This window comes from Indicator indicator, chromosome 19, assembly GCF_027791375.1.
Source record: "Indicator indicator isolate 239-I01 chromosome 19, UM_Iind_1.1, whole genome shotgun sequence".
In the NCBI taxonomy this organism is placed as follows: Eukaryota; Metazoa; Chordata; class Aves; order Piciformes; family Indicatoridae; genus Indicator; species Indicator indicator.
Window position 1 is genome coordinate 113198 of NC_072028.1, and position 140665 is coordinate 253862.

General features: G+C 43.6%; 6 protein-coding genes and 1 non-coding gene across 8 annotated transcripts; 4 read left to right on the plus strand and 3 right to left on the minus strand.

Moving 5' to 3' along the window:
• Positions 1–304: 304 nt before the first annotated feature.
• Positions 305–9041, minus strand: SLC7A9 (solute carrier family 7 member 9). Its single transcript, XM_054389692.1, has 12 exons — positions 8937–9041; positions 7965–8112; positions 6837–7079; positions 6122–6247; positions 5714–5813; positions 5305–5349; positions 4778–4901; positions 3479–3582; positions 2554–2650; positions 1665–1814; positions 905–1079; positions 305–369 (listed from the first exon to the last, which is right to left on the minus strand). Exons 1-12 carry the CDS (start codon positions 9039–9041, stop codon positions 305–307), a joined length of 1482 nt encoding a protein of 493 aa, XP_054245667.1.
• Positions 9042–15813: 6772 nt separating this feature from the next.
• CEP89 (centrosomal protein 89) lies at positions 15814–43331 on the minus strand. Its single transcript, XM_054389476.1, has 19 exons — positions 43293–43331; positions 41444–41550; positions 40120–40275; positions 39326–39527; positions 38125–38230; positions 37331–37359; positions 36140–36194; positions 35385–35603; positions 34906–35048; positions 34539–34589; positions 33740–33823; positions 32705–32812; positions 31640–31751; positions 30415–30595; positions 29422–29589; positions 28680–28821; positions 27938–28027; positions 21425–21594; positions 15814–16051 (listed from the first exon to the last, which is right to left on the minus strand). Exons 1-19 carry the CDS (start codon positions 43329–43331, stop codon positions 15814–15816), a joined length of 2400 nt encoding a protein of 799 aa, XP_054245451.1.
• A 1011-nt stretch (positions 43332–44342) lies between these two features.
• FAAP24 (FA core complex associated protein 24) lies at positions 44343–46648 on the plus strand. Its single transcript, XM_054389794.1, has 4 exons — positions 44343–44485; positions 45068–45207; positions 45500–45652; positions 46252–46648. Exons 1-4 carry the CDS (start codon positions 44374–44376, stop codon positions 46492–46494), a joined length of 648 nt encoding a protein of 215 aa, XP_054245769.1. The 5' UTR covers positions 44343–44373; the 3' UTR covers positions 46495–46648.
• Positions 46649–49583: 2935 nt separating this feature from the next.
• On the minus strand, positions 49584–73979 carry RHPN2 (rhophilin Rho GTPase binding protein 2). Its single transcript, XM_054389611.1, has 15 exons — positions 73911–73979; positions 65051–65166; positions 64066–64194; positions 61144–61219; positions 60140–60217; positions 59325–59449; positions 58305–58471; positions 55921–56108; positions 54544–54700; positions 53991–54110; positions 53704–53898; positions 52911–52987; positions 52024–52170; positions 51030–51185; positions 49584–49849 (listed from the first exon to the last, which is right to left on the minus strand). The coding sequence occupies exons 1-15, from the start codon at positions 73977–73979 to the stop codon at positions 49598–49600; spliced, it is 2052 nt and encodes a 683-aa protein (XP_054245586.1). The 3' UTR covers positions 49584–49597.
• An 11445-nt stretch (positions 73980–85424) lies between these two features.
• On the plus strand, positions 85425–99186 carry GPATCH1 (G-patch domain containing 1). Of its 2 annotated transcripts, XM_054389527.1 has the most exons (20): positions 85425–85500; positions 86555–86689; positions 86945–87030; positions 87449–87609; positions 87926–88023; positions 88182–88240; positions 88547–88792; positions 89548–89695; positions 90459–90538; positions 91617–91821; positions 92385–92672; positions 93016–93194; positions 93475–93602; positions 93860–93993; positions 94312–94492; positions 95150–95334; positions 96352–96462; positions 96920–97041; positions 97545–97690; positions 98805–99186. In XM_054389527.1, the coding sequence occupies exons 1-20, from the start codon at positions 85425–85427 to the stop codon at positions 98824–98826; spliced, it is 2790 nt and encodes a 929-aa protein (XP_054245502.1). In that variant the 3' UTR covers positions 98827–99186. The 2 variants fall into 2 exon arrangements, with proteins under 2 accessions (XP_054245502.1, XP_054245503.1); XM_054389528.1 differs by lacking the exons at positions 85425–85500; positions 87449–87609 and having other exon boundaries at positions 86660–86689; positions 93013–93194; positions 94312–94478; positions 95130–95334.
• A 3993-nt stretch (positions 99187–103179) lies between these two features.
• TRNAT-AGU (transfer RNA threonine (anticodon AGU)) lies at positions 103180–103253 on the plus strand. Its single transcript has one exon. It is a non-coding gene; the product is annotated as a tRNA-Thr (tRNA).
• A 13567-nt stretch (positions 103254–116820) lies between these two features.
• Positions 116821–137725, plus strand: LRP3 (LDL receptor related protein 3). The gene is made up of 7 exons (XM_054389582.1): positions 116821–116887; positions 121823–121870; positions 127269–127407; positions 133263–133471; positions 133737–134823; positions 135972–136104; positions 136919–137725. Exons 1-7 carry the CDS (start codon positions 116821–116823, stop codon positions 137723–137725), a joined length of 2490 nt encoding a protein of 829 aa, XP_054245557.1.
• The last annotated feature ends 2940 nt before the right edge of the window (positions 137726–140665 follow it).

Sequence of the window (140665 nt, forward strand, 5' to 3'; positions counted from 1 at the left end):
CAGGTAACTTAGTGGGAGTCTGTTACAGACCACCCAACCAGGATGAAAAGGCAGATGAGGCAACCTTAATGATTATGTGATTCTATTCTATGACACTGGCAAACAAGACAGCTTGACTGGACACTGTAATCTGGCTCAAATACTTTATTCCTACAATTTTAACCTTTTTTTCAAGTACTAAAGTGTACAAAAGTAATACACCAGTATGAGCATAACAATTTAGAAGGTATAAATGTGTGCCAAATTAAACTGAGTCTCCTTCCATCAGTGTAGTACTTAAAGTATCTGGTACATAAAAAAGCCTTTATTCAGTAGCTTCCTCTGCTGGAACAACTTCCAAAAGCATCTGAAGATGCATAGTGATGGGCTCTGAGGAAAAAAAGTGTTTTAGAGATTTGGTGAGGGAACAGTTATCAGCTGTCACTTCACTCAGCAGCACTGTGATTATTTTTGGTCTTAGTGCTGTTAATGTTGTCTTTAAGTATAGTAACATCGGTAACCTGAGCTAAAAGGCAGGTGGCGGAAGAATGTGCATCTGCTAATTTGTAGTTTATGGCTAAAGCAATGTTTTGAAATACAATGGAAAACGCTGACTTTACAGGTAAAATAGTTCTATTCATTCCACATACCAGTTTGTTTCTGCAACCACAGTGGGGTACTGCTTTTTTTGATTTTGGGGCTTCCATTTTTCATGAAATCAGACATCACTGTTGCTCACGGGAGGAGTAAAATGTAGCCTCTAGTAAAACTCGCAATAGGCCCCTCATTGCGTCTGGCAACTTGCCCCCTGCATGCCCTGCTGCTGTGACTGGAAAGGGTGGGGATCCAGTGAGCTTCAGTACGGCAGTTTAAACCTGGGCAGAGATCTGTAGCATTTAGAGCTGGCTAGCTTAGGGATACTTACTTGATATTTTTTGGGGCCAGTTGAATTTGAAGTGAACAAACGGTAGATAAACTACAAGTCCACTGAGTATAAATAGGAGGCAGTACAAATAGGCCAGTTCAGGTGCGCTGACGATGGGTGCCAGCACCAGCAGGACAGAGACTAACATCACTGCCACTGGAATCACGATGGGGACCTGCAAGGTACAAAGCACAAAATCACTTTCTATTCTGTCGATGCTCTTACAGAAATTGCACATATGAAAGAGCAGCATTTTCATTGCCTTACACATTTTTTTCCTTTTAAAATTCTGGAATTGGATGGAGCAATTCAAAAGAGCGGCAAGACTAAGAATGAAGAAACCTCTTCTGCTAAATCCTTGTCCAAGACCCCTTTGTCTATGTACAAATTGCAGGGTGAGAATTTGCATTTCAATGAATCTGGATCCTGATTCCAGTGCAGTGACATGGGGTCCTATTTTGGGTACTCTTTCAGTGGTAGTCTGCTGACTGCACTTTCCTTTCCCTGAAAACGTGTCTTGTGCCTGTGGTCTGTGCAAGTCAGAACAAACATTGTCTAATCTTTTCCCAGCCCTTAGAAGCCTGGTTCTAGTGCAAAACTAGACTAAAGAGAAGAGCTGCAATTAATGTCTGTGTTTCAGGTAAGAGGAGGTTTGGGGGAGGCAGTCTGCCTGAGGTTGTTTAAATAGCCAAATATTTAGGATGAGTTCTGTCAGTATTTATGGGAATGGAGGAAAAGCCATACTGAATGCTGAACTTACCTTTATTGGTCTCATGAGTTCTGTTCTTGTAAATCTCATAACAATGAGCCCAAGGATAGTTAAACCATAAAATATCCACACTGCAAAACTGAAATAATTGATGAGTGTGTTAATGTCACCAGGGATGATGTAAATAATGGCAATGGCTCCCTGAAACCAAAACAGAAATTAGTAAAGTCTGTTGTAGAAGAGGGCTGCATTTTACTTGTGGCAGTGTGGGTGCATGTTTACAGTGGTCTGTAAATGGTTTTGCTTAAACATTTGGGTGCATTCTACTGTGCACATCCTGCCAACAGGTATTCGTTCTGGTCTGCAGTCTTAATTCCATTTGAAGTTAAGAGACTCCAAAATTTGTATGCATCAGTAACAAAACAGATCTTGGAGTAAGTGGAGGTACTAAATATATTTTTAGGTAAAGTTACTGGGAGTCAAGAGAGCAATTGAATTCTAAATTTGATCTTGTTTTACTGTGATAAACTGAATGGGTAAAGTAAAAATATTCTAAATTTGTTTTTAAATGTATTCACTGAGTACTTTTAATTGCTGTGTGATTTAAATGCGCTCTTATAGGGAGGATATAGGATATAGTGATAGCTTGATTTCAGGCATCCAGTGAAATAAAGCATTTGCCCAATTAATTTATTAATTTGTTTCATGCTGTAGATTCTTAAACATTTTTATTTTAAAATTTGGGAGGGGAGCCGGGGGGAGGGTGTTACATAGTCTTTTTTTCCAATATTCATTTACCAGTTTCTAGACAGTCAGAGACAGGTGTCAGGGCTCTTGGCAAGGAATGGTGAAGGCAAGTGTCACTGAGGGGGTTTCTCTGTACTTGGCATGGTGAAGGCAGGTGTCACCGGGGGGGTTTCTCTGTACTTGGAACACTTACGTAGAAGATGATCGCAGGTGCTGGTGTTAAATGCTTCACACTGATGTAAGACAGCACCTTTAGCATGTGCCCCTCACGACCTGCAACATAAACAAGTCTGACAAGACACAGACAAGGCAGCCTGGTTAGCATGGCCTTTAAGTGGCATTATCAAAAGATAATGCAAATTGAGCACCAGTCCTTTCGGGTTTGCTTTATCGTGTGGCTGCCGCTGACTACAGCTCATCAGTGTCTCTTTTGAACCGCAATAACGTCTAAGGAGTTGCAGTGGACTGAAATCAGGGAGGCAACCAGCAGTAAAGCAGTGGGCTTGAAACAAATTCTGAACTAATATGAAAGTAGTGAACTTAAAACTCATTTCAGAAATATGTTTGCACACTGAATTTTGGAAAAAGTTTTGGTTACTATGTCCCTTTTAATAAATTCCTTTTAAATTTGCTTCATAACAAAAAGCTACATTGGCAGCCTTCTGTCAAAGAATTGATCTTTGTGGCCCTCTCATACTCAATGTGTATTTGAAACTTTAAATATATTAAATAGTAAATGGAAGCATTGCTAGGAAGGAATAACTTCTGTTTCCAGTTGTCTTTATGGTGTACTCAAGTTCTTACTGCTGGTTTATTTATTTGCTTTAAATGCCATGAAAGTTGAAAAAGCCCTCTACTGTCCCTGCTTTGAATTAAGAGACCTTCTTTTCTAGCCTTTCAAGCCTGTATAGCCACTCTTTCTTTGTGAAAGTCAAGCTCTCTAGCTACATTTGCAGGTACTTTTTAATTACATGGTGTACATTCGGATCCAGAAGGATGTCTGTATCTTTGTGAAGATACAGAAATGTATCATTTTTGATGTGTGTAGGTACATAAATGTGTAATTCTTTCCATCCTTGAAAAATGTTCACTTTAAGCTGTTCAGGGTGGAAGCTTACCTGCCTGCAGTGAAACAGGTCCCATTAGCAGATCCAATTGTAGAGAAGGCCACGAAGAGAGGAACTATCCAAGAGGCTGGGTAAAGGACTCTGTCTCCAAATGTCTGGGGTATGGGATTAAAATTAATATTTTTTTTGTTATTTGAACTACTATTTGGTGTATTTAGTAATGTTGGAGCCTTTTACAAAGCACAATAAATGGGTGGCTAAGGTAGGTTCTCAATAAAACCAGGTTGTGTATTTTGTTTAGTTAACACTTTGCCAAGCAAAGGCCTGGAGTGGTTTGTGAGCCGCTCTTGAGAGTGGGGTGTTGTTTTGGTGTTTGAGATGCCACATCTGTAGGGAACACAGGGAGACAAACATGAAACACCTACAGAACTGAATTCTGTTCAGACATCTGCTCTGGGGACGTGTCTGCCTGCAAACCCAGAAGACAGGCAGCAGTGCTGATGTGCACCAGCTGGCTTGGGGCTGCATGGCAGTGCTGCTGGAGCAGCAGCGTGGCTGCCCTGGCCTGGTGGGTGAATGAGGAGAGGACAAACTTGCTGAGGCCACTCACTATGCTGCAGTTTTCACCAGTCCCACAGTATGTTAGTAGATCTAATGTTAGTTATGTTAAGCTGCTGTAAATGAATGTGAGTTAAAACCTTTTCTGACAGGATTTAGGTTTTCAGTTGAGGAGTGGTTAACTGTTTTTAGCAAGCCAAGCATAAAGAGTTTTGGGTTTGCTGTAACATCACTGTTGCTTTGTTGTCCAATAGTAGGTCTGTTTGTTTTCCCCAAAAGCTAACATTAGGAAAAAAGTTGTTGCGTAACCTCTTGACAGTTTGGAGAGAAATGTCCAATGGAAAATCTAAGTAGTGGAACTCAAGGGACAGATGTGTTTGTGGATACTAGGAATTGACAGAATCCTTACTTCTATCTGTATGAATATGCCTTGCAATAGTGTAAAAATTGTTTCTTAGCTTTGTTTAAAAAAAAAAAAAAAAAGGCAAGAATAAGGAAGCAGTGAATTGTGGACTACTTGGTGTTATCTCCAGAATTACAGACTTTGATCTACTGTCATTCTGAATGTGCTGATAACACTGAAAAGGGCAGAGCAGCACTCAGATGTTTGGTTTTTTTCTCCCATGTTCTTGGTGCTTACAGAAAACAGCAACCTCTGAGTTGCAGAGGAAAAAGGTGACACAGCTTAGACAATTGAATTGTGTCTTAAGAACAAATACAGGTTCCTTTTTGCTCATGGCTGTAATGCACACAGCCTCCCTCAGATGCTCTATTACAAAAGAAGTGGCTTACCACAGCAGCTGCCTGGGACTGCAGGAGTTCTGTTGAAGTCATGACGGTGAAATATGAAATGTTTATCAGCACATAACAAACTGTAACCAAGGGGATTCCAATAATTATAGAGAGCGGAAGATTTCTGAAGAATGCAAAAAATAATTATAGATAGTGGTAGATTTCTAAAGAATGCAGAAGTAAGACTCCATCAGCATTGCTACATCACTGGTAGAGGTGTCATAGTAAACTCTGGCTTCTTACTCCCTTGTGTGCTCTTTAGGTCTACTTACATGGTTATTGCAGAACCATGGAAATCAGAATTAAAAAAAAGAGGAAAAGGTCAAATTTAAGCAAATGTACAAAGTCTGTAATTGATAATTAGCTTTGTCTGTTTAGTAATCAAACCTGGAATAACTATTGCTTAAAAAAAAAAAAAAGCCAACAACAACAAAAAAAAAAATCCAAACCAGTATATACCTGCTTGTACAAAAACATCAAGTGTGGAGGTTTGCTGTTAGAAAACCTGTTTTCCTGCATAGCTTTACCTGTAAGGATTTTTAAGTTCTTCTGTGATGTAGTTGAGCTGGTTCCTAGAAGGAAGAACATTCCCTTGAAGTTATTTTCCATCAGGAGTTGAAATACCAATATAGAAGCCAGGTGTCATCCCTCATGTCACTGTTCTGTACCTTTTGCGGTTTAAAAACAACCCCAAACCCAAAGCACAACCCTTTAGGATTCCCTCCCTAGCAGACAGCCACCCAGGTGAGGGGGCATGTGTTGTTCTGCGGTTTTTGCGTTTAACCAAGCCAGTGTTCTTTCTCCAGCATTCATTCAGATGTTGTTACCAACAGTTCAGCTGTTAGCTTTTCCAGCTAACACCTGTGAGTCCTGCAGGGGAAGGTAAGCCACCTAAAGGCTGCTACCTGCAGCAGGGAGGGCTAGCAAGGACCTTACCATCCATCGTATGCCCAGAGGCCATTATAGAACGCCAGACTGATCGAGCTCACAGAAACTTTACTGTCCTTGAAAGCATCTGTAAAGTTTCCAGTCTTCCCTGAAAATCAAACATAGATTACTGCTGAGTGTTGAAATTGATTCTCCCTAGGAGAATGCAGAAGCATTCCAACAAGTTTCATGTTTCAAAACATCTCACTGTTAAAATCAATTCATATCAGTTTTTATTAACTGACCCGTGGTGGTGCCAACCCCTAGCCCTTACCCAAACACTAGTTCCTAAAAGATCCCCAACCAAAACCCTGAACAGAGAGACCCTTAATGTTGTGCCTCTCGAGTCAGTGGGAAATTGTTTAATGGTCATAGTAGAGGCTAAACAATGTCTGCAAGTAGAGTGTATCAAATTACCTTGTGCAAGGAGAACAATTCCACTTGCAATAATGATTGTGACAATGATCATTTTGGCAGCTGTGAGAAAGTTCTGGAGGTAGCTTCCCAGCTTGACACTCAGTGAATTCACTATTGTGATTACCACTGGAAGGAATGTATGAATTTATGCATTAAATTGATTCAGAGTTGTAAGAAAAATTGCTTCTTGCCACCTTTCCCCCACCTTATTACTGTACTGCTTTTCCTTCTTCCTATTTGTCTGTATTATTAATACACTTTTTAACATACTAGAGTTAGGATAGCTCTTAAAATAGGAAAAACAATTTTCTGAATTAAGATTTTGATAATACCTTAACAACAAATACTGAGGTTGTACAGTATTCTGATAATTACAGAAATATCTCTACATGTAGTTTTTCTCCCTTTTCTGCTGACTGTAAGCATTTACTACACAGCTGTAGGCATCTTAAAGAATAAAAGAAACTTAAGACTAGGAACAGCCCCTTTTGAAACCTATCCTTTTTATATCTAATTGAATTATTTCCTGTGGGAAAGACTTGCTCCACTGTGTTCAATGTTTTCTTTTGCTTTCGGTGTAGGTTGACTTCCTGGTGGTGTCATGAAGATTAACTTCGCTAAAGTCTCCCTGTGCTGAAATCCCCTAACTGGGGCCAAACAGGAATTGCTGTGCAGTTACGGAGCTTACCTTTTTCTTTAAAAATATGACTCTTACCGATGGCAGCTGCTGCAAGACACTTGATGACAACTTGGGGTGGATCACAACCTGGATAAAAAGGAGCTGATGCATATTCTGCAAAGCTGAGACAAATGATGGCAAAGGAACTGGGTTTTGTGACAAGTAAGCTCGTCCAAGAAAACAAAAATGCTGGAACTGGGCCAAATGCCTCCATGAGGTAAGGATATTCTCCCCCGGATTTTGTGATCATTGTGCCAAGCTCAGCAAAACAAAGTGCACCTGAATAAGAAGAAAAGCGTTTATCACTGGTTTATTTTATGTGCTCGTTAAGCTAGGACTGGCTAGAACAGATTAACACTTTTTAATAGGGAGAAGAGCTAAGGAAATTGATATATACAGTGCAAAATGAAATTGGATTATGCTTATGAGCAACTAAAATACTATTTACAGTCCAGAATTTACTATTGGTGTTTAATACTTAAGCAAATAAATCTTCCGATTTCATAGGAAGAAACTTGTGTTCAAGAAACCAACACTGCAAGAAGCACTGAGGTAACAACTGCCCTGACTGACCTACTTTTTTTAAAGTTAAAAAAAATAGACTTGCTGCACGGTCTTGAACCAAAATGTCCCCTGAGCTGAGCTTTGAAGTGCAGTGATACTCGTAGATGTATTGCTGCAGCTGACACTTTTGCACTAAGGGGTTTTGTGTATGCTGTGTACCTGACACAATGCCCAAAGAACTCCTTTTAGATGCACTGAAATATTTTAAGGTGCTTAGTGCTACGTTTTCAATTGTGATTATACTCGGACAAAAAAATAGCAGAGGTACATAGCTCAGTGCCAGTAAGTTTCGTATTTTGATGTGATTTAAGTGGAAAAATATTCTGTTACAGTTGGTGAGTGAAGTAAGCAAAGCTAAACCTTGTTTTCCAAAGGAGCTGGAGGTGTGCTTTACATGGTGATTTTAAACGTTTTGAAGTGTGCTTCATGTTATTTTTAACACATATTTTAAAGTTTTGCCCAGGTCCTGCTCCACTCATCAGGGTATTACAGATTTTGGTCTGGGTGCTACTGGCCAGTTTGTGAGAAGAGAGTAGTATGCAAAACACAGCAGATAGAAACATTTAAGCAAAGATTCAGGTTCTTTCTTGACTTGTTTACCTAGTGTTGCAAGAATTCCACAGGCTGCCCAGATGGTTAAACAAGGACCCACAGCTCCAACATTGGCAAGTACTGATTTTGGAGAAACAAAGATACCCGAGCCAATAATTGTACCAACGATCATACAGATGCCACTGAGGAGGCCCATCTTGAAATGAAATGAGACAGTCTGGTCACTTCTAATAATTCAGTTTTCAATTAAATGCTGAAATGCTTTCATGAGCACTTGAGGAATGAGGCATTTTCTAAGTGTCAAAAATTGGCTTTCTTGGATGAAGTCTGTCTTTTTGGTCATTCAGTTTTCTTCACTTCAGATATGAGTACACAGGAACTGATGCTGCTAGGTGTGAAAAGATCCTGGTCTTCTGACTCTTTAGTGACTACTAAAGCTTGAGGCATCTGTTACAAAAACAACCCAAAACCCAGTGGTATGGACCACCATAATCTCCCGGTTAGTTAAGGCTAGTCTAATAACATCAATATTTTCCCAGTTTTGGCACCAAACTAAATACACATAGTGAATTTTTTTTCAGGTTACTGACATTTTAAAGAGGAATTCCCCTGCCTTCTGAATGCAGGTGGCATATCTGTTTTCTAAAGCATCTGTAATTTTCTGCAGGAGACAAATCCTCACTTGTTTTTCTGTACTAGTGGTTACTTGATAGTGTTTATAGCCATAAAACTTGCAGTGAGCTGAACAACCTCTTCAGCCTCTGTGAAGTACATGTAGAAAGAAACAGTAAAGTTTATGAAGTGTCTCACTTAGATCAACTTGGAAATTGTCAGAAAAATAATACAAAACCATATTCAGTTTCCTGGAGTGTAACCCAACTACACTGTCAAGGTCTTGGTGTATCACTGCTAAACTGGGACACAAGTAGTTTGGGTTGGATTATGCAGGTACACCACCCACTGCCTCCCTCTGCCAGCCCTCCCCCCCGCAGATGCAGACTGAAGGGGGAAAAGTTTTACCTGCTTTTGTAGCTTCGTGGTTGGGGGTTCATGGCTCCAAATTGATTGTATATCCTCTTTTCCCTTATCCTCTCCTTTTCTGCTCCTCAAGCTTTCTTCACCCATTTGGTTTGCTTGTTGAAATCCCTGTAGAAATAAAAGCAGAATGACCAGTCTGTTGTATTGGTTGCTCGAGTTTTCCTGACTTGCTGTGGATTTTTCTTCTACCCACCTGGCAGTGAATATCTGGATGTCTTCTGTCTCAAGTTACATTCAGTTGAGAGAATGTCCTTCCTGGAGCAATCTAGGTTTTATAGCTAATGCCTCCTTTGAATTTCTCCAGAGGTTTTCTTATCTAGGAGAGCTTCTTTCTGATCTTCATTCAATTAGGGCCTTGTCTCAGTTCCTTGGAGATGCAAGTATCTGCTAATCGAAGTGCTGTCTGCTCTGTCTAATAGCAGCTCTTTGCCTCAAAAAGATTCTCCAGTCTTCTCAGAGTGATGTCTTCTAGGGAACATTTTGTTGTTTATAATGAGAAAATAAACATTTGTTTGCAAATTTGAACTTAACACTGATATTTGGGTGAGGATTTTGCTGTTTTCCCCCATAGTATTGGAACAAAATGGAACCTGAGATAGTGAAGGAAATTGATCAGGTTAGGTCTGGATTCTCAAAAGCTGATCCAGACAAAAGTCTCTGCTCAGACCCCACAGCTACAGTTCTTGTAACCAGATCATTTAGTGCAGGCTGGAATGTGCCACCTTTTGGTAGCCTGGCTGGTACCCAACTATTCTTGGCTGGTAGGTTTTGTAAAACCTGCAGTGTTTTGACTTGACAGAACACCTCTCTAATTACTGCTGCTCTTCAGAAAGGTCTGGGCTATAAAGGCATCCAGTTTCTGTTCTGAATTAAGGACTTTTAAAATAAATCATCCCGAATCTAGTTGTTAAGATTAAATCTGCAATAGAAAATTGCCCACATAAGAAATCCAGGGCTCGGGTCACTGAACTATATTGCAGCTTTGTGCCCAGCTTCTCTCAAGTCATGCATTTCAAATATTTGAAGCATATCTTTTAGCAATGCATACTCTCACTTACCTTATCGGGTTTTACTGGTTTGGTGTTAATCTGGCCCAGGAATCTTGGTACACTGTGTTTCTTTATTTCTTCTACTAGCATTACCAGCCAGTTAGGCAGCAAGATATTTCCATCTCTAGAATATGCAGAAGCAGCAGCAGCTTAAGTACAGAGGTTATAAAATGTAATCAATCATTAAACCCATCCTCAGCCAAGAAGCTTTGAGATAGGAACCACAGGTAAACCAATAGTCAAATTAGTTTATCTTTAAAAAAAAAAAGCCTTTGTTCCATTTGTGAGACTGTCCAGTGCCCAAGCAGAGTGAGAGTGGAGCAGGATGGGAAGAGGCTGCTTTGATTTTTCTACCTAGCTACTTCTAATTTAGAACAGCTTTGGAAAGCGAACTTTGAATTGTCATAATATAGCTGTACTAAAAACATCTGTCTAGATGCTTGCTGCATCCTATAAAAGCAGCTGATATTTTTATCTTGACAAGGTGTCGAAGATGAAGCAGAACTCTTTTCTCCTTTATTAACCTGAAGGTAGCCGAGCAGGCAAGCTCATGTTTCTTTCCCTTGCAGTTCCATTTCATTTTTTGTAATGTTGAAAAATCCTGCTTCAGTGAAAAATTCCATTCCCTTTTTCATAGTTGTATTTCCAGCAAACAGGTAGTGCTACCCGAATGCTGGGAACAGGCAGCTTCTTTCTTTCTGGCTAAGCATCCCTAAAATACTTGCTGAAAACCTGTTAATGATGTTTCACTTCTTTGTTTTGGCCATGAGCTGAACAGCTCCTGCCCTCCCACATCAAATCCAGTGAGTGCCGATCAGCCTAATTGCAACTGCCTTTGTTCAGTGAATATCTGCTGTTTAAAAGCTGAAAGATTTGCAGGTATCGGTCACTGGTGTTAAGATTTGTATCTTAACGCTTCATGAACAATAGTAGTACTGGAAGGAAGACCAAATTGTTGGACCTGAGTATCAAAAAACCTGCGGTCTGGTGCAGTCCTGACACTTGGGTTTGGTTTGGTCTTTTTTCACCCTTCCGTATAAGCATGCAGGCTGGATCATCAGGAATGCTGCCTCTTGTAATGTTGCTGTAAGTCTGCCGCTAAAAGTGGATTCTGCAGAAAACAGCCAGGCTGGCATTGCTCTGTTTGCCGTGTTTGTGATGGCTGAGCCAGACTGTGCTGTGAAAGTCCTTCTCCAAAACTGTGACGGCAAAGCAGTGCCAGTACTGAAAAGAAAACCAAACAAAGCTGTATTTCTTTTAATCACTGTCTCACATTTTCCTCTCTTGAGATGGGGTTAAGCTTCCAGACAAGCTCTTCTGTCAACTAACTTCGTGTTCAAAAATTACCATTTGAGCTGTGGTTGAAGAAAAGTTCATTTTTGGGGATAAAGGGAATGAAAGCTGTTGAAGTCAGTAGTCAGTACAAGCCTATGAAAAGCAGGATACCTGCAACTTGTTCAATTTCTAGATCTTTTGCAAGGACTTTAAAATATTTTTCATGGTAATTGTGATGTAGGATTAAATAAACTAATCCTTTTATATCCATAATTGGAGATGCCTTCTTTAGAAGCAGGTGTGTAATGTACGTGCATGTCCTCAGTCGCTGATGGGTTTGAAATTCAGACATCTTACCACATGGGTGTTTTATGCGAAGCGCTGCAGACTGGTGAAATACCAGTCTGAAAAGGGGGAGAAAAAAAGAGAGGGAATTCATGTGGGGCTTTGTCCCTCAGAATGGAGTAGACACCTTTCATACCATCTCCATCCTGGAATTCTCAGAACAACACAAAAACAGGGGAGAAGTCTTATGTGGTTTTGGTGAAAGGTAGTGGAGTACACCGGGTTTAATTTTATGTTGAGTCAAGCTTTGCTTAGGAATTCTTTAGGTCTAATGTAGGGAAACTTGAGCTTTTTATGCAGGAGTTCTAGGTGTCTTGTGATGTTTTCAGATGTTTCCTTTCTGCATCAGATATGTATTTTGTTTTTTCAGATACAGTAAAGGCAACATTGAAAACACATTGCTGGAGTTTTTGTCCCAGCAGCTAGGCTGTTCAGCCAACCTGGAATGCCTGCTTGTTTCTGTCTGTTCAGTAGATGCCTCTGAGGGTGACTTGACTTGACCTGACCTAGCCTGTGTTTCCTTATAGAAATGGAAAAGCATCTTCATTTATTGTCTTCTTTTAAGGGTTAATCTTCTTTGGATGCCATAAGCTCGTTAAAGGATTTGTAACTTTACGGGCAATCCTCAGCCACTTAAGGCAAAAGTAAACATTGAGTTCAAGGATTCTACTGTTATTTTCTTCATGGACAAGAGAAATGGCATTTTACAGTCCTGGGAAAAGACTCTTCGCCCCTCGAATACAGACAAAGATGAAGAGATCGAGAAGTTCAAATTCCAAGGGGCTGCAGAAGCAAATAGTCTGTGGGCTGGTCCTGTATAAACAGTGTAGTTTGAACCTTTACTAGCACTATGTACCAATTAAATTGTAAAAAGTAATTTTCAACTTTAATTTAGGAAGTGGTGAGTGCACAGTGTCTAAATACAGCCTCTATTGTCATTAGTCACTAATACTAAAGGTTAATGTTTGTAAGGGTTGGTATTTATTACTTGCAGTAATGCACATTGTGATGTGACCAACACTTAAGCACATGGTAAGGCTCACTCCAGCTCACAGATTTGAGTGGTAGCTCAGCAGTGTCTCACCATGCTTCCTTCGTTTCAGTCAGAGGACCAGGCTGTTGGCTTGCACTTGCTCTTTGGCAGTGCTGTAAGAAATGACCTCACTGTTGTCATTCTAGAATGAAACTCAGTTGTGTTTTGAGGCATTGCAGGAATACAAGTGGAATACGAGACAGCAGCCTTCTGACAGCTGTGAGTGCTGGGTGGTGCTACCTTTGCATCTTGTGAGAGTCAACAGGCAAGCTCAGATGACTATGAAGTTCTTAAGGCCCGCGGTCTCTATGGCTTTCAAAAATGCTTGTCCCCCGCTTAGTTCTTGGTTACAGTGTGGTGTTTCTTTACCCTGTGACAAATAAGAATGTTGAAAGATCTGCAGGTTTGCTACAAGTATTGCACTACACCTTCCTGAAGAGTGAACTATTTTTAGTAAGATGAAGTTGTTGTTGTTTTTTTTAATTATTTTTTTAAGCACAGCTGTTTAGAGAGTTATTATAAGCTTGTAAACACTGGGTATGTCGTTTTGTCCAAAGATAGCAAGAAAAAAATTAGGAAGGAGTCTCAAAGGAAGCTCTTGAAGGAGTTTTGATGGTCTCTGAAGAAAATTTGACTACATGGAATTTTTTTTTTCAGATTGTTTAGGAGCCAGGGTTTTTAGCAGGGTCTGGTGAGAATTGGCGATCTCCATGGTACACAGGCAGCTCCTCTTTTGAGGAATGGGCATCTCAGTTTGATCTCCTTTTTGTGTCCAAAATTCGGGTTGCATGCCACTGCTTTTTTGAGGAACGGGTTACCAGGTAACTTTGGCTTTGGAAGATGGCATCTTTAGTATGCTTATATCTAGATGAGGAATGAGGGAGTCAGTGGTGAATTATGTTGTAGAGGGCTCTGTGCTACCGACTTTTGAAGCCTAATTTTAAATGTACCAAAATCAAAAATTTGATATGTAAACCAATGTTCAATGACTATAATATGAGATCTTCAGGTATTTCACATCTGAGTGTGTGTTTATATAGATATGTTGAGATTCATTTACTGGGGAAAAAAAACCCTGAAGATCTCAGTCATGGAGAAACCACTTTTTTAAAGGTCAAGGAGCCTTTAAAGTACATCTGGTCCTCTGGGTTCAAGCTGATTTACACTGTAGAATTTTTACCATATTTATTTATATTAGATCTGCAGAGAATGAGTGCTCAGAGCTCTCCTCAGTTAGAAGAGCTGTGCCTGGCCAGCCAGGGATTTGTAGTCCTGGAGGAAAAGCTCTTGGAACTCCTGATGCAGTGTCCCATGAATTTTTCATGGTGGAAGATCTTGCCAGGCTCTGAGTTGTTGAAGAGCAATGTTTTGGCTAGAAGGAGAACAGCATCTTTCTGACCTGAAAGGAGTGGAAGGGAGGAAGAAAAGAGCTTTTTTCTAAAAGGCAAGAAATTAGCAAATGAATGATGCTGGGTTCCTGGGACTGGGGCATGCTGAGCCTCAGAGTTCCCCTGGTACTTACAGAGCTGAAGCAGAGAGTCCTGCTGCTCTGCTCTGACAAGAGGTAATGCCAAGTGTTCTGACAGTAGTTGGAAGATGCATTGGAGCTTGAGGTTAACCTCTGCAGTGGTTCCTTTTGTTTCTGGCTTAGTTTTCACCCACCAGTTAGAGAAGAAATGTGTAACTTTGTGTTTCCCAGAACTACAGTGTTCTGTAATTATTTCAGTTACCTGACTTGAATCGGGGTTGTTTCGGCTGAATGTTTCAGAACATTGTGACAATGTTCTGAAGCTGGAAAAAGAATCAGTAACTGCCAAAACACACAGAATGCCTCTAACTGGGTTGGTTTCCAGTGGCTTACTTGTGGTTTGCTTGTTTTTTCCAGTGCTCAAAGTTGTTTTGATTTTTTAACTGCTGCTTCAGCAGTGATGGTGATCATCCTTTTAAGCTCTTCGTTAGCTCCTAGATAGCTTTTGAGACTTGGGACTTTTGTTTAAGTGGTGGTATTACCTGCTCAGAAATCCTAACTCTTAAAATTACCAACTTTGTTAGTAACCTTGGTGGGATCTTTCTGGGTGGTTTTGCTTAGTGTTTCAGTGTTGTGTATGTTTAATAAAGTTAATACTGGATTATTTTTTTCAGTGTGTAATGCCTGTTGTTATGGTTTTGGGTTTTTTATCCTAAGATCAGTGGTGTGCAATGAACATTATTTCATATACTTCCTGTAGATAGAAACATGCTAAACCCAGGTGTTTCAGTGCAAGATAAATCTTAGGCTTCAGATGTTTTTTTTAATCTTTAATCTGAAGGAGACTGAAGGCAAACCCAATTATTTTAGCTGTTTTGTAGAGTAGAAAAGAAACTTTCTTTGGTAAGTGTCACAAGGAATTTGAGGAGTGCTTGTCTAATCATTAATTCTATCTGTGCTTGACACTCTTTCCAATGTCTCTTGCTGTTGCTAATCTGAAACAGTTCCAGGATCTTGCCATCCTAGGCTGCTGCCCGTCTGTACCTGTGTGTTCAGTGTAACTTGTCCAGGGCTTTTTGGTATGTCAAAAAAGCCACCCCAAGCCACCTTCAAAATTCCCTTGGGCTTTCATCCATGGCTCGAGGTGTTAGCCCAGTTTTCCTCCAAAAGCTGTGCAGATTAAAAGTGGATAATCTGGCAGGACACTGATTAAAGGTTAGCTCATTTAAACTTCACCACACTGTTTTGATGATATGCAGATGTCATTTCTGAAGGCAGTGTCAGTGTGGCATCCTCACACTGCTGTCCTTTGAACCACACATTAAAACCTGCTCTAAAATGGGAATCAGACGTGGCAGAGGTGGAATTCTAAGACATTCCCAGTTTACGTCAGTGGAAGAACAGTTAAGCCAATATTGGGAGTTTTGAAAATCTCCCTTCTAAAGAATGACCAATATGGGCCTTTTGTTCCCCTCTGGAGTGGTTTGTTTGTACAAAATCTTGAGACATTCTTCAGAAATGCCAGATGTACACTGCTGGCAGCACACTGCACAGTGTGCTGCTGGCATTTTGGTGGCACTGAACTTAGGCAGGACTCTTCCAGAAAGTCAACGTTCATTCAGTTTGGTCATTGAAAAATCAGCTTCAGGCACCGAGTTCTCTTGAATGAGATGTGTGAAGTCTTTATTATCACAGAGATTCCTGAGGAATTTTGTTTTCAGTAGGGGATGGAGGTTTCACATCACAATAGCTGAAATCATGTCCATAAACCAGGTCCTTCTGGGAGACTTCATCTAAGCATGGCTCATGACCTGTGCCCGTGTTCCTCCTGTGGCTCTTCCCCAGGGATTTATGCAGGAGTTCTCTCATTCTCCGGTTCTCTTTGGATGTGGATTCCCAAATGATTTCAAGTTCCCCTTCAACTTTCCTAGAAAAAAAAATGAAGAGAAATCCTCATTTTGAAGGAGCTTTTCAGCAGTACACAACTACAGCATGTGGGTAAGCAGATTGCAGAGGCTATGGATGTAATACTTGAAATGAGCTGAGTGAAATCTGTTCTCATCTGCTTTTTAAATGGCCACTAAAGGTGATGGTGAGAGGGTGTGACTGGGGGGAAGAACGGGACCCATGCACTTGTGAAGTCCATACAAAAAAGCGGTGCCTGAGTGCCACTGTCCATCAAGCTGGGCTCCACCAGGAGGGCAGCTCTGTGCCCTGGCACGTGCAGGCTGCCCGGTCCCTTCTGCCAGCTGCCACTGGGGCTGAAAGCTTCTGATCAAACCCAGTGTCAGATGTGGGGCTCAGGTAATGCCTCGCTGTGCAGCTTGAAGAGAAGTGGTGCAGCAAAGATGATGGACAGCCCTTGAGGCACTGTCACCTTGTGGGCTGCTCTCTCTGACTGCCCAAGCATAAAGGAATGACTCACTTTGTGTGTTTTTTTGCAAGGAAAAGGTTACTTTTCAAACGTGGCAGCTGCCAGGATTTACTGATACAGGATGTTCAGCCACAGACTTTTTACTAAGTTCTCTTTGGCCAAGGATAAGTAAGTACTTGGGTTTCCTCTGACTCATCTCTGTGTATGTCAGAATACGAACTAGTAAGAAAATTGAGGTCATTTGACCTGGAAAACAAAGTCGTGGCATGGAAAATGAACAGCAAACCTGAATGCCCCAGGCTTCTCTGATACAGTCACTTCAAGCCACTAGCTGAAGCTCTGGATAAGAGGCAGTCTTCTACACAAAGCCTCCTCCCAGATTCTAAAACTGAGAAACAAATCAATACAAAACACCAATGTCTTGAGCTTAACTGCTGTCAGGCTCTTTTTCTGCCAAAGGGTGTACACTAGAAGCTGTCCCCTCAGCAGGTATTGTAGAGTCCTTGGTGAGCAGTAACACTGAGAGTGAGGTGGTGAAATGCAGCCCAAACACAGTGCTGGCTCATTCTGTCTTTTGCCTTATGGCTGGATATAGAGATAGAAGATGGACAGAAAAAGCTTGTAAGAAGATTATCCTGATACATATTGCTTAGAATGAACTTTTGGTGGAGGAGGAGATCATTAACCATCAAGAATGGATTTAAAGTAAAAGAAGGCAGATGAAAGCAGGATAGTTTCTAAGAGCAGCCCAAGCCTCTGCCCAGGCCTGTGCCAGGCTACGTTTCATGAGGTGGACCTTTCCATTTAGCTACACAAATAGTAGGTAGTAATCTCTCGCTTCTGAAATGTCAAAACTGAAGATGACTTTGTTCTCACAAAGGATGTTGTGAAACAACCTTAACCCAACGGCGAGCATCTAACACTAGCAGTTACTCAGCAATTGTTTCAAAACACTTTACAAAGGCCATTTTTCTTATCCTCAGCTGACATTTTGGGGGATGTGAGACACAAAGAGTGAAGCTACCTAATGGAACTCTTTCAACAAGCAGTCCCAAGTTTCACCCACTGGTTGACTCTGGCCCTTTGTATTGTGATGCTGAAAGGGAAAAGCTCCTGCTTCTTCTTGCCCCTTGACCCCAAACAGAGTCTGTGTGCAGACTGCACAGGACTATGTAAGTCTGGTTTACCCTCACTGCAGTGCAGAACATTGCATAGACTTTATTTCATCTGTGAAAACCAAGCTTTTTTTTTTTTTTTTAAGACTGCTTCATGGTTAATGCTTGGCTGAGCTTGACAGAGAAAACTGGAAGTAAGATGACGAAACTAAAGATCACTGAATTGTAGCTTAATGCCGTCAGCATGTCAGCATATGGATGCTCATTTTCAGTCCACAGGTTCAGCTCACTGGCAATGGCATCTGTTTTAGAGAAGTTCCAAGAGATCAGTTTTAGAAGCATCCATGTAGTTAAAATCACTTTAGTAGCAAGGAAACAGATGCCATTGGAGGTAGTGCTGTACCAGAATGTTTCTTGGAGAATGAATTTTTAAAGAGCAGAGAGCTGCAGAGCTGAAAGTGTTCTCTGGAAGGAGCAGCCACAGCACACTGCTGGCAAGGGAGTGCCCTGCGTTTCCCCTGGCTCTGCATGCAGCACAGCACAGCTGCTGGGAAGTGTCATCCTGCACTTAGAGCTCAGCTCTTCTTCAGGTGAGAAGTAGCAGCTGCAACCCAACTGTAGTTAGAGTGGGGTGGGGGGTTATCTGTGGGGTTTTTTGTTTTGTTTTAAAATTCTAACCTGATGAAAATAGAAGAGAGTCGACAGAGGGGTGCATGGGGGGGTGTTTATTCTTGCCAGTCACAACCTCCCTGCTACCTTAGGAACCTGGTTTACACAGCACAGCTGCTGGTGGGCTGTACTTTTCCTTGGATCTCATGCTCTGCTGGGCAATAGCCCTCACTACCTTTTTCTTGCATCTTTTCAGATCATGCCAGGAAATTCCTTCAGGCTCTGCAAACATAACCATCCCTGGCTGTGACTGTTGTGGTGCTGCCCTGCAGAGATGACAGGTGGGCAGGTAATCCTTGCTGCTCCCTTGTGCCTACAGCAGCTGCCTCATCTCTTCCAGCATGTCTTGCTCTAAACATAAAGCTAGATCCACACTCAGCAGTAATTGTGCCCTGTGTCCAGATATCTCTTGGCAGAGAGCCTTAAGTTCATTTTCACAAATGTAGTCTATTGTTACTGAAATGAGTATGCATAAAAACTCCATTCAATCTCTAACTTAGCTAAAATGCAAGGTTTTGTATCTTGGTGAGAATAAGTAAAAGGCCAATGCTATACTGTTGCTTGACAGACCTCACTGAAGACAGAGCCTTCTAGTGAACTCGGTACATTAAGCCTTCATCTCTGAGAGCCTTACCTGGGGCTGCTGGCTCAAGAACCAAACTTTCACCTGTCCTGTAACAGTTTATTTAAATCAGTCCTAGCAGAAGGATCAATTTTTATCACGGTTCCTATTTTATAGGTAACCTTACAGGTTAACACAGCTCCTCTCCCTCACCTGTGAACAGCTGTGAGGCTTTTCTAACAGTGACCCTCTTCTGAGGACAGGTCGAGGCAGTTTCATGACTAAGAGTTTCCAACCTGCACTTGACATCCAAAGTACAGGAGCTGCACCTATCTCCAAGTGCTGTTCTTCTGCAGAAGCCTAGGAAATGCATTGAGACCAAGACAAGGCCTAGGTAAGTGTCCTGTGGAACAAGACTTGAGGCGTTTATGAACCCAGCTATTGACCCAGAGCCACATTAACAGCTTTGGTTTTTATCTAAAACATGCAGTGTATTACATTTAAAGAAAGGCAGGAGGTAGTCACTGATAAGATTACTCTGTAAACAATAAAACTGTCATGGTTATCAGCTGCCTGCAGGCCAGAAACTGATTCTGCTTTCTTGTCTCTTGCTTCAGGCAAAAGGTTGCTGTGAATTTTCCCGAACAGGCTGCAATTACTGAGCAGGCTCTACAAAGCAGCTTTGAGGAAGGTAAAGTTTGTGTATCTTTAGAAGCTTTAAAAGCTGTTATTTATCAAAAGAACCATGCCATCTATATGCATTCCCTTTTGAAAACTAAGTGGAAAAAGTCTGTTCCCTCAGATGCAAAGGGTAAGCAGTATAGCCTCTAGCTTGTGCCCTCAGGTGAAAGGTGATGCAGAAGGGGAGAACATTTCAAAGTCACCTTGGTTATGTTTTATGAAGCCCACCTTACTTTGTATGTATATTTGTTAAAAAGAGAATGAGGAGGGAAGAAACAAAAAATGAAACAGCAGAAGAAGCTGGGCAGAGAGGAACCTAATGAGGTTCAACAAGGGTTAAGTGCAGTCTTTCATCTGGGAAGGAAGAATAAACTGCAGCAGTACAGGTTAGGAGGGGATCTGCTAGAGGGCAGCCCTGTGGAGAAGGACCTGGGAATGCTGATGTACAATAAGTTCTGCATGGGACAGCAATGTGCCCTGGTGGCCAAGAAGGCCAATGGGATCTTGGGGTGCATTAAGAGGAGTGTGTCTAGCAGATCCAGGGAGGTTCTCCTCCCCTTTTACTCTGCCCTGGTGAGATCTCACCCAGAATACTGTGTCCGATTCTGGACTCCCCAGTTCAAGAGGGACAGGGATCTGCTGGAGGGAATCCAATGGAGACCTACCAGGATGATTAAGGGACTGGAGCACGTGCCCTATGAGGAGAGGCCTAGAGCCCTGGGGCTGTTTAGTCTGGAGAAGAGGTGGTGAGAGGGGATTTTTAAGTATCTGAGTGCTGCGTGTCAAGAGGGGAGGGGACAGACTCTTCTCCATTGCACCCTGTGATAGGACAAAGGGTAATGGATATAAACTACATCGCAGGAGGTTCAACACAAGCAGGAACTTCTTCACTGTGAGGACCACAGAGCACTGGAACAGGCTCCCCAGAGAGGTTGTGGAGTCTCCTTCTCTGGAGACTTTCAAGACCCATCTAGATGTGTTCCTGTGCAACCTGTGCTAGATTCTATGGCCCTGCTCTGAGAGGGGGGCTGGACTTGATGATCTTGATGGTCCCTTCCAACCCCTAATATCCTGTGATCCTATGAATACTGCTACTGTGTCTAAACAAAGACTGTAATCTGCAGGAACATTTCTGGGTGTGCTGTACTAACAGGATCCTGCCCTGCCCTGGGCCAGGTTTGCTAGAGTCCTGCCCAGAGCAGTAAGATGGGGCTGTTCCTCTCTGATGCAGTGTCTCACTGAAACTCTGCTGTTTCCAGGCCTGAAGTGGCATTTTCCCTTGTTTTACATGAAAACTCACCACTACCAGTACAGAGAGATCATTGTGATGATCAGTAATTTCATGGCACTGGCCAAGTCAGGCTTAGTATGATTTCCTAACTCCTGAAGAGTCCTATTGCCACCAACCCTATGACAAATTCTCTTCCCATCCTTCTCACAGCAGAGTGCAGCAGCAGAATCCCCCTCTCCACCCCCTGGCCATGCTTGTTTTGATGCAGCCCAGGATGGGTTGACCTGGGCTGCAGGCCACACTGACAGCTAGAACTGTGGAATAAACAAAGTACTGCTTTCTCAATGCAGACTTCAGAGAGGAGAATGATGTTCACTGCACAATTCCCAGCTCCTCACACCTGTTTAATAGCACTGTATAAAGTAAGGGAGAGGCATTGTGCTGACATAAGGTAAATAATATCCAACCCTCTGTTTCTATTGTCATTATTTCACCTTGGCAGAGGTGACTTGCAAAATGACTGCTTAATTACCTCTCCTCAGCTGTAAGAAGTACCTGGACTGTACCTTACAGCTCTGGTAGAAAGCAAGAGCTTGGGCTGTCTAGAGCTGCATCCCCCATCCCTTTCACCTCCCAGATCTGACTAGGTGCTGTTGCCTGTGCCTGACCTTTTCTGCTGCAGCACTTCATCAAGGCTTTCCTGCTTGTCCTGCAGCAGACGCTGGAGGTGCTTCAGCTCTTGCTGGTACTGAGCAGCCTTCCCTGCAAACTCCTGCTCCTGCTCAGTCATTTTGAGACTGATATCTCCAAGCTTCCCAGCTGCTTTCTTTTTATATACCTGTAAGGATTAAAGAGAACAGCAAAAATGTGACTGTGTGTGAAGTAATGACAACTCACTACTCTCAAAAGCAATAGCCAGAGCTACTAAATCACAGTTGAATCTGCACACCAGTGCTGCCTTGACTGTGTCTGGTAGGTTGTTACAGGGTTTTTACCTATTTGTTCAGTTCATGATATTGCACTTGCACTTTCTTCTACACCTAAACCCAGTGTGGGCAATGAGTTCCATGCCAGGGCTTTGTCTTAGGAGTGAAAAGAACTAGCTGCAAAAACCAGGTTGGTTTCCAAGGGGCAAAAGCTACATTTTGCAGCACGTTGCTCACCTCGTCCACCATCACACTGGTCAATGCGTACCATGCAAAAGGGGCTTGGTTAATCTCAACACTGAGGAGAAGAGTGGCCTCATGTTTTAAAACGCCTTGAAGGTGGTGTTTTGTTTCCTAGCAGTGATGACCAAATATATTGGTTGAACTTCCAAGTGAAGGCAGCCTTCAGTGCCCAGTGACTTTGCACTCTGAAACAGCAGCCCCATTTCCTTACCCAAGCCCACAAGGAAATGAAAAATGCAGCTCGTGCATTGTCACACATTGCTGCATGCTGCTGCTCTCAACAAAAGCAACAGTAGGATCTAATATTAGCTTTTTACTCCTGATTATAAACAGAATGCTTAAACTATTACTGTGTCTGCAAGAATGTGATGTTTGATATAGGGTACAGGACAGACCTTTGGCAAGGAAGCATCGACTGCAAACTGTTTAGTGAAGCTTTGGAAATACTGCTATTAATGTCTTGCTAATGTAAAGTTTTATGTAAGGTGTTACCTATGAAGCTTTTTATCTTCATCTGAATCCCAGCAGGAAGACTGAGCATGTCTTGGAGGAGAGGAAAAAAAGGCATTTTCAGGTAGGTGCTGCAAGCTACGTAATCCCTTCCACAGACTGTTTTCTTTTTAGCTCTTGTAAAATCTGTTGTGTTGGAGTTTTACATTTTGGAGGTATTAGGATGGTGACAGTAACATAGAACATTAATTGTTCAATATTTAAGGCTGACTTCCACAACTTCTGTTTCCTAGCTTTTCCCTGTCAATTCTAAACCCATAATGTTAGAAGCCTGCAAGATCACATTACTCAACTTTTTACATTGCCATTGAGGTTCTCAAAATGCAGTGAGGTGCTTGTGCCTGTGATGTTTCTCTGAGCAGACAGTGGCTTAGAGCAAGCCTACAGGAAGTGCAGAGCACAGGAGAACTGCTGGATGTTCACCTCTCTGTGTCCCTACCAGCTCCAGCAAGGATCCTGCAGTGCTCCCATTAGGGCAGGTGCCTATAATTATTTCTAGGAACCAGAGAGAGCTTCCTTTTGGCACATAAAGAGCTGATAAAGAAAGCAGCTCCTGGTACTGCTGAAACCCATTTTGTTACCTAGTAGTCATTGATCATGCAGGAGCTGGAGCTCTGTTTCAAGCTGTGCTCTGCCCAAGCTGGTTCAAGCCTGGCTCCTGCACATCCCATAGCTGCCTCTGCTGGCTCAGCATCTGCTCTTTCCTGCCAGCTGCACCTGTCACATGCACAGAGAGGTTGCAAAATCCCAGGGGCACAGAGGGCAGAAAGGCACCATTGCTGACCTCATGAGACCTGGGCAGTAAACTGGACAGGAGGGATGTGTAGTTCTGATCTTTCTCCTGTGGCTGACTGTAGTGCAGTCTGTTGGAAATCATACAATCACAGAATGGCTCAGGTTGGAAGGGACCTCAGAGCTCATCTGATCCAACCTCCCCACCATGGGCAGGGACAGCTCTCAACTAGACTCAGCTGTTCAAGGCCTTATCCAGCCTGGCCTTGAACATGCCCAGGGAGGAGGCATCCTCAGCATCCCTGGGCAGCCTGTTCTAGAGTCTCACCACCCTCACACTGAAGAACTTCTTCCTCAGCTCCAGTCTAACCCTGCTTTGCCTCAGCTTTAAACCATTCCCCCCACCCTGGCCTGTCTCTAGACACCCTCCTGAGGAGTCCCTCCGCAGCCTTCCTGTAGGATCCCTTCAGGTACTGGAAGGCAGCTCTTAAGGTCTCCCCAGAGACTTCTCTTCTCCAGGCTGAACACCCCCAGCTCCCTCAGCCTAGCCTCACAGCAGAGGTGCTCCAGCCCTTGGTTTATCTTTGTGGCCCTCCTCTGGGCTCTCTCTAACAGCTCTGTGCCCTTATTATGCTGGGGACACCAGAACTGGACACAGTATGCAAGGTGGGGTCTCACAAAAGAATGCAGAAGCTATCTCAGCAGAACTTCATCAGGGTGAGTGAAGAGTGCCCAGATGCCTCCATATTTGCCTGTGGGAGCACACCCAGGCTGGGGTTCTTCTGGGCACACTGACAAACTGAGTTGCTGACACTTACAGGTATTTCAAGGCAGGTTACCACCTTTGAATTGTTCACAACAGCCTCCTATTAGTTTTGTCTCAAGTGAAGCAGCTAGCAGGCAACAGACTGGTGGAGATGACAATCTTCAGGAAGAGGGTGGTACCATACAGCTGGAAATGGTCTGTTTTCCTTTGCAGCTGCAAAGGGTAGTCTGCCCAAGATGATGGATCACAGGTACACAGCAAGTACTCATGCTGGCTACAGCAGCTGGTACTGAAGAGGACATAATTTACACTCTTCCAAAGTCATTTCAGGAGGCTGTACTCCTGGGCACTATAATCCTTTCACACCTCATGTACTGAATTAAAATCAAACTGGAGAATTTTGGACAGAGAACCAACAAATCATTTCTATAAGCACAGGCTCCGTGTGCTGCCCACAACACATGGAGTGATCTCATCCTAAGATTGTTGTTGAGGCACTGAGGCTATTTTTGTCAGTCATGAACATGCTTTTCTCTTACCTTTTACCAGCAAAAATTAGAACTGTCCCTTCCAAAAGAGAACAATGACCAGGGAAACTGTCTGTACAGAATATTACATAAGAGCCCTGTGATGGGTCCCCTGATGACAAGCACTGCATTGCTGGTCTGGTCAGGACTTGATTTCTGTTTCTTAAAACCTCTGTTCAGCTTCTGTGAAAAGGGTGTAGGTAAAATGTAGAGGCCCTTACATGCAAAAGCCACAGAAAGGGAAAAGGAAATGTCTGTTAGCTGAGGCTTGCTTTATGAGCACCACTAACATAAAACACTTTGCAAACCAATCCAATATGGTGAAATAAATTTAAAGCTGGAATTACCTGAAAATAACTTCATACAGGAATATTTCCTTATTCTTATCTCTATTCTTTAGCCTATTCTTATCTTATTCTACTTCTTCAACCTGTTTATTTCTTAGATCTCTCCTACCCTGAAGGCGGGGGGGGGGTATGATGAAGTATTCTGTTCCCATAAGGAACTCGATGCCTCAAGTTACCTTGTTTCATCTTCCCTCTGCAGTGAGACTTACACAAACCCCTGGTCTCCAAAGCAGCTTTTCCTAAGTAGGCCAGCCTGTTGAATGGCTGCTGCCCTGAGGCTGCCAGTGAAGAAGGGCTGTCACACCCAGCCTGGCTTCTTTCCTCCCCTAACAACTTCTGTAGTGCCTCTTTTCACACACACACCCTGTGCATCAGTCTTGGATGAGCTTGTGCCTTTTGAGATAGGAGGCCATGACTTCACCAAACAGTAGCAGGATACCCAGCTATGTCTAAAGAGTACAGGGTACAGGCTTCTGTTGAGGCACTTCAAGTAACTCAAACCTGTAGACTAGAAGTATGTTTCTCATCATAACCCCAGAGGTCTAATTCAGAGGATATAATTTCTATTTCTTATCTTGTATCTCACTGACATAGCTGAGGATGGCTACAAACCAAAGCAAACCAACCTTCTCTATGGTAAGAAGTAGCTAACGCACACATTCTTGACAGGTTTACCACCCCTCCAGAAAGATGAATGCAGTTTATATACTTTTATTGCTGGAGACAGACTACACCTAAATAGCTCAGGAGAGCTTTAGCCTGTAACCAACACAGGGCGGCCACCCTGTTTGTCATTTCCTGAAGCAGCTGACAGTGCTGTTCCTCTAGCTGACAGAATCAGGCTTCATGAGACTTTTATCTAGCTCACTTAACTAAGCAGCAAGTTTGTAGCCCTAAAGGAAGCTGCTGCTCAAGTTTCATGGAGGCAAACGTATCTTGCAAGTGAAGAACCCTTTCACCTTTTCACCTTCACCTCAGTTTTTAACAGCAGCACCTGAAAAAGCGTTGTGTGTAATGCAGCCTGTCCCATTTGAGGACCTGCATTACACATGGGGATCAAAAAAGTCTTGTGACTAAAGAGAACCAAACTAAAAGCCTGCCCACCTATTCAGATTTATGAGAATACTTCTTTTATATATAGAACAAAAGAATCTCCATAACTTTCCACAAATTGCTGCAGAGACCAAAGGAATAAAGCTTCTGTTTGAGCCAAGTGGATTACCTGACTGGAGGTGCTAAAGAAAGAGAGGTGTTTTCAGCAAAGACATCAACCATGCTAGCTTTTAGCAAAGGCCAGTTCATGTGGTAACCAAGAAGTACATGCTATTTTAAGGTGTTTTGGGACTGTTTGTGCTCTCTGCTTTACTAACAAAAAAAAAATAACCACAAAGACATTTTGCAAGTAGATTAGTCTTACTTTTGCTAATAGAAACAGTAATACTTAAGAACTTATTTACAGGCTGCCTTTTTCCTAGTTTCCATTAACAGCTGCTGGCTGAGAAGGACTTATTACAATTGTATTTGGCTTCGCCCCTAAAATGCACAGCATGTACAGTGTGTAAATACTCTTGTGTCGGTGTGAGCTGAAATTCCCCTCCCCACCAACAATAACCAGGCTAGCTCAGTCTGGAAGCAAATGAAAAGCTGTATTTACAAGCAGATGAAATGCAATGAATATGTACAAATATACAAAATTCACAACACTTACAAATATATACAATCAACAGAAAAGCACAACCAAGCTCCCTTTGCTTCCCCCCAAGGGGACCCTCCCAAAGGGGCCTCCCTCTCCCAGGAGCTTCCCCCCCAGACCCCCCTGGACAGAGAAGCAGAGTTTAGTTAGAGCAGAAAGTTGTTAACTTAGCTGCCAAGGTCAGTACATGTTATCTTCAGCCAGAAGAGAAGAAGAAACAGCAGCCAGACAGCCCAGCAACTGCCCCCACTGCAGAACGCAGAATGTGCAGAATGCCTACTTTGTTTTGGGTAATAGTTCTTAAGCATTTCTATCTATCCAATGGAAGTGTTTAGAACAATCGTTATTTTGCTTTCTTACACCCAATAGTGACTTATTTACATTCTTTCACTTTCTCTGTTCTGAACTTTGCAAGGAAAAATTAAAAAGACAGTTTCAAACCATCACAACTCTGTCTCCTCCAAGTTCTTCTCTGACCACTGGAGAAGTCACAGATGTATCAAATCGCAGAAAATCTGCATTTATGCAGTTAGGTGTTTCATGAAGGGTTCCTTGCAAATTCTAGTTGTTTTTCAGTTTATAGCTCTCTTTATATCTACAATTTGGCTTATTTTCTTTGTTGCTAATTCTGGGCTGTGTTGATCCTTACAGGGAAAGAGCAGAAGGAGCTGGTCTCTGATAGCATGGTGGGGCATCTTGGTGTCCTTTGATGCACGAATAGCAGCATAGGTCCTGAATAGCAAAGTGCAAGTATGGAGACTCTGCTTTAGGATAAACTGCACAAAGAGGACAAAACAGCTTCTTTGAAAGTGATAGCTGTTACTTATGTATTTAACCCAATATATCAGATATTATTCTCCTTCTTTTTGAGTTTACAGTAAAAACAATTATAGCAGCACCAAATACCTGGTGCTACACTGCAGTTACACACTATGCTTTGTATTTGTTGAGAGCTGTAAAGATCACCTGCAAGGTGTTCTGTAATTAAGCTAGATGTTCGAACAGCCTCTGAGCTTCTAAATCCCCTCCCCTGTGGCCATGTGGAAGTAATTGATGGTAACCGTACACTTAGGGTAGTTTTGTGTTCTTAATCTAATTGTAACAGACTTCAGCTTCAAGCACTAGCACAGCCTCGAAAAAGTAGGAGAGAGAAAAACTGTGTGACACTACAGAACAAAAATGAGCTACTACTGACGTGTGAATTACAACTTTTTACAAGTAGGCATAATTCTCTAGGCAATGATGTTGATGCAAAGACCTGGTGCCACACTATGTATAAACACAACAGAAAATGGTATTTGCGAAAGCTACAATGATGAATCATTTTGCTTTTCCAAAGCTATTTATAAAATGATTCATAAGTCTTTCACAAAAACACTGACACAGATAAACCACTGTTAGAAACACACATAGCATTTTGCTTAAAACACTGCTTACCTTCACTTTTTCTTCCAGTCTTCCTAAGCGTAGACTGCCTTCCACTATTTTGTTGAGAACACCTTGATTCTCATTCTCCAAGCACCTGGCCTGCAAACATGCAGTATATATAGCTAAATGTAATCACTACCTTAAAGGGTATACAAAATGCATACACTGTTTTGAGCACCAACAGTCTGAATAACCAAGATATAAAAAGAATCCTGAAAATTACTCTAATGGCTAATCAGTAATTTGTCAACTGACTCTGAATCCGATCTCATTAACAAAATAATACCTTGAAACAGTTTTATTCTGAAAGGATCACAGCATATGCAGCCACAGGAGAAGGCCCATGCAGACCACTACTTCAAGATTCAGAAGTGTATATAAAGAAATGTATGACTCTGTGCTACATTTCAGTATGTGTAGATTCGACAACTGAAGCCAATATCTGAAATCAGGTTAAAACATTATTTTAAACTTGCTCTATACTATTGTAGACCCTAAAGCTGATGTGAATTAAGGCTTAATTATGTTACTGCCAGAAACTGGGGTAGTTGCTTTTAACCACTCTTCTAGAAAATCACCTGTTGCTGTTCTTACCCTATTTGCAAAAGTCTGTTGAAATAAACAGCTAAATCTGACCCCCAAAATAATATCTTTCTTTTTTGATAATTCAGATGAACAGTAAGTTGTGCCAGTAGGATGGTAATTGTATAAAATATCAATTCAGTCATGTTAATTATTTAAAGATAATTACCAACAGAATAAGATGATCACGTTCCTGACCTATCTTCTCCACCAAACCAATAAGGTTTGTCAGATAGTGATGGGCTGTAACTTCTTTTTCCATTGCTTCCTCCAACTGCAGTTTCAAAAGACCTATTTTCTTCTTTAATCGCCTACAAAATTAAGAGAAAAATCAAAATCTTCAACTTAGGAATTAATAACAGCACTTGTATACCATGTGCAAATCAACTGGTAGAGTCTCAGACAATCGAATGTGCATTGGCTCAAAAGATCTGCAATGCCCAAAGTATTGTTGCCCACTTTTGGGGGCTGTTTTCCTGTACACCAGGTGTACAGGATGTACAGGTGTGTGAATAACGCCAATTCATGCAGCGGCTACCAGCTCACAGTTCTTAGGAATAGAACAGTAATGCTGTTTTTACTTTTTAAAGTGTTGTGAGCCCAGCTCGGTGCAGGAGCTCTACAAGAAGCAGAAGATGCTGTTTCCAGGTGAGTAGATGACTCATTCACATGGCTAACTGCTGGCATTAAAGACATATTCGTAACTCACACGTTGATGCACAGTGTGCATGGAAACACAAAGCTCAGCAAAACTGCTCAACAGCCAGGCCTCTAGGTATGACAAAGATGTGTTCAGGAAACACTTGGTCTGTAAGTGGTAGAAGTGGCAAGCTGCGGGATGTCAGTCTGTTTTTGTAGATATCCCTCTGTTGTTAGTAATTCCATGTAAACAAATGAGAAAGGGATGTGACCTGTTCGTCTTTTGTGTCGCTTCCATCTTGGCTTCCAGGATCTCCTTGTCAGCCATGAAGTTGTTTTTCTCCAAAAGCAGTTTCTTGTTCTGAGCTTGCAATGATGCCATTTTTCCCATCAGATCTTCCACCTCACAGTACTTTTTCTCCTGCTCCTGCTGTAAGTGGCTGCAAAAGCCAAGACCGCAGAACCACCCCATTATAGCCCTAGGTCACTGCAGAGTTGGGTCACAGTAAGACAGGCTGAAGATACATTGAGAGTGCTGTACGTTCAGTGCTGACATCAGAGCTCAATTATGAATTGAGCATAATACAAACCAAATTATTCAAATAATTCATTCTGACTGCACTTGAACTAGAATTTAAATAAATAAGCATTTCCTGTACAGTCCAAATGTATTCCCTTCCTTTTCTTTTTTTTTTTTCCCAAAGAAATTACTGTCAGTGCCAAAAACAAGGTCTGAGAACTTCCAGGAACGTGCAGTATCCTAAGGCTTACATAGTTACAGAATGTCTAAATATTACTCTGCAGACTGCTGCCTGGCAGCACTTTTCTGTTGTGCTGTTTCCCGGTACTTCCACATTGTAAAGACTGGACAAATTTAGTTTAGAATTTGAGGATCCTTCAGACATTTTCCCACAGATGAGACCAAAAGATTGAAAATGTTTTACAAACAGTGCTGACAGTACATAAATTGGACAAAAACACTAGTTTTAATGCTTCCTCTTCTGCTATTTAAAAAGGTACATTCAGCAGCATGTACTCCATGGTAGAAACACTTCCACTGCTGTCTCTAAATCTAGGATTTTCTTCTCTATTTTCAGTCGTCTATAAAAAGCAAGAGAGTATTTTTTAAATACTGCTCTACCTTTCATTTTGTACATGGGTGGTTACCTGGATAAAGTTTCCACCTGCCTCCTACCTACCCTAATGCAGCTTCACACAAATGCTTTGCAGAACAGTTTCTCTGCACACCATAAATAAGCTCATACCTTTTGAGATCATTCACTAAAGCAAAATGCTCCTCAGCTGCTATTCTGCTCTCCAGTTTGGCTTTCAACTCTTCACAAGTAGAACGCAAAGCTTCCAACTGCTTCTGGTACCCTGCTATCTCTTCTTCTTGACTCTGTTTCTTTTCTTCTAAGATTATTATCTGTTTCATCAATTTTGAAGCTTTTGGGAAGAAAAAACAACAAAACTAAGTACAGCAGAACTAATACAATCACTTAGAGAACCCCCAACTAAAGCAGTAATACCTGAGTTCCAGGTTGTTTGTAGGAGGAGCTGCTACCTTCTAAACACAGAAATTTTACATGCAGAAAGGAAGTACTTCTGAAACTAGGTAGCAGACAAGTAAAACATTTCAGAACTGGACTTTTTCACTTCAGGAAACTTTTCTCAACAGTGATTTGGGTTAATTACACATAATTAAGTATCTTTCAGAACATCCTAGTCTGTGAATTAAGATTGAATTTTTCTTTTTTAAACTTCAGTAAGAAATCTTACTTTCAGTTTTGGGGTTTTAAATTATAACACATTTGTTGTCTTTCTAATGTCCATTCAGAAGGCTATGTACAAGAAATATCCAGAGGAATCAATCATCAGAAAAATTGACCTTGGTTAGGAATAGCATTTACAGGCAGGAGAGGAATATCAAGTGTTCTGAATTCAACCTCTGAAAAAACAGCAATAGGTATTATTACTTACAGATGTATGTAAATGTAAGCAGTACCAAATCATAGAAGTGTAAAATCAAATACTGCTACCCAGAATTAACTGTAGGAACTGATAAGCATTGGTTACAAGGCAGATTAAAGACACCCTACAAATTCTAAAATTAATGTTCAAATAAGCAAAGAATACCTCATAAATGCCAACTTGTGAAGGTCAAAGTGCTCTTAGACTATGAAAATGAGAGTACTGCAGCTACCAATTGTCACCTTTTCAGAGGAAGCAAGTCACAATGAAGTGTACTGTTTAGTACCAATGGGTGATACTGACGTTTCTTTTCAGTGTCAATTGACAGCTAGAGATTGGTCTCACAGTAGTGTCACCTGCATCTACCAACACTTTGTAGGCATAACACAGGAGTAGCAAAAAAAAATCCCAAACCAGAAATAAAGAAGCCCACCAATTCAGCAAAAACCCCCACACCCAAACAAACCTGCAGTACCATCTTTGGTATAGTTCGAATGATTTGCAACTCAAGCACTTTACCTTCTTGCATGTGTTGTCTGTGACTGTCTTTTGCTTTAGCTTGTTGAATTTTGAGTTGCTCCCTCAACAGCCCATTTTCTTCCAAGACCAGTTTGGCATGAGTTTGCAGCTGCTGCCTGCAATGGTAACTGGCTTAAAAATCAAACATCATCCAAATATTAACTGACATCCAAAGAAGAAACACAACTGACTTCCAACAATGTAAACTTCTAAAATTATATTTGAAACCTTTAAAAGGCAAATAAAAAACCTTAACTGAAAGCAATGGCAGGACCCAGGGTAAGCTTACTAGAGATGTGAATTCACAACCCTCCATATAGTCAAATATTTTAAACATTATTTAAAATAATTTACATCTAAAGCAAAAATTCCCTATAGAAGAAAGGAAAAAAAAGTATGCATTAGAATTGTAGCATCATAGAATGGTTGAGGCTGCAAGGGATCTCTGGAGGTCATCCGGTCCAGTTCCTGTGCTCAACCAGGGACACCCAGAGGCTGTTCAGGACCACTTTCAGTTGTCTTTTGAATACCTCTAGGGATGGAGACTCTAGAACCAATCTGGACAGTGTGTTGCAGTGAAAAACTGCTTCCTTCTGTTCAGAGGGAAGCTCCTGTGTTTCAGCTTGTGTCCAACACATCTTGGTTGCTCCAGGGCAGCACTGAAAGGAGCCAGCCTCCCCTCAGTCCCAGATACACAACACCAAGCTACCCCCAAGCCTTCTCTGGGCAAAACAGTCCCAGCTCTCTGAGGCTGCTGCCAGCAGCACATTCTCCTCTTAGCAGAAGTATAAAAGGGGTGTAACCTGCAAGGTCTGGGACTGAATTACAGTTGGCTTCAGTTGCAAAACTGCACATGTACCATTTGATCTTTACTCTGGAATTATTTCAGTCATTGCAGATCAGCATTGCTCCAACAAGACAGAAATCGTAACTCTATTAGCTCTTCAGCAAAACTTGATTTGCTTAAGGAGAACAAACTTTTTCCTGAAGACCTGTAATCTTCAAAGTTTGCACCCAACAAGCAAAATTATGAGTAGCTTTTAAAGTAATTCCTAATCATGTAACTTGCCGTTCTGTAGGAGTAATACAGTTAACTTTATTTAATTGCTCATGCAGGTCTTCATTCTCCTTTACCAGCTCTTCAACTCGTACTCTAAAATTCTTCATTTCCTCCTGTAAAATAAAGGATGCCATGTGAAATTCTTTAGAGGTAAGGATTTGTTTCAATTTTCACATCATCAAAAAGGTTTATGGGTACTCATGGCTAAGTACCTTCTCATTCTTCTGTTAACAGCCAGTTCTCTCATCTATCATTCAGATGTGCATCCTTCTAAATTGCTTCCTCCATCCAGTAACATTAAGAATACTTCATATGTCTGAATTGAACGCATTTTTGCTAAGAGTTGTTTGAATTAAGCAAGGTGTAGATCCTCAAAATATGGATCAAAAACATGAATTCTGGAAATTACTAGATGGTACTATATGTTTTCAGTATGGATTACATGAAGATGGGTATGGTAGCATAGTACAGTGAATCTGCACTCATATAAAGCCCTCAGCATTTTCTGCTCATTTTATGGCTTAATAATTTGAGGGACATAAATTACTTTGGAAAACTATGGCAGTTCTGCACTGAAGCAGATCACCATTCTTCAAAGATTCAGTGACAAACCCCCCAAACTTTCTAAAGAGCAAAAAGAGCTGCCATTCCTTAGTACCCACTCCTTAGATATCTAGAAAGAAATATTCCTCTGCCACAAAATCCAAGCCTGTAACTGGAAGAGCAGCTATCCAGGGCACTGAGTCCCCACTGTGAGCGACTGTAGTAAATTTTTCTTACCACTGACTGTGTTTATGGTTTACTCTATTTAGAGAGCACAAGTCTTGTATCTCTCAGTGAAATGCTTGCTTTTGCATCTGTGAACAGCATGACAAAACCAAGCAAGCCAAGCAGGTAAAACAGCACAGTAACTGTGCATGGAAAAGTAAAACAAAGTAACATTTAATTTCAGGCAGAAAACTGCTCTGACAATTCCCTTCTACAAAATGTCAGTCTTTTATTTCTGCTGCCATGTATATTTTCTTTAAATGGCAACTTGCCTCATGTTCAAGATTTAAATCTTCCTTTTCTTTTATTCTATCTTCATATGCCAACAGAAGAGGTGACAAATACTTCATATCCAACTTAAAAACAAAACAAAAAAAACATGCAAATCAATTACAAACCATAATCTCATATTTTTTAGTTCCCCTGCTCTATATTACTAGTTTTAAAAGCTATTCAGGGTGTTTTGTATATGCCTTGCAAGGAGCAGGACTTATACATGCGCACAGACCACCATACACAGAATGATGCTGCGGAAGCACTTAATGGTGCCAGGTTAGGAGCAAGATGTGGAAAGGACAAGGCTAGATTACAAGCAGCTCTTACTTTTCACTATTTGCAGCACAGCATAATGTGGATGCAAACTGAGCACAAAATCAAACTGAAACTACAGTGAATACAGTTAATAATAATCAAATTTAGCCCAGATTCATTATTAAGTGGGAAAGGAATTTTTACACTCTGCAATCTGCATCTTTAAGTACATATATATATGTTTCTTGGGTATTATAGCTAAAAAAGCAGAGCAGAAGAAGGGCTTCCCTATTTCTGTATAGCTCTGAATAACACTGAGAAAGGAAAATTTAAGATTCAATTAGCGCTTCAAGGAGAAATTGCTTCACATACTACAAACTCATTCAGCTTCACACACTATTTGTCTTTTCCTTGCCAGGAATTTGTAGGCAGCTAGTGGACCTGTGACCACTCCTACCATCACACTCACTGAAAGGATGCTGTTTTCTTTTAGTAGCAGGTAAGCACGGAACAGGTAAGTGACAGTATTATATTACTTACCAGCCATGGTGGTGGTGGCCCTTTCATGGGTAAGCTTTTCCGTTTTAGATGCTAAAGTGGAGTTAAAAAAAATACTGAAATTGCTTTCTGCTTTCTAAAGCTCCTGTCTACTGCAGTCACAACTAACATCTAAAACAAGGTTATGTTTCTAATTACATTTGTCGCACTTGCAACATACACTCAAAGTTCAGCACCTTACTAATAGAGGTGAAAGCCTAACTCGTTACAGTTAGACTTCATGATGAACAGTTACTTCAAACTTCAGGAAAAGCCCTATGCCATTTGTAGACTTTGTGGCAAATCTGGAGAAAAAAGTCTTAAAAACTCAAAGGTGAATGAAAGGCAATGGGACATTTCAGATTCTTACCTCTTCTTGGGACAATGGCCTGAATTTAGTTTGATATCGACTTAATTCCACATTTAAGCGATGGACTGTCCTTTTCAAAGCATCGTTTTCATCTACCAGTTCTTGTGCTTGCTGTCTGAGAGAAAGCAATTCTGTAGCCTCCTCTATTAAAATAAATATCCAACAAGAAAGATGAATCAAAATTTAAGCAATGTTCACAACAATTTGTAAGCTAGAATCCTAAGAGAACTCTCACAATATTGTAATTGAATAATCCTGTGAGAAATTACTGACAAAACGCCATCAAATTTCAAACAGCCAAGTAATTGTTTTTTTCATGATCATCAAAGTATTCTCTGAGGAAATTTCTACAAATGTAATAAACACTGTTTAGAAAATAGTTCTGCATAGATACTTGTATGGATACCTATTGCAGGAACAGGGTGTGAGAAATCAGAAAAATCAAAGTAACTACAGAAGAGCTTCTGTGTTTCTCCCACCTTCTCTATGTGACTTCTCTGCATCTTCTTTAAGTCTTCTGTTTTCTTTTTCTAGTCTCTTCATCTTTAATTGCTGTTCTTCCATTTGATGTTTTGTTCCCTCAGATTGTTGGACCATAGCCTGGTATGCCTTGTTCAGACACCAGTTTTCTTGTTGCAGTTCTCTGAGCTTTTCTCTAGTCAGGTTTTCCCGTGCTTGCCTTGCCCGAGCAGACAGGTCTGCAGTGCCCAGTTAAATAGTGTTCAGACTTGGGTACAGGTTTCAGCAAGTTAGAATCCGTTTTTCCTAACACTAGCATTATGTACCAGCGATGCTTTCTAAGACACAAATCAGCTTATGGCTCCCAGAAGGTAAGGCCAGAGAGAATAAAAAAAAGTTCCCAACTTTTCTCTCAGACTGAAAACATTCCTTCCTTAAAGTGAAAATAAGGTGTCTGCAGTATCCTTCTCTCTAGCAGGGTGACAAGAGAGGTGAGACAAACATCCACTGCATTAAGCAAAGTGGCTATACCCTGCATGCACCACCCAGTGCTCCTGACCCCTTCCTGCATTAATGACCTGTGTTAATGAAAGCTTTGCCCCCTCCTTCCCACTGAACAGGCTTCAGTGATCTGTGACTGACTGCAGCTTTTTCAGGGACCTCACAAAGGTAAAATGTTAGGTCTGCACAGTGGGGAGTGTATTGTGGCATCAGTAATAATGATCCCATTCAAATGTTTATCTCCCTAGGGGGAGTGCTCATACAGCCCAAATACCTGGGGAGGGTGGAGGTTTCTTGAGAGTCAGATTCTCAGCTAATGGTTTCTCTTCCTAGTGAAGAAATAAAAAATGACACAATGTGCTGTAACAGTTACACTTGCTGAAGTGCTGTGAACAGCATCACTGCTGGAAAACTTAAACAGAACTTTCGAAGCAGTTTCTTTAATATCAACAAAATTTAAGGTTGGATTCACTACTGACATGAGGTGACTTGTAGTATACCCATCTTGGTATCGCTTTGTCACCACTGCCATCACTCACTTGTGGACACTTGAAACTGCTGACACTGTATTTAGTTGTCAGAGATGTACAGTTTTCAAAACAATTTTATGGCTTCAAAACAATTTAAAAAGCTTCCTCTCCAGACAGGATGGTCTTTAGAATAGTCAATTATGGTATGAGTTTTCAGTCCTCAACTGAGAATCAGCAAGGAAATTAAAATGTAAAATGCTTTTCAAGCATTTTGTTGAAGAACTTTGTTCTCCTTTTTCTGGTTAAAAAAACCAACAAAACCAACAAAACAAATGAAAACAAAAAGAAACTACAAAACCAACCTATTTTTTCTATTTTTATGAAACAGCATGAAGCTCTTGTAAGGATACGATGCCACGTAATTTATCATACCAAGACACTGATGACTAAATAAATCAAAACTCACCAAAAATTTGAAAAGAAAAACTATGTAGTCATGAACTATAAAAAACGAGAGAGATATTAACAATAGAAAAACACAGCATTTTTCTAAGTAATATTCCAGCAAAGTGACCCGATAAACTGAACTTTTGATATTCTTTTTCAAGTTTATGAAAACAGTCAGATGGGCCCAGATTGGAAAATTAGATACAAATCTGGCCAGGCTGAAAATTTGAAAATTATCAGTAAGAGCCATCTCTTGATATAACAAGGTATCTCCCACTCTGTTTCTTTCTTTCACACCAGGGAACCACAGAAGATACATGAAAACAAACCAGCCAACCAAACCCAACAAAAACCCAGTCTGCCTTTGCTATGGCCTGTTTACCTTTACAGTCTTATTTGGCAAAATACCATTCTTGTACTCCAAATGAAAAGGGTTCCCCAGTGGCAGTAAGTTAGTTTCCTTCTAAGTAAATTTTCTTCTTTTTCTGTAAACTATCAGCTGTTTTTTTTCAAAATGAGTCACAGATTATCCTTCATACAAGTCTTACCTTTAAATTCAAGCCAAGATGTTGGTCCTCTGCTAAGAAAAACACATCTTTCAGTCAGTTACAAACAAAAGCATTTGTAAGCCCTAATGCAATGGTCCAATGAAAGTACTTATTGCAAAGACATTATTTATGAAGCTTCATTCAGAGCTTAGGGTGACAGATGAGACTGATGATCATGTTCTGTCAGAATCTTCCTCTTAACGACCAGATATGAGAAGGTGTCAAGAACGATACAACTTGTGTAGAGAAGATGAACCATCCTAGTACCATGCCATTTGATTATATCAAAAACTGCTTACTTTGAGACATGGCATTTTGTTATCCATGAAAATGGCTGATTAGAAATGTTTTCTCCTACATCTTTATCTTTCTTCTTTTTTTAAACACTGCTAGTTCCTCCTTTTTCCTAATTTTTTTGAGCACAGTAAAGTCCAACAGCTTCCAAAGTGGATTGATTCTGGCACGCATCTCAACAGAAACGTAGTGCAGAATGACTGTACTAGACATCAGAGAGCACACGTTTTGTTTTGTTTTTTTTTTTTATTTCCTGGCTGATAGTGGATATTCAGGAGGTTCAGTCAGACAGCAAATACAGACCCATCTTCCCTTTCACACAGGTTTTTAACTTTCTGTAGCTACCAGAAATGGCAAAGTATTTAGGAGCATTTCTCTCATTGCCCTTTTCAAAATAAAGGAATGGATCATTAGCATATAGTATTATTTTATTAAAACTCCCCATTTTCGCCCACAGTATTAAAAGATACAGCATTTTGCCCTAAAGTGAATTTATTTACCTTCTAATTGGTTGTCTGACTCACCCAGCAGCACCTGAACCTCAGTTTCATGAGAAGACACTTCTTTCTCTTCAGCATTAGTACTAGGAGATGGTGGAAACTCTTCCTATGTGAAAATAAGATGAGCCTATCTAAATCATGGTAACACTGTAAAACAGCCCTTGTCTGATCTGTGTGAAACCTTTCCTGCACGCAGTCACAGAATTGTGCTCCAATATTTTAACATAATACATACTTTTTTTAGTTTAGGGCTCTGTAAATAAAATCTAAACTTTACCAGGATCAACTGGAGGTAGGAAACTGATAGACATTTAGTTCACAGGGCAAATACTGCCTGTCACTTTACTCAGTCACAGGAACCTGTGAAATTATCCCATGTTTGCTTGTTTGGTCATATCTCAACTTGCTCTTAATAAATGATCGATCGTTCCCCTACCACCTCACAGCACTGAAGGAGTCACCAATAATGTTTGACACTGTTTTCCTTGTTTGATTGCATAGCAGTGTCCCATATATTCCACTCACTCTTAGTTTCATTCCCTTTTCTCCTTTTGCAGATTACTATCTCCTGTCCTAGAGGTGTGTTCTGATTTCTTTCATATACATAGCGTTTTATTGCCTCTTCACTGTTTATTTACTTTTTCCTATCTGTTAAATTTTGCTGTCATGTTGGAGTGAATTTTAGATGTGCCTTAGGAGTATTGAGCTACTCGTTGCTGGGTAGACAATCCAAAACTGTAACACAGAAAAATCCATGGGTCTTCAAGGTAACAAGGTCACTGACTGATTCGGACTCTCCTTGTCTCCAAGGAGACGGGTCTCTGCTCATTAGCACAATACTGAATTGTTAACTAAACTTTCACCATTTCAAAGTAAAGTTCCAGTGCTTTTAGCAAATAATCTACTATTTATCATGCTCAACATAAAGTACTGGATATTTTACAAAACTAAATTATGCACAATAATTACACACGACACCACCGTTTTCTTACTAAGAAAAGACTCCTCATAATCAGATATGGTATCTGTGAGGATCAACAAACCAACCTAACTCACGCAGGAGTAAATGAACCACAAAGGCAAGCAAGCATCTAAAAAATGTCTGAGGAGTATGAAGAGAATGAAAAGCCTTAGAAATATTTAACATTTGCATTAATATGTTAAAACACCATGAAAAAATGAACACATTTGGAAATCCTACCTTTTTATTTTTGCAGGGAACAGCATAAATAGCATTGGTGCTACAGCTTTCTCCCCTTTTCTTATCACTCTGACAGCTGGATTCTGCCTGTTTATTAGTGTCTGAAACATAGGTATCCATGTCCTCATCCTCACCATCATCACCTGAGATTTCTGGAGACTGCAGAGAGGATCTGTCACTACCATCAAGTTTCCAGTCAGTGCTGTAAGTAGAAAGCAGTTTAAAATCTCTTTCAGTGTTGCTTACTCTTCCAAACAAACACTTAGTAGTAAGCCCATCAGTCTTACAATATATGTATCAAGTCCAAACAGCATCTAAGCTGGTCAGCTGCAAACAAGAAATCTAGCCTATGAGTATGCTTAAAACAGAACATTAACACTGGAGCTACATCTTCTCTACCTTAAAAAATACAAATGGCAGATTAGAGGTAGAAGGCTGCCAGTTCTACCAAAAAGAAGAGTCTGAAATAATTATCTAGCACAAAGAAAATATCTGACATGTAATTCAGATGCTTCCTCAGTGATTAGCTGTTTGTCTGATAGTCATTCGGCAGAAAAAATACTTGGTTTTACTTGTGACTGCTGCACAATCCAAATCTTCCTCTCTGAAGACTGTATGCATGACAGCGCTTTAGGGGAAACAGAGTAAGGACTGTGGACACTCAGACCCAGTTTAGGATGTGGTGAGAACAAAGTGGCTCTAACAGCAGGGGTCTTCTGTAATTCTTTGGTGAAATTATATCACTGACAGATTCTATTTATAAGAGAAGATTATCAAAACAAAGTATGCATTACCCCATCCTGAGCTCTGGGACTGTTGCATATGGTTCAAAACATTCTTGCTCCACATAGGTGGAATCACCTTCTGAAAGTGATCGCTGCCGAGGCTGAGGAATAGCAACAGTGCGCCCTGTTAGTGCTGCTGCAAAAACAGCTGCTGCTAGAGCAGATCTGGAAGCAAACAGATGGAAGAGAGCTGTGTGTTCTCTCTGTGCCACACTTTATAGTTTTTTGCATCACAAGATGTCCTCAAAGCTTCAGCAGAGCACAGTGTCCACAGTTAACAAAGTGCAAGTGCTAAGGGACTGGTTATCAACTGAAGTATGAACTCCCCAAGCAACATGCACAACTGGGCGAGCTACTGCAGCACAGCCATCCAATAGCATTCACAATTCACATGCAGGAAAGGCATGGAACGCACTTAGTTACATTCCAAAACTGACACTGAAAAGTCACAATCTTAGCATTTACTTTAGCCATAACCATACTACCTGGCACTGTTGAAAGTGTTCCACCTTCTGCTATTTTGTCTCACAGTTTCCATTATTCCCTACTCTGAACCTTCCACTGATGACTCTTACACCGGCACACTGCAAGCTAGGGCAAGCATAAGCAGACAGAAGTGTCTATTTGTTGAGTGCTGCAGACTATGCAGAAGGCTGAAGAGAAAACAAGTAGGAACAAAGATTTAAGGAGAGAAATGGTGAGGAGTGTAACAGGAATGACAACTGGAGGTCAAAAAAGGAAGATGAAATGAAATAGGGACATTACGGACACTAGAAAGACCATAGGAAACAACTAGAATCAAACTAAGCATAGAGGGGAAAAAAAACTGTAAGAAACTAGGAGTGAAAAGTAAATTTGTGTTTTCTCTTCATTGACCTTGCCTGTATAGCTAACTCAAATCCAGTCTAACAGAGTTTTATATGCCAGGTTTCCAAGCCCCTGCTTTTTTGAATACACAATAAAATGGCACAACAGTAATGTTTAACTGATGGTTTTCTAAGACATTTGTATTTCCTGACTCACAGTACTAGCAGTGACACAGTGCTGTACTTTACTGTAGTCAGATTTGAATGGCCCTAACTTTCAATAGTCCAATCATCTTTAATTGACTAAAATTTCTGCTAAGTTGCATAACCATAATGGTCATTGGCCTAACGATTTAGCATGGTTAGGAGAGAAATAGCTATCTTCCAAGTTCAAAGAGTGCTGCCCCAGTTCAAAACATATTTGTGTTTATACTGCAGCAAGGACATGCAACTCTTAAACAAGCTTTTCTAGTATGCTATTGTAGTTTATGAAGCACAAAAAAACCCCCAAACAACTCAAAACCTACCTGGGCCTTTCTGGAGAAGGGTTTGGACTACGAGGGGGAGGGGTGCGGGGAACTGCAGGTTTAGGAGCTATGGTAGCAGCAGGGACGAGGCCACGGGCTATATGTTTCTAAACAATTTAAAATAAAATTAGTTGACAATGACTTTAAGGATCACAATGAAAAAACCACAGAATTGAATATGCAGTAAAACTAACAATGAAAATAATATGAAAAAAACCAAAACCAATTACATGCAATGTAAACAGAAGACTTGAAATTGTTCCAAGTTTAACTCTTTAGCATGTACAAACAACTCCTAATGAAGGTCAGGAACATAATTTACATAAGATCCAGGAATGTAGGTTTTCTACTCACTACACTGCAATCTGAAAAAAATGGAACCTTAACTTGCTCAGCTGAAGTTTGTTTTTTTCCTGTATATATACAAAAAGGAGTACTAGAGAATTTTTTAAAAGGATTTCAGTCCTGCATCACTGTAACAGAATGTCCCTTTCTTGTCGAAAGAGTATGGCTGTCAGAAGAACCCTCAGCCATAGCAGTATGGCATGGAAGAACAAAACTATCAAGACAAAAGTCTTGCAGAGAAAAGTTCAACCTAGATTTTAAAAGTATTTATAAGTCCTAATCACTTTTAGTAGCAAACCCAATATTTTCTTTTTAAAAGGATAACATTAAATGCCAGCTCAGAAAAACTGGGACAATAGTTCCCTACAAGAAGTACTTTGAATGGCATCATACAATGCTTGTTGTTGGAAGGGAGCTCTGGAGACTGTCTACTCCAGGTTCGTGCTGAAAGGGAAGAGGGTTCCTTGGGATCCTATCCAGTCAGCTTTTGATTACCTCCAAGGGTAGAGCCTTCACAACCTCCCTGGGCAACCTGTTCCAGTGTTCAACCACCCTCACAGTATTTTTTATAATTTATTTTTGTGTTTTAAGTTGAATTTTCTGAGTTTAAATTTGTGCTCATTGCTTCTTGTTCTCTCTCTAGTCATCAGAAAATACTATGTATTAATGAAGTCCATCACCTTCAGACAGATGTTACTTTTTTAATGGAGTAAAAGAGGCTGAGTTTCTGCTACAGAGATCTTTCCCCCCCCCCCCCTTTCAATTATTTTTCAATTGTCTTCTCTACCAGGTTAACGACCAGGTAACCAGGAAATACTTCTGTCTTTATGGGTAGTCGCCTCAAGTAATTAAGTCATACATTACAAAGATTGTCTTTTTAGCTGGTTCTATCTTGTAAGTGCACTGCTTTCTAATATTCTAAGTCTGGTGTGCACATTTTGTTCGCTGAAGGCTGTTCACCCTGGGTGTTTTACTGTCATTACCAGGAAATACAGCTGGGCTAAAAGGACGCTTGTTGTCTCACAGTGTAAGTTAGACAACAGATCCATATGGTTTATTTTCATTCTAATAATAAAATCCTTCAATTACTTCCAGTCAGTTAGAAGATAATACTGCCCCGCTGCTGACGCTCCTACCACTCTTGGCTGCTCGAAGCTTTCGCTATGAACTTTTTTACCAGTTTACTTGAGGGCAGTGAATTTGTGCTTCGAGGATCACCTCAGCAAGCTCTGGAAGCAAGCGAGCTACACTTCAGCACTGGGGCCTCCAGCCTGCGCCTCTCTGGAGAAAAAGGAGTGCGGGAACACCTCACCTGTCCCGCCAAAGACAGGTGGTTTTGGAGCAGACGGGCAGGCCCGAGACTGAGCGAACGAAGAGCACCATTACCCGGCCTCCGGACACCTTTTCTGTGCCCAGGACTTAATTTTTCCCTGTCGGGCACGGCCCCCCGCGCCTCCCCCGCTAGCCCTGCCTCATGACCCGCCCTATCCGGAGCGGTACTCACGAAGGGGCCCTTCCGGCCTTTCCTGAAACTAAACGCCATCGAGAGCGGGCAGGGGGCCGCTTGCCAACGACTTTGTCGCCGCTGCGGAGGCTTTCCCGTCGTGACCCGCCAGGTAACAACTGCGCCACCGATTTGCTGCGGATTTGCGCTCAGCCAATCAACACTCGCCTTGCTCACCCTTCTCCCGGCCATAGCGACCTACCAGTGGTGAAACCCGCCCCATTCCGCTTCTTCACTCGCTCTCGGGCAGCAGAGTTCTGGCTTCCTATTGTTAGCCGCTGCTGTCACGGCTCTGAGGCGGGCTGTTCTCTGGTGTGGGGGTTGCGGAAGCTGCTTCTCGGACCGCGTCCGCTGTGTCCGGGCGGGTTCGGCTGCTCTGAAACGCCGGGACAGCCAGAGCGGAGTTCAGCCTGTTCTGGGCAGGCCAGCAGCGGGCGACGGCTGCCCGTTGGACCGTTTCCCGCCCCTCTCAGAGCTGGTCCCCGGTGAGGGCTCGCTCTGGGCCGGATTGTAGCGCAGGGTGGTGGTGTTTGCGGTGGTAGCAGTTCGTCTTCGGATTTTTTCCTTAAATGTGCCTTAACCTCAAAGGTTCCCGTTCTCCTCTAAGGTCAGAACAGCACGTAAAGCTGACAAACGTAAAAATAATCTCTCCCAGCAACTATTAGAATAAGCTGTCGGGAGACTTCCCTCAGCTCAGGGCTTGAGGTGTCTCTGGAGACGGCTTTGTAGTTGAAGCAGACCTCCCAACAAGGCATAGAATAAGCGGCGTATTGGTTTGGTTTGTGTTTTTTACCGTTTGTGCGTCTTAATTTAGATGTTTTTCAGACTGACTAGTAAAGTTGGGAATGGAATTTGCAAGCCAGCAGCGTGTATTCAAGTAAACAGCATTGATTGCGGATTTGGTATGTTAACCATGACCGTAACCTAGCTTCAGGGAGAAGAGATCATCTCCAGATTATTACAACTGATATTTTAATCATAAAGTTAAGTTTGGAACAGGTTTATAGGTGTGTTAGTATTCTCTTCCGTGTTTCTTTCTAGGGTGGAACTGCTACTGAAGTAAAGCTCTAAAGGAGGTGTAATGACAACGAAAGCAAACTCTCTTGTGACAGCAGGATCTATAGTTGTCCCTTATGGACATGCGATTGGAAATGAGAAGTGGAGGGGGTCAGAGATAGCCCAGAGGCTACACGGTAAGCACAAACTGAAAGAGAAAAAACAATTCAGGCAAAGCATTCCTCTCAGATTATGCTGTACTTTGTGCCTGACTGGTCCCATTTTTGTGGTACAGCCTGTTAGCAGTGTGTCTGTGCAATCAGTTCTCTCGTATTTGCATAGCTGCTGAGCACTGTAAAGAAGCAGCAGAAGTATCTGCTGCTTGGGAACCATAGCCATGGGGCTATTTTGCATAGGCATCTCCACTGAAGTCCCTTGAATGTACGTGTTCTAGTGGGACTGTGCTGTCACCTCTTAGCACAGGAAACTACATTAGGATGATTTTCTCGGAATAGTATGTGATGCTTTGCTCAAGAGTATAGTGAGAAGCTGCCACACTTTCAAATCTGTAGCTTGGAAGTGCTATTAACTGGCATTACTAAAGGAAATACTGTACTTTAGATTGTTTGTACCAGTTTTGCTTAGAGAGAAGAAAGGCTTTTAAAGAATATAAAGTTTGTTGTTGTCACTGGGATTATTGAGACTGAGAGAAGGTTGTGCTGTAATTATTAGTATAATTCTAATTACTGCATTTTTTCTTTTAATAATCTCACTTTAAGGGCAAATTAGACTAATCTTTGAAGATGGCTTGGGACTTGTGGATTTTCATCTTTCAAACAGAACTTGCATTTTATATATTTCTGAAGCTGATTTGGTTGCAGGGGATGAATTCAAACGAAGATTGGTTCGGTTTAGAAATGTAAGTATTATGGAGAGAGAAAATGAAAAGCTTTCAGCTGGTATTTGTTTATTCCATGCTTCTGAAAATATTCTTGTGTTATTTTCAAATTCCAGTGGAACTAAACTTTTGTGATAATTTCCACCTGAAAACTGAAAAATTATGCAGCTGTGTAAAGCCTCAGTACTGTTGCTGTGACTTTTGTTCTTCCTCTGATTTGCTTTCAGGCTGCTTATACTTGATAGAAATTCTCTCTGTTGCATCGCATCAGCTTATCACGAAGAAAATGTTTTCTTTTTTCCTTTTAACACAGGCCAGCAGTCTCAGGGGAATTGTAATTGTCGAAAAAACCCAAATAAGCGATCAGTACTTCTTAGCAGTACAAAAGCTTGTTGTGCTAGAACTTGGAATGGTGTTGCTTCCTGTGGCAAATCAAGGAGAAGCTTCTCAATTCGTTACTCAATTAGTAAGTTTCTGTGTTAGTGGACAAAGATTTAAACATGAGCCATGAGGAGCGTTACCTGGTTTCCATCAGTCTTGGCTCATTTCAGAAAGCATACCTAGGATGTTCAGGAATGCTACATGTTTTGTTGTTTGGATGTAGGGAGTAAATGTCCTGAGGCAGCAATATGATGATTCAGGTCAGTGGAAAGAGGGCTCATTTGGGAACAGCAACAACATATATAATGCTGGATTTTTTTTTTTTTTTAATGTGAGCTTGCACTGAGATGCTACTAGATAGCATCTCACATTCCTCACTTATCTGTTAAAAATGACTGGAGATTTTGCTTTGGCTTGGGCAAACCGTATTCTGACGTTGTTTCTCGTCATCTTTTCTCTGACTGCATCCAGAAAGATGATGAAATAATTGTTTTAATTCATAGATGGTATTAAGAAACTGTTGATTTTCTAGTGAGACTTTGAGGATCTGCATCAAAGCCCTTAGTAAGGGCACACTTGAGGAGAGCTTGTTTCTGAAACGTCCTGGAGTTTGAGATGGGAAAGAGCACAGCAGAGCTCCAGCAGAGGGCGCTCACTGCCACTCCCGCCTTTGTTTTGCTCCAGGTCCGGGAGCTCAGTAGAGAGCGCAGCAGCAACCCCTTCCTTCGTAAGCAGTACTCACAGCTTGCAGAGCCAGCCGTGCTTCGGACAGTGCAACAAATTCCAGGCGTCGGGAAGACAAAAGCTCTGCTTTTACTGAAGCGCTTTAGAAGCATCCACCACCTTTGTAATGCGTCTGTCAAAGAGCTCGAGCTAGCAGTTGGACAGACAGCAGCACAACAGGTTTACAGGTTTTTATGTTCCTGACGTGTGTGCAGTGCTGTTTTGGAAAACAGACTTTTGTTTTTTTCATATGAATTATAAAATTGTGGGTTTAATAGTCACTTCTATAATCCAAATAGCAACTGGAGGGTGTTCTTTACAGCTGTACTGGTCATGTAGATTGATCTGTGCAAATCACTTTGGAAAGGTGTTTTCTATCTTTATTGTACAGAAAACTCAGAAAAAGCTGTCCCTTCCAGCATCCCCAGAAAAAAAGGAAACGTAATTTGCTTGCCTCTTTTTGTCTTACAGAAATAAAGGCTTTGTCACTAAGTGGATGGTGTTACCTTCTCAAGAACTGTATTGAACATGAGTTACAGTGCTTTACCAAAGCCACATACATTGCTTGAGAGTGGTATCTGTGATTTATAACTTCCTGGAGCTCCTTTGGAAAGTCCTACTGGAATACAGTCTGACTTTACACTGATTTATTTCTTGGCTTCCTTTTTCAGTCTACAGGGTGTTATCAAATTGATTCCTTTTTGTCTAATTATTCAAAATCTTAGTTAATTCACATTGGACTGGAGTATAGGTTGCAATAACTACGATAAATTACAAGGTAAATGACATCAAAATATAAAGTATTCATTATCATATTGATTATATGCTGCAAGGAAAATAATATGGAAGCTTTGATCAAAACTTGTAATTCAATCTATTCTTACAGTATTAATCTTTTTGAGAGTCATTTGTAAAGAGTGGTTTTCATGACATTCATTTTATTTTAAATTAGGTTCTTATCCTAATTTAAAATAATGCCTTTTGCTTTACTGATTGGGGGGGCTGAAAAGCTTCTTTCACACAGCAGGAAGCAGTTAAGCAGGATTTTCAACTCCCTTTGGTAAACTGAAGAGAAGTGAATAATAGACCCTTGGCACTTCTGTAATTGATCTCATCCCCCACATAGCCCAGGCAGCAGAAAGCCCTGTTGTTTATAGTGATCTCTTACTTGGGATGAAAATATAATTTGGCCATAAATATTTATTTAATTTATTGAAAAATAAACATCAGACTTCCTAGAGCAACAGAAGATAGTACTTTCTTACAAGTAGGGAATGCTTAAGCTTCTTTGTAACTGTTTGGATTTTCTCTCAGCTATTGTCACTTTGCTATGGAGACTGGATTTCACAGCTAAAGGTATGTGGCTATTGATGTTGCAAGGCAAACACCTTTTTATTCCTTCAAACAGCCACCTGTTTAGTGCCTTTAATAAAATTCAATTAAAGTAGTAACAATTAGTAGTAATAGAATTACACGCTGAACTACTACACTATTGCAAACTTTTCAGGTCATTACAGCCTTACACATCTTTGTGTATGGAAACTTGTTACAAATGTTCCTGTGGTCTGAGCAAAACTGTAACTGGCTGTGGAACCAGGGTTTGCCTTAAGTTAGCTGCTGGCTACCACTCTCTGGCCGAAGGAGTCTTCAGTTAGCAGACAGAAAACTGTAAGCATGGGGGGGCTGTATTTGCAGGAAGACCATCACAGTGGGCTGAGAGAAGTGAAGAGCTGGAAGGGTGATCGGTGTGGCTCTGCTAAAGATTTCCTGAGTTGGGCAGGAAGGGTAGTGGTATGGCAGGGTCTGGGACGGGTGTATGGCTGCTGCTGTGCCAGCATGGGAGAGAGGCACTGTTGCAAACACCTGTGAAGAGCAACTACCAAGGGCAGGCGAGTCACAAGTCATTCACAACACTTTCTAATGTAACTTTTATAGGGAAACTAGACTTATGTCAACACTCTTTCAGGAAGGAAGTTTTAGGCTATAATTTGTGAGTTCCTGTGTTACACAACATAAACTTTTAAGACAGTTTCTTAGCTCTTTGCAAGCAGCATTACGGAAACACCCAAGAGGTAAATAGTCAAAGCCTGTCAATTATGCTGTGTCACTCAAGGGATAGCAGAATCAAGAAGCTACTACCAAATGGCAGTATCTGATTTTTATTATTAAATAAGTGTCATCAACATATTTACACCTATTACACAAGAAACTAAAAATAAGTGACAACTTTAAAGTTTGCATCCAGACGCACTTTGCCCTTAAGTTTTGAGTATCAAACAGCAAATATCTACTCTGTAGATGGCTATGTTAACTAACACTACAGTGTTAGCAATTCTCAATTAATTTCAAACAGAAGAATCTCAAAGAAATACTGAGTCATTTGTCACACTCCTTAACGCATAGCCAATATTTGCTCATTAATTGTTCCAAGGGGAGGAGAAGGATTTTGTATCCCTTTATTTTTATCACACCAAGTATTCTGCCATTTCAGACTTCTTATATTTTGAAGTATCAATACAATTTATGGGCTCTTGATCAATATACTGGAACGTGTCAGTTTTGAGATTTGTTCCACAGCTATCACTCAGCTTTATCAAAACTACTGAGACACAAGTCTTATGGTAACCATGTTAAATGTTTTTAAGTTTGGAATAAAGTCTTATTTTAAGAATTGAACCATCAGGCATCAGAAAAGAGCAGAGTAAAAGCCTTTTGCAGTTTGAAAGATCTCTTCTAAGCCTTCTAATTCTCTTCCATAATTAAACTGCTCAGCAGAATACACCTAGGGCTCTCAGAATGAGAATGGCTGTGCATAAAAACCACAGCCTGCCCTGCCCCTTGGCACCAGGCTGGTGTATCTGAGGAACATTCTTCTCCCTCACCTGTGCTTTCACAAGATAACTTTATAGTGTTCAGTGGTTTAGAGTTGGCTCTACGCTTTTACAGCAAAATCATCCTTTACTGTGTCTCCTATTATGCATGCAGCATCAAGTCTGTAATAAATAACTCCCATTATCATAGTTATAAAATACTAGTCATGATACTGTATTTCAAAATTCCAAGGGAATTCAGTCCCGTAAGCAACAATACCTACAACTTGTTATTGCAGACCTCCCAAACTGCTTCATTCTAACCTTCATATACTTCAGTTTTACAAGTTTGCTAACCCCTGACCTCTGTAGTGGCTGAACACAGTACAGCTAGCAGCACTTGTCTGAACTCATCACACACATCTAAACATACAGTTAAATTTTTTATATAAATTTAAAAGAAAAAAATACCATGGTAACAGGTCCTGAGGAGAGATTCAGTACAATAAACTTTCTGAATTGAGAAGTGTGAAGGGAGAAAGCTTCTTCTTAATGTGGGAACTTCCAGCCACAGCTGAAGGAAGGCAGAGGGTGCTTGCAGCTTTCTGCCTATTCTTAGTTCCCCAACTTAGAAAAGGCAGTTTCAGTGGGGTTTTCTTAGTCTGATCAATCTTAACCTCTTCCATGGCTAAACAGATTAAGGAGTAGGTCTTCTGCATTCCCATGGAATAAGTTGCACTCTTACTATGCTGTAGGAAAAAGAGAAGCATTATAAGAATCAGTCACCCAAAATGGGTCAAAATTTTGAAGCTAACAAAAGGTTATTGTGCAGATGGTCTTCCAAGGCAGAGGACAGCAAGCTCTTTGTGCTAATGACATACTAAGGGAATACAAGGCCCTTCAGAGTGCTGTGGCTCTGGCATTCTGCCTGTGTAAGCTCAGGGATATAGGAAGCAGTGTGCAGGGACACTCGAGTGTCTTCCATGGGCTGTGCCAGGGTGCTCACTGGCTTCTAGCCTAACTCCATGGTAGGTACACTGACTTCTGCAAAGCTTAGCTAGGTAGTTCTTGCACGAAGCTCTGAGGAGGAGTCTTTGTGATCCTTGGATAGGTTCCATGTTGGCTGCAACTATGACAAGCAACTATGACAAGAGCTACTGTAGGACATTCTTTTGGGATTCTCTGCCTTATTTCAGCTGTGCCCCAAAGCAGTTTGTTTCTGTTCCAGCCTTTTGTTTCCAGTAGCAATTTGGAAGGGCAGGTGTGCAATTCCTGATTTTCAATAGGAAGAAGAAAACCTAGCAGTACTAAGAGCAGTTTGATCACTTCTAAGGCAACAGTATTTCACTGCCTAAGCTTGTCAGGGAATGTCAGAAGCATAAAACAGTGGATTTAGCTGAACTGTGGTTTCTCTGACACTGCAAACAAGTTATTTAGAGTTTACATTTTTTACTCTTGTGATCATTTTTCAGTAGTCTAAAGCTTTTACAGTAGCTTAGTAACTGACTAGATAGTTAAACTCCACCAAAATAAAGGATACCTACACGAATCAGTGCCCTAATAAATACAGATTATGTTAATGGTGCATAAAAAATAAGCATGTGGTCTTGGACGTTCTATTTCATTCCATTTTTTTGTTTCATTGAGGCTCTTCCAGTGCTGGACAGGGTTATTCTTCCATCCTCTGGGACAAGTTAGGGGAAAATAAAATATGTAGATCCACTACAAGAAACCCACCACCCAATGACTCTTCAGCTTGCAAAGTCCTGCCAATTGAAACAGACTATTTAAAAATGAGGCCATGCCTAGATGCTTCTCATGTTCACTGGTGGAGTGGGATGTCTGACTCCATCAAAGTAAATAAGCAGGGAAACTGAAAACAAACTCTCACGTGTGCCATCTGTAAAACACATTTGCCTGATTACATACCACAGAGGCTGCTGTGTCCTGGCAGCTGATGACCTCCATCTCAATGGGCTGTCCTCCCACGCTCTTCAGTTTTTCCAGCACCTCATTCACTCCAAGCCACTTGCAATCCACCCCACCAACTGAAACAATGTAGTCACCTTCCCTCAGGCCCATTGACTGTCAGAAAATTTGTGCACAAGTTACTATCTGGAACCATAAAGGTGCATAAAACATTGTTGTCATCATCTAGTATCTGCCCTAAAGGCACTTCCCCCCTCTTAGATGCTGTAAAGCCATTGTCTGGCCAGAGGTGGAACAGAGGTGAACGCAGAACCATGCAACTCCTTGAAGCACACAAGTTACCTGCATGCCTTAGCCACTGGTACAGGTGATTAAGGCATGCTTACCTTACCTCTTCTTTATGACCTTTTCAATTCTCTCCTGAAGTGAGTGAAACCTGGGTTTTATCACCCCATCATCCCCCACAGGATGTTTTCTCATTTTCATTCTGTTTCTTCAGTATTTTCATTCGTACTTCTGTGGTGGCTTCTGCCTTTCCTGTAGCTAAACTATGCCCATCACTGTGTGCTGCTTTAACCATTTGTTGTTTCCCCCAAAAGAACAACCTGTTAGAAGCAGTAACATGTTATTTCCCCTCTTTTACCTTGGGCACATACTACTTTGCCTTCCCTTCCTGAACCTCATCTTTGTTTTTGCTACTCTGTAAAGCCTTTATCTCTTCTAAGTTTCTCAATTAAATGTCAAATAACTTTTGGGGTTTGGGAATTTTTACCTCTTAAGTGTGAAGAGGGGAAGAAATACAGCTCTAGTTTAATGTGATGTCAAGGATAAGGATACTCTTGACACCTAAGGTTCAGCTTGTATGAGCTGACTACACTCATGTATACTAGAACTCAGTGTATCACAGGCTAGTATGGGCAAGCCAGAGTTACACACAAACACTGTAATGCTGGAGTCTGGACAGAGATTGTCAATACTGTGCCATTGTACTTACTGCTGCAGAACAAACTGGATCAAGACAATAGATCTGCACAGGTGAACCACCTTTAAGACTGAATCCCAGCTCTCCTGCTTCACAGTGGATGCGAATGGAACGTGGAGCTGTCCATCGCTGCTTGGCTGAGAACACTGCCAGTGGGCCCTGGAGGCAACAGCAGCAGGCACAGTGTGGGTTACTCTCATTTGTAGGTAAGCAATGTCTAATTTTTTACATTATAATGCTTTACACTCATCTTGTGTAGCTTTTACTCAGGTTAACTTCCATTTCAGTGGAAATAGCTAGAACAATGAGATTTACCCCAAAATTTAAGATGTGGTCAGCTTTACTTCATGACTGCTCCGGTGATGTTTCAGAGTGGGATGAGACGAAACACCAAGTTGTTCTGAGATCTCTGTTAGGGTGTGCAGAACCTTTTGACTGCAGTAAGCTCCAAGGTCTTGTATGGCTCCATTTTGGAGGAGATAAATTGTTTCATGAAACATTTCGTGTTCTGATCCTAACCACAATTCACAGTTCCCTTTGCTCACTGATACACAGAGACACCCAAAAGAGCACACACCATTACACCTTCTGCTGCCCAGCTCCAACTGCTACAGCTTTCCCCCACCTCCTAAGAGTGTGCAGTTACCCACTGACACCTCAAGGAGCTTCCAGGAAGGTTATCAAGGGTGAATGCTATGTAAAGCCACACATGACTGGCACTCTGATTTTTTGCTAGCCTCAAGTGGACTTATACCTCTGACGCTAGGAGTGATCTCTCCAATAACTTCTGGAAAACCTAGTTACCACAGGATCATTTTTCAGGGTAAAACACTTGTCTGCCTTTCCTCCTGTTTGCTAGCAGAGCAAGAGAGGTGGTTCAGCAGAAACACATCACATACCAGCCTGTGAAAGAAGTCCTTCACTTTGACCTTGGAAAACTGTGGAGCAAGGATTTCCATTTTATGCTCTGTTTTAGCTGAAACAAAACAAAACCCAAGTTAATTTTCTCTCAAGTATTACTTAAAAGATGTACAAATTTATTTTTCTTGTATTCCAAGCCAGATAGAAATTTCCCCTGTATTTTTCCCAGGCTGCAGAAAAACTCATTCTCGCAGAAACGTGCAAGACTACCTTAAAAATATCTTCTGAGCTCATAGCATCAATACAGAAACCTGAACCAAATCCATCCAAACGAGCCCAGGTTATCAGCCTCTTTGTTTGCCTTTGACAAATATTTAAAACCAACTCTCATTCTTTCCCACTGCTTCCAAAGTAAAGAGTTGGAGGAGCTGGACTGAGATAGGAAGAACCAAATGCAATCAAATTGAGTTACCCACTTAGACCAGGCAAGAGTTGTGCTACAAGAGGCAGTTACTCCTTCTCCCGTGGGTGATTTCAGCTGTTAAAGTTTGCCCTCTTTTTCTAGCTCACAATACAGTCACCAAATAAAAGCTGAATTGTTACCTACCCTGGAAAACAACACAGCCAGAAACACTGTGAAGCAGCTGTAACAAACTAATTTATCTGTAAGGAATCTGAGCTGACAGGTACAGTTTATAACCTATACTTTGTTTCTGTTGTGGATGGATGCATGTCATAAACATCTGCATCTGCATGCGGACAGGTCCCATGGGGGCAGGCCCATGGGGGCAGGCGGTGAGATGCCCTTTACTGCTAGTGCCACATACTCACCAATGATGTCTGGAGCCTGGATTAGGCTGAGAAAGTCATCCTCTGTCTCCTGCTGAGAATATTTGAGCAGCGAGCGTTTGTGAGCAGCTGTCAGAACCTCCTGGAGAACATCAATGTTTCGAAGCTTCTTGCATAGCCCGCAGACTCTCAGGGCTTCCTCATGGCACACCACGGCTTTGCGCAGATGTGCTTTCCCTGAGGTAAGAAAGAGAGACTCTGGCTTGTTCTCCAGAGACAGCAAACCCGGGTTAAACCCAGGCACTTCTCAAACAATAGCTGGCAGTTACCTAATTGTTTTCTCTGGACTTTGTCCTTTAAAAGGCTGAGAGCCATCAGTCCTTCAGGCATGTGGTCATACAGCTGGGACAAGGCTTTCTCCTGCTGGTCTTCATCATCGCCAGCCTGCACTGTAACAGTCGACAGAGAACATTACACACCTCTAGGGGCTGTTCCCATAGGTGTGGTGCTGTGTAGTTATTGCTACCTTCTCTCCAAAAGAGATTTTTACACGTATCTATTGATGGACATTTCAAGTTCTTAGGACTTCTATCAGTTCTATCAGATGTGCCAGAACATACTGACAACAACCGAGCAATTTAATAGCATGTAACAGATGGAATATTTCTTTTGCTTCTGTACAAGTTAGTTTATTAACTTTCACATTCTTCTGTAAAGAACAAAAAAGCATTGCCTCATGTCTGAATAGGGAAATGACCAGAAATGAATATACATCGAACCGCCCAAAGTTCCTGACTCCTAGTCTTAGTCATAGGGCAAATGACAACCATTGGTGTGTTTGCTGCTCTTTATATGACTATACAGAAAATGTGTGATGCTTACGTTCATGGTCACACAGAATGGTGGCAACGAAGTAATGTGCCAGAGCTTTGTAATGATCTGACTTTATCTGTGCCAGCTTAGACCAGGAGTAGGGGATGTTCTCTTTCACTGGTTCCTGATTCATTGCAGTGCTAACCAGCATGTAAACCTCTCCCACCTGAAATAAAGCACAGAACTGAAGTTTGAGAATTTAACATTAGTTATTAGGAGTTCAAGTAAGGGATATTCTTTTCAGCCTTAAAATAGCTTTATGTGCATCACATCAAAGAAGGTTATTAAAAAAGGTTAGAATGGGTTGGAAATAAGTTTTGAGAAAATATGAAGTTCCATTGCTGATATTTGCCTTACATGAAAAGTAAATTTTGTACAAGAAGAGATAGACTGAGTCAGTCAATCTACATGGCTTCAGGGTTCAATAAATGACCATGGAATAAACATTTGTAATTTTCAAATACATCTCATTGGGTTAATTCAGCTGAGAAAAAGGGTAGAGCACATTACTTACACAGTAGGCTTGTGCTTCACTTCTGAACCTGTGGGGGTCATACCTAGCCTTAAGTTTGTGTGGCTTAGTTAAAACTGGGCTGCTGTCCTCCATGCAGAGTAAATTCAATAGCTTTTCAAGATGTGAGTGGATCAAACAGCTCCAGCTGACAGAATCCAAAAATCCTTCCCCTGCAGCTGATTAGTCCTGCAGATAAAGCAGGGGGGCTTTACAGGTTTGGGAGAGGCTCTGCCCATTTTTCTGGTATGGAACCAGTTACAGATCTGCTGCTCTGAAGTGGCTCAGAAAGCATATTCAGATCTTGCTGGCATACCCAGTCTTTGATATCAACCTGTTGGGGCACAACTTGCTCCAAACACTTGTCAGGCAAGTCCAAAGGCTGCAGCTAGCAATCTGACTGCACATCAGGCTCCTTCCCCCAGTTACAATTTAGTTGTTCTTTTGGACTTCATCTTTTTAGGTTTGCATAACCCCCAGCTACTGGTTGTGTTCAATACAGAGAGTTACACAAACAACTCTGTCCTTTAGTATGTTGTTCTATGGACAAGATCTGTATTCTTCAAAGGAGCAATACTGATAAATAGCTTGCAAAAAACCTTAGGCAAGTCCAAGTGTTCTGGCATGTTTCCGTTGAACTTCATGGATTATGAATTTTTGTAAAATCTCAGCAGTTCCAAACCAATAAGTGGCAGCTGTTCACATTTTCATCTTCTGAAAGGCTGTGATTCTGTGCAGCTCGTGAGCCCTCCCTTGTTACTTCAGCTTTTCAGTCCTAGTGGTTAGCATTTAGGTTTAATATATTGTTAATTTTACTGCAGGCTGCAGCTATTAACTCAGCATTGTAAACAGTTATGTTACAAACTAAATTTTACCTTGGCAGCTTCCTGTGTCATTTTCACTAGTGTGAAAAACTCATTGCGTATCCCCGGGAGACCGATCTGCTCAAAAACACACTCCTGAGCCTGGGCAAGCAGCATTTTCACGAGCACATTCAGCATAGCTGGGCTCATGTCATAGCTTGGGGTGTGAGTAAAGGTCTCCTTTAAGTAACTTAGGACTCCTGGAATTACAAAATGGTTTTGTCGGCATTATGAGGAGAGAAACAAGTGAGCATGTAGCACTGTAACTGAGTTTGAGAGCATACTTTCTAGTATTGCACTACCTCAATCTGAAGGCATCTTAGTACACAGGAAATTACACTGACCTACAGGTTTTGCTTTGCATTCCCATTAAACGTCTCCAGGCACGGTTTTCAAGACTACAGTTCAGAGGAGCAACAGAAGCTGTAAGTTTTAAGGGTAATGCCTTCAAATTTCCTTGTAACAATTCTTGGGACTGACCATAAAGCTGTGCTGAAATGAATGTGACTTGTACACAGGAGCAGTGGACTAGGGCTTATGCATAGCACAAGAAAGAAAAAGAAATGCACACAGCTATGAGGAGGTGACAGTAAAACCTTTGGGCAGAAGAGAAAACCACAAACATATAAACTTAATTAATCATGAATCTCTTTTTTAGATGCTGCTAAGTGCCTTTTGTGTCCAAATGGAAGTTCAATTGCATTCCTGTAAGTAAACTACAACGGCAGAGTAAAATTTGATTCTGCTTCAGAGATTTGGTTCCACCAACATATGAATCTTTCTGTCATTTATCAAATGAAAGCCCCACAGTAGGTGCAGTGCAGATAGGCAGGGATTTCAGGGATGGAAGCACTGTGCTCACCTGGTTCAGTGAGCTCTGCTGGCCTGCTAATTGCTGATACCACCACCAAAGAGAAGTGATAAGACCTCTGCTTTTTAAGTGTTCCATCTTCTCTAAGCCTTCTTTCCACCCAGTTCTGTCCATGTCATGCTGTATGTTCCTACTACTGGTGTCTGGGATTTTTTCATCTTCTCTATTACACTTGTATCTTTTATCTTACTCACATGCCCCTACACATACTTGAATTATAGCCATCTATGCCTTTTTGCACCAAAAAACCCCAACTCTAAACTTGCCAGGCACATCCCAAGTACTGATGCAGTGCTCTACTGATAAGAACCAAAAGTACAGAGGGAACTTGTTGGGTTTTTTTTTCCCCATTCCCAACACTGAGAGCTTGGCTGAGGTTAAACTGTGCACCATTTTCTAGTAAGTAGGGAGAAAGGGTTAAAACTGGCTCTGCAAAGGGTGTCACGGAGCCATGCACAGGTACAATGAAATGCCTCTTGAGCAGATAGCTCTGAGGCTCTGCAAAGATACTGAGAGAGCAAATGATGTATTTCTATTTGTGAATTAATTCTGTTCTGCAAATACACTGAAGTGGAAAGCAATGATATTTCATTATTATTAATTGCAAAAGCAGGGGAGGAGCAGCAGCAAAATAAATACAAAGTCAACTAAATACAAAGTCTAAAAACCAGTTTAATAAATTCATTAATAAATGCATTAATAAATGCTATCAATTTGTTTCTGATAGCTGTGCATTCTCAAAACAGGGTTTAGGACAATCCAGCTCTGTGGTCCAGCATTTGTACCTGAAAAAGCTCCCTATACACTGGAAGTGAGCAGCCATAGATTGTTGTTGCAGCAATAAATCTTACAGTCCATCCTCACTGCACAGGTCTTGTCTTTATCATTATGTGCAGCACAGGTGACATTTACAAAAAGTTAGAAAGTCCACTTGGCAAAAAAACATCATAAAACAAAAGCTTCTACAGCATGTTAGTGTACAGGACATGCTTCCCTGTAGTAGAATTTGTATTTTTCTTCACTTGGGTCAGAAATTGATTATTTTGAACCTGTTTGCCTTTGGAATCTATGGAAAATATGTAGCCAACATCCAGTGAATTGGAAACTTCACTAGAGAACACAGTAAGATTAATTTCTAAGAGACCATATGGAAAATGAGGGGTTTGGTCCTTTCAGTTGCCTTGTAGAGATTTTACACCAAAGCGGTATCACTGAGGTAAGAGCAGCTGTGTTGCTGTAACAAAGAATGCACGCTGAAGCAGTTAACCTAGGGCTGTGGGTGGGACCTTTGAGCTGCAGCTCATTAATCGTTAACCACAGCATTCACTGTTTTTACTTGCAGGCTCAGGCTGCAGTTCCAGGTTTTGAATTTCAGCTTTGTCTTAGCTCTTCACCCAGCTTTTTTAAATTTCCCTATTCCTTTTTTGTGTAACGAAATCAGTGGGCAATGCAAAAATCTGCAGGATGTCAGGCTGAGATTAGGAGCATTTGCACAAAGACCTTCCCAACACTTTTAAATTTGTACCTGCAGCTCTCTGAAAAGCATCAACAGCATTTTCAAGTCCAGCCTGGGTCTGGCGATTGCATCTTGTTCCAATCTGGGTATAGAGGGCTCCAATATTGAATAAAATACTAGCTTTTTCAAGCAGCAGATTTTGCTGGCACACTGGGACACCTGTGAAGGAATCATACCTTGGGAAACATACATTAAAGTGTTAAGATGAGCAGAGTCCACTGAAACAACAGACATTATCCTTCTGGTTTTCAAAAAGCACAGTGGGATTCTTAATAATTGTTCTGCTACAGTGCAAGTGAAGGTGAGCAGGAATAGCACGATGTGCCTTGCAGCAAGGCACAGCTGAGAGCTGCAAGCCAGAGAACAGCTTTGGGCTTAGTTTTCAGCAGGGCTTACAGCAGGACCTCCATAAGCATGTTCTGTGTGGCACAGAAGTGCCTGTAGAACATCAAAGGGGCAGTACCTGTACGTGCTGTCAAGTTCTTGTACTTAGATGTTGCCCGAGATCAGCTTTGGTATCATCATGCCCTCTATAGCTTGTATTTTAAACTTTCTTGCAGTTATGACTAGAAATTGAACATTTCTTCTTGGCTGCATGGCAGTCATCATTTTTCATTTTAAATATTCTCAATTCAGAGTCAAACTTTGCCCATTGCTATAATAAATCAAGCTGCTCCTCTCTTCTGGCCCAAGTACTCCTAACAAATTCAGGGGGAAGCATTAAGGTCTGACCCATTCCCCATCTACTTTTTTGCACCAAGGTTCCGAGTCCAGGAAACATCTGCAGCTGTCCATAATGAAGATTAATTTTCTCTGTTTTCCCCTTGTGCTAATCTGCAGCCCAAATCACAATCTAGCCAGTGGCTTCACTCTGAGAACAGGGTTTGCTCTCAACGCTCAGAAAAGCTCTGACACCAGGGAATTGCAGGGGCAGAAACTCACTGACATGCTCAGTTTAAACAGAAGACTGTTAATGGTTAACAGTGTGCTAAAAAAGAGACAAAGGAGCAAGATGAAGCACACACTTACCATGTAAATAAAACTCCCACGTGCCTGGTGGGTGGGAAAAATCTGTTCTCTACATAACCAAGTTGAAGGAAATAGCTTATCAGCATCTCGATGCCAGCTTCATCTCGGCTGGGAGTGCGGCAAGCCTTCAACAGGACAGAGAAAAGAAAGTGGTTACAACGTGAATACTGAAACAGCAAGGCTCTGCTTCCTTTGGACTTCCGCAGATCATAAAAATGTGGGGTGTCTGAGAACACTCAGCTGAAGGCCATATGGATGCATTCCAAATCAGAGGTTTTCAGCTGCATACAAGTAGCACATAGCCTTTAAGGGAGCAAAGAGGATCTGTTTGGCAAAGCCCCCAGAGTTCACTAAGGAAGCAAAAGCGATCTGTAGGACAAGCCTCAGGGCTAGTGAACGAAAGATTGTAGCTATGTTATGAAAGCACTAAAAACAGTTTGTTTCTAGCACAAGACAGGAAACAAACAACAGTTAAAAATTAGCATTCTACTACAGTCTTTTGCCACTCATTCACTTCAACACTCTTCCTGCCAAGCTAAAAATACTTTAAAGAAAAGATAAATCTTACATTTACAAGATTTACAAAGTTGTGTTAATAGCTCAAGCACTTTGCCTAACTGTGCTTTTTCTCTACTCAGATCATAAAGCTCTTGGACCATGGAGATTCATGTTCCAGATCTCAGAAATGAAGTCAGGAAGAAGAGGGTGAGCTAAGTGTAAATTGTAAGTAACAATGCCATACCCTGATGCCACACAAACGCTGTAATTACAACTGTACATTAAAAGACCTCATGGTGTCCCATACTTGAACTTACTTGTCTCAGATCTATGAGATCTGCTATTTCATCTTCATACTCAGAACTGTCCTCACTGAAATGTTCCAGAATAAAGTCCTAAAAAGAGGTAAGCAGAATTATCTAAAATGAACCTGAACTATTAATTTTCTTTTCCTGCAGCTGCAAACAGCACAAACCCAGTTTGATTGTGATTTGCATGTTGTCTGCTCCCTGCCAGTCAGTAGTACAGTAACATCTAGCAATGAGACTACAGAGAGTAGAACTTGAAATTTGATTTGATGCCCAAGACAAGAAATTTCAGTCTGATGCAAAGATCCCAAACACCTATTACATCAACTCCATTGGGTTTTAAAACAACTCCACTTAGTGGTTTGGAAAGGGACAAACAAACCCTGTTAGCTAAAACAACAAGGGAATCAAGTGATCATCAAAACTTGCTAACAAAGAGACTGCCAAATTCTTGTCAGCTCTTTTACTGCAGTTCCCCTTAACAAAACTGCAGGTACCATAATGTGGCCATTGAGATTAACCTACAGAAGGAAAAGCAGAGGCAAGTGCTACAGTGCTACAAGATGGCTTTCCCTCGCACAATACAGGGCAGCCAAAATACAGAAAGTGGCTCAAAGAGCCAGCAAACAAGCAGTGCTAGTGCTGCAGCACTGCTTCCCAACTCAGCTAGCTTGGTTAGGTCAAGCTGGAGTGGCCCTGTTTTGTGCTGAGTAAAATCTTCAGTACTACTTCCTTTTGCACTTAGTAACCAGCAGTCTTATTGGAACCAGGAGTTGTGGAAGGATTTTTAATTATCTTTGGTTTGACTGTCTGAAGTGGGACTTCTTACAGCATCTTCTGACTTCCTGTCCTAGTTAGATATAAGCAGTGACCCAAATGATTAATGGTTAATTTTTAACGTGTTGTGATCTCAGCTTTAGGGCAAATGAAACCAACGATGAGTTGTACAGAAATCACTTCTGCTTCTTGAAACAAATCTGAAATGGCAGATATTTCTGGTAACTGAAACTCACCTTCAGGGGAAGTGTGAAGTCTACTTCTTTGGTTTCCTTCAGGCCAAGAGGTACCAAGGGAATGCTGAAAGTCTCTCTAGGGAAAACCAAACAAGATTCAGAAATACTTGTTTTCTGCTTATCTGTTGATAAGTCATTTTGTTTCATTTGATGACAGAAAGTTAGTGTGCTGATGGGTGTTCAGGTAAAAAGGTACATAGTTTGTAACACTTCTTTCCTGCCCAGGAGAGTCTACTTAATGGCCTGTGCCTCCTGAGGAAGAGAGTGAGGAAAGTTACTTGCCTGTGCTTTTTTGGTTTGGTTAATTCTCATTTGAGCCTATTTGTCCTTCAAGGAAAGAGGAGACTCTCAGAAGATGGCTTCCTGCAATTTAGCTCCACCTTTATACACCTGCACAAGATGTCTGGACAGAAAACAGGAGGTCTGCCACAATAAGAGCTATGGTGATTATCAGTAGTTATTATCAGTACTTTACCTGCTACCTGTGGTTTCAGATGCAGAAATGAGGTGAGTCTATCACATGGAAAAGCAGGGCCTAAAGGTACCAACTTGAACAGAGAAAGGTCTACGCCAAGGAAATCTGACTGCTGCTGAATTTGTAGACAGTGCTAGGTGATGACCTCTCAACTCAGTCAACCTCTAAATTACCAAAGGGCAATAAGGATGAGAACTGGGACTTAAAATATGATCCTTAAGAGACTACACTTCTGCATGATGGACTTAAACCCAGATCATGTTAGTTAATGACACTAGCTGATAGGAGTATTCTGAAATAAAAGGTATCATTTATCCTTCAGAAACTGCATCTGTTCCACTGCCACTAGACATGTCGTCCAGTTCTAAACCAGAACGATCAGAAGTGCTTCCAGGCACAGTTTGTCAAGTAGGCTGAACAGATCAGTATCAGGCAATTAGAAGCTTTAGCTAACATTTGCCTTTTTCCTGAAAACACCCCCTTGCCTGTCTAACAATTGCTTAGAGCATTCCATTACCAGCTATAAAATCCCATGGCTGTGATTCATTTATGGTCTAACCAGCAAAATCACTTTCTGGCTGGTGCAAATTCCATCGTAGCAAAGTAGGAGTAAGAGTGCAGCTTCCTCAGCAGAGGAAGAGGAGTCCTCACACTGGTTGGCACAACCAGAAAATGGCTCTGTTAGCTTGCAAAGGCCTTCCAGGGTGCAGAGCCAAAATGCCTTTAGTAAGGCCTTTAGAAGAAACCACAACACTTTTACAACAGATTACATCAAGACTTCTTCCCCAAAAGGATGTAACACACACACACACAGAGGAAAGAAATCCTAACTTACTGAGTGAATGTAGTACCACCCACAGGCCCTGCAGACACCTGTCATTTGTCATTCAAAGGAACTGAATTGCTGTTTTTGAAGTTTCTAAGGTACCACACCCATGGAGTTAATGTCCTGGGGGCACTGAATAATTAGGGAGGTGACCCTGGATTTCCATATCTGAGCAGAAATGGCATCATGCTTCTCAGTTCAGCTGTGTGCAAGGACTAGAAAGGCCAAGCCTGTGGCCTGCTGTAACACATCACAGCATAACCTAGTCCTATGGGAGTGACCTCATGTTGGTGCCTGTGCATGAGAGATTCAGAAGGCAGCTATTAACAGCTATCTGCTACTAAGGGCTGGAGAGCAGAGGGAGTGAATTCTTTTAGCTGATGGAACATAAAAAGTGTTCAGAGCTTAGCATGAGCAGCATCAGAAAGGTAAAACACAATTCAAGCCAGACTGGGGAAGCAAGATCAGGAGAGAATAAAAAGCACATTGCTGTCCAGCTGCAAGGCTTCTGCCTGCCCTGGGGCCTGACCTCCTGCTCATCCTTCACTGAGAATCCAAACGTTGTGAGTATTTTTCAGTTAAGAGGAATGGTATTCCTGGAGCCCTGCTCTCCTCCCCTCAACTTCCACACTGCTCTCTCTGATTTCATGCATCCATGGAGACTGGGACAATCTTAAAAAACACTTTTGCATCAAATAGTTGTCCAAGTTTGACATATGGGTAAAGGGCAGGAACTGGTGGAGCATAGGTTTATTTTCAAGAAAAATGACACTGAGATTTTGCATCAGTTGGAAAAATAGTCCACTGGAAATGTGCTAAGTCCCTCTACAGTAAGAATTCCTTGTAGTCCACCTGGATGTTGCCATCTGAGATGAGTGCTAAAAGGGACCCTGAATTATACTCCACTCATATGAAACCCTTCAATTTGTGTCTTGAGCTGCTGATGTTAATCAAATAGCAACCACTCCCTTCTATAAGCAACAAGACTGATAAATCTTTGCAGTATTCAGGCAATGAATAATCTTTACCTTGAGGAATCTGTTGCAATTTGAAATTAGTGTGCTCCTTCAAGCTGGGGAAATGTCTTGGATCTATTCCAACCTCCTCTACTAAAAATGCCTGGGTTAGCCAGCTAATTTATAGATTTCTGTCACTGAAGTGTGCATGTTGAAGATTACCTCAAGTGTAATCTTTAAGTGTTTCTGAGCCCCAAATCAGTGCTCGATTTCTGTTCTCCAGCCAAAAAGACGACTGCTATGTGCACTGCATTTAGGATCAGATAATTCTGTCACTAGGTTTGCTGGCTCTGGAGTGTACTGAGCCACTCTAGCACTGCAAACTCGGCTAGTGCCATGTGTCCCTCCAGAAAGCCCCACAAGCTGTCAATCCTCCCTGAAGGAAATCCGTATCTAAGGGTTTGTGGTACGTACCTTGCCCAAGTGAAAGGCAAATATGCAGACTAACCCTTAGTCAACAAATCCACCATCCAATATGTTCTCTTCCTATCAAGCTCCCTGTTCTCTTACGTCACTATTTCCAGCGGTCACCTAGAAACAGTTTTGTTTCCAGTGGTAAACAGGAGACCTGTTAGTGATTGAGTAACTTTGAGCTTTATACTTACGCTGTGTCTTGATAAACTTCTACTGAGATATTAAGTCCTTCCAGTTCCTCCTTTAAGATCTGCAGGTCTGAATTTACAAAACTCAGTTCCAGCAGTACCTGCTCTCGTACTTTGTTGTTAGTAGTTGCTCTGCAGAAAGAGACACATCAGATTGTATTGCTGAGGAAAAGGTTTGTACATAAACTTGGGCAACCGCTTGCCAGCATTCTCAGCATTTTTAAGAGTTTTTTTAATCTCCTTAAGAGATGATATAAGACTCATGGTTCAGAATTTATGAGTTTCTTCTGTCAAGAGAGGGCCTGGGATAGTTTCCAGATAACAGCATACAAACACAGGGAAGACTTGTTACGTGCTATTTTTTTGTGTGTGATTAAAGCTCAAGCTTCTTTTCAGATCCACTAATAAACAAGCCCAAAGAATCTAAACCAGAGTCACTGTCCTGTCCGTGGATTAAACAATCTTATCCTAGAAGAAGGTAACAGAGTGGAGGTGGGGAGAGTCAGGAGATAGTTTTTTCAAAATAAACTTCCTCACTTTATAAATTGAATAATGATCTGCTGAGACTTCTGAGCTTAAGAATAAAAGAAAACAGCTCCCCTGTGGAACTGTTTTACAGCCAAACACACAGGTGGAAGCACAGAGCTGAAAGATCTTGGCAAAAGCAACAGCACAGTGACAATACCTTTCTTTGAGTTAAGGACTCATTAAAATATTCAGCAAGGTTCACTTGCCATTGTTGGTAGCAATAAAGCTGATCAAACAGAGCAGCACGAGACAGTCCAACATTCAGCTCATTTGCTACAGCACAGAGCTTTGTGTGCTTTGAAGGCGCACTTTACAGCAGATAACAGAGCTACAGCATTAAAAACCTCCAGCAGTAATTTATGCAGCGTGTTAGGGGGCCAGATAGGCAGACTGGGGGAAAGCAAGAGCTCAGAGCCTTGTAAGCAATGTTAACAATGCTGTTGGAAGTTGTGGCACATACCTTAACAGATTTTCAGCACCAGCTCTCATTCTCACAGCTCTTAAGATCTGTTGGTTTAGGACAGCTCTTTGATTTTGCAGTTTACTTCGACCAGTCTCAGCCAGAGGATTACATCCCTAGAATTAAGGAAATGAGGGGGTTTGTTACTGTTGGAAGAGACACTGAAAAAGGAGTAACACTGAATTTAAATGAACTCTAATGGCATGGGTTCTGTAGGAATACAAATTAACTGCATTGACAGCAGTGATGAATGACTGAGTGTTCCTTTTCTCAAACATGGCCTTTAAAAGTGAGAGAGACACCATGACCAAAGCATTTCACTTTCAAATAGTGGCACAAAAGGTTTGTTTCAAGGCTTATGTACATGAGCCAGTCTATTCTCCCCTAGATACCTTTGAAGCTGTTTTCCAATTGCACCCAAATCTGAGAGAGTATTACTGCCTGAACAGCTTTCATAAAAGCAGTTTGTGACAAGACAGTAACTCCTGCAAAGCTTCTGCTTAACCTTTGCAACATGCCGGAGTTCCACACTGGGATGTATGAAGGCTTGAAGACAGCTCTATCAGAAAAGGGCCTTTGGTGGCACCACTGCTCACAGCTGTCAGAACCTTGCTAAGGATCTCTGCTCTTGTTCCCTCTGGTGCTCACACCTTCAGTGCAACCCCTATACCTCCTGACTTAGGTTCCTCTCTCTCCATACCTCAAGCTTCTTTTTGGCACAGCACTGCTTATCTGCACAGCTCTTTGCACACAGGAAGTGCTCTCAGATCTTTCAGTCTACCCTGCCCTAACCCAAAGCACCTTTGCACACTGCTGTAAAGCTGCAGCTTCTTGCCAAAACTCCCTACCCTTCCTGTGTGCCAAACAAGTGTTGTGACATCATTCAGATACATCTTTACAGCTCTGCTTCTGGGAGATTTTTTAGGAAGATCAACTGCCTGATCCCCAAGCTCATGAAGCTCAGTATAAGTGGTGGTAGTTTATTTCAGTGGACCTTTGATCAAACTCCAGTCCAGAAACCAAATAAGCTCCCATTGAACAAAGTGCAAAATTGCAATGATCTTAAACCCTGTGGACAGAAAGAATGGCAGAGATGTCCCCCTGCATGTCAGGACCAGCCACCAATCTCTTCATGAAGCTTTAATGCAAAAACAACTCTGGGGCTCCAGAGAACAAGGCACTGACAGACTGAGGTATTTGTATCACCCCCAGTGTGCCTGGCAGTGCTGCACTGTTGTCTCCTTGGTGAAAGGCTCTCTGTGGATAGAGGAGTCTGTTTTCAGGACAGGCTCACCTGCTGCAAGCACATCCCTCCCATTTACTCCTCACACCCTGTAAGTCATAGTTAAGCTCTGGGAAAATGCACAAGGGATGGGGCCACTCAGCTTGTTTGTGTTCATTTGCAGGCTTCAACTCAATTGTTATCAGGCTGCCAGAAAACTGAAGTAGAAGTTTGGGTAGAAGTCTGCATGGAAGACAGAGAAAAATAACCACTACCTGCAAAAAAAATATGGAAAATACACAATCTGGGGAAGATTACCCCTTGTGTAAAGCAGAACTTCTGTGTATTTAAAAGTCAATTGGCAGACAGATCCAAGAAAGTCCATTTTGTTTTCCTCTGTGCAGAAGACTCCTTTCCCAGGCAGCATTGGTACTCGGTTCCCATTCAGACAACCCCAAGAAGGTCAGTGTTCAGTTTGTTACAATATCTGGCAGCCATGCTTCCCAGTGTTTTCCACACCTACTGCTTCAGCCCTTGTCAATAGCATGCCAGATGCTTCATTTAATTACTGTTTATTTCTTTGCCCAGCCAAGACAGCTTGGAGAGGGAACCAGATTTTACCCTGGCTTCTAACACGATCAGTAAAATTTACTACATAGCAACAAGAGAGTGGTTTTACAAAGAGTGATGCAAAAAGGACCAAGAATGGTTTAAGCTTTGGTTGTGCACTGGGGAAGAGAGGTGAGAAGAAAGACAAGTGAGTAACGCTGCTGTGAAGACAATTCGAGTAGCAAACTCAACTATCAGTTTTAGAGCCTTTTTTTCCCCTCAGAGCATAGCTGTACTGCATTAAAGTATTTTAAGTGCTTAAGTATCATTACCCTTAGCTCCTGAACCAACTTTGAAGTTCAGTTTCTTGGTTAGTTTATTCCTTCCTGCTTAGTTGAATAGCATTATTGAGCTGCAGAATCAGGAAACTGGTAGGTCTTGAACATATCCTATCAAGACTGGATTCTTGCCATATGTTTTTTATATACCTAGCCAGGTAACATCTTTAAAGAAACAAGCACTCATTTTGGACAACTGGCACCCCTTGAGGAAGGCTGCATGTCTGACAGCAGCCCTCTGACTGATGGGGCATGCTGGCAGATTACATGGGATTGATGCTCATCTCCTGCTGGAACTGATGCCTAAGCTCAGGTGTCAGGATATTCACCCAGGTTTATTTTCAAGTTATAAACATTATACCACATACACCTGGCAAACAGTTGCAGTGTGAATGTCTGTGGGCTCTCAGTGCCACTGTTGGGGCAAGCACAGCCAGCCCAACTGCAGCAGCCCAGGCAGAGCTGGGAAGCAGCTGTCTGACTGCTCAGGACTCACTTGGGATTCTGGAGAGATTTTATTCTACAGAGTACAAGAGGACAGAGAGGGTAGCTAGGCAAGCCTGCAGCCAGGTACTGAAGGCTGACTCTGGATGGACAGATCTTGTCTCTGCACAAAGCACTAGTGCTTGCCTCTCGTCTGAAGGAACCTTAAAATGCTGCAGTCTGAGAGGTACAAGCAGCATCTTTGTGGGTTTCCAAGTCTAGGCCTTGAGAAATTACCTACCACAGAGGGAATATAGCTGTCCAAAGTAGAGGTCCCAAATACAGAAGCAGTTGTATTTCATTTGGATGTCAGTAAGATCTTCCTTCAAGACAGAAGTGTTTTTTAGTACCAAAAATGTAGTTGTGATGGACACAATAATAATGCCAAACAATGAGTAATGGCAGTAAGTATTTGAAATTAACCTAAGTATGACTTAGGAAGTAGTGGTTTGAAATTTTAAGATGAGCCACAGTGTCTGGAGGTGACACAGAGTTGAAAATGGGTGTGCCTTCTTACTTAAAATAAAGCATTCCTCTGCAGCCAGTGCAACCTGTGCTGCTTGGCAAGCCCAGCTATGCACCTCCAGGGGTTTAACCATGTGTCACCTACCTCACTTCTTCAGCTGCAGTAAACAGCAGGATTCACAGCAGCGCTTCTGCAGCTGATCCTAAATCCTGCTGAACTATGTTTATTTCTTTACCTTCCTCCACTGCTAGAGCTGAAGTTTCTCTTTGCATGTCAGTGTTAGTTCTATGCTACAAGTTTTTCAAAAAGGTGGGGGGTAGGGAGGAAGAAGATCTGGTCTCCCAGAGCCTGGGCTACTTCTGCTGTGAACAAGTATTCATAGAATGGTTCAGGCTGGAAGGGACCTCCAAAGCTCATCCAGTCCAACCTCCCTGCAGTCAGCAGGGACATCCCCCACTAGATGAGGTTGCCAGGGCCTCGTCGAGCCTCGCCTTGATTATCTCCAGGAAGGGGCCTCAACCACCTCCCTGGGCAACCTGCTCCAGTGTTCCACCACCCTTGTAGTGAAGAACTTCTTCCTGATATCCAATCTAAATCTGCTCTGCTCTAGTTTGAAGCCATTGCACCTCGTCTTGTCACCACAGGCCCTTGCAAACAGTCTCTCCATCCTTCCTGTAGCCCTTTCAGGTACTGGCAGGCTGCTATTAGATCTCCCCAGCACCTTCTCTTCTCCAGGCTGAATATCCCTGGCTTCCTCAGCCTGTCCTCATAGCAGAGCTGCTTCAACCCCCAAATCGTTTTCGTGGCCCTCTTCTGGACCTGCTCCATCAGGTCCATGTCCTTCCTACACTGAGGGCTCCAGACCTGCACACAGTACTCCAGGTGAGGTTCTTCACTTCTAAGTGCCTGGCTCCAAATAATACCAAATTTTCTAACTGATTATTGTATTAAATTCCAAGTACATCTTTTCTATATAATATTCCATCTTGCCACCCTGCTTACTAATCAAAATCAAAATTAGTGTTTCACCACTGACGTCTGTCTCTTGACCAACCACGTTTCAGATGATTCTTAGATTCACATGAAGACCTGCTTTCAGGTTTAGGTTTTGTGAATTAGTGTGCAATGAGTGGATGTGGCATGAATCACTGCAGTTTTGTTTGTTCTCTTTCCACTTGTCTAGCAGGACAGAAACAAGCAAATAAATGTTCCTGTGTCAGTGCTAATGGTGACAATTGCCTGGCTGCCAATGACTGAGACTAAAGCCCAGTGGAAGCACAGGTGTAGCAGCTTGGTGAACTGATACATGAACCACAGCTGGGGGGAAGCCCTGCAGAGGAAACCCCAAAAGGTAAGGAGGGGAAGGAGAGAGTCAAACAGGGAAGCGCTGATTCATCAGCTGGTTACCATACCTATTATCATTTTCAGCCTCATGTATGGAACTGCCTGTTTTCTGGTTTTAGCCTTTTCCCCTGGCAGGGAGGACTGAAATACACTGTCTGTTTCTGAATCATCAACTTGGTCTGTATGATAGGTATGTAGCTTCACAGATGGAACCAAGGCTTTAAAGGAAAAGAAAGTCTCTCCATTGAACTGATCAGAATCCAAAGGCTGATTAAGCCAGCTGTCCTCTTGCTGTGCCTGCATGCAGCACCACGGACTGCTGCCCAAAACAGCCAAAGAAGATGGGATGCTTAGGGCTGTCCCAGAAGATACTGAGACAGCTGCAGAAAGGGTAAGCTTGGAAAATGAACTATGACATTTTCTTGTCATTTACTGCAATGTCCTGATGAGGTAATGTGTGGATCCTGTGACTGGATGAGTGTCACTTCATAAGCACCTGGAGTTCTGTGTACTGGTGTGTTTTGACGAGATTTACTTTGTGAAAACATAATAGTTTACTGGGAGGCATGGGGAGCCACAGCTTGAAAAAAGTTGTTTCTTCCACAAAAACTAAAAAGTAACTACAAAACCAGGAAGAGGTGCGAGAGGCTAAATAGTCCACAGGGTCATGGCAAGATTAAAGAGTAATTTCCCCAGAGGTGAGAGAAGCTCTCACCTGAGCAAAGCAGCACCCAAGGACAGATCTGCTTCACTGACTGCTGGAAAAATCCTGTTTAAATGCCTTGCTCTGCTTTTACAACAAATTGGGGGTTGCTTTTATCATTAGTTTTGTCTTCATTTTTATCATTAGTTTAGTCATTATTTTTATCATTATTTTTGTCTTCTGACCAGATTCTTTTGCAGGGAAGAAAGACCAGGGGCGGAATTTGTTGAGATGGATGCGTGGGATGGGCATGGCTGATTCACAGGCTGCTGCCAGAACAGTGAAAGAATGTGGAACTCTGCACCAGAGGAGGTGGAGGTGCAGGGCTGATGGTCCAAGAGCACTCACAGGACCCAGGAGCACAGGTACAGCTTGCCCTGGCAATGCACCACAGAACACCCTGAGCTAAGTTATCCACATGTGATGGCTGAGATAAACACAGCAGCACCAGTTTCCTAGTGTGTTGCCTTCACAGAAGGTAAAAAGTTCTAGACAAAAGCTCCATCTTCTTCTTGCTGCAAAGTAAAAGGCTTCTTCCACCTTGCAAAACCCACTTCAGGATATGGATTTTTTTTTTGATAGTTTTGTTTTTAGAACTAACACCCTTCTCACAAGTTTAGTTGCAGCTAACCAAATGGTTAAAGAGGACTGTTTTGGAGGGGAGAGATAAGGGGAAGGGAGTAGGGGCAACACTGACCAAGCTGCATACATCCTGTGCAAGTAATTTTCTTACAACTAGAAATTAAAAAAATAAAACCCAGAACACAACATCCAAGACAGCTCAAAGCATCTTATAGGTTTCAGGAAAACTTAATTTTACTATATAAATATGACAGGCCTTTGCCATAGGGAAAAAGGAGAGATAACGGACAGAAATGGGGTAGGGGAACAGGAAAAGGTCCCTACAGAGCAATTGTGACACTGCTGGAAGTGAATGGAGAGAGGGAGTCTGAAGAAGGGTGCAAGTGGACCACAGCAGCTGCTGTTAGACTCATCTGGCAGTGCCACAGCAAGTTTAACTTTCTAGTGTGGCAACACAAGGCAAAGCAGGAAACAGGACTAGGTATCTGTTTCACTATTCCTGGTCACAGCCAGTCACAGTTTTACAGGGCCTCCTCCCTACAGGGAAAACAAAGCACTAAACAAGAATTAAGTAAATAAGTTCGTTTACATTTGCAGCTTGGGGATACTGAGGATTGTTTACTGGTATGCTGCATTTAAGGCTTCAATGATGCACAAGAGAGCACTGCCCACTTTCAGCAGGCTTCCCACAGCAATCCAGCTGCCAAAACACCCAGAGTCTACAACAAATGGGTAATGTATCAACTGCTTCATTTTTCTCTGTTAAAAATTCATTGTGCACCATGTTCTGCCAGAGCATAGAAAGCAACCTCACTGTGCAAATCGTGCTTGGAAGCCCTCCTGTGAGCAGGGCTGAAACAAATCAAGTGTCTTCACCATACCCCACTGCTTTCGGAACAAAAAAGTCAATTAAGGAAATGTCTCTTGGTCTAAACCCATGAGGACTAGCCCTGGAAACTGATGTGATCTGTACCAACAAAGCTGGTAACCAACCCTCAAATCCTTTCAAGAAACCAAGAAGTAGTGTGATTTTAAAAAGGGAGGGGAAAGTGACACAAAGACAGGCAGGGAAGCAAGCCCTATGCACACCAGTGACATCACTGGTTTCAGTTAGGTGACATCACCCAAGGGGCATTCAGCTGAGCATGGCAGGCCTAAAGATGCTGTGCAGAGTACCTCCTTGGGTTCACAGCTTGTATCTGAGATTCCTGGAGTGGGATTGTTTGGGGAGTTGGGTTTCTGTCACTTGTTTTTTTTCCTTCTCCTAGAACTACTGAGTCAGAATGAAAGCTCTGGTCCTTGAGACCATGGCACCAGTGCACAACAAGGAATACTGATTTCCTGCTTACTTTTAACTCGGAGGGACAGAAGGCTTTGAGCATCTGGCCTGAAGTTTACAACTTTAATAAAATGTCTTTATTAAAGTGAGCTGGATGAACCTAAGGTGTGGGTGAACAGAAGGAAGAACGTTCCACTGAAACACTGGCTCACCCAGATCTATCTAGTATCAGATTCATATCCCTTTTCTATTGCTTTAAGGCAAAAGTGATTCAAATGTGGGAAAGATGCTCATGATTAGGTGTAAATTTGATTTTTACAGTATTTTCATATATGAGAAAAAAAACCAAACAATTCCTTTCCAGGATATGAGGTGACCCAGTGCTGTTTCAGTGAACTTATCCCTAACACACGGCAAGTCCATTGAAAATAAGCTCAGCCCTTCAGTAAGACTGTATTCAGATGGTACATATTCCTCTTGTGACTCATGAAGCACAACGTGGCTATTCAACTTCAGCTAGTCTCCATCATTAACATCAAACAGGTTGAAAAGTTGCTTGATCTAACTTAACAAGTTCATAAAAAGTCAACTTTTTTACTAGGATGCCTCAAGACAGACTACAAGCATCCCATACAGAAAACTGCTGTGAAAGCTGTAAATTACAACTTTGCCACATTTTGTGATTTCCTGCTCAGGACTACTAAGAAAGAAATGATTACTCAGTAAAGAGTACAGTAGGATTACTCAGATGAAGAAACCAGACAAGCTTTGGCAGAGGTTTTGTTTGTGTCTAGTTATGTGTACAGCAGCACGGATTCCTCTCAGCATGGCTGGCACAGGTAAAATCTTTGCTCTTTTCAGCTGCAAACAGTCCCTCTGCTGAAGGGCAGTGCTGCTGCTGAAGCTTCTGCAGGCTGATGAATTTGGTAACTACTAGGGGCAAAAACCCAGACAGCCTGTGAAGAGGGCAGCGGGGCCTCCCTGCTGTGTAATCCTGCTGAGCTGAAGCGTATCGTGGAGGTATCTTTATGCAAAGGTAAGCAGCAACAGCCTGAGCTATGGAGTGTTTTTTTCTCCATAACATGCACAATTTGTAGTCTCAAGATCCAGAATCTACATCGAAAGACCCGTGTACCTACACTCATATTTGAAGCCCATCAGTTACAGGCGTGAACTTAAACTCCTCGTGGGGAGGCAGAACGAAAGCTCCCCGAGAACGGTGCTCGCAGCTCAGTCCCTGGGGGGAAGTTCGCAGCAGCCCCCAGGGCTGCATTACAGGCGATACTTAACTATAATTGCTGTTGCGCAAAAAGAACTCGGGTGCAGGTTATGGCATAATCCGCCCACTCAGTCTGAAAAGTAATTAGGGTAGATGTTCATTAAAAACTTCCTAACGAGTCTGTTAACTGCACTGCCTCACCCCAGCCAACTCTGCCAGGCACAAAGCCCATAGTTCGAGAGCGCGGGGAGGAGCGCGCAGGAAGGAGCGCAGGGAAAACAGCCAAGGTGGGGTTGCGCTTAGTTTTGTTGAGGTACGAATGCCCCTGCCCTGCACGGCGAAATCTGGCCCTGCGACAGCGGAGAGTGGCACCGGCTGTGGCTGCCCAGGACCCCGCAGAGCGCCCCTCCTGTGCCGCCACAAGCCTAAAGCGTACCCCCGGCCCGGATCCGCGCAACACTCTGCCCCCGGCCGGGCACAAGCCCTCTGTCAGAGCCAAGGTCCCAAGTCGCTTCCTCTCCCGTATCCCGAGGCAGCTCCCCTGCTCACGGCGCTCCCCAGGAGCAGCCAAGGAGCGGCGGATAGGGAACCGCCAAACACGAAGCACCCGCAGAGAGGGCTGCCCCGGGCATCACAGGAGCCCGCGGCCCCCAAGCCGGCCGCCGCGACTCCCACCTTCCGAAAGTAGCCGTCCTCCGCTGCCTCCGCCGCCCTGCAGCCGCGGGGTGGGAGCGCGTCCGTCATCTCCGGGCGAGCCTGCTACCCCTGTGCTCCGGCTGCCGGGCGAGTGCTGCTGCAGGGAGCCGCGATCCTGCGGGAAATGCCGGCGCTGCCCCACGGCACCACCCGGCTCCACCTCCGCTGGTGGCAGGGAGGGGCTGCTCCGCCCCACGCCGCTGTGCCGCCTTCTGTCCCGGAGGATGGCCCTGGCGAGGTCCTGGCGGGCCGCTCCCCGTAGTAACCCCGCGGCCAGGCAGTCCCCGGCGGGCCGGGTGGGGCTGTGGGTGGGTGCCCCTCGGCCGAGGACCGGGGGTGGCTGTGACTGGCGGAAAGCGGCGCCCCGCTGCGCGGCGCCTCCCCGCGCTCCTGCTCGGCCCTGCGGCTGTGCTCCGCGCTCCGTTAGAGCGTAGCGGAGGCTGCCTGGCGGCCCCACAGGGACCGCTCGCCTCTGGCCGCTTCCTTGCGGCCTCTTCCTGGCGACGGCCCCCATGGGGTAGCCCCCCTGGGCGGACTCCCCTGGCACTATGGGGCTGCCGCCAGCTTTCCCCGGGCTCGGGGCCTGCCTCGGGGAGATGAGGTTACCGCAGGTGGCTGTCCCGTAGTGCAGGCATCTTCCAGGAGGTGTTCCTGGGCAGCGGGGAGCATGCAACGGGGAGCATGCTCCCTCTGCCGGAGCCCGCACTGACACATCAGGCCCATTTTTGGGGGGCCGATGTGTCAGTGTGGGCTTGCAAGCATAGCCTCTGCCCCGGCCCGCGGCCTTACCGGGCACGGGACGGCACAGGACCGGAGCCCAGGAGAGATCCCAGAGCCCTGGGAGTTGGAAGGGCTCCGGCCCTTGCCCCTGGTTAGGCGGCAGCGGTGTGGTGGGTGAAAGGCAGTAATGACCCCGGCTGCGGGACACGGCAAACTCTGCAGCGTTCAAACTGGAACCGCCTTCGAAATTCTCCCCGTGTTGCCGGTGTCAGGAAATCGCCATCGCTGGCGCCTGTTGCCAGCCAGGCCCAGCCTGCAGAGCCATGTGGCCATCCCGTGGTTAAAGCCGCAACACAGCACTATGCTTGCACTGACACTGCCAAGCTTGCCTTTCTCCCTGTCCCTTATGTTCTCTCTTTTCATCCTTTGAAGTACAGTTGTCAGAAAAAAATCTGCAGGGACAATGTTTATGAAAGGAGAAACACCTTTGGGATGACATCCTCAGTGGAGCAGCCTGGGTAAGCTCTGCCTCTGCTGCCTGTTCCTAAGGAGGAAGACTGGAATCAGCAGCACAGAAATGGGGATCCAAGGATACCTGCTGTTGTTTCCTGAAGTCTGCTGAGGTTTGTTCTTCTCGATTTTGTTCAGTCTCAGACCTGTGCCTTTTCCTTTTTTAAACAGTTCTAAGGACACTGGGTGAATGTATCCAATTAAATGTTAACTGGATGAATGTATCCAATTAGATGTTAACTAGGAATTTCTACCATAGCGTGGTGACATAGTGCAGCCTTTCTTTGTTGCTGGCAGATTCTCTGAATCAAAGTCAGCAATGCTACACACAGCTTATTTCTAGAGCAAATTCAGGAGAGGCCAAGACAACTCTAACAGACTTCCTCCCCCATCTTTAGTGTCCTGAGTACATTGCTCAACACTCTCACAACTGCCAGATGAGGCTGTTCTTCCCCCTCACTGAGGTAAAGGGATCTTGGTGAGGACTGCATGGGGACTGATGGCAGGTTCCTCTGTAAGTCACTGTCAGTTTTGGCTGCAGGTGATGGCTGTGCTGTTCTGCAGAAAGCACACATGGACCATGTGGACTTGATAGTGAGGGCTGAGCTGGAGAATGACTGGGTAGGAATGCTCCCTGATCCTGGAATGTAAATTACAGCTTAGAACATTCCAAAACATAATTTACCCTCCAAAAAACATGTCCCTGCTCTTCTCACCAGTTGGTTAAATGTCTTGTCTCCAGTAGCTTTTTGACCGCTATAAGAATTCCTAAATAAAGGTGGATTTGTACCACAGACTTTTTCAATTTCTCACAATTATATTATCAAGTTTGGTTTGCTGCATTGTAAAGACTGAGTAATAAAAGGCTAGGAATCTGGAACACATCCACTCAGAGAAAGGGCTGTAGAGATGTAGATGTTTGGTTGATATGAGGAGAGAGCCCACTGAGTGATCTGGTACACTGGACATGGCACTATCTCTGAGAAAGCATCAAATGCTTTAGAACTTGCATCCAAAGATCAGATGTTGTGCCTGAAGCACTGAAACTGAAAGCAATGAATCTTATCTCTGCATCAAATCTCTCTTTGTTTACAGGAGTCAGTGCTGTCTGGCTTTGTGCATGTCAGATAAGCCAGCCAGCCAACCACCACCATGAGCACAGGTACAGAATGGCAGAGCTTGATTTTGTCCCACAGTAGTAAAGGTAAGAGGGACAACAACTTTGAACAGCCTTGCCACAGACACAGGGTATGATAAATGTGTACACATGTACACTATGTGCCACATTTCTGCTCTGTGTTGCTCTGCTCATTCAGTCCTGTCCTTCTCCCCCTTCCCCATCTTGGACACATACGGGACTGTGGCATTCTGAGTTTAGCCTTTGTGGCCACAAGGGAGTGGTCTCAGTTTGGGAAATGTGTCTTCTGCTGGGATGTAGTTGCTAAGCTGTTGCACAGTGAAGAGAGGAATCTGCTTTGACTTAGTAAGGGCAGGTGCTGAATGTTTCCTTAGAGTGGTTTTACAGCCCCCATGGCTAAGGATGGTCACAGGTGCCTCAAAGACAGCTTTTGTCACAGAGACACAGGGGCTTATCAGCAAAAGCGTGTTAGACTGATACTGGCTGAAGGCAGAAGGATGTATCAACTCCTCCTCTTTCTTTCAAGGTAGATTCTTGAACTCTGAACCTGACAAAAGTTGACAAAGTTGGTGGCTTTGAACATTAAACCTCTGAGCAGAAAGACAGAAAGGTTTTGTCAGTAACCCTGACAGCCTGTAGCTTTACAGTCTGCATTTACAGAATGCAAAGGCAGCCAGTTAGTTGAGTTGGTGTCATCCTTCCTTTCTGAAGACTACAGTTCTTAATGAACTGAATAGATTTTATCCTCACTCTCAACTCTTTCCAAATACATAATTTTGAGGAAAAAAAAAAAAAAGGAGAGACCGAGAATGGCAAAACCTCAGTAGCAATAGTGGTGTGAATCCTGGAGACTGTTCTAAGTTTACAAGATGCAGGAGATTTCCAAGTTAGAAGTTGAAGGGTTGTGATGGTTTGAAACTGTCTTTTTAATTTTTCCTTGCAAAGTTCAAAACAGAGAAAGTGAAAGAATGTAAATAAGTCACTATTGGGTGTAAGAAAGCAAAATAACGATTGTTCTAAACACTTCCATTGGATAGATAGAAATGTTTAAGAACTATTACCCAAAACAAAGTAGGCATTCGGCACATTCTGCGTTCGGCAGTGGGGGCAGTTGCTGGGCTGTCTGGCTGCTGTTTCTTCTTCTCTTCTGGCTGAAGATAACACACTGACCTTGGCAGCTAAGTTAACAACTCTCTGCTTAACTAACTGTGCTTCTCTGTCCAGGGGGGTCTTGGGGGGAAGCTCCTGGGAGAGAGAGGCCCCTTTGGGAGGGTCCCCTTGGGGGGAAGCAAAGGGAGATCGGTTGTGCTTTTTCTGTTGATTGTATATATTTATGAATGTTGTGAATTTTTGTATATTTGTACATATTCATTGCATTTCATTGTAGATTTTAGACTCTGCTTGTAAATACAGCTTTTCATTTGCTTCCAGACTGGGCTAGCCTGGTTATTGTCGGTGGGGGGGGAATTTCAGCTCACACCGACACACTTTTTATTTTTGGCGCTCCAACTCGGGGCTCGATTGCTTGTTTGATTTATTTCTGCTCAGATTAGGAAGCAAAATGAAGCTGTTTTGGATTTTGAGTAATTTTATTTCCTCTGTTATCAGTGTGATTGTTTACAGATGGGCTGTTTCCTGCATGATAGACAAGATTGTGAGATACGTGGCATATACGTCGTTTCTTTGGGTTAAGAACAAGTTACTGAATGTTGGTGAATTCTGTTATGGTCTTATTGGGCTAAGAAGCTACGGTAACTCAACTATGGATCTGCTAGCAGACACATATGAGTTTGTTACTCCTCTTACAACTACAGAGGGTCTTTGTAACCAGTGGTACCCTAGATATCTTGTACTAGCCTTAATCTTAAATTTGTTGCTTCTTGGAATAATCATATGGCTACTGATAGCACTGTGTCAAGAAAGACATAAGGCTACTTGCTCTTCCAACTCTGCTGTGAATGTGAAAACCAAGCCAGTAAATTTGGTGGCCACTGTAACCAGAAAGCGTAAAGGAGCTGCAGGAGGAGATGCAGATGCTGCAGGAGATGGTGCAGATGGAGATGACGGTCCTTCTACTCAGGATCCCTCTGTTAAGAAAGATCCTTCTGGTGAGGAAGAGAGGGTTAGCCTTAAAACTCTGGTAGACCTCTTGAGACCCCACATGGATGATGGAGATGTAGGTCAGGATGTAGACCCTGGTAGATTAGCAACTGCTGGTAGTGCCTCTGAACTCAAAGAAATTCAACGGAGGATTAAAATAGGATTATGGGGACAGCGACCTCAGGATGATGATGATGATGAGGATGAGGATGACATACAGTCAGCTAATGCACCCAGACAGGAAATTAGACATGTGAGGAAGGATTACATCAGAGGAGATAATGAGCCAGTCCTGTCTTGGCTAGCCAGATGTTTTGATATGGGAGCCCCAGCATTGGTGGTAGGTGATAAGTCGGCCTCTCAGTTGGGGATGCTCTCAAAGGACACAGGCATAGACAGGCATCTAGGCAAGTGCATTGGTAAAGTTTCTCTGTGGGCACGCCTCCTACTGGCAGTCTCACTGAGGTACCCCAGCAGAGATGATTTACCATGGAACCCTAAGCCTTGGACCACAATAGCTGAGGGAATCAAGCATCTGAGAGAGTTTGCTGTGAGAGAAGTAATGTATGGAGATCATAAGACTCTCAATCCTGATGAAATTCCTGTTGGAACAGGCCTTGCCAAAAAGCTCATTAAGCTTGCTCCTCCTAATTATGCCACTATTCTGGCAAGCAGGATTGTGGCAAGAAATTATGGTGGAGCACCTCCTACTGTTGGCCATTTCACTGACCAGATGAGGCAGTTGGAGGATAGTCTTGCACGTACTTCTTTGGTTTCAGCCATTGAAACTCTGTCTGGAAAGATGGAGAATTGCATGAAAGAGCTGAAGGAGGAACTTAAAACCTCCATATCCAACTTGATGAAGGGGGATGATTCTAATTCCTCTTCCTCCAGATGGATACAAGTTTCAGCTGTTAGGAACAGACGTGCTCCGAGGAGGCCATTCCAGAATAGGTCAAACCAAAACAGACAGCAGAGGCAATCACGTGGCAGTATCTGGATAACTCTGCGTGATCAGTTTGGTGAGAACATGAACAGATGGGATGGTCAACCAACTTCTGATCTTTTCAAGAGGTTACGGGAGCTGCAGAGGGGCAGATCCCGAGGTAGCAATACCAGGAGGGTAGCTGTCGCTTCCTCAGTTTCCCAGAACAACTCTGATAGCTCCAACAGTGATCCTAATTCTGGTGCTGGACGTTGTGCCAGCTGTACATGTGGAGGTAATCCCCACCATTAGGGGTGCCCTGCCTTCCGCCAGGGGGAGGTAAGGGATAATGGAGATAACAGAATCTATTGGGATGTGTACATCCAGTGGCCTGGCACTTCAAAATTTCAGAAGTACAGGGCCTTGGTTGACACAGGAGCTCAGTGCACCATAATACCATCAAATTATCAAGGGGGAGAATCTATAACTATTCAGGGAGTCACTGGTGGGTCTCAAGAGTTGTTTAAGATAGAGGTTGATATAAGTTTAACTGGGAAGCAGTGGAAGAAACATACTATTGTAACAGGTCCTAATGCACCTTGTATTTTGGGAATTGACTTTCTGAGAGAAGGGCGTTTTAAAGACCCTAAGGGTTACAAATGGGCTTTTGGAATAGCAACTGTAGAAATTGATGGAGGAAAATTGAAGTTGTCCATTAGACCTGAGCTTTCAGATGAATCTGCAGTTGTGGGACAACATGAGATAGAGGATGTAAAGCTGCCGGTTGCTTCTCAAACTGTGCATCACAGACAATACAGAACCAACCGTGACTCTTTGGTGCCCATTCAAAACTTGATTCGTCAGTTGGAGAGTCAGAAGGTCATCAGCAAAACTCATTCACCTTTCAACAGTCCAGTCTGGCCTGTGCGAAAGCAGAATGGAGAGTGGCATCTGACAGTTGATTTCCGTGCCTTGAATGAAGTAACTCCACCCATGAGTGCAGCTGTACCAGACATGATGGAACTCCAATATGAGCTGGAATCCAAGCAGGCCAAATGGTATGCTACCATAGACATTGCTAATGCTTTCTTCTCTATTCCCATAGCAGAGGAATGCAGGCCTCAGTTTGCTTTCACCTGGAGAGGCATTCAGTACACATTCAATCGTTTGCCCCAGGGGTGGATTCACAGTTCAACCATCTGCCATGCAGTGATCCATGATGCTTTGGAGAAAGGTGGAGCTCCAGAACACATTCAGTTCATCGATGACATCATCGTCTGGGGTGAGACTGCTGAAGAAGTCTTCGAGAAAGGTAACAAAATCATTGACATTCTCTTGCAAGCCGGTTTCGCTATCAAGCGAGACAAGGTGAAAGGACCTGCCAGAGAAATCCAGTTTCTGGGAGTGCGGTGGCAAGATGGTCGCCGTCACATCCCAATGGATGTGATAAACAGAGTCTCCACCATGGCAAATCCCACCAACAAGAAAGAAACTCTGAGTTTCTTAGGCATAGTGGGATTTTGGAGACTGCACATTCCTGGATACAGTCAGATTGTGAAACCTCTATATGATGTGACTCGAAAGAGAAACAGTTTCCAATGGGGTCCTGAGCAACAAGCAGCCTTTGACCAGATCAAGCGAGAGGTAGTCCAAGCGATGGGTCTGGGACCTGTCCGAACTGGTCCAGACATTAAGAACATTCTGTACACGGCCGCGAGTGACAATGGTCCAACCTGGTGCTTATGGCAAAGAGCTCCAGGGGAGACACGAGGACGTCCTCTTGGTTTCTGGGGTCGTGGCTACAGAGGCTCAGAGGCAAACTACACTCCAACAGAGAAAGAGATTTTAGCTGCTTATGAAGGAGTGAAAGCTGCTTCTGAAGTGATTGGAACTGAGTCACAACTTCTTCTAGCTCCTAGATTGCCAGTTCTGAATTGGATGTTCAAAGGCAAAGGTTCTTCACCACATCATGCAACAGATGCTACCTGGTCTAAGTGGATGGCTCTGATAACACAGAGAGCTCGAATGGGAAATCTCGAAAGGCCTGGTTTGGTGGAGGTGATCACAAACTGGCCAGAAGGCACAAGCTGTGCTAAACCTCCAGAGGAGAGAGTAACTCGTGCAGAGGAAGCTCCTCCTTACAGTGATCTGTCTGATGATGAAAAGAGATATGCTTTGTTCACAGACGGTTCCTGTCGTCTGGTTGGGAACAAGCGGAGATGGAAATCTGCAGTGTGGAGCCCAACGCGCAGAGTTGCAGAAGCGAGAGATGGAGAAGGAGAATCCAGTCAATTCGCAGAGGTAAAAGCTGTCCAGCTAGCTCTTAACATAGCTGAACGTGAGAGATGGCCAAAGCTTTATCTCTACACCGACTTGTGGATGGTAGCCAATGCCTTGTGGGGTTGGCTGAAAGACTGGAAGAAGAATGGCTGGCAGAGGAAAGGAAAGCCAATCTGGGCTGCAGATCTGTGGCAAGACATTGCTGCTCGCATTGAGAGAATCCCAGTGAAAGTGAGACACATCGATGCTCACATTCCTAAGAGCAAAGCTACTGAAGAACAACAACACAACCATCAGGCAGATCTAGCTGCAAGAGTTTCCCAGGTGGACACAAACTCTGATCATGATCCTGATCTTGACTGGAAACACCGAGGTGAGCTGTTCTTAGCTCGGTGGGCCCATGACTCATCAGGACATCAAGGCAGAGATGCAACCTACCGATGGGGTCGTGACAGATCCATTGACATTTCCATGGATGCTATCACACAAGTCATCCATGACTGTGACATTTGTGCTGCTATTAAGCAGGCAAAGCGGATCAAGCCCTTGTGGTACGGTGACCGATGGTCCAAGTACAAGTATGGTGAAGCCTGGCAGATTGACTACATCACTCTACCTCGTTCTCGATCTGGTAAGCAGTATGTGCTGACTATGGTAGAGGCAAGCACTGGATGGCTGGAAACTTATCCAGTTCCTCATGCAACTGCACGTAACACCATTCTTGGCCTGGAGAGACAAATCCTGTGGAGACACGGAACTCCAGAGAGGATTGAGTCAGACAACGGAACTCATTTCAAGAACAATCTTGTAAAAAACTGGGCCAAAGAGCACGGCATCGAGTGGATATTCCACATTCCCTACTATGCACCAGCTGCAGGGAAGATTGAACGCTACAACGGTTTGCTGAAAACCACTCTCAAAGCCATGGGGGGTGGATCTTTGAAAAACTGGGAGAAACATTTAGCACAAGCAACCTGGTTGGTGAATAGTAGAGGTTCAGTGAATCGAGCTGGACCTGCCCAATCAGATTTGTTGCGAAAGGAAGAAGGTGATAGAGTTCCTGTTATCAGAGAAAAGAATCTGTTAGGCAAAACTGTTTGGGTATTTTCTCCTTCAGGAGAGGCCAAACCTGTCCGAGGGGTGGTTTCTGCTGAAGGTCCTGGTCACACCTATTGGGTGATGCAAGAAAATGGTGAAATTCAGTGTATTCCACAAAGAAATCTAACTTTGGCTGAGAGAGGTTAAATTCAGAGTGTTGCGCAGATACAGCATCGCGCCCAAGACGAGAGTTCATGAGATCTACGGTGCACGAACCCTGAGAGCCCTGAGTCACCTGAGAGTCCCTGTTCCTTTCTTCGCTCCATCTGCAACGAAACAAGCTGTTTGCTGTTTTTCCTGTGATTTGACTCTTTTGAATCATCTACATCTGAGATAGCCGGAATGGACTATGGTCTTTATTCAGATGTTGTTGTAGATATTATTTTAGATTAGATAAATGATAGTAGCAGCCAATGGAATTGTTTAGAAGGGGTGGACTGTGATGGTTTGAAACTGTCTTTTTAATTTTTCCTTGCAAAGTTCAAAACAGAGAAAGTGAAAGAATGTAAATAAGTCACTATTGGGTGTAAGAAAGCAAAATAACGATTGTTCTAAACACTTCCATTGGATAGATAGAAATGTTTAAGAACTATTACCCAAAACAAAGTAGGCATTCGGCACATTCTGCGTTCGGCAGTGGGGGCAGTTGCTGGGCTGTCTGGCTGCTGTTTCTTCTTCTCTTCTGGCTGAAGATAACACACTGACCTTGGCAGCTAAGTTAACAACTCTCTGCTTAACTAACTGTGCTTCTCTGTCCAGGGGGGTCTGGGGGGGAAGCTCCTGGGAGAGAGAGGCCCCTTTGGGAGGGTCCCCTTGGGGGGAAGCAAAGGGAGATCGGTTGTGCTTTTTCTGTTGATTGTATATATTTATGAATGTTGTGAATTTTTGTATATTTGTACATATTCATTGCATTTCATTGTAGATTTTAGACTCTGCTTGTAAATACAGCTTTTCATTTGCTTCCAGACTGGGCTAGCCTGGTTATTGTCGGTGGGGGGGGAATTTCAGCTCACACCGACACAAGGGTAAAGAATGGGAAGGTCACATCAGAAGGCATCCTCATAAAGAAAGAGCTTCTGCCTTTTATGACAGATGAATTGAAAAGTGACCAGACAGGAACTTCAAGTCCCAGTAGGTGGTTTCCTTATCAAAATATTTACTGAGCCATGGAAAAATGGTGTAAAAACGGCACACAGGCAGTGTAAGGGCTTTGGATGGCCATGACTGGGGCAGCAGTAACTGCAGCTTTCTCTTCACTGCCAGACACCCCTGCCTGCTGATATGCTTTGGCTACTCCACTGTGAGATCATCCTGGAAACAAGACATTGCAGCTTCAGTGGGAATTGAGAATGCAAGGTCAAACATGAGCAAAATTATCGCTGCCTTCCCCAGCTAATACCTTGCCCTTAGCTGAGATCCACAGAGAGTGTACTTAAGGACAATATTCCTTATCTCTTTTGTTTGTTTGTTCATTGTTTTAAAATTAACATTAGCACTTGAGAGAAGCTAAAACAATGCCTCAGAGGCTGTACATCACCAAGCTGTTCCATCAGCTGATATGGTGGTGAAGGGCTGATGGGAAGAATATTCCTGTTCTAGCTAACTGCTTACTAATTAGTAATGATGAGAAAAGATAATGCATTTAGATAAACGTCTGTAGCTTCTACTATATTGTTTTAAAGTGAATTAGAGAACTAAATTAAACAGTATTTCCTATTTGCATGGAACCGTGTTAAGTATTTCCTATGGAAACCTGAAACCACATGAAACTCGGGGAGTTTCACTCTGAAAGAAACCAGTTCTGCGTGTACCAACACACAAACCCTGGGTTCCAGAGCAGGCATTTTAGCTGCTAACAGCAGGAACTGTGATTGGTTTTCAAGCATTTAAAGAAACTGGCGCTACTTGCTCACATAACTTGTGGATTGATGGGATCTATCTTCACACCACATTAAGTGGGTTTTATTTGGGTTTACAGTGGTTTGTGGCTCGTTTGTCTTGCGCTTGTAGAGAATCCCAGTACTAAGGCAAAATGTAAGCAGGAGAGAATCGAATGAATCAAAATCAGCATACGAGTTTCTCATGACTAACCCTGTGGAAAGTGACAACATTGAAACCCAAATGTCGCACACACGAGTCTTACCGGTGAGCATTCCCGGGTGCTTGTGTGGTCTGTGTCTAAAATACACTCAGTAAGGTTTTGCTGAAGCCGGTGACCGAGTTAAACCCACACCTCTCCTGCTCGGACGGGCTCAGCATTCTCCTTTGCACCTTCATCCAGATAAACCGCTGTTTCACCGTATTTTTGCTGACCTTCTTTTTAGTCCTGTGGCATTTTGTGGGTGTGCCTAATGTGGCACACTGCTGTCCCGAGCTTAGTTGGTCCGGTGGCCATGGATTATCAGGTGCGTGTCGTGCTCCGCCGGCTTTCATTGCTCAAGACTTCCGGTCCCCGATCTGGAGCAGCACACGACGCTATTTTCCATTTGCCCTCACAGAGCTCCCCAGGCCGAAACGGTTGGCTCGAGCCACTGAACACGACAGAGGTTGTGTCCTGTGGAACCGAGACCAGTATCGCCGGAAGTCTCCCCAGCCGGGGACGCGTCACGGGTCGCGGCCTCCGTGCCTCACCGGGCCCGGGCCCCCGCTGCGGAGAGGGCGCTCCGCTCCGCCTCCCTACCGTGACGAAGCTTTGTCCCGCGTGAGCCACCGTCGCGGCAAGATGGCGTCGGCGTCCAGTGATAGTGAGGGAGAGGATCTGGTGAGCTATGGGATCGCGCTGCAGCCCCTGCAGGAAGGTAAGGGACCCCCCCAGAGAGCGCACCTGCACTTCTTCGGCACCTCTCTCAGGCGTTTGCGGCGGGCAGTGGGGAGCAGCAGGGGCCGTGAGGGAGCCCGGTGTGAGGCGCTGGGGCCGGAATGTCCCGGAGGACACGTTCGGTGCGGTCTGGGGTTGATGTCTGCCTCCTGACGGCCTTCAGTGCAGGAAAGCTGTGGCGGGTGAGCCTAGCGCAGACCTGCTTCCGCCTTGTCCTGCCACTGTGGAGCGTAGGGTTTGCTTTTGCAGCCAGCTGTGCCGGCCTGAGAGAGAGGTGCTGGCTCCGATCCTGGGCGAGGCGCCACGGAGTAAAGCGGTCTGGGGACGGAAGGCAGACATCCCGCGGCCGGCGTTCCAGCTCGCTGTGTGGGCCTGGAGTACAGTAGCGGTCCTGTCTGCCCGCATTCCTCTTCGTGGAGCTGAGCACCTGTCTTTCTGTTCAGTCCCCGAGCCTTAAAAAAAAAAAAAAAAAGGAGAAGGTTAAAATACACCAACTGAAGCGTATGCATCTACAATAACGTGAGAGGTCTATTTATATTCATGAAACAGACTCCACACCACCAAGGATTTCTGAACAGTTGTGACTCCTGAGTCTCTACCTCTAAATTCATAGAAATACTGTTAAAAAGATACAAATGCTTACTTCAAAGACGATAGTTTTTGTGGTTTGTTTCGGTTTTGGACACTTACGACGTGGTGTAATTTTTCAAGAAAGTTGCTTAAGCCCTGTAAGATGTTTTGCATACTTAGCAGCTAAAGGTGTACTTTCACAGGCAAGAAAACATTCTTGGAACTTGTTACCGTTTAGGATTTCTATTTGAATGCTTAATACTTTTATTTCTTTTATTATCCATAGTGTATGCAAATATTTTAAGTAGGGTGGGAATAAATGTAAACTGCTGATGCTTTCCACTTCCAGGTGGGTGCTATTTGATCCAGTTGTTAACTGCAAGGAAGAAATGGTATCTGGACCAAGGGGAGAGTGCATTCTGTAAGCAGCGTTGTGACCTGGTTTCTGATTTCTCCCCTGGCAGGTGACCGCATTAAAAAGCCAGTTCCTCTTCAAGAACAGACTGTTAGGGATGCAAAGGGACGATACCAGCGTTTCCATGGAGCATTTACTGGTGGCTTCTCTGCTGGTTACTTTAATACCGTTGGCACAAAGGAAGGTTAGATACTTTTCTAATTCATTACCATAATCTAAACATAGTGGAAACAGCTGTCGGTAAGCTTTTTTTCCCCCTCCTATTCGTTACACTGTAAAGAGTTGAAATGGTATCATTGAAGTTGTTTCCATTGAGTGTTTGAACTGTGGTTTTATAGATGTTTGCTCAATGTATCCTAGAGATGTAAAGTAAAAACGTTTGGTTTTAGTTTTCAGAAATAAGTATGCTGGGGTTTACAGCAGCTTACTTTCTTTAAAGGATGGGCTCCTTCAGCTTTTGTGTCATCACGGCAGAAGAGAGCAGACAGAACCATTCTTGGACCAGAAGACTTCATGGATGAAGAGGTAAATTTAGAAAGGAATACAAATCTTTTGGAAGTACTTGCAGGGTTTTCAGGCAATTAAATCTTCTAAAGATCTTAAATAGTGACTATGGAAGTAAGTATCTTTAAAATTAGTTCTTCTATACAGTGTTATACTGCTAGGCCCTATGGGATGTTCCATAGATTCACTTAGGAAGCATCTGTAGTCACAATGTTTAAAAAAAAAACCTCCAGAAGTCAACCCTTTTGCTTCCTCTGTCAGAAAAATACAAATACTTTTTGGAAGCTATTTAAAATATGACCCTTCAACTGCATAAATGGCTCAACAGATTTAGGCAATGTGGGGGTCACATTCCAATTTCTTTCCTTTACCATCACAGGAAGTAACATTTGAGGGAAACGTTTTTAATCTGAATTGTTCCTTTTTGTCTGTTTCCCAGGATCTTAGTGAGTTTGGGATAGCACCAAAAGATATTACAACCACAGATGATTTTGCATCCAAAGCTAAAGACAGAATAAAGGAGAAAGCAAGGCAGGTTGCAGGAGCAGTCGCCAGCATCCCAGGAACGACAGCATTTGATGAATTAATAGGACCATCAAAGTAGGTACATTTAAACAAGAGCTAACCAAACAATTCCTTTCACTTACAAGTGCTGTGTTGGTTAGACAAGTAATGTTTGTAGTCCTTGAAAGAGACTGGAGGATCTGCAGTGTTACACTTTCTAAGGTGCCCCTCACCTGGATCTTTGTTTCCTGTGTTCAGACATTCACAGACTGGGATATGGAATATATGCAAATGTTGATCCATTCAGATCAGATTTTGGAATATAACAGTGGAATTTGGAATGGTGTATGCGTATATTGTTTCTCACCATTGAGGATGTAATTTGAGGTAGTATTTTTCATTTTATTCTTAGAATAACAGTTGGTGTTGAACTGTTACGAAAGATGGGCTGGAAGGAGGGACAGGGAATTGGACCTCGCATCAAAAGAAAGCCACGCAGGCAGAAACCTGGTAAGGGAAGCAAAGTTGCTGAGCTCAGGAGCAGAAAGCTAGCATAAACTGATCATAAAGTTCCTTTAAGAGCTTCCTTTTATTTGGCCTCTTTCTTTTAATCTTGGAGAAATCGAACAAATAGCTGTCACTTAATCTGATGCTGTTGTACTCTACAGATCCTGCAGTGAAAGTGTACGGCTGTGCCTTGCCACCTGGACTCTCTGAGGGTTCCGAGGTATGGAACAGGCAAAAGCTGGTCATTGACTTGGGTCAGAATGTGTGCTGACACCTTTAGAAACGTTATCTGATGTCTTTGCACAGGATTTTAACTTGCATCTTCAGGTTTTGTAAAAGTATTCACGCATTTATTCTGCTTACTGTGAAAAAAGGTTTTCATGTGACTAGATGGGCAGTGCTTACCTATTTTCATCTATAATTTAGGCAATGCAAACTTGCCTGGGCTTGTGGTGACTCAGTGTTGTGAAAGCTCAACAGACAAAACTTTGGGTCATATTTGCTGCTATCTTTTGTTCTGTACAAGGATGAAGAAGATGAGTACCAGCCAGAGAATGTGACATTTGCACCTAAAGATGTAATGCCTGTAGATCTGACTCCAAAAGAGAACGTCCATGGGCTTGGCTATAAGGGTTTGGACCCCTCACAAGCTTTGTTTGGTGCATCTGGAAGAGAGCACCTCAATCTCTTTGCTGGTAGTTCTGAAAACACGAGCAATTTGCTCAGTGACCTGAGACACAGTAAAGGAAGGAAGCTGGGCATAACGGGTCAGGTAAGGACATTTTTCGATGCACTTCATGGTCAGCACAGTGAAATCTCAATCATTTTTTACTTCTGTGGAAGGCACCTAGTCATTGTGGGGTTATTATAAGAAATCTGAAGTGTGGGTTGAGGAAAGGGGAATGTTTTGTGGTTTTACTTTATGAAGATGTGGGAAAATGCTTGGACCTCCTAAATGCCTTCTGTTGTAGATCCTGGTAAAAATAACTGTAAGTGTAGGGTGAAGAAAATGCTGGTGTTCTTTTGAGAGCTAATAATCAGCACCTTTGCATCTCTGAATTGTTGAATTTGTCAGCTACAGAGGTTTTGCTTCCTTCAGTGGTGTTTGTATTCGTATGGAGAAACATTGTCAGTTTATTTTCCTGGGAGCTACCCTAGTTTATTTTCAGTGCCAACTGATGATATTTTCCTTCGGAGAGCTTAGCCTGCTCTAGTCAGACTGCAGATGTTGCGGGATTAGGCTCTGTCCTCATCCTGTACAGACCAAACTGGCTGTCCCTCCCTGCCATGGCAGGGAAATACCTTTGCTTTTGTGTTTAGTGAGCTTTGTTTGCTGGATTTTTTTCACTAGTTGGTAGCACTTCTAGGGGTGCATTTTCCCCCACTCTATTATCATATAGTGGGGGGACACCTTGTAAATGCATAGATGTTCTCGTGGATGTGTTCTGATCTGTGAGTTACAATTCACCGCGTGAGAGGTTTTTATGTTTTTGACTTTTCATTTATTTTATTTTAAATGTATTTCAGGCTTTTGGTGTTGGAGCTTTAGAAGAGGAAGATGATGATATTTATGCAACTGAAACACTGTCAAGGTATGACACAGTTCTAAAAGATGAAGAACCTGGAGATGGCTTGTATGGCTGGACAGCACCTAAGCAGTATAAGTCCAAAAAAAGTAAGAACTGGAGTTCTGTCAAGAGCTTCCATAATTTGTGTTTGGGGAAGAAAATAGCCCAAGTGTAGCCTCTCTTACCCAAATACTTGATTTTCAGAGGGCTGGTATCTTCTAGCCCAGATAGCTGAAGCTTTGTCTAGTTTTCCTTCTGTATTGATGTGTCCAAATCTGGACATAACTTCCAAAGCCCTCCACTCCTCACAATGTAGGTTAAACCCATTAAACCCCAAATTACTTTTTTTTTTTTTTAAAGGGGAATAAGTGCTGCTTTGAGGTAAAGCCTTCAGCTCTTCTGAAGGGAGCAGATGGTGGTGAACCATGCCTGCCGAATACAGTCCAGCCTTGCAGAGACAGGCTTTATTTGTAAAGCTGTTAGATATCCTTACATACTCCCCAGCAACATTTGCAACTTTTGCCTTGATACCACTCTTTTTAGTGCAGCTTTTAAGTGCATGAACTAGTGCAGTAATTGCTAGAGCACATCTTGATATTAGCTGTACACAATTAACAGCTCTCGAGATGTTCACTATGCATGACAGGGGAGCTGCCGCTTTACTCTTAGCCTTGTTCATCTTACAACAGTCTCTGCTAAGAGGGTTTGTAGCTGCATAGTCCAGAACCTATAACTAAATGAGAGGCAATAAAGACAAAGAAATACAATTATGCTCTATAAAATGCATTGCAAAAAGGAAAACACTAAGAAGCAATGTTGTTTGCCAAACACACATTCGAAATGTTGACCAACTCCATGGTGATTTTGTAGGGTCTGAAAGAGAAGTTAAATACATAGGCAAGATCTTGGATGGTTTTTCCTTGGCATCAAAATCATCGACTCCAAGCAAGGTAAGCAGAGACTGGTAGTTTTGTCTTAAGAATGACATAAGTTGACATGTGAGCTGTATGGACTTGACTGTTGCTCAGTGGTTTTATATTCTTGGAAAGAAAAGTTCTGGTTAGCAATAAACATTGCCAAATGAGAAGAATTGCAGCCTTGGAGGCTCTTGAATGGAAGGCTAAAATGTGTCACACTACTTGATGAATTTAAAATTTGCTTAGGTACTGGCTTTGAGCAAATGCCTTCCATACTTGACATAAAGAATTACTTTGATTTAAATGGGAAATTAAAAAATAGGCAGCTTTTTCCTCCAGACCTTTTAGATGTAGCATTGTGTTTTCTGTACAAATCAGGCCTGTTTTGGTGACAAATTGTGAGCCCTCTTGCCAGGTTTGCATCATTTGTACCATATACACTTGCATAAATGGGAAAGGCAAACAGACTTGTAGGACATGGGCCTCCTCCCAATGAGGAACAAGGAATGGCATTTGTGTGGTGTGTAAAACTGCAGTGTATGGGAGGCACATGGGTAGCCTTTGAAGTGGCAGCTTGAATGACCAGAGTGGGGGAAAAGGACTTTGAAAGCCATTAAAATACAGTAAGCTCAGAAATACTCAATAGTATTATGAATTGGTTAAATCACATGACCTCTGTTTAAAACCCCCTTAATTATTAAGCAACACCAAGAATGTTTTTTCAGCTGAAAGCTATTCATGTTCAGACTCTTGTTAACCTTGCTGGGGCATGATGTACATCTTTGCTTGGTTTTGGTAATCATGACATCCTGTCATCAAATTCTGGGATGCTTTGGGCTGGAAGGGGCCTGTAGAGGTCATCTAAGTCTGGCCTCCTTGCAGTCAGCCTGGGGCTATTACAATACCAGTGTAAGGGTTTGTTCCCTAAATTTGTGTTACAGTGCCACTTACTGATGGGGTCTGAAATAATCAGTAGCTTGTAATACCTGTTTCCTACTGCTAAGACACAAGTTACATTGAGGTGGCTTTTCCTGAAGCACATTTGTGAGCATTAAACACAAAGTTGTGTCTCTCTCTTAGTGGTTTCTTGTTTTGTCACCCCCCTGCCAAGACTTACCCACCACCTGACCTGCCACGGAGTTATAGACCAGTCCATTACTTTCGCCCTGTGATAGCAGCTGGGAGTCAAAGCTACCACTTACAGAAGGCACTAGAGGAGTCAACTGGAAAGCTGGAGAGTGATGTGACACAACAAAGCAGGCATACTTTGAATGCCTCACAGAGGAGGGAACGACTGGGAGAGACTGGTCTCAAAGGTATTGATAGATCTGACCTCACCTTTGCTTGGTTTCCTGCTTGTTTATACAACAGTAAAAATTCAGTCTAGCTATGAGCACTATTTTCTAATCTGAAAATACTACATCTAGTTGGACTAGCTAGAATACCTGGTCAGTGTTCAGTTTCAGCAGAGGGATTGTTGGTGTATCTGTCTTTTCGTATACTTCATTCTTGTAAAGGTGAAATGTGTGGGATTGTGTTTCAATATGGGTTGGGGTTTTTTTTTTTCTTTTTTTGTGGTCTTATGAGTTTGGAACATACTAGGTTCATTAAAAAGGTAATTTCTAAATGTTTTTCCCATTTCTACCTACAGCAGAAAAAGATGACTAAAGTTTACAAGATAATATGTATGTGGTGAATGACATAAAATATGCAAGAGAGTCCAGTTTCTTACCTGCTGTCTGCCATTACACTCTCTTGATGCCTATGAGCGCTTTCTCTGAGTGCATCTGTATAGTGGTGGGCTTCGTCCCTCCACTCAAGGAGCACAAAGAGTTGTAATAATTTTTCCATTTATTTCTTGCTGCTTTTTTGGCTTTAGGTCCAGCTCCTTCTGTTTTGGAATATCTGTCTGACAAAGACAGAGAAAGACTCAAAGAAGTGAGGCAAGCATCTGAACAACAAATGAAAGCAAAAGCGTTGCCTCAGCAGGCCCAAACCAGCAGGTTCCAGCCAGCATCCCTAGAGGATGCTGCTCACAAGTGGCAAATGTTGTTGGGAGAACAGCTAGCAAATGCTGGCTCTAGTGACTTCAAACCATTTGCCAGAAATCCAGAAAAACAAAGAAGATATGAAAGCTTTGTGAAAAGTATTAAACAAGGAGAAAAAGGTAACTGATCAATTCTGACAGCTATTTTTTCTCTGAAAAAAATGTTTCTCTGGTTTTTTTTTTGTGTGTCTTTGGTTTTTTGTTTTGTTTTAAATATATGAGGCATTTTGAACATTCCCTAGAGGGCAATGAGTAAGGAGCAGGCATTACAAGTAAAATTGTTTTAAATCTCTGTCTTGCACTTGGGAAATGCTGCTTTCTTCCTGCCTTGAATCTGCCTCTGCTTAATGTGAGTGCTCAAGCAAACACCCCAGCAAGTGTCCTGTTACCTTCTGCTGGGAAAGCATCAGACCTAGTTAGGCTGTGATCTCTGCTAAACATTTCTCTCCTTACCTTACAGTAGAGAAATTGGACCACTATTTAGACCCAAGTATGACAGAATGGGAGCGAGGAAGAGAACAAGAGGAGTTCTTCCGTGCAGCAATGCTCTACAAATCCTCAAACTCAACACTGTCATCCAGATTTACTCGAGCCAAATATGAAGATGATATTGACAAAGTTGAAGTTCCTCGGGATAAAGAGGTGTGTGCTGCTTGCAGGCCTCTTGTACATGGGAACTGCAGCTGCTGCCTTAACCCTGACCTTCGCAATTCATTTCCTTTAAAACTCTTGTGGGCAGAATGTCAGCATTTTGTTGCCCTTTTGTTTAGCAACCTTTTGAAGACACTCAATACAAAGCAGTGATTTGTTAAACTACTCTTAAATATTTATGTTTCTGTCCTGCTCTTAACTCTTACAGCAATAATAGTAAATTAAGTAAGTTTTTACTTATTTAGCAGCTACAAATGTTTTATTTTTTCAGAATGATATTGATGATAAGGAAACTGCTGTGAAGATGAAGATGTTTGGCAAACTCACAAGAGACGCTTTTGAATGGCACCCTGAAAAGCTGTTGTGCAGAAGATTTAATGTTCCTGATCCATATCCCAAGTAAGATGATTGATACTTTTTGAAAATTGTGACTTATTCATTCGCTTGTGGCAAGTCTGGCTTGATGTTCTCGTTCTGTCTTGTAACAGACACAATACAGAAGTGCCTGATAGCTTTATGTGACCCATTAAACATGGTGACCTCTGGCAATACAGCATGCATTTTATGGGTGGATGTTTCACCTTGTTGTAGGTAATTTGAGGTCTTTTATGTGCTGTAAACAATAATCAACAAACATTTTTTAAATTTCCCTCTAGTTCTTCCATTGCTGGGTTACCAAAAGTGAAACGGGACAAGTATTCTGTGTTTAATTTCTTAACTGTGCCTGAGCCCACCACACCTGTAACTCCAGCAACAAATGAAAACATCCAACAGAGCAACAGTCTCAACAGTAAGTTTGTTGTTCCTTTGTTCACTTGGCTGTAAGTGAGATAATTATATTTAAAAGGCCTATCTTTGTCATGGAGAACTTCCCCATCTGGTTAGGTTTTTTTTAGTTAAAAAAAAAAATTCAGTGACATAGAAACAGAAGTCAGTGATATTATGCTAATTTCTACTTAGAAGACCTTTATAGCTCAGATATTCATTAGAAAGATTTTTTAAATGTCAAACTGTACTGAAGAGGCAGAGTAATTTAAAATCAAATAGGCCACGAAATGCAGCATAATTTGGCATGCAACTCATTTGAATGTTTGGGATGTGTTTTTAGAACCAAAGAAACCTTCAAGATGGGATATGTCAGATAAAGAGAAGGAAAAAAAAGACTCTATCAGCAAATTCATTAGTCTTGCTAGATCAAAAGCTGTTGCTCAGCAGCAGCCAGTGCCAGCAACAGAAGAAGGTGGAACTGGGCCGAATGAAACTCTTCCTGCTGAGGTGAGTTTACAGTGGTACTTGACCTGGAAGGGAACAGCTGTAAACCCTTGCATCACCCTGAAATGAGGGTGGGCAATAGGTAAATTTGATTGAATGCAGAGCAGTCTGCAGAGAAACAAGTCAAGACTTGAGGTTATGCTTTCATGTTATAACTCTGAAGTGTGAAAACATTGACAGCAGTACCAGGACAGCAAGTGTGACTGTGGTTGAAGAAACAACTTCAAAGAAGAAAAAATGTAGCTTAGCAGTATGGCAGTTGAAATCAGTCCCTTACACTCACTTTGCTCCAGGCACAGAATGTATTTTTTTCTGTTCTGAATTGAGGAGGGTGCATACTTTGGGGAGAAAGGTGTTTTCCCCCCCCGCCCCACTTCTACTTAAGTTTAGTAGTGTATAATTGGTGTCTGAATTAATGAATTAGAATTCAAAATATCTAGGGATTTATTTTCATATATTGCACCACCCTGTCCAGCCTATTAACTTAGCTGGGCAGTGTTGCAGAGTTTGACTGTGCTGGACTAGCAGTAGCTAAGGTTGTCTGTGATGATGGAGTGTTTTGTAAACATGTCAGGGTGCTTGAAGCTATTACTGATCAGAGACTGGTAGCTTCCATAGTGTTCAAATGCAGTTTATTGTGATGTTGTTTTGCAGGTAGCTAATGAAGATAAGAGCCAGGAAGAAGAAAGCAGACCATCCATGGACTTATTTAAGGCTATCTTTGTGAGTTCCTCAGATGAAAAATCATCTTCCTCTGAAGAGGAGAGTGATGATGAACCGCAACCAACTACTTCAGTAACAGATTCAGAGCCCACCAAGCAAGCTGCTCCACCAGACAGTTCTTTATCCAATGCACAAGGTAGTACTTAATGGGTGCTCATTGTTGTAAGTACCTTGTGAAAGTTGATGACTCAAATACTCCAGGAGTGCTTTTGTGCAGATCATCTAGTACTGGTAGAGCTGGCCCTGTCATAAAATGTCAGGAGCACAACACTGAAAAGGCCTTGCATGGGGCAGCGTTACTGATATTGCCTACAGTATTTTCTGCGCTTCAGAAGCAAACTGGAGCATGCTTGTTGAACAGTGAGAGAAAACAAAACATCTAACTACTTCACTGAGAAATACAGAGAAACTATTTTTAATGTATGATAAATCGTAAGATGAATTGTAAGATGAATTGATAAATCATGAGTTTTGTGGTGGATGTTTGAGAAATTCAGAAATAACTAACTTGTATTTCTTAGATAATGAAATCCACTCTCCAGGTACTGACATTCCAGTAAAGTGTCATGGGGACATAATTTTACTAAAACATCAAAACGTTGCAGTTATTGGCATCCCAGTTACGAAAGTTGCCAGAGTACTCCTGCAGGAGAGGGAGAAGATCTATCTTTTACTCCCTAATAAAAATTAATAAGAAAGCTGTAAAAAGCTGCCCTCTTTTCAGGATGTCATTAAACAAACCTAATATACAATCCACATAGTACCCTTACTGGCACAGCTGGTTCTGTTAGCATGTGACTTTTAGCATTCATTAACTTCATCCATCTGGTGGGGTGTTTTGCTCTGCAAGTAATGAAAAAACAGTGCTGTGTTGCTAAAGGAAAGCAAACACACACTGGTACTAAGGTAAGCAGTAACTGTATGGTGTGAAAAGTCAGTTCTGAGTGAAAATGAAAAAACCATCAGCCCAGTGTGCTGGCCTGTAGCAGCTACCCCAGTGGCCAGGGCAGCCCACAGGAGGAGGCGGCTGAGCCTTTGGCTTTCTTAGACCATTTTAGAAAGTCTCTTTTAACGTTCTTCAGCACCTCTCAGAGAAACTGTTTCCCTATTTTCCTTTCAGATAAGGAATTGGTTTGGTTTGTTTGTTTCACAGAGAATCTGGCTGCTACAACTGATACTGGCATTTCTTTGTTGCCTACTTCAGAGCAGGAACTGGATGCAGCAGAGGAATTTGGACCAAAGTTGCCTCCAGCTTTTTCTTCTGGTAGGCTCTGTAGAGTTCTGGTGTGTAAATTCTGCACATTGAAGTTGTACAGACATTTCTCTCTAAAAAAATATCTGGAGTAGGCACTTTACCTCTTAAATGCCTGTGTTATATCAAACTGTCATCAGCAAATGCTTTGTTACCATGCTGTGAGCCTCCAGAAGGAACCTCTTTGCCTGTGTAGGTCTACGCAGGCAAGTATAAAAATTTGTAGTATAAATATAGGGCCAGCTTTGCCACTTCCTTTATTAAGAGATTGCAAAGGCATTTCATTACAGTTGGAAGGTTGCAGTTAGCAGTCTTAGATGTTTCATTCCCATTTGCAAGCTTAGGGGTTTGGTTTTGTCTTTTGGAAACTCTTCTTTTAGAGGAAAAGCACTGTAGAAGTTAACAATTATCCTTTTTGTCATGTTTTTCGTTGTTCTGTTGTTTTGTCTCTGTTTGCTTTGTGCTTTAGGCCCTTGGCAACAGGAACTGGTGGAACCAGCAAGTTTTCCTGGTCCTAGTAAGAAAGAAAAACATAGGAAGAACAGAGAGAAACACAGGACTAAGAGAGAACACAAACACAAAAAGGAAAAGGTAATTAATTTATAGGAACTGTTTACTGTTTTTTGTGATCTGCCAGTCAATGTTTTCTATTATTTTTGCTAGGTTGTAGAAAATGGACTGGGACTAGAACTTTATCACTTGAGCTTCTCAGGTGTCTTGACGCCTGACCTTCAGAAGTAGGGTGCTGCTTTTTCCCTATTTGCAGTGTGACTACAGGTACAATATTGTGGGTATTTTAATGTTGTATGCTGAAGATGTCAGGCATGTTCTGGGAGCTGCAGATAATTCATGGCTTGTATACAAATAACAGTAATGAAATGTCTGGTTTGGGGGGGGGGTTCAGTGCTTGGGATAAAGTGGGTGATTTTGATGTGTATTTTATTCCAGACTGAACAGTGGAAAAGAGTCATTGTTAAATGTTCTGTTTCAGCTAAGCTTGGAGTCTACACCAAAATCAACTTTTTGCTGTGGTTGCCTGACAGAGAAACCCAAATATTTCCCAATGAAATAAGGATTTTTTTTTTTTTTTACAGAAAAAGAAACATAAGAAACAGAAAAACAAGGGAAAACACAAGAACAAAAAATCAGAAAAAGACAGTAGCTCAGGCTCTACAGATAGCAGTGACAGGTCCAGTGACATAGGTACCACAGGCCTGTCACCCAAAGAGCTTCTAAGAAGGTAAAGAGAAGTTGAAGCACTCAAGCTTTTTCCATGACTAATCAAGCCCAGAGCTCAGGAGCTGTCGCTCTGGTGAGCCTGTTTGCAACAAATATGGTCAGACAGTCTCTTAGGAATATAAAATACTGCTCAGTTTCAGTTAATGTGAGAAATGATTAAAAAATTCAGGTGTTTAGAAGCCACCCAGTACAGAACCCTGAAGCTACCCAGTATAGAACCCTGTTAGTTAATAGAGAATGATATTTTTGGGAGGTATTTGGATGACCAGGTATAGGTGATGATTGATTTTTCTGATGCTTTGTCTACATTTTGTTACTTGGAAACACTGGAAGCAATGTTATCTGCACCACGAAGGTTTGAGTCTGCTTTGGTTTGTTCACAATTAGCAAAAGATCCAATGCAGATAGATGTATTGTGTGGCATTAATGCTTAAGGTAATTCTGTGCTTGAGCAGGGAGCAGTGAAGCAAGCAGAGCAATGCTGGAGTCATGCTCATGTCTGCTGCACTGAGACTGTGCTGGTACACTCTTGTAAACCTCAACTTGAACATAGTGCCAGCAGGAAAAAACCTGTCCCCTGTTTCATTTTGCTCATGCACTAGAAAGTATAAACAAAAGGAACTGTCTCTAGTTCAGATTAAGCACATCCCATCTGGAATAGTCACTGCCCTGACTCCTGTTCAGCTGAAGGAGAGGTTTGAAGGTATCGTTGAAACACCACATCCAGCTGGCCTAGTGGTAGACTGCTTGGGGTCTAGGGTATCCAGCGGAATGCAGGTGTGCCACTGGAGGGGCTGGCAGAAAGGGCTCTGCCTTCCACTCCTTTGGAACCTGAGTATCCTTCATGGATCAGTGTGGTGCTGTTAAAAAAAATAAACTACTTCTGCTTTGACTTCTAAAGAGCTAGGAGAAGCTTTTTTGCATGTAGCACAGAAAAAAATTTGTTTGTACAAGCAGCTGTGGAGTTCTGTCTATGTCACTGGGAAAATGTTTGTATCTTGCATAGCTCAGACCTCTCACACTCAGTTTTAAGAAACTGCTCAAGTAATTAAATGTTCTTAATGTTGCACATTACTGTTCAATCTGACCGCTTCCTTTTTCTTTCTCCCTTTTAGGTTAAAACAGCTTCAGTATTGAAAAGGCAGCTTGCTTTCTTCAGTGCTGTTGGCCTGGTCTCAGGCTTCTGATCTCCTCTGTGATGGTAGATCAATCATGTATATGTTGAAGCACTGTAGATACTGTATTCATATTGAATTTGTTTTAAAGTAAATGTGCATATGTTCATTTTGTGATGCTTCACATGTTCAAAATGTGTGGATGATGGAATGTTGAAAAGCCCCCTTTCTGGGCAGCTTAAGCTGAAGTTCTGCAGGCTCTGTTTTAATTAACTTGAAACAAGATATTTTAATAAATGTAAGTATTGCAAATAATTTTTGTAGGACATGTCATTGCCCAGGACCCCTAAACTGCTTTCAGTTTGAATTAAATTAGGAAATTAAAAATGAAGGCAGTACAAGATTTGTATTGGGTGTAAGTGTTCTTAATGAGTCTAATGCAGAACTTCTCATTGCTGTTTTGCAGTATCTGCCTGTACTTGGAGTTTTCCCATCTCCAAACTGGATGCAGCATTTGCTGTAGTATATCTAAACCAATAAACTGACATTTGGACACAAGTTATTCGGGGTAGTGTACTAAAGGATCACTACTCTAATCTGCCTGGCATAGTTACCAAGAGAAGGGTTTACACCACTCTCTTTCTTGCAGTACATTTTAAAGGCAGTCATCATCTTGTAGAGTTACTTTAACAGGAACTGCTTTTTGAGTGATCAGCTGTTAATCACCCACAGAACTTCTCTTGTCCAGTGCACAAGTACAGGCCCCTTGGCCTTACTCCACTTTATAGCGAACCCAGCCCTCAGCAGGATCCGGATCCTTCCCTCTCTCATAGCCTCCTTGTCCTGTGCCAGCCCACAATGGTGTCATCAATGTACTGTAAGTGTTCTGAAGCTGCACCCTGTTCAGTGCAGTCTGGAGCAGTCCATGGCATGTGGTGGGCCGCGAGCCTGCTGTCCGGCTGCCACTGCCTGAGGTGGCACACACAGAAAATGGCAGCAGCGAGGGACAGTGGTGGCGAGCCCCTAGCCCAGGGACCAGAGGGTGGCTGGGGATGCCCTGAGCCGACGGTCCAGGCGGTCCATGAAGGGAGGGCAGCTGGGCTGGGCCTGGGCAGGCCCTGAGGGCTGGGGTGGGCAGGGCCTCATACCCAGAGGCAGAGAGGGGCTGCTGGCAGGTGAAGGCTGGAGAGTTGTCTGCTGCCTTAGCTGATGTGCCTGTGGCAGCTGGTTCTTTCTTAGCTCTGGTCACAGGAAGGCCTGCTGGAAAGTCAAGGATACAAACTCCAAAGTGACTGAAAAGCCTTTGCAAAAGCGCTGTGACAGAAACTAGCAGTCTTGGCTAAAATACATGGTCCTGGAGTTCAATGTGCTGCTGCCTATTGGGCCAGAACCAAGAGACAAGTATTAGAAAGGTGTTAGAGATGTGAGATGTCATGAGAGGCAGGATTGGGAAACCAAATCCCAACAAACCATCTTCCACCCAAGAAAAATGAAAATAAAATCCACATCTATCAACCCTTCTTTCTCAACCAGGTTTGGTACATCTGCTCCAAGCTAGTACCAAGCAGAGGACATAAACTCTCCTCCGACAAAAGGACCTTAACATGGCCTCCTCCTGTTCCTGCTTCCATGCTGCCCCTCATGGACCAAGCTCTCAAGGAAAAACATTCCTAAATCGTGCTCAGATCCCATTTAAAACTGAGAGAACACAGTGATACTGTGAGCTCCTGACATTTTTGCTTTGAAGACACAGAAAGACTTTCAAGCTCTTATAGTGAAGCTCTGGTTATGTTATGGATGCATCATCAACAAGTTAAAAACAAGGCTGAAATCAAACAAGGAATGTTATACAGGCATGGAGGCTGCCTGAATCATCAGGGGCTCTTCTGAAGATAAACAGTAAGCCTCCTGTTTCTTACTTTGAACACATCCTTGACATTAAAGGGTGACTCCTATGAGCATGTCATGTGCATGGAATCACAGCTCTGGTTATTAATATTTTAAAACTGAGAGCCACTGCACAAAGCTTGCTCTTTTTGTTCTGCCCATTCCTTTGCCTAGCTTAGTCATGTATCTGACTCTGGAGGAGAAGTATAAGTTAGAGATCACACAGTTACCAGCATGGCCATTTTCATACTTGTCACTTGCATTTTCCTTTTATTTTGGGCTTAATTTGCACCTTTTATTTTGCTCCTCCAAGTTTTGTGTAGTTAGTTCAAAATTCCAGCTGCTTTGGGCAGATCTGAACTGGGGAAGTGTACAGATAGTGCATGCTCCAAATCTCAATTTAGTCTAAAAGATAGCTGGGAGACACAAGAGTTGTGAGCCCCGGAACGAGAATGTAGGTGTGCTAAGTAGATGGCAGGCATTGAGATCTGGCATATATTAAACAGTCCTGACAACTCAAGAGCTGGTAATTTGATACAGGAATACTGTAATGTGATGCAAACACATCAAATAGTTCTGTGAAGGATCTCGAGTGTTGGCTTCTTACCCAGTGCAGGACTAGGCTTCTACCATAATCCAAACCTTTTTTCAGACATCCTGAAAAAAACCAAGAACCTCAAAAGTATAAAAAGTGCAGGCAATTTTCAGGTTAGCACCTTTATGTTATCTAAGAGCTACAGAGGGCTAGATCCAGTAAATCAGGAAGCCTTGAATGAAAAAAGGGATGGCAGGCTTCGAGAGCACGAGTGTTAGCTGTGAGAAAAAATGGACAGCTGGGCACTGGCTGGTGGAGAAAGGTTTACAAGGATCTGGGTATGGGCATGGATGAGACCCTCTTCAAGAAATCTCTGGTGAAAACAGCTGTGAGGGGAAGAGATGAACTCAAGTATGCCTGTGAGAGAACTCGTTTCACTAAGCCTTGAAAAGAAAGATTAGTCTGAGAGGTCCAGTCTATGGTTGAAGGGTAACAAATTAAGGCTAACTTTAGTGATCTATAAACTTTGTTTTCTCTTGTTTACAGTTTAGCAAAGCACTTCCTAATCAAATCCATTTGTTGGGTATAGCTACAGTTACAGGCACAAGAAAGGTTTTTCAGATTCTTCATACTGGTGTAAAAATAACAAAAAAAGGCATTTCAGTTCATCAGCTCAGACGGATGTGCGTTAATTACTTCACTCCTGAAGCTACAGCTCTGAGCACACAGATACTTGGGCCTGAGATGCAGCATGTAAAGTATGTGAAGTATGTAACAATTTTAGTTGGGAAAAATCAGAGTTCACATAAAGTAGACATTTATTCAAGAAAAGTCCTGCAAATCATTCATCTTAGCAGTAAAGTTTGAGCAGCACTGTGTCAAGCTTACTGCACCTATACACACTTGGTGCATCTTAGTTATGCTGCTTGGTACCATAGAACAGTGTCAGTCACTGGTGCTTTGGAAACTGACTAACAGTGTAAAAATGGACACATTAGTTCTTTCCTGTGGCTGTCAATGGACATCAGGCAGCCTTTTGTGAGTAAAACCATCAAGAAGACTCTGATCCTTTTTCTAACTTGTGACCATATCCCTTACAAAAATTCTTTAGAGGAGCTTTCAGGCATTGAGAGAAGTTGAGGTTCATCTCTGACAGGATGTAGCACAAACTATTTATCTAATAAAGTCTGCCTCTAACAAGGAGCAGGGTATGTTTTCTACACACAGAGCGGTGTGTGCACAGGTCGTGAGGTGCAGCAGTGAGCACTCAGCAGCGTGTGCACAGATTGTGAGGCCCAGAGCAGCAGCGTGATCACTCAGCAGCAGTGTGAGCACTCAGCAGTGTGTGCACTCAGCAGTGTGAGCAGGCACAGCGCAGCAGTGTGCACTCAGCAGTGTGAGCAGGCACAGCGCAGCAGTGTGAGCACTCAGCAGTGTGTGCAGGCACCGCATGGTTTCTTTCTGGCATCATTAGCGACATTGCGGCACTTAACCGGGGCCCAGTCTTCCCTTGCTAGCCTCAGCGGTGAGCTCTGGGCAGTCGAGGCGCTTTGGCATAAGCAGGACTGGAGCCTCACCGTGAGGAGCCTTGCCTCGCTGGGTGTTTGAGCTGCTGACATTTCTGTGTCTTCGCTCAGCCTTTCCACGTCCGGTGCCCAGGCCGCCGCCAAGGCGAGCGCCCATTTGCAGCCATGCACCGAGGAGCAGGAGCCGCCGAGCGCCAGCCGCGGCTCGGTGTCTCCCGGTTGTTCGCAGACGCAGCACGAAGTACTTCTCGCCTCGCAGCTGCCCGTCTAGGCTTGGAGGGAGCGGAACTGGGAGCTGTTGGCCTGTGTGGGCCGTGCGGCGCCCACACTGGCAGAAGCGCGAGGCACAGCAGAGATTGCTGCCCGGCAGCAGCGAGCCGAGCCCGCTACGGTATTGGGGCGGCGCAAAAAAACCCACTTACTGTCGGGCGCCGTGGCTTAGTTGGTTAAAGCGCCTGTCTAGTAAACAGGAGATCCTGGGTTCGAATCCCAGCGGTGCCTTCGTGGGGTGGAGCTTATTTTTGTTCCTGGGCGCTCTTTTCCTGCAGGCTGGGGCCGCCGTGGCGTCGGGATGCGAGCGCGCGCACGGCTGCGGCTCCGCTGCCATTGGAAGGCAAAACCCCCGCACGGCCCGGCATGGACACCGAGACGGCGCGGTTCTGGTAAGGGCTGCCTCTGCCTGCTCCGCAAGCTCGCCGCGTGTGGTTTGCACAGAGCCGTGAAAGTTCCTCTTTGCAAATGTCTCTTGTCGTCTCGAGATCTTCAGCAGCCGCTCAGGGAGGCAACGAAGCTTTTCTGTCGTTTTGTGTTGTTCCCCTCCTGCAGTTCGGGTGCCTGTGATTTTAGAGAAGGACAGGAAACTCAGTAAGTTTCTTGTATTATGCCTTTATTACAGCGCGGACACAGGTAGGATCTCTCCAAAAGACCTGTGTATTGAAAGAGATTTCAATACAAACTTATATAGTCCATGCTTCTTATCTTATTCGGAAATATATCAATGTGAATATATCGATGTGAAAATATCAGTGTGAAAATAACAGAGGGATGTTGAGGTTTACACAGGCAATCCTGTTTCCTCCTGTCTATACAAAGGTTATCTATCTAAAGATGACAGGGGATGGCAATATTTCACAGAAAGTCAAAGGTTATCTATACAGGGGATGGAAGTCCTGGTTCCTGTTTGTTGGGCTTTTCCTTCTTTTCTTCAATCACCTGCTGGCTGATGCTGAGCGTTTGTCACCCATCAGGACTGACGCCTGTCTGTCACAAAGTCTGGCTTCTCTTAAGTGTGAGTTGTGTCGAGTGCTCTGTGCTCTTCTCCGTGCATTTAGTGACAGCAGAGGGACACAAGGGTTTCCTAAGGTCTTTAAAAGCCAAATCCTGCCCTGTCAGGCTTGGGAACTGGGTTCAGTTACATCACCCTAAATTTGCATTACCGTAAACAAAAGCAGACCCTGGCCTCTAAAGACAAAAGGCTTCAAACCAGTTCACACAAGCCCTAGCCTGGCAGCTCTGGCACAGCAGGGGGAGAAGGCTTAGGGATTTTTCAGTCTGGGTACCTGGTATGTGCCATGATTCTGTTCGTTTCTCCCTGGTTTCTGTTCTTGAGCCTGCAGGTGAGAACCAGCAGTGCTAGTGAGTCTCCAGGTGTTTGTATCAAGACTCTTAACGCTTTTTCTGATGCATCAGCAGGAATGGCAGGATGAGCCAGCCAGGAGCATGCTGGGTGCTGCCTGCTTCCATGTGGGCATCCTAAAAAAAGCCTCCAAAAGTCTAAGGGAAAGAGAAGACAAAATCAGATGCTGCACTGGCTCATGGGCACAGACTAATTTGTCTGGATTCTGTAAGTGGGACTCTGTGTTTTTGTGTTGGCCACAAGCACAGAGACTTGGCTCCCATACAGCTTTCTAGGATGATCTGCAGACTGACTTGGGAAGTAGTGTCTTAAGCCAACGTTTAAGCAAATTGAGTGAACTGTGTTGTTTAGGGGGGTTGTGCATAATTTAATGGCACAAAGACATCTCAAAGGCTGCTAGCTTTGGCTCTTGTATGCTTCGTGCATGTACTCAGGCCATGGCTTGACCTGAGCCCTGTGCCTGCCCTGCCTGCCCGCAGCACATGGGGCAGTGTCTGCAGTGCCTGCAGCCTGTGGGGCAGTGCCCACCATGCTGGGCTGTTTGCTGTGCCACTTGTTCAGCCAGGAAGGTTCACAGGCAACAGCAATGGGAGCTGTGCCGACCAGGCCTGTGCTGCCAGCAGGGGCAATGGCTCAGGGCTCAGCTTCTTCCAAGGTTTTGCTGCCTGTCTATTCCTCACAAGGGCCTGTGGATACCTCAGGCTGTAGAAGGTGTCAGTCCCTCTGTTCACTCACTTTGTACAGCATTTTGCACTGTCTTTTGTCCTTTGTGTGATCCCAAGGAGGGTGGGTAAATGCTGTCTATGAGCAGGCGGTATTCAACTGTCTCCTAAAAGGCTGAGTTTTTGAGTGTCCTGGAATGGGAAATATAGGTAGATCCTGATTCACAAATGGAAGCAGTGCCTATGCCTGTTGAAACTGGTCTTCATTTTGACTGAGCATTACATCACCTCACTCATTTTCCTTGCAGGAGTAGCCAGCTGGACTGTTCAATCAGTTCAGCTAACTTCAGGGAAACTACTTCCGTACAAAACGTTTTGCAAGATGAAGGCTTTCTTCTGTTCTTCTGTTAGAGGTGATATTAAGCTCCATGTAGTATTTGAACACAAATAATCAAGCATGGTCTGTCTAGCTCACAGCCAACAAGAGAGCACCGGCTCAGACTGGCCTGGCACATGGAGAACCCTGTTCTGTACTCTTAAGGTGCTGCTTGGCTCTGGACACTCTGCTTTTAACTCTTGATCTCCTTTGCCATCTGCAAACCTGCAGCAATACTGATCTCACACAGCTGCTGGGAGCAGTAATGAATGTTGCATGAAGCACTTTGAGCTTTTGGATAAAATCAATATGAGTTAAGCTGTGTTTTTATTTTTCTTCTCAGTAAGCTCAGTCTTTCTGCAGTTAGGTCACGCTGATACCAAGCCTCTCCAGCAGTGCTGACAGTGATCACAGATGCATTTGGTTTGCTTCTGGGAAAAGGGGGGCTGGCTGACTCTACCTCATTGCTGGGGTAGACAATCAACTTGCAGATAAAACTTTTGAAGACCTGTTACAGATTTGTGGTTGAATTAGGAGCATTTGTGCATTTTGAGAAGTGTTTTAAAAGTAATATACCTCCAGGAAAGGGCAGGTGTTAACACTTGTGAAATAAAAGCTGCAATGCTAAGGCCTCCTCCAGGTGACGTTCTTTTTCAGACAAAGGGCTTTTCAATCCTGAAATGAGCTGAAATGTAGCTGATTTGGAAGGGTTTTATTAATGGCTGTGATCTCTCCCCGGTCTCTGAACATCTCCTTCCCTATGATAAAGACAGTGAGGTGCAGGCACTGCAGACCTGTGGAACCTGCAGCACTGTCTGCAGTGGAGTGCTTTGCTCTGGCTTCATCTGCGTGAGCCTCATTGCAGGACGTTGCCCTCTGGTCCTGGAGATGCCAGGTGACACAGGCTGCAGGAGCAGGCGCAGGCTGCTGCTGCTCCACGCATCGGAGGGACCAGCACACAGCCAGAGTGTACTCAGCAACGGCAGCCAAGGACTCACCTGAGCTGTGTGAGACAGGCAGGCATCTGTCTGTCCTTTTTGCAGTAGCCCTTTTCTTTCCTCCACAAGGCTGCAGTGAAGCTATAATCAAGGCTCAGATACAGAAGGATGTTTTTAATATGAGGTGGTGAGGTAATCAGGAGTGAACCTTGCTGATGTCCATGGCAGAACTCCCACTGTCTGTGCTGTAGTCAGGCTTTCATTCAACAAAAAGACAATAATGCATCTGATTCATGATGAAAGGAGGAAAAGATGAATCAACACAAGCTGTGTGGGTAGAGTTTTTCCTGTGTTGTTAGCTGTGCAGTGCTATCAAAGCAGCCAGCCCTGTCCTTATCTGCTGCAGTATTTATTATGAATCTTTACTTACAGACAACTGAACACAGTCAGCCCTCAGCTCATTCCAGCCACAGCCTGTGCTGAGCTCTCGTTTTTGTCAAGCAAAACTGAGTTCTGAGGTTTTCTGAAAAATCTCTTGGACAAGAAGTATTTTGAAATTGTCTAAATTGCAGCCTTTTTATGGTATAAATGTTGATCAAGTATTTTTTCCTAGATTTTTCTTCAAGCACATGTGCTTTTTAGTATGTAAACTCTAGACAGGACAAATCCTTCTCTCCTCTTCTCCTGGAATGTAAAGGTAGTGGTTGAAACTCTTACAAGAGTGAATAGTATGACCATCTACACCTCCAGTTTCATTTGACATGCCTCACTGAATGAACACACTGGAACGTCAGAGCCCAGAAATTATTTATTGCAGGGTCCTTAATTATTGTGGATTTGAGTTAATCTTTGGAATGTTTTATATAACTATTGGAAAATGTTTGATGTAAGCTATTCAATTAATTATATGTATTTCTGATTAAATCTATGATACATGATGCTTTTCTGTGAGAATAAATATGTCCTGTCAGGACCAGAAACCCTCAGCCAACAGCTGCAGTTAGTTCTGCTTGGCCATTGTATATAGTAATATATTTTTGAATTTTTAATTATTTTTCAGTTAGCATTTTAATTTGCATGTCATTTTTAGGCAAAACAGAATCACTATTTTTTTCCTCTGGCATAGGCTGCACTCTTTTATTCAGCACTTCTCAGGGTCATTTGTCTTATCTGGGGGTAATAACTCTGCTTGGGTGCAGTATCTTACTTGAGTAGGCTACCAATGTCCTGTAATTTCTCTACCTTTAAAGGAACCTAAACCAAATCCTTGTACAGCATTAACTGTTAAGTGACTAGAAATAAGAGAAGGAATTAGTAATTTCTTTTACTAATACCACCTTGTTAAATCTCTGACTTAATAATTTCCAAGTGATTTAATGTAAATAGATTATGCAGCTGCTGGTGCTTTCCATATTTCAGCAACTCTGAGCATGGGGCCCTCAGGAGAGCATAAAAATAGATTTGGGGCTGTCTTGGCACCACTGGCTTCAGGCCTGCCTGCCACTGATCATAGCTAATTTGGCTTTTGGTTGGCACTTCACAATCTGAAATGGATCCAGATCTTTGTTCTGTTCTTCCTGTGAAGAGCTTTAGGAAGAATATTCAGGAGTGACCAAGGAGTGAAAGTTGCCCCTAAGGAAGAAAGCATTGCCTATGCAGTGAATACAAATGTTACTGGAACAAAGCTGTACTGTGGCCAGGTCACACTGGGAATGTTTGCACACCAGGGCTTCTGTGTCACCTGTGCAGGACACAGAGCTCTGCGAGCGAGCCCAGCGAGCCTGTCTGTGCCGGGCTGCACTGGGGAGGCTGCTAAGCAGACACAGCCAGGCTCCGTGGGCACTGCAGGGAGGAGCTGCAAGTGTTTCCGGCTGGGATCCTTGTGCTTTCGGTGACACAGGCTGCAGACATGGGGTGGAACATTCAGCTAAATGTTTGCTGGTGAGCCTGGCGTTGGAGAGCCAGGAGCCCTTTGTGATTCGTGCCTCTGCATCACCGCAGTCAGAGTGCTCTGCTGTGCCTCTGAGGTCAGCCCGTGTAGAGCTGAGGGCACAGCAACTAATCAGAATCTTTGATGCAACTCTTTGCATCAGGGGAGACAGAAGAATTGAATATGTGATTGCTACACCTGTGGCTGTGTAAATGGATCAGTGCCATGATGGCTAATGAAACAATGCCATCAAACATTACCTCTTTACCTCACTGTTTTTTTTCCTGGCTAGGACAATGCCATTTTGAAGGAGGTAACCACCAGGAGGATATTTTTTTCAGATAGAGCAAAGGAGCATTCCATAAGTAAAATATATATAAAAATAATTGTAATTACTGCCACTTATAAAAACTGACAAGTTACTGAAGCAAATAATAGTTTAAAATTAATAGGTTTTCCTAAATTGCATGAAAATGATATGCGAGCTGCCATAGTTTTAGTATTCAACAATATGAATGCATAAAAATCTTTTTGTTCATTTGTTCCAAAATGGTCTGTGAATAATGATAGATTCATAGAAACTAATTAGAGTGAACTTCCAAAGCAACTGCTTGGCTGGGTTAGTTATTGAAAAAATCAACACAACCTGTCTATAAATTACTCTGACAAAGGGAATACAAATGCAAGTATAAATAAATTATTCTTTTATTCAAATAAGTTTTAAAACTGGATTAATCTTCACAGCACCTCCCCAGACATGGACAAACCCAATAAAATGCTGCCATGGGAGAAAGTGCCCTGACAAAGGCAATTTGGACACTGACAGCTGCAAAGGCAGATGGCAGTCTGGGTATGGAGGGAGTTTCTGTGCTGTGGATATTCAATTACCCTGAACTCCTTTCCTATCTGTACAAGATCAAAGGACTTTTCTGCTAGCTACTTTTCTTTTAGAGTTTGTGACTCCCTGCTGGTTCTGCTTGCCAGCTTGACTCCAGCCTTCTGTTGAAGAGAATTCACAGATGGGTAATGTATATATCCAGAGAAGCCTGGGCACAAACTGGGCTGGCTCCTTGCTTGCTGCAGTATCCTGCCCCTGCTCCCCAGCCAGTTCCTTTGGAACATCTCAGCTCTGAGATCTCCCAGTCTGAGCACCCTGCACAGAAATTACATATTGAGGAAAGGTAAAATTACCTTCATAGAACTCTGATTTGAAGTGTGTTCCATTTTGTAGCACTGTCCTTCGTCTGCATACTGCTCCAGGCACTGATGAATATTCTCTTCAGTTCTTCCGCTGCACCTTTTTTCCAGCTTTGTTTCCTTATTTCTGTTAATATTTTTCATTAATTTAGTTGGCTTCTCTACCTAGCACCTTCATCTCCAATTCAGCTAAGGGAATACCTGGAATGTTTTGACAGCCAGGTAAATGTTCTGGGCAGGGGATGACATCTCAGGGCAGCAGTGCCTGCAACCATGCCGCTGCTGCCCTTGAGGGTAAATAAACAGCTCAGGGGAGGACTACTGAGCCTGCCTGAGAGGCTGATGTGTATGGAAGAGGATCTCTTATGGTTCTGCCTTCAGACAAAGGGAAATGTGAGGACAGGAATTTTCTCACATTTTTCTTGACTTTTTTAGTTTTTGACAGATACTTGACTACCTCTGTGTGGCATTGTGCTTGCATATGGTGCTGTATGACACAGCTGTACAGTTTTATAGTCCAGGTCTTAAATGGTGTGAAGGATTTCTACAGTGTCTCTAGAAAGCTTTGTGAACACAAGTACCTGTGCTGTCTTAGAAGGGTTCTGATGCTCTAAATCACTGAGTATCCTTGCACTCATTTCCATGAGTGCTCAGTTTTAGATGTGCCTGACTGTATGCAACACCGTAGTTCATTTTTTTTAAATCACCCCCCAACAGAATTGGAGGCTGGAAACACACTGCTGAGCAGCCTGCCATGTCTCCTTTCACCCGCCTGAAGAACAGTCTGCACACCAAGCAAAGGATTTGTGCTCTCCCTGGGATGGAGTTTTAATGCACTTCACTGTCTCCATCCCATGACTGAGGTGAGCTTTTATGTTTCTAATTCCACTTCGTTTGATCTCCTTCTTAAGCTCTAAACCAAGTCTGTAGCAAGGCAGCCAGCATATGCTTGGCTGAGAAAGTATGGATAGATTGTTTCATTTTCTTCTGTAGAAGAGAGGTAAAGGAATAAAGACAACTTTAGGCCTTACTGGGCCCATTATTTCCCTGAAATTCTTTATGAGAAGAGGAATCTGAAAACACATTCACACACCTGGAATGTGACTCAGCCTATTTTAGCATTGCTCTTCTCTCATTTACAAGCGAAGAGGTTCACTGCTGGGTCACTCTGGCCCTCGTTTGCTGAAGGTTTTGTATAGAAGGAGAATAGTAAATCCTAGAATGACTCCAGCTTCCAGAGAGAGTAAGCCCCCAACATAACCAAAGCATAAAAAGATTTAGTATAAACCAAATGAACTCATTCAGACTTGGCTCATCGACAGACATGAAGGAGTGGGCAGAAGAGGCAAATCAATGTAACATCTTGGAGGATCAGGGGACTCCCTCTTGCCTTGCAGTGCTTTTCTAGGACATAGATAGTAAGAACTAGCATCATCACAGTGTAAATCAATCCCAATACAGATATTAAATGATAAAGTCTCCAGGGAGGCAGGAGGGGTGGTGCTGAAACAGCCTTCCACTGCAGAGTCAGAAGTGAAACACGTATGTAGGAACTCATGGTTCTTGTGTGAGCTGCAGTACCACAGTGCGAAGCAGGGGGCTGGGAAGGTGCTGAGGCAGGAGGCACGGAGCAGACCAGGGGTGTGCGTGGGCAGTGACAGACAAGGGTCTTGTCAAACAACTGACACAATTGCTGCCACGAACCAGCCCTTCATATGAGACTTTTGCAACTGACTCACACTGGAAATATTTAAAGGCAAAAAGAAGAGTGAAATTAAGTAGTCCTGTTGTTGGCCTGGCTTTTTCTCTTCTAGGTGTCCAGAATAAATTGCTGTCCAGAGAAAGTTCAGTTTAAACATTTTGATGAGGAACTCAGATAAACATCCTCAAATTATTTGGAAGGATTAGAAATGAAGACAATTCTCATCTTCTGTAATTATGCTGCAGGTTTTGAAACTGTGATCTCAGTAAAACAAAGGTAAACAAGATCTAATTTACTTAATGGAGCAGGTTAAGCAGGTCTCCAGTTCTGTTAAGACAGCTAAGTTACAAGTATAAAAAACATTAAGATGCGATTAATGCTGCCTTGATAGTAGTTACAAAAACAACCAAACCCTTTCAAGAGAATATGACTATTTTATTTTTCAAGCAATTACCCTCCTGTAACTGCTAATCATAATCTGGCTTGACACAAGTTCAGGGTTTCCTTGGACATTCAGAGTGTCCCAGTGGAATTCCACAGCCCTGCAGTCTCTTGGGGAAAATGCCTGTATAGTGTTGATCTTATTGTAGCCTTTCTCCAGCAAACAATCTGGCTTGGCTTCCCTGCAATACTAAATTGCTTCTGCTTATTCCCATCACATTTAATCAAATGAAGGTAAATTACAATGCTTTTTTTTTCATCTCTTCATAGAATACATGAATAACAGGTTCCTAAAGAAGAACAAGGAAAAGAGTTGCCTGTGAAGGTTAGCAATGATCTGTAATGGGTCAAGACAGGAAGAGCATTAGATCAGTGCAGCCAAGTACTGCTGGGAATGTTCTTGCCTTTCAGGGAGTGTGTAGCTGCCACTGTGGGAAAGCCTTCTTGAATCCAGGTGGGTAGCCTTGTGTGGTAGTGCAATATGAGTCCTTGTGAAAATTAACAAGTTAAAAAGTAAAAATAAAACAAAAAAAGTAAAAATTGGTAAGCCATGTGAGCCTGAGGCAACTAATGCACATTACCACACTCATGTTCCTGATCAACTTTCCTTCAATGCCAGGTTTCAAAGAGAACAGTAGTCATTAAAACTGATGGGATTGCAGCCCTGCTTCTCTACACAGCTCTGTGTGTGCTGCCTTTGCGCTGAACACCACTGACGGTGAAAAAGAGATAATGCATAGAAAGGCCTTGTGGAAGAGGTAAAATTATAGTCTTAAAGCCAGCCTGAGAAAAGATGCTTATAAAAGAAGCATAAGTTTTTATGAGTTACAAATATCAGGCACTGAGGGAACTGATGTGGAAAGTGCAATAAAATAGGCTGTAGTCAGACCAAGACACAGATTACTCATGTGCCAGGGTAAGGTTCCAAGTTATTTTAAAATTCTTAGTGCTAATGTGGATTAAATCCATAATCTCCTTGCTATGTCCTTTCATGATATCTTCACCTTTTCACTGTATATTTTGAAAGACAACTTGCAATATCCTTTGGCCAGTAAAACTTCAGCAGAGCTGTGTTTTGGTCATGTAACCCTCTGCTGTCAGAAGCACTCAAACACTGAGCATGTCTATGGCTCCAGCACACAGAACGTACAGCTTCTGCTGAAGGCATTCCCAGAGCCATCTCCATAGGCCACACTCTGAAACTGCACAGGAAGGCCTGGCACTTGGCTTGCAACAGTGGTTTAGCTTGGTGCAGCTCTTTCAAAGTGATTTTAAAATTATCTGCAGGTTGTTCTGAACCAGAGCACCTCGCTTGGGTCTAGTTGGTTGTTTTCAAGGTGTTTGTGTGGATGGTGTTAGGGGCATGAATTCCTCTATGCCAGCAGAGGCTGGAGCTTGCATACAGGCAATTTCAGATAGCATGTTCTAATTTGTACAGATTTCTGTGAAAACGAAAGTGTGTGACTGGACATCAAGACTCAGCATTTTAACTTAGTCTTACATGAGCACTGAGGGGTAAGGATAATTCTAAACTGAGTGGGTTTTATCTTACCAAGAAGCTAGTGGCATGGGGAGAATCTGCTAGAAAAGAACAGGCATCTGTTGCTTTGTGTTCAGTCCAGCGTAGCCTGCTGCTGCAGGGATAGCATTTAGTGGAAACGGGAGATCACTCAACTCTCAATTATCATCAGAAGGGTTAATGTGGAATGTGGTGGTGACTAGGCACACTATTGTGCTACAGTAACTGAGGACACATGCCGTGATTGATGTCGCAGACCTGTCATTTGGAGACTACTGCTGAAAAACTGAGACAAAATGATTTTACAATCACAGGCCCGTTAAAGGTCTAAGAATTGTCTGGTTAGATTATGAAGAATTTAGTTGTGGAAAGCATTGTGTGATTTATGATGCTCCTTGCAAAGCACACAGCCATGTGTACTGCAGGCTGCCTCTGCAGCACAGCCAGGTCACCTCTGTGCTGCCTGCGGGACCTTCGCACCTGCAGGGAGACTTGGTTGGCACTGATCTGCTGTTTCTGCATCTTTAGCACAGCAGAAGGATGTATCTTAACATCCAGGTCTCTCAGCCAGAGCAGGCAACACGTGATACTATTGATCCTCAGGCCAGTCATCCATTAGGCATCCATTAAGATCCACAGTGATAGACAAATGTGAATTACAATCATTATAATTCGATCAAAGCTGCTGAGATAAGGGCCAAAGCTGAGCTCAGCAAGGATGGCCTGCACCCCCAAGATATTGCTTAGCTACACTTTGTGGTGTTGAAAGAAAAACACCTGAGGCAATACCTCAGCATGCTGAGAGATGTCCTTTGGTGAGCTGTGGTGTTCTCAGGCCCTTAGCCCTCTGTCTCACTGCTCTGACAGTTTTTCACTATCATGGCAGCAAAGGGGAACCTGAGTCTGTGCTTCACTTTTAATACACTTTCTGTACCCAGCGAAATTGCTTCCTGCACGTGCCCCAGAAAGCAGCTGTCACCTCTGCTGCCCAGAAACAGTTTGGCCTGGCCTGACATTTCCTCATCCATTTCTGCCTTTCCTTTCTTACGTGGTGTTTCCCATATTATACTTTGGTGTTTTTCTCTATTTCCCAGGCCAAATCTGACTTTGAAACTTTCTGCTGAGTGAATTAATTTTAAACAAGATATGGTGACAGGAGCATATCTCTGTGGAATGGTTTTATTGTAGGCATGTTTGAAAGGATTTAAGTGAGCTGTGTGTATAAAATTACACTCATGTGCACATGAGGATAACAGTTCTAATTGGCACATTCAGTGTGCTTTTCTTCCCAATTTTAGCTGTACAAACAGCTGGTTAGAACTCTGCAGATGTTTGCCTTGATGTATCAGTAACAAATACCTGAAATATCTGTCCCAGTGCCTGGGTGTGCATCAAATGGACTTTTGGGATGCGAGCCCTGATGATGTGCACAGCTGGGAGAGTTCCCTGCCGTGGGCCCAGGAAGCCCAGCTCCTGCCATGGCCGCTCACTTCCCTGCCAGCAGCCACCTGTATGCCTACCGAGCTTTTTCACATGCTGCAGGTGCTCATTTCTGACCTGGCTTTGGACAGGACCTGAGCTAAACCTGGCTGTGGCACTCTGCTGTCACTATAGCATAGCAAAGGTTGACTTCTAGTGTCGCATCTCTTCCTTCCAACTCATTCATGGTGTGTGTGCTGCTAACAGGTGATGTTCACTGTCAGCAAGCACCTCACCTGTATCCCAGCATCCCAGTTCCTCTCACTGCTCTCTTGCTTTTCTCCCTCTGCCCCAGAAATGTTGCCCTTTTGATGCAGTCATTCCACCAGCTCTGCTCAGAGGAAAGAGCTGTATCTGGGCCCAGCAACTACAGAACGATGCAGCCCCTGTTTCTGTGACAGAGCTGCCACCCTGCTGCAGCTCACCGTGGAGAGGACAACAGGTGTCTGCAAGCTCATCAGCATTTACACCTTCACCTTGGGTGGAAACCCCTTCCAGTGTTAATTTTACTTGGGAACTGCATCCCTGTGGTGGGAAGCTGGACACAATAATGTATGTTACTGTTTTGTGATGTTGACTTTACCAATCAATATTTAATTTTGTGGTCAGAGGGTTCCTGTTGTAAATACCCAGACTGCAGGTCTGATCTCTCATGATACAGCCACAGAATGCAGAGATGCCATCTTCTGAGGCATGCAGGGATTTTCTTCTTTATAGTGAAATGCAGCAAGACCTCATCTTTGCCCTGGAGGGTTAAACTTTGTCCTGTAGTCCAGCCCTCATCTGTGTAGGTTAAGGAAAGGTGCTGTCATGCAGTTTTCTATGGTTGTTGGTATCTGTAGCTGAACAGTTCTTCTGCTCAATGGACTGCAGCTCTCATGTCAGTGATCTGTGGCAGCAGCGTTGGGGCTTTGCTCCTTGGAAGAGATGCTGTGCCACTGACAGAGGAGCTTGTCCTGGTTTTCTGGGGGAGGATGTGAGCACCTGCTAACCAGAAAACAAGGAAAAGATCAGGAAATACGTGAGGCAGAACCGGTTGCTTTAGCAGTTCGTCTCCTGAGCACGGGTATCTCTCATCTGTCACTCTTGCTATTCTGCTCTTGAAGTTCCGTTAACTTTGTTGTCTTGTTGCAAACACAGCAGACTGCTGGCAGTAGAGCGGGATGGTTTCACGTCGCTTACACTGATGCAGTTGTGCTGACTTGCTGTGGATAAAAAACGTTGTCGGTATGACCAGATGACTTCCGTTTCACACTCCGCAGGGCCTGGAAGGATCTGGGTCCCATCCCTTCGGACCAGCGACCCGCAGCATGACTTGGCGGAAGGCGAGAGCTCCGGGGACGGTCTCGTTCCCGGGGAGGCTCCTGTCCCTGCTCACCTTCCACGCGTTCCCTCTGGCGAGCCGCGGAGGCAGCAGCTTCGGCAGCCGACTGCCCGAGTCCCCGCTGCCGCCCACAGCACGGCTCCGGGAGCTTTCTCAGCAGAGGACACGCCGGCTCGCCCGGGCCGAGGCGGCTCCCCCGAGCTGGACGCGGCGGCCGGGGGCAGCTCCGCCCACTCCCGCGCGGCGGGACCGCTTCCCCGGGCGGGGGGGCCGGCGGGCCGCGGCGACGTAGGGCGGCGACCCGCCATGGGGTCGCAGGTTGCCCGCAGGCCGCTCGGAGTAGGGGAGCCCCCGCGGGGCACTGCGCCGCCGCCTCCTGCCCGGCGGGGGTGCCGGGCGTGGCGACGGAGGGGCTGGGGCGCGGCGGCGGTAGGGCGCCCGGTGCCTGACAGGAAGCTCGGCGTGCCGGGCGGGCTCGGGCCTCGCCTTCCCTTCCGCCGCGGCCCGCGCTCCTCCTGCGCCGCCCGCCGGAGCCCTCAGGTGTGCGCGGCGGAGCGGGGGGAACGCTGGCCGCGTCCTCTGGGCCGGCCGCTGCCGCTGCTCGGCGGGCCTGTCACGTGGGGCGGCGGCGGCGCTGCGGTCTGTCCGCTTCCGTCTGTCCGCTTCCACCTGCCCCGTAGCGGGGAACGCGGCCCGGCCATGGGGCTGCGGCTACGAGAACCCGCGCCGCTCCCGGCCCCGTGGCCTGCGGGGGCATCGTGGGCCGATCGTGTCGCCGGCTCCCACGGCTCGGCGTAGAGGCTCGGCGGGAGCGGAGCTGCCGCGGTTCCCCCCGCGCTGAAGGGCAGGCGGTGGCGACCCGAGATGGAAAAGGCAGCGGCTGCGGAGCTCCGGCAAGGCGCGCTGGTGCCGCTAACGGCCATCTGCCTGGGTGAGTGCTGGCCCGGCCGCTCCCCGCCCAGTGGGGCATGTCCGGGCACCTGCGGCGGGGCTGCCGGGCCCCATCGTCCGCTACGGAAAGTTACCGGATGAAGGGGAAGAGGGAGACAGCGGGACGGGACTCCGCCGCGTCCAAACCGGGTCGGCGCGTCCCCGTCTTGCCCCCCGCTGTCTAACAGGACCGGGGGGGAGGCTGCGCGGCCGCAGGTCCCAGCGGGTGGCGGTGCCCGGCGCTAGGGGGGCCGAGCGGAGGCCGTCCGCTTCTGCGGAAGTCAGCGTTTCAAACGCCTTTGGTTCGGAACCTGCTCCGCTCACCCCGCATAACGCTTAAGTTTGGGCATCGTGGGAGCCTGCGCCGGACTTTCTGGTCCGCCGAAGCATGGTGTGGGCAGCGGCTCCCGGGCCGGTTACGAAACTGCTCGGTCGTGGTTCTCGCCTGCTTGTCACCTCTGAGTGGCAGGGTGGAAGAAAATTCTTCCCTCCGTGTCGCTGCCATGTTCTGCTCTCCTTCCTGCCTCCTGCTCGGAGCGGTTGTTCCCCGCGCTGCTGGCAGCAGGTGCTCGGCCCTGGCAGCGTGGTGAGGCTCGCTGGGTGCCGGGCTGGCAGCCCCTACTGTCGGGGAAGGGCTTTTTGGGTAGGGAGAAGCTATGCCGCAAGTGAAAGCAGCGAGGGTGCGGAAGGCCCCGCGCGTTTAACGGGCAGGTAGAACCCGGGGGTTATCGAGCTGAGCTCCGTCTGCCCCACTCCTGCTTGCTGCCGCCGAGCCGGGGCTGTCCCCAGCTCTGCTGACAGATCTTTGGTAAACTCCCCCAGCTAGAACGTGCTAAACCTACAGCTGTTTGCTAATAAAGTGAATTAGAGCTGGTGTTTAATAATCCCAAATGACAGTTACTATTTGTTACATAAGTGATCAGAAATGACTATCTGTGGCTAGACTCTTAATTCTGGTTTTGTAGAAGTGGCTTGTTTGGTTTTGTTTGGTTTTTTCACATGGTGCTCGCCTGGAGAAGTGTAGGAAGTTGAAGATTGGAAGCTGCTCTGGTTACTTTAGATGTCCCTTTTTAACAGCAGTGCGATGCAAGAAGCTAACTAAACTACAGAACAGCCTGAACATCCCTTCCGCTAGTGCAGAGCCTTAAGGGGATGTCAGCGATGTGCACAGTCTGAGGACAATGTCTGCTATGTGGGTTAGCTAAAGTGAAAGATATAAATTTTGACCATCTCTGAATTTCTGGGGGATTTTGGCCCAGTCAGCCCTTTGGTAAAGCTTTATTGCTTAACAGAAAGAATGGTTATTATTAAAATGACTACTAAGGTAATAAAAGATTATGTGAACCCCAGAGTTTAAGTGAAAACAGTTCTTGTATTTAGCTGTGAGATGATGCCAGGTTGAAAGTTTAGTAGATTTCTGCCTTCTGTGACCTCTAGAATTTCACTGTCTGGCTTTTCAGCTGGAATGTGTTATTCCTATTCCTTGCACAACTGACAGTAGTGGAAGTTGAGAAACATGAGAAGTGGGGAGTTTGTAAGGTTTTCTGCTTGAGTGAACCCATAAGGATATAATGCTGCTGCTGCTTTAGCTAATTTTGCATTTTACTTCCTGCTTGCCTGTCCTTTCCTTCTGGCCTTGTTTTTGATTTCTGCTTCTTGCCGTTCTTTTCATTTACTTTTTAATTTCCTTAGGCTGTATGTGGGGTTTGGTGTCTGTATCAATGCACTGCCACTGACAGTTGCTCTTTTTCACCTTGTCTGTAAAGTGCTGCTCCAAGACTGGAATTGAGTTTATTGCAGCTGGTCCTTCCATGAGGCCATTTTGTTTCTCGTTCTTGAGAAAATCTGGAGGACATAGAAAATTACCAGATAGGAAATAACTGAAACAATGAAGCTGATACCTCCTTCTAGCTGTGGGGAAAAGTATGATAGCTGTCACTTGGTTTGGAGGTGCCAAGATGAAAGTTTCCATTTTTGATCCAAATGACTGCTTCCCAGCTGAAAGCTCACCCTGGGAATTACTTAGCAATCCAAATGAGTGGCACGGTGAGTTTCCTACATGGAGTTCAAACCAACTGAAGGTTTCTGTTTTGTTCTGGCTTTTCCATAACAATGCCCACTCCTTCAGAGAAAGATCATCTAGCAACCCTTCTAATATGTCTCTAGCTTTTCATCTGTCTTTATTTTGACAAGATTTTATTCTGATAAGAGGCAAGAAAAACAGCAGGGGAATGGCTGTTCTTTCTTCTGGGCCTCTGATGGTTTTGAGAGCCGTGCTTCAGAAAATGCTGGTTTGCAGAGTTGTGGTTTGATTTGATGGTCCTGAATGAGACTGAGAGTGAGGAAAACAGATACTGGAAACCGTAAGCATATTTCATCGCTGGGGAAAGTACCTGATGTGAAACTTAGACTTCATTTTAAAGAACTGTTCTTGACTGATGACTTCTTAGTGTGCAAGAGTTTGAAAATGAGAGCAAAGAGCTTGCAAGAGCAGCCAAAAGGTGTTTTGCATTTGCAGAGCTAAATGAGCAGTTTTGAGGGTTGCCTTTCTTGGGTATCTGCTAGGTCTGGTATGCAAACTTGCCTCCAGCTCTACCTCTCCTAGGAGCAGACTAGGGCTGTGTGCTTCACAGTCCTCAGAAGGCAGTAGGGTGGCTCTGAGTTAATTAATTCCACTCTATTTCTCACACCCATTGTCTTCATGCTGTTTATTTCCATTTAAAGGGCATAGGGGACCCCTCATCAGCCACAAGGGAGCCTCTGCTTGGGAGCTTGTCTTCTGCTACAGCCATCGTGTAGGAAATGTGAAGAAGGACTGTAGAGTGGTAGTACAGACCTGGACATTTCCATACAATGCATCTTCAAGCACTTGCAGTTGTGGTGATGATGCTTTTGCAGAGTATATTCATGCACTTTCTTTGGACAAACCAAAATATTTCAATTTTCATGAAATTAAATTTGTGACTTAATCATGGGTTAATTTCTTCTCAGTTGTTATGTCTATATCACCATGGTTACAAGAACAGCAGTACTTTAATACCCTGTTAGGAAAAATGTTGCTGTTCTTGCTGTGATCCAAGGTTTGTCACGCATGGACGTCACAGAGCAGGAATCACTGGAGCCAAGCTGTGTCCTGCCACAGGATGGGCAGCTGCTCCTAGGTATGCTTGCTGACTGCTGTAGCCAGCCGGTGCTGTGAGCATGTTGCTGTTCCCGCTGCACGTTATGTCTGATGAAGTCAGTGCAGCTAAGGTGCTGTGAACACAATGTCAGTGCTCAGTAACAGACCTGCAGCTCAGGCCTGCTTCTGCTCCAGCCACGGGACACAGACACTGCCATTGAGTTCCCTCCTTCCTGCCTCTGTGCCTTGCTAAAACCTCAGTCCTGCAGCTGCCCAGAAGGAGCTGGCAGAGGCTGCCCTTGCCCTGTGGTGGTGCCCTGAAGCCGTCTGTAGTGGGGGATGCCAGGAGCAGCCAATCTCTGGTCTGCGGGGCCTGGCCTTGGCCTGAGGCCTGTTGCAGGCTGTGCCTGCTCAAATGCCCCTCTGCCTTCAGCCATTAGAGCTCTGGCTTCAGCAAGGAGAAGGTCCACTTGTGGGCATCCAGAGGGAGGGCTGGGAAGGATGCTATGGGCACCTGGGCTGCTGCAGTTCAGGAGTAGCTCAGACCCACCACTGACTGGAAACTGACTGGGACTGAACTGCCAAGCTGAGGGATCCTTTTTAACTTCCCTGTTTCCACTCCTTTCCTGCTAGGTGCTTTTTGTGTTCGTACTGTTTTGAGTTACACCAGAAGGTGGTCAGGGCCGGGATCATTGTTTTGTCCTGTGTTTGGACAGTGTCTAAGATAATGGGGGCCTGCACTCCTACTTGCTGCTCTGAGACATGAATGGTGTTGTCAGCAGCCTCCCAAGTGACTGCTTCAAACAGGGATGGTTTCTCTTCCTCTCTTCTCCTATTGTTCATTTTTTAAGGATGTTTTTTACTTGCCAGTAGATTGACTATAAAAAGATTTAGGATGTAACACATGCAAAATAAAGCCAACGTAAGCGCTTGGGGTGGGGTGTTGCACATTAAATTTTGGTAGCCTTTTGAACTTTTCTAATTCTTTTAAACATACATCATCTTGTTAATAATTTGTAGATTCTGGAACTCTGCTAAAAAGAGAGCAATTAGTGAAATATGCTGTAATTGTTAGAGAAGTGCTTTAAAGAGTGCATGGAGAAACTCCTGTGGAACTACATGTTAATGCAGACCTCTTGAGCAGCAGTGACTTGGGAGAAACTTGTTTTGGCAGTAACAGCTCTTAGCAGATCACTCCAATGGTATATATTGTGGGAGAAGACTTAGGAGAAAGTGAAGAGTATCCTAGACTTAATTTGTGAGTTGCAAGCACCACTCCCTGTGCTGACTTCTACCAGTGGGCCTTTTTGAAAACGTCCTTGGCTTTGCTTAGAAGGCAATCATGTCAGCTTTAGCAGTTTGGTTTCAAGGTGACATGCCTGAAAGGTCCAAACTTTATTTTATTCAGAGCAGACATATTTAAAGACAGTTGTTGTTTTCCAGCTTCAAGCAGGTAGAGTGGCTAGCTGTGATGGTGAATGTTGTAGTGTGATTATTCTGCTCCCTTCCCCAATTAAAAAAAGCCCTACAGAAGAGAACTAAGAACAGATTGGCAGTTGTTTCTATTGGCAGTTGTTTCTGTTGGCAGCATATTTGATAGATACTAAACTAACATCATATGTTGACTCTTGTTCTAGCTGCAGTGAAGGATAATCATTGATTACCTGACTTGCCTGTGTAGATAAGCAAAGTGCTTGTTGGAAAACTGTGATGTATTTATATTAACACCGCCGCAACCTAGAAATGCTTAACTACTGACTGTCACCCTGTGCCACTTGGAACCTGTATCAATGTTATTTTTCTGTCTTTACACAGTGAATTTCTTCCTGACTGGGAAAATAGAAAGTGCTGTTACCTCAGTAGGTAAGATGTGCTTTTCTTATTTGTATTTCCTGTTCTTCTGAGTTTTTACTGTTTGTTCCCCATGTGAGGAGATCTTTTAACAAAACAACATGACCCTTATTTGAGGAAGGTTAGGGCTCGTAAGCCTTTCTGGGGCTATAGGTTCACTCGGTGTCACTGTCCTAGGAAAAGATCCTAAGCTGGAGGTCACAGTACATACTAAAGTCACAGTACATGCTGATATCTTCAGGGGAAAGCTCTGCTTCGGAAATGTGCCTGGGAATGTTAAGTCAGGGACAGTGGCCCATTCCTAGGGGAGTTGAAACAAGAATGTTAAAAATGTCTCATGAATGTCAAAGTGTAAATTCTACCAGAATCAAAGCACTCAGTGTAATTTCCTTTTCTGCAGCAGTACTGTGATGTACTGATGGGAGAGCAACACTGCAGTCAGGGTCTTCTCAGTGATCAGGGTCCTCATGTGTTTGTCCCTCCACAGTCATATTGGTACGTGTACTTTATCTCCAAAGAGGTTGTAACTTAAAATAAAACAGAAAAAAAACAAGGGAAACAGGAAGAAAATAAATGGGAAAACATGAAAATAATTCTAAGGCAGCGTGTTGAATAATGTGGGAGCTTGAGTGTTGCAGTCAGCATGGGGGTTTGAGAGCTTTACATCTGGGAAAAGGTAATCTGTGATTAAGTGACTTTCTGAAACAGCTCAGGGCAAGTAGAGATGCGCCATACAGGACACAGGTTGTTTGCAACACAGTATTTTTTATTTGGAAAAAAAAACGCCTTGGCTGTGTATGAGTATGAGGGTTTGTTACTATGTGGTGGCTCGCTGACCTGGTGCTTCTGCCTTGGCTGAAATACAGAATGCTTCATCCAGTCAGCTCCACTGCTTTCTTGTGCCCTGCTTGCTAGAAACAGAAGGTTGTACCATTTGGCTGTTACTCTTTGGAGTACGCTGAAAGCCTTCATGTTGTCTTGTCTTTTGAGTTACTTTGTCTCCCAACACCAGTACTGGAGTGGAGGAGAACAATCATGGTGAAAGGTGATTGTGGTTGTGTAATCCATGTGTTGTTTCTCTTACCTGTGTGCTGGAGGATAACAGGTAGGATAATGCAGTTGTAAGGTACCTTCCAGGTATAGTCTTGAAGGAGATGCTCGTTGGGAGCACTGTTTGCTGTCCCAAACATGTCATGGCAAAGCAGCTTGTCACAGTGTTGGTCTTTGTGATAAGGTACAGTGTGGTTTCTTTTTAGGACACAAGTAGCAGCAGCAGTAATGAGTTCTGGACGACTCAGGCTGGGCCAGCATTTTGGCTGTATTTGAACAAGAACTTTAATACAGAGCAGCTGCTGCTGACAGGTAGCAGCCCTCCCCTGAGTCCCTCTGCCTCCCGGTGCTCCTGGTGAGCCAGCTCAGTCTCTCGATCCAGCCACATGCAGGCTCAGCTTTTGTCAGCTCAGCCCGTCCAGCCCCTGGCTGTGTCTCTGCAGCAGCAGAAGGCAGGCTGCCAGCGAAGGGCAGCTTTAAATCTTTTTCTCTCCCTGGGCCTGAGGATCTGCATTGAGGAAAGTGTGCAAGCCCTCCTTGAGGGAGGCAGTTAAGGAACTCGGGGAGAGCTTTCTGCTGACTCTGAGGTAGCTGCTGGGGAAGTGCATATTGCCAAGCCTTTGGTTTGGAGAGGAGGCTCCTGTGGCAGGTGCAAACCATTCTTTATGATGCAGCAGATGGTTGGGATGTGTCCCCTGGGACTGGGGCAGACCCTGTGGCATCACAGAGGAGTGTGAAACTGCAAGTTTTGTTTTCTGCTGGGATTGTCTGAACATTTATTCTTGCACAGCTTAGTGCCCCCAGCACTACCCTCTGCTGGAGCTCAATGTCTGTTATGTTACAATTGCTTTTGCAAAAGCAGGAGTCATTTTATTCATGTAAAGTGTCGGAAACTTTCTTGCAGATATTTGTGGTGTATTTAACTGGCAAGTGGAATCTATTGCTGGATACAGTAGAAAAAATAATTTTGATTATTACAGAAGAAGCCTAATTAAGATTTATGCCTGCTTGATAAACTTGCTGAAGTCAAACCACTCCTGACATTTGTTTAAAGTTGTTTATTGAATCTTTCATGTAACAAAAGAAGAATTTAAGAATTTGGGTTTTTTAAAAGCACCATCTCAGTAATGAGTTTTGGAGGGTTGGTTCTCCAGTCCAAGGATTGTTATTCTAAACAGGGAAAATTTAAGCAGTTTGGGGTTTTTAGTAAACTGGGCTTTCAGCTCTGGGTTTGTGCAGAAAGGCTGCAGAAGAGTCACAGAACAGTTGTTGAAAACATGTTGTCACTGCTCTTGTCACATGTTGTTGCTGATGATAAGGCCTTCAGAATCCAGGACTGTACCTTTCTATTTAGAGACTTCCCTTTCCTTTAGATGTTTTGGCAAATGGAGAAAGCTTTTGTTTATTTTCCTGAAGGAATCTCTCTGTCACACCAAAGCTCTGCTTAGCACACACGTGTGGTTCTGCCAGCTTCATGGCTGGGACTGAGGAGGAAAGTGGGGCCCCTTAACTGGTACTGAAACCCCAACAGCATGAAACTGCACCCTTGTCTGGTTTCTCCGATTTGTCATCAGCACTGAAAGCTTTGTTTAGTGTAGATTTTTCTTTCAAAATTCATGTAGGTGAAAACAGCTGCTGAAAGCAGTGCTCAGATACTTCAGCTGCCAGTGCAGGAGGAGTGAAGAGGCTGGTGTCTGGTTAGGAGGGAGATCTGTTGGTCTATTACAAATACCAGAGCAGTGATCAGTGCTGGAACAGTAATGAAGTGAGGTTTGTGTAAACACAACAGTAATTTGGGGAAGTGGATAGGTGTGTGTCCCCACTTTGTTCCAACAGCTTTAGCAAACTCTGAGTATATCCTTAAAATGGTGTGGTTGTGTTTTGGTAATATGAATTCAGATCAGTGGTCTGTTCCAATCAGGAGCCTTTTTAAGAGCAAAGCAGTTGTCCTTTTCGTTTTGGGTAGAGCAAGTCTGAAACGTGTGTCAGAGAGGTAAAGCTGTGGGAAAGCATTGAGCAACAACGCCAGTTGCAAGAACTGTCCCAGGTGATGATGCACAGTATCAGTGCAGACCTTCCCTTGCTTATATCCACAGCATTTTTCCATGTTAAAATAGGAAATCTCTTTCATTTGTCTGTTCTTTCCATATCCTGTGTTCACAGCAGATGTACAGTGTTAGTAAGAAGAAGCATTTCTCACTGAGAACCTGAACTGTTGTGTTACATCAGATCCCCTGCTGACAGGTTAGGGGGCTATAGATGACTGCAAAAGAAAAATGGTCGTGATGTTGCTTCAGCAAGTCTGGGATACTTCAAATAACTATTGTTCAGGATCTTTGTAAGTGCTTCCTAAAACTGAGAAACAAGTGCTGGGGAGAGCAGAAGCTCTGCTGAACTGCACTGATGAATGCAGGAGTGGAAGTGCTCATGTGGAGTCACCAGGCTGTTAATGGGACTTCTCAGAATGGGAACCAGACTCAGCTGTGTGTAATTCTGACTGTCTCTCCTCTAATGCATATACTGTGAGTAAGGGACATTGATCCAGAGCACTGTTTGGTACAAGGGCAACAGGAGTATTTGCAGAGCTATTGCTGAAGCATCTGGACAGTGCTGTCTGCTGTCTTTGCTCTTTCTTCTTTGTGCTGTTTCCTTCCCATTGAGTAGTCTAGCAGCTATGCAGTGCAGTCTTTCCATCTCCTTTTATGTGGTTGCTAGGCCCAGGTCCTCTTATGCTGTGGTATGTTGATGCAGTGACAAGTTTGTGGAGGAACACTTTTGAAGACCTAACTCAAAGGAGAACTGGAGTTGGAAGGTGCTGTGGATCTTGCCCTTGCTTTTGTAATTCTATGATTACATCTCAGTGTTTTGCCAGCATCTAGCTGGGGCCTCTATGGTTTTAGAAACATGGTAATAGCAACGCTCTTGTTTTTGTTGACTGCTGTGCCGGAAAATACTTGTTTGGAGAATAAATGTTTCCATGTATCTATGCAGTCTGTGTGCTTGTGTAGCCTTGAAAGAAGTAGGTATCACCTGCCTATGTTTCAGTGGAATGCCCTCCTTGGAGAGTAACAATAATGTTTTGCCTCAGGTAAGTTACTCACCTGATGCTTTTTATATTCTTCTGGCTCTCACTTCAGAAGTGCCTACTGTGAACAAACAGCAATAGTGCCAGGCACAGACTTACTGGGAGGGGGGAATATGGCAGCCAGGCCCCAGCCAGCAGCTCTGCAGGTGCCCTGCCACCTGACTTGGTTGCAGCCAGGCAGCTTTGCTGGCACTGCTTCCCCCCAGCCCTTCAGTGCAGATGAACCTGATCCTGGCTGTGAACTGAAAGCATTTCTGTGCTGAATTTTGAGCACTGCTGCAAATCTGTGATTTGCAATGCAGTGGGTGTGAACCTGCACGTGCATGGGGAAACTTGAGGGATGGTGACCTGTTTTTTTTCTCCTTGCCACCTTTTCAAGCTGTGAGAAAGTAAGCTGCTGTCAAAAAAGGGAATGTTCAGCTGCAATCCACAAGTCATGCTCCAGATCTGTTTTAAAAATAGTTTAGAAAGTATTTTTGGAGAACGTTCAGAATACCTCTTGCAGTACACAGAATTTCCCCTCTTGCAGTCTGCTGAGAACACATTTCCCCATCAGAAGAGCTTTCCCACTTGTCCTTGGAACATTTCACTTTTGTTTTTGAATTGCTTAATTACAAATTATAAGTATTTGATACAGCCTTAATTGGTCTGCTGTTTTACATAGGAAGATCTGAAAGTACTTTGAAAATACTGAGCTTTATTTAGCCCTCTTTGCTCCTTTCCCTGTCTGGTAGATTTCCCGTCTGTGGGAGTTCAGAAGACATTTAGAGTAACTGGTAATGTTTGGTGAAAACATTTGACATTGGAGTGCAGTTTGCTCTTTTGTTAACCATCACAAACTCTTCAGGCCTGTCCTGTGGTTAGGAGAGGAAACAGTATGTCAGGAGCACACTGCAGCAAAAGGAGACTTTAGATGCTTGGCACTGAATGTGGATCTTCATCAGGCAGTGGCTGATGTACCCAGCCTTTGGGAGGCTGTTGAGAAGGACTTCTGTATTGCATCCTCTTGGCAGATCCACACAGCAGTATTGATTGGAGCCTTTGGTGGATTCGTACAAGGCTATTGATTGATCCTGCATTGAGATGCAGGTTGTGCTTACCTACACTTAGAGCTGCTGTGTTAATTAAACACCAAGGCAGAGGAGGAAGCTGTTGACTCATTTGTCTGCAAACCCCAGAAATTGATGAAAGCTCTGTAGCTAATGTGAATTGTTGATTAGGTAAAACATTAACAATATTTTCTTCCCCCCCCCTCCCCCCCCCCCCCCTTAACAGCTCCTTGCAGTGGAGAGCTGGAACAGCACACAGAGAGACGGGGAGTTATCTACAGCCCTTCTTGGCCCTTCAACTACCCTCCAGCTGTAAACTGCAGCTGGTACATTAAAGGAGATCGTGGAGACATGATAACAATTAGGTATGGTCTGATTTTCTGTGGAGATACAGGGATGCTGTGAGTTCTTATCTGATGGGGCAGTATGAAGCTGCTTGTCAGAGCTGCTGAGGTTGGTTACACTGCAGCATGGCTGCAGGATGGGCACCTCTCATTTTATGAATGCTCCACTGCAGCCATTGCTGTATGTGCAAATCACTTGTAGTGAGACTTCACCCACCTCTGGTAGGTGAGGAGATGGGAAACAGTTATGTATTTACTCACAATAAATAGTCCCCCTTCTCTTCCTTGCTCTTAAAGGGGAATAGGTGAAGGCTATAAAACCTGGAGCAGCCTCGGTGGGATGTGTTAAATCCTTAATGCAAAAATGATGTTTTCTGAACTGTCTTGAAATGTTGAAGATGATAGTTGCTTGTTGTTACTTGTTAACCAAAAGACACATGCTTTTCTGCTTAACATTTCATTCCTGCAGCGTTAAGGAACAGTCTTGGTGGCACAATTTCTGGTCATTCTACAAAAATATTGTTGAGAAAAGACTGGAGTTTATTACAAATGGTTGGTTAAGAATGCTTAGGCTCTAATGTCAACGTACTGTGGATGTGCTCCATTTCTGTGAGCTAATCATAGTACTTTTCAAACCAAGAATTTGTAATTTAAAAAGGAAAAAGAAAGCAAGTCTAGGAAAAGGGTTTCTTTTTGGTTTTTAGCACTGTTGTATCTGACACCATCTGCTCATTCTTTGCTCAGCTGCTTAAAAGGACTGCAAACCTCTTCAACTGGAGATGCTCAGTAATTAAAAACAAATCTGCCACAGATGGAATAATAGGAGGGCTCCACCATCCGTAGTTTAAAATAGGAACTACTCATCAGAAGTGAGGAAGCAGATACCTGCCAGCATTTCAGACCTGTAAATAGAAACACGCTTTTAAGCCCCATTACATTGTATTGGACTTGGGGAATTTGTTTCAAAGCAGAGGTTGTTGGAACCTCTGAGGAAGCATACAGATGAGACACAGGACTTGGGTGTGGAGAATGGGACTGCAATTTGTGCTATGAAAACATCTCAGAGCCCCCAGTTAGAATTAGGATTCTCTTCTGTGAGTATGGGTGCAAGAGAGGCTAAGGAAATAAAGGAAAGTGAGATGATGTAACTGATAATGATGTGTGTAGAGAGCTTAGATGTGTGTATAGCAGCAGGGTTTGAAAGGTTTCTTCTCATGGGGTTTGTTTTCTGTCCCTGCCATATCCTGCCCTCCTATGCATGTGCAAACAATGGGAGCTGTGTGTCTATATCCTAGGAAGTATTGTTGTGGTGTTACATGTCTGACTATAAATGTGCTTGGAATGACTTGCTCCAGGGTATGAAATGCAAAATGTGACAGCATGGGAGGATCTCTTCAGAAGGATGTAGCCTTGGCAGTGCTAAGGACCTAAAAGAAGCAGCTGGCTTGCCTAGGCCAGCACTGCATAGGCAGACTAGGAAAGAGGGTTCAAATACAAGCGGTTTTTTTCCTTTTTACAGCTGTGTATGCTTTTTGTCTTAATAGTGTGCTGAAAAGGGCACAAAAGAATAGCTGTTTAAGTTTTCCTAGGAAAATCAAGCAGTTCTTGTGATAACATCTGGATTTGGAAAGGTTTTAAACCCCCACCTTCTCTACATTGTGTTAAACTGAGTGCACTGAATCCTCGCTGACAGCAAGGCAGCAATGTTCTGTGAGGATCATACTGGAGGTGCAGCAGGAGTCCTTAAGAGATAACATTGCAGTTTGGATTTCTCAAGCAGTTGCAGTCAGTGGTCATTTCTGAGAAACCTCTTATTCAGCAGCCTTCAGTAGAACAGTGCCCAGATCTGCAGATGGGTGTTAAATGCTGGCACCTGTGGGCCTGCCCTTGGGAAGCTTTGCCTTAATATCAGCCTTTCATGTGTATGTATTGATTTGCTTTGTACCCTCGCAATTTCATGCTTTTATTGTTTTGCTTTATAGCTTACGTTTTAGAAATCCTTGGGGACAACTTTCCAAGACCAGGAAGCACGTTTGTTGAGCTTGTACCTCTCTGTTAGTTTGCATCTTTCAATACTTTCTTCCAAGTCTGTGTGTGTGCTGGAAAGGTCCTGCTGAGACCTGGGGATGAGCATTTAGCCACTGCTTCCCAGGAATTTGCTGTGTCAATGTAGATTGAGGTAATCAGTCTGTTGGATATTGGTGTGCAAATTTATTGATTTCTTTTCCCATTTTCTCTTTCTATGTCTGTTTTCACAGGGGCCTGCATACAAATCCTATAGGAGCAGATAAAGGTGCCATGTGCAGCACCTGCCTCTGTACCATCCTTTGCAGGCTCTACCCATCACCGTTTCCTCACAGCTGAGAAGCAGATCAAACCATTTCTGTTCATCAGTCACTCTTACCTGCGGGTTGTAATTAACCTGAGGTGTAAATGAGTTGTGGCTTATTATGGGGATTTATGGGACAGAGTATAAAGTTCTCCATATTCAGAATTCAAGATGAGTGCTGAGAAGTGATCCACTTGAACTGTGGCTTCTCAGTTGAGGCAAGGGGAGGCATCACCTTCCCAGGCTTTCACTCCAGTGATTCATGTCACAGGCTTTGAAAATCTGAATTTGTAGATACTAGCTGAGCTTCTGAGTAAAGCAGAGGCCAGTTTGTATCAAGGCTTGCTGATGTATAATTGTGTGAAGAGTTGAAGGGACTGCTGCCTGGCCTATTTACCAAACTTACAGCCTTCCAGAACTTGACATTAATTGAGAAAAACTCGTAATAGCCACTTACTGCATTCATTTGCATGTGCTCAGCTTCTGAAATCACAACCCCTGTGTCTCGCTTGAGGCTGCACAGTTAGGTGGTGCTTGGGAGCTGGGAGTAGAATGGAGCTCTTCTGACTCTCAGGTCCTTGTGCTTCAGTGGCTAAGCAGAAGTTTTTAATGAGCCAATTAAGTCATCAGTTGTTCACAGTCTGCACTTGCTGTGAGAGGTTGGCAAATAGAAGTAACTTTTCTTGCTTAATTGGCTGGTGTCTTTTATTTTGGGACTGCGCTTTACTGATCTACCCATAATATTTATTCACCATTTGTAATGAGCTTAGAGGGCCAAATTGGCCATTTAAAAATTGTTATTTATTTACTAATTACTTTCATTTGGATTTTGCATCTTTTGGGCCTCCAACAGTTTTCTGTATTTGTTCTCCTGATCATCCCATGTTTGTCCTTTTCCAGTTCCTAAGAATGCTTTTTTTCCCTCTTTAATCTGTAATTGCTCATGCTTAAATTACTGAGAGAGATGCAGGTAATTCTGTACATTATTTATAGAAGTACTTTTTTTTTTTTTTAATCTAGTTGCTACTGCTTCTTTCAGTGCAGATGGCCCAAAGCTTAGCTCTGCTAAGCATTAGTTTTGCAGGTAGCACGTTTTATCCTATTTTCAGAGTGTAAATGAGTACTTATGACAAGCTGGCTTAATGGCATTCTTTGCAGCAACATAGACTTGACAGTTAATAGGAAAATCATTGTACGCAAGATCTGATCCATGGCTGATCCTGGAGCCTGCTCAGTGCTGGAGGTAACCTTGCTTCAGTATCATAGCACTGAAAGAAAAATCACGATTTTACCCATTTCTGCAGAATTCTCTAAACCCAGATGTAGTGCTGCATTTGTCAATTGATGCTCTGAGTTGTGATCCTCAGAGCTTGAATGCTTCCAGTGTTTTAACAGCCTGTTCTTGTACTTACGTATAAAATTAGGGGATTTTGAAAGGAATTAGCTGCAGAAGAGGCATTCCAAAAGCAGGATAACTGCAATCAGTGCTTCTGAATAGCAGTTGAGGAGTGTTGCTTCTGGGTGCAGGGGCGTGTTTGCATCCTGAGGAGCAGCTGCAGTGTGGTAGGGATGCCAGGGCAGGAGTTCAGTGCCACCTCTGGGTCCATATCCTGCTCTTTCAGACATGTGCTTTGCTGGACAGGGCCAGGGACTGAACTGACGCTTGTTGTGTTCTGTCCTCCCAAACCCTCTGCTTCCCTGCTCAAGATGGCTAACAATACTGGGGTGCTGACTGGTGCCATGCGAGGTATGGGTGACGTTGTCCATCAGTACTCTGTTTCACTATGATTTGTTTCTGTGTCCTATTCTAATCACAGAAAATTCTGTGGGCTTTGGATACAAAGGGCCTGGGAGCACCCTCAAGAAGTCTAACTACTGACTTCATTCAGGACTTTTCCAAAGGCTGTAACAAGTTTGTACAGTCCTACAAGCAGTAGGAACACAAGACTTTGTCCCTTATTTCTGCTGCATACTCTTCATCATTCAACCTTTGGACTAATCCTTTTGACAGATAGATTTGCATACCAGTTTGAGAAAGTTCAATGGAAGAAGTAAATGTCTCCATGCTTTATTTTGTGGGTAGCAGGATTAGATTATTCTTCAGAAGACTATAACAGCACCACTGTATCTAATTACAGATGATGAAAGCAGTGAAGTAGCAGAGGCTGAACACACTATTCAGGACTCTTAGGGAAAATAAAACAGTGGTCTATTTAATGTCAGATTAGTATGGCAGAAAATTCTTACATGGAGCCTTGTTGTTCCAAATGCAGTATGAAGTGACACCCAGTTCAGTTGTTTATAGGCACTGCTGTTTGTATTTCTCTACCAAAAAAATGGTTTGTAGGATGAGGTTGGTTGCTGGCCTGTTCCGATACATCATGCTTTGGGCTTCAGTAAAAGTCACCATCAGTTGAAACGGGGCAAAATTTGCTTCCATTGGAGCACTATAACTTAGAAGGGTGATGGAAAGAATGACAGTGCCTTAACTGAAGCAAAACTCATTAAAAATCTACGAAGTAGAACACAGTTATTTTGGCTTTGGTTTTGTCTTTAGGAGAAGACATTTTCTAACTGCTATGCTAACTATTCTATATGAAACTTTCTATCAGAACTGGGTCATCTGTATTTCAGGGAAATTGTGTTTGAAACTCCAGGCACCTGTGATTAAGATGCTAATTTATTTTGAACAAGAGTTCATCCTTAGGAATGTTCTGGTTTGCTCTCTTTGTTTGGGTAGCTTGTGCACCTCCGAAAGGCATGGTGCTTTCAAGGAGGCTTTTAGTTGAGACTTCCTTGCAAGTCTGTTCTGCCTCATCTCCCTCGTCCTGTGTTGTTTTTGTGGCTAAATCTTGGATTTCTTAGTGGAGAAGTTAGGATTCTGCTCTGAATCCACTTCAGATCCACAACTGACAGGGGAAAATCAGTTATCCCCTGTTTGGGTTTGACTGTAAAAGATTATAGGCTTATTTGCCCTGTGTTTGCATTCCCAGAAAGGGAATATTTTAAGTCTTTGAATTAGAAGAAATAGTGTTAGACTGTAGGTTCCATTTCCTCTCCACCTCCTGTCTTCTCCGCCCCCCTGCCCACCCCTATCTCAGAGTTGATCTTTGTGTCTTGTACTGATGTCTTTTTGCGCCGTGTTCTTTGTCCTCTCATAGTTTCATAGCATTTAAGGTTGGAAAAGGCTGCTGAAATTAATCTGCCCTCTGTATAATGTATTCTGGCATTCTGCTTTCACTCACAGCTGTATTTTAGGAAGCAGTTTTGTTTGAGGACTGAGTAAAAAGGAGTCAGCCTTTCAACTCCGGGAGCTGCTTGGCATGCTGTTTTTGTCTGTGAGATAGGTGCTTGTCCAAGCCAGAGGAATTGGACTGATCTGTTTATGCGTACTGAGATACTGTAGGTGGTGCATTGTTGCTGAATTGGATCCCTCTGTCAGAACTGCTAGGTGCAGGTGTCACCTGTGGGTATGGTTTTTCTCTCTGTAGCTCTGTTCCAGCTGTACCTCCTTTTGGTAACCTGCCTTTTCTTTTGTTACTGACAGTTTTAAGAACTTTGATTTGGAAGACTCTCAAAAGTGTGCAGTAGACTGGTTGATGATTGGTCCCTCTTCCAAGAGAGAGGAGTACAAAGTGTGTGGATCTTCGATACCTCCATCTTTCATCTCTGCCAGGGACCATGTTTGGATATTTTTTCACTCAGACGCGTCGAGCTCAGGCCAGGCACGGGGATTTCGCCTTTCTTACATTAGAGGTAAAACCTTGCAGCTTTGTTGGCTTCACATTTGCTCTCTGGTGGTGGTACTTCTGTTGACTGGAGTCCTGGGCCAGTCTTGATGTGACTGGAAGGGCTTAGCAGCATAACACTGATGTTATTTACACTTGGCTTCTTACCAGTATTCCTGAAGTATACTGTCCAGAGTGACTTGTGACACACAGGGTAGCAGCCATTAAAAAGGGACAGCACATGGTTCCTAAAGTGTTTGTACTGACTTCTTCCTTCTTGCTCTTTCTCACAGGAAAGCTAGGTCAGGCTGAATGCCCGTTAGATGAATTCCATTGTGCAAATGGAAAGTGTATTCCCAGTACTTGGAAGTGTAACTCCATGGATGAGTGTGGTGATAACTCGGATGAGAAGAACTGCACTCTTCCTCCCACAGAGCCTCCATCCAGCATCTGTCCCTCAGGAATGTTCCAGTGCAGTGCAGCCCACTCCACCAAGTGCTTAGTGAATGAGCTGAGGTGTAATTCAGTTAAGGACTGCAGTGATGGTTCAGATGAAGACAACTGTCCCGATCTTTCCTGTGGCAAGAGGCTGGGTAATTTTTATGGCTCTTTTGCTTCCCCAGACTTATTCCGTGCTGATCACAGCAGGTCAGACCTTCGCTGCACCTGGTATGTGGACACACAAGATAATCGACACGTGCTGCTGCAGCTCGATCTGCAGTTAGGCTACAATGACTATGTCAAGGTGTACGATGGCATTGAGGAGCGAGGGGACAAGCTGATGCAAACGTTTTCATACCACAACAACAGGCGTTCGGTGAGTGTGGAGTCTTCAAAGGGCCAGCTCACTGTCTCCTACCATGCCCGCTCCAAGAGCACCGGCCATGGTTTCAATGCAACCTACCAGGTGAAGGGCTACTGCCTGCCTTGGGAGCACCCTTGTGGAAGCGATGAGGAGTGTTTCACAGACAAGCAGCACTGTGATGGCTGGTGGCACTGTCCCAATGGCAAGGATGAGGAGAACTGTCCCGCCTGCCAGAAGAACGAATACCCCTGTGAAGGCAACAGTGGTCTTTGTTACTCAGTGCTTGACCGCTGTAACAATCAAAAGAACTGCCCAGATGGCTCAGATGAAAAAAACTGCTTCACTTGCCAGCCAGGAAACTTCCACTGTGGCACAAATCTGTGCATCTTCGAGACTTGGCGTTGCGACGGGCAAGAGGACTGCCAGGATGGAAGCGATGAACAGAACTGCCTGGTGATCGTCCCCAGGAAGGTCATCACCGCCGCCCTGATCGGCAGCCTTGTCTGTGGCCTGCTGCTTGTGATTGCCCTGGGCTGTGCATTTAAACTGTATTCTCTCAGGACCAGGGAGTACAGGCAAGCATCTTTCCATTAGGATGTTTTGATAGCTAGGGTGCTGTTCTCTTTTTGTTTACAGGAAAAAAAGCCTACTGTTAACTGGAGAGTTTACAATGCTGTGAAATCTGTCCAAGAGGCTGCTGACAATTACATATCAGTCACTGCACTAGGCCTAGAGGGTCTCAGGTTTTCAGAAGTACCAAGGGCAATGTTGTCGCTTCTGTGATCTGTGAGAAATACACAGTTAGTGTGCAACATGACAGAACCTGTACTGACCTTAAAACTGTTCTGAGCAGTTTCCTCTCCCACCTCCTCCTCCTCCTCCAACAAACTCAGTGCTGTGCCAGAAGCTGAATGCAGAACTGTTGCAGTGGAGTCTGTGCTAAATCCAAAGAGAATGACTCTCTCCCCTGCACTGGCCAAAGACTGCACTCTCAGTTTTGCTAGCAGTGATGGCCTGCAGTAGCAAGGCCTCTTCTGAGCAGGACTTTCTAGCCTCCTCTGCTGTCAGTGTGAGCTCTGCCCCTTTAGCCTGGTGCTATGTGTCTTGCTCTATGGACAGTGTGTGTGTGTTCGTGTGTGTCTGTGCAAGGGTGGCTCTGCCCTGTAGAAGGGGCTGTAAGGCACTTTTTGAAGCCGCTCTCTTGCCAAGCTCAGCTCTGTGCTGCTGCCGCTGCTGGTGTTTACAGCACCTTGTGCTTTGCACTCTCCTGAGCAAATCTGCCATGAAGGAGCGGGAACCAGTGCCATGCTGTGTTGGGAGCCTCAGTGCCTCAGTTCTGGCAGGACAGCCAAAGCTCTCTGCAGCTGCAAGCTGCCCTTGTTGGGTGATTGTTTCCAGTTCTCAATGCTGTGTTTTCCACAAATAACCCTCCAGCCCTTGCTAACAATTTACCACTGTTACTGGCACAAGCTGGCCTGTGAAAAACACCTCAGCTGCCACAGAGCCCAACCTGGGGCCACAGCAAGGAGTCTGTTGGTGTGCCTCAGTGGTGCTGGTGCCCTGTCCTCCTGCTCCCTCGGTTTTAGCAGCAGGGTCCAGCTGAAGGTGTGTGGTTGAGATGCCAGTGTGAAGGCTTCGCGGTGCTATCACGCGCCAGTGTGAGGGAGGCAGGACAAGCTGACTGACTTTTCTGATTCTGATCCTGCTCTGATTCTGTCTGCAGGGCGTTTGAGACACAGATGACGCGGCTGGAGGCAGAGTTTGTGCGGCGGGAGGCGCCTCCCTCCTATGGGCAGCTGATTGCACAGGGGCTGATCCCTCCGGTGGAAGACTTCCCTGTCTACAATGCATCACAGGTATGGAGACATGAGTGCTAATGAGCCCAGCAGCAAGACTGCTGTCAGTTAGATAGACTCAGGATGGACCTGGATTTCTCAGTAGCCGTGGCAATATTCTGCCATATAAAAATGTGTTTGAGGACCCACAGCGCCACACCTTGGTGCTGGGGGTAGTTTTGAAGACATTAAATGTGTTTGCTGGAAACAGCAGTGAGAGGAGTACAAGGCTTCTCAAGCTGAAACGTGTGCCTGAGATGATGAGGAAGTAAGGCCTCTAGCACTGATTTGGGTAAATCAGGGCATTATTTTTCATTTACAAGTGCATTATTGGGAAGTCTTTCTTCTGTTTCATCAGTTCTCAAAACTCTCCTGTGTCCTGTCAAGAGCATCCAACTGTAACACACTTCCTACTGTGATAAAACACTTGCAGTTTGCTAGTGAGGTGGAGAAGTGGTTTGCCTTGGCCTTTTTTCTCTGCAGATGCCATCAGCTTTGGAGGATCCTCTGCTGTTGCTGATGATAGAGGGCTCGGTGGTCTGCACTCTGGTTCTTTAGCGCTGATGCCATCCCATGAGTGGAGCATCTTCCTCATACAGGAAATGCTAAGGAAGAACCTTTGGGTAGAGGCAGAGCTTCCTTTGGTATCTGCAAACAGTTGATGAAAATCATGTGTTTAAGGAGGCAGTGCAGGGAGCAAGGCTGAGAGTTCTGTCAGGCCATGGACAGTGATGGGAAGAGTGGAGCTGGAGAGCTGCCCTGCGAGCCTGTGCAGTCACCCCTGTGTGTCACCCCGGTGTCGCAGCAGTCTTACCTTGTCACCCTTGTGTTGCAGGCGTCAGTGCTGCAGAACCTGCGCATGGCCATGCGGCGGCAGATGCGGCGCCACTCCTCGCGGCGCAGCTCCTCGCAGCGGCGCCTGGGCAGGCTCTGGAACAGACTTTTCCACAGGCCTCGGGCGAGAGGGCAGATCCCGCTCCTGATGCCGGCCCGCACTGCACAGACCATGCTGGGGGATGGAATCATCAACCCTACCGATGGGACTGTTGGGAGTCCTCCGCCTTCCTCTGAAGGGCCTAGTCCTGAGGCAAATGGCTGCAGCCAGGCCAGGGGTCCACAGGAAGCTGGATGTAGCAGCTTGCAGCCAGAGACTGCGATCGCAGAGCCAGCACCTTCAAATGTCTCAGCAAATCCCTGCCCAGCAGCAGAGCCTGAGCTGGGGCGCACTGAGAAACCTGCGGCTGCTGACCCCTCTGCTAGTGAGCTTAGGCAGAGCAGGAAAGTGGATTCAGGAAAGGCTTTCAGAGATCCTCTGTCTGAAAGTGTTGTGGAAACGACACATGGAGGGTCAGCATCCAGGAGGACTGTCCCAGAGGACAGCGGTTTCAGCAGAAGTCATCCACTGGGTGAAGAGCCCTGTGGCTTACCCTCAAGGAAGTGGGAGTCTGCTTATGCAGGCAGCCCCACGCATGTTCATATCCCAGTGGATGGACAGAGCCCGTGCTGCCCGAACCCCTTCCTTGGGGAGCCCCTGGGCATCCCTGCGGCTTGTTGCCATTCTGTGGAAGTGCCAATGATAGAGTCCTCTACTCCCCTCTCTGAGATCAACACCAGTGATGATGAATCTTTACTTGTTTGCTAATAAAAGGGTTTGGTTGGCCCTGTAAGTTTTGTACCTTGGTTGTGTGTATGTCAGCACCCTTTGTTGGTGGGCAGAGTGTCTGTGCTGGCAGCTTTGTCTCTTCAAACTCCTGTGCTTTCATCCCTGAGGGAGTGCAGAACCAGGCTGAATGGGACAAGTTTTTGTCTTTGTTGTTATTCCTGACACTCCAGTGGGGCAGTGGTAGGCCAGTGTGTGACATCAGGGGCTGGGAGAAGAAGAATGTGTCTCTTCAGTGTGGGGACATCTCCATCTCTGGTATTTCTTCTGTGCTTTCATTCACTGTGTTCAGGGAATTAGTGTTTCTTTGCTTTTCAAGTGCTCTTACTGCACCTAGAGAGACCTTTGGAACCTGGGGCAAGCACCAGTCGTTTAACTATTAGTGGTAAACTAGAAGTAGCATTGTCTTTTTAGAGAGCAGAGTTTCATTACAAGGTAATTTTAATTGCCAGTACTTAGAAATTAAATTCTTTGTAGATTCCTCTTTATAGAAATGCCTCCCTTCCTTTGCTGCCTTCAGGAGTGTTTTGATGGCCGTGTGCACCTTGAAGACCCACTGAAGCCAAAGTTTCTGTGTAGGCTCCCCAGAATGATACCAGGTGTCTGATCTGCTACGGCTGTGTAGTAAGAGGTGAGCAATGTCCAGCGCCAGTGGGGCTCACTGAGGTCCAGCTGCAGCAGTATTTCTTCTTTTCTCATGTGTTACGTTCTCGTCTCTAGTGACACTGTGAAGGTGGAAGAATCGTTTGCTTTCTCCCAACCTTCTTTTTCCCCTCCTCCCCTCTGTTTTCAGGCACTTTTATGGTTACACCACTTGTGCTGTGCCCTGAAGGACACCGAGGCCTCCCAGCTCTGCTGGCTGCAGTGGAAGTGCTGTGCATGCCTGGGGGCTGTCAGGATCAGGCCTTCCTTTGGAAATCAAATCTGCTGCAGAAGTTTCCTTGTGAATCTGCAGCCCAGGTGCAGGTGTGTAAATCAGGAAGGGTTATTTCTAGAGGATGCTGCTCTGTTTGTTCTTTTCTGTTAACAACTGAAATAGAGCAGTGCCATTTTCACAGCTGACACTGGACTGTGCAGCCCTTAAATGTGAGCTGGTGCCTTTTTGGGTCTTAAAGTGTAATTAAGCACAAGTCACTGCCCTGGAAGAAGGGTGACTTTGCTTATCCAGGAGTGACTGGGTGTGGAAGGACAGCACGTGGCCCTGCTGCCATGGCTGGGGTGTTGGCCAGGCTCCTTTGTGCTCTCATAAGAGCTCTGCTTCAGGTGCCCCATGGCACAGTGCGAACTCAAATGCTTTATAGATGAGCTAACAAGGCAGTTGCTGCTTCTGCTCTGTAAGTACCCTGTTCATTGCTGTGGGAATTCAAGTTGCCTAGACTTATTAACTGAACTTGTCAAATTGAGATGGACTGCACAGGACCCTCCTGGCTGCAAAGGCAAACAGGTGTCTGCAGGGAACAGTGAAGTTTACATCAAAATGTCAAAGACACTTTTTCTTTACATTTTGCCCTGCATCTTTTCTTGGCTCCCTTTGGGGGTGCCTTAAAGAGAGCAAGGAATAGGACTCTGGCTTTACATGAAGAATTGAATTGCAGTGATTTTTGGTTTTCTTTCTTTGGTAGCCAATTGTTTTCATACTGTGCATACCAGAGGCAGAAGATTCAAACTCCTTCAGGGCATTAATAGCAGGAAGAGCCTGTGGCCAAATGCATAACAAGAAGAGTCATAGTTGCATAAAACAAACACTGCTCACTGATTTTTCCCAAGTGCTTGTGTGATCAGAGCTCATTTCATCAAAGGATGTGCAGTTTTGAAAGAGATCTTGCCTTTGGTGCATTTGTAAGCATTTCAGGTATATTCCACCTTTGCAGGGCCCTGTACTGTAGTCATTACACTGCCTGGGTCATTTACATCTAAGGATACAGATTTTAGTGTCTTCATTATTTATTTTTTGGGGGTCTAAAAGTAATTTTAAATACATAGAATTGTCTGTGTAATTGGGGAGAAGATCGCATTTCAAGGCTAATATTGTGCAGACATGAAGGACCTTAGAAAGAATGATTGAATTCTGTGACAGAAATGTATTTCTGTAACAAAATGTTGGTCATCCTCTGCTTTAAACTGTCAGCACTGGAAGGTCTTGAAGTTGAAAGGTGTGCGTCAGAACACTGGTCTGTCTGGGGAGCAACCTTTAACAGCTGACACTTCTAGTTTAAGATCTGTATCTTCACATAATTTCCTACATATATTGCACATATTTTGTGTACTGATCCATGTGGGAACTCAGTGAAAGTTTCATCAGGAAGATTTTATTTTTAGAACATGAAATCCAGATTAAAGAAAACATGATGCTTGAAGCATACAGAAATGTGTGCAGCCTTGCATCGATGAGAGATAGGAGGCTGGGACTCTAAGCGCTCAGCTTTTGTGTTCTGCACAGCAGTGTTCTCTCATGACTTCTCTAGCTCGTTCCTTGGAGGCAGAAGTGACAATTTTGCTGTTAATTTTGCAGAGGAAATCTCTGGCTTTGCTGTGAGCGCAAACAAGTGTGGTGTAGCGTCCTGGAATGTCAATATCCGAAGAAACCTCCAAGTCTGCCTTAGTGTGTCTGTGCTTCCTGTGGCTCTTGCAAGCACTGAGCAGTGAATCAGCTGTCCGTGAAGACACTGCTCTGCTTCGTGCAAGCTGCCCCCCTCCAATTTAGAGCTAATTGAAATTAAAAAAAAAAAAAAAGTGACAAACTTTTGCTGTTCCCAAACTGTGAACAGGAAGGTCTCATTGTCACATTTCTTAGTGGAAGATACCACAGCTTAATGACAACACAACCTAAAGTTCATCAGCTAATAAACTTGTTAAAATTTTGTTTAGTACTGTTTTTCTGTACTCTTCAGAGATATTTTTGTAGAACAAGCAGCAAAATAC

Coding starts and splice junctions, on each gene's coding strand:
- FAAP24 (XM_054389794.1), top strand. CDS start 44,374: ATGACAACGAAAGCAAACTCTCTTGTGACAGCAGGATCTATAGTTGTC. Junction 44,486..45,067: donor GATAGCCCAGAGGCTACACG/GTAAGCACAAAC, acceptor TCTCACTTTAAG/GGCAAATTAGACTAATCTTT. Junction 45,208..45,499: donor GATTGGTTCGGTTTAGAAAT/GTAAGTATTATG, acceptor CTTTTAACACAG/GCCAGCAGTCTCAGGGGAAT.
- SLC7A9 (XM_054389692.1), bottom strand. CDS start 9,041: ATGGGTGAAGAAAGCTTGAGGAGCAGAAAAGGAGAGGATAAGGGAAAA. Junction 8,113..8,936: donor CCACGAAGCTACAAAAGCAG/GTAAAACTTTTC, acceptor TTTCATTTCAAG/ATGGGCCTCCTCAGTGGCAT. Junction 370..904: donor CTGGCCCCAAAAAATATCAA/GTAAGTATCCCT, acceptor TTTTTTCCTCAG/AGCCCATCACTATGCATCTT.
- CEP89 (XM_054389476.1), bottom strand. CDS start 43,331: ATGGCGTTTAGTTTCAGGAAAGGCCGGAAGGGCCCCTTC. Junction 41,551..43,292: donor AAGGCCGGAAGGGCCCCTTC/GTGAGTACCGCT, acceptor TAAATTGTTTAG/AAACATATAGCCCGTGGCCT. Junction 35,049..35,384: donor AGAGAAGTCACATAGAGAAG/GTGGGAGAAACA, acceptor TTATTTTAATAG/AGGAGGCTACAGAATTGCTT.
- LRP3 (XM_054389582.1), top strand. CDS start 116,821: ATGGAAAAGGCAGCGGCTGCGGAGCTCCGGCAAGGCGCGCTGGTGCCG. Junction 116,888..121,822: donor GCTAACGGCCATCTGCCTGG/GTGAGTGCTGGC, acceptor GTCTTTACACAG/TGAATTTCTTCCTGACTGGG. Junction 127,408..133,262: donor GGAGACATGATAACAATTAG/GTATGGTCTGAT, acceptor TGTTACTGACAG/TTTTAAGAACTTTGATTTGG.
- GPATCH1 (XM_054389527.1), top strand. CDS start 85,425: ATGGCGTCGGCGTCCAGTGATAGTGAGGGAGAGGATCTGGTGAGCTAT. Junction 88,241..88,546: donor GACTCTCTGAGGGTTCCGAG/GTATGGAACAGG, acceptor GTTCTGTACAAG/GATGAAGAAGATGAGTACCA. Junction 94,493..95,149: donor GCTGAGGTGAGTTTACAGTG/GTACTTGACCTG, acceptor TGAAGATAAGAG/CCAGGAAGAAGAAAGCAGAC.
- RHPN2 (XM_054389611.1), bottom strand. CDS start 73,979: ATGACGGACGCGCTCCCACCCCGCGGCTGCAGGGCGGCGGAGGCAGCG. Junction 64,195..65,050: donor GGTGCTGAAAATCTGTTAAG/GTATGTGCCACA, acceptor CTCTTTCTGCAG/AGCAACTACTAACAACAAAG. Junction 52,171..52,910: donor AGGACTTCTTTCACAGGCTG/GTATGTGATGTG, acceptor TGTTGCCTCCAG/GGCCCACTGGCAGTGTTCTC.